Source organism: Nicotiana sylvestris, chromosome 2 (assembly GCF_000393655.2).
Source record: "Nicotiana sylvestris chromosome 2, ASM39365v2, whole genome shotgun sequence".
Classification (NCBI taxonomy): Eukaryota; Viridiplantae; Streptophyta; class Magnoliopsida; order Solanales; family Solanaceae; genus Nicotiana; species Nicotiana sylvestris.
The window spans coordinates 66,382,451-66,526,629 of NC_091058.1; positions in this window are offsets into that span (position 1 = coordinate 66,382,451).

The window sequence follows — 144,179 nt, forward strand, 5'->3', positions numbered from 1 at the left end:
GAAATGCATGAAAATACGTAATAATCTCAATATTCTTTCCGGATAAACTTTTTCAGCTGTATATTATTCTGAGACCCATGAACAGAAGATAATAATATTTTTCATGGGGAATCAATAATATAGACACCCCTAGTATCTCTATGAATAGAGTAATTTTGTGGAAACTGTGCGTTTGCTCGTTTCTTCAGTATAATTCGGACCATGCAAAAAGAAAGAAGGGATGGCCTTAACATACATGAGTAGGAAAAACTCCGTATAATATTCCGTTGGAAACCTTCATGGATTGAACTTAGAACCTAAAAATCGGATTAAGTTCCTGCGCTTTGTAATTGAGGAACGAAATCTTGCTTTGATTTGTTGAAGTTTGGACGCAATTGCTTCTAATGAAGCTTTTGTCTTGAAATGGAATGTTTCTGATTCAACGTCCTTGGCTTTTAAGGGAAAGGAAGATTTTGATTTTGAAGCTTTTACAAGACATTCCCACTAAAATGTCATGGATAAGATTTACAAGTCTTTCAGACTTGACTTAAGTTATGGCTTGGTTAGATTATCTAATAGCCATATGGCAAAAGTGGCCAAGAGTCACCTTTTTCCATTATGTCTTTATGCCACGTGGGAGCGTGGGTGAATATTATTAATCTTTACCCACTTATTAGTTAACTGGGTAATGTCCCGTTACCCGGTAATTAACCAATTACCCGTATAATTTAAAAATTACTTCAAATTACTTAAAACTCTATTTATTTTTAATATACTATATATATAATCTATACATTATACTACCGTGGTCATGTGGTACCTTCATGGTACTAGTTCATAATCGTCGAGTATTATCGCTCGACCCGTATTTTATTTCAAATTGGCCACTTTCAACGAAACTCGTTTTCTTTAATTCGTGTACCCTTTGTCCTTCAGGACACTTATTTATTGCTTGTTAAAAATAACGTAAATATGTTGACGTCAAGATGATCTCATCCCCGAGTCTACGTTGGTTAACTAAAAAGGAAATTTTAAAGTATGAAAACGCGAGATGTAAATCCTTCCCCCCTTTGAAACATTCGTCATCGAATGTTTAACTCTCTGGGATTTATATAACCTTGGTAGAGTGGCCTTTGTAACAATGCTACTACCAACTCTTCTTGTAGAAACCCAATAATTTAACTCCACATAGGACCACAATCATTAATAACGACGATGACCTCACACGACCAATAACAATAGCTAGCACAAGAATTCGTACATGCACCTTGAGGTTATGACATCTTAGTCAGACCCTTCTCTGGAGGAGGAAATAAGTAGGGATATCTAGACTTCATGTCTTCCTAGGCCTTCCAAATCATTTCTTCCACATTGTTGTTCCTCCAAAGTACTTTCACGGATGTTACCTCCTTATTCTGTAGCTTGCGAATTTGTCGGTCTAGAATGGTAATCGGAATTTTATCATATGACAAGTCCTCTGTAATCTGTACATCATTCGTGGGCACCACTCAGGTAGCATCGCCGATGCACTTCCGTAACATACATACATGAAAAATCGGATGGATAGACTCCAATTCCGAGGGCAATTCTAACTCATAAGCTACTTGGCCCACTCTCTGAATGATCCTATAAGGCCTAATATACCGTGTGCTAGGTTTGACTTTCTTGCCAAACCTCATCACACCCTTCATAGGCGACATCTTTAAGAATACCCAGTCATTAACCCAAATTCTAAATCCCGATGCCGCACGTTAGAATATGACTTCTGACGACTCTAAGCTGTCAATAGTCGATCCTCAATCAACTTTAATATTTCTATTACTTGCTAAACTAAGTCTAGCCTATGTAATCCAGATTCTCCAACATCAAACCACCCTATAGGCGACCTACACTTCTGTCCATAAAGAACTTCATATGGAGCCATCTGAATACTGAAATGGTAGCTATTTGTCACGCCCCAACCTCGGGAGGCGTGGCTTGCACTCAATCGAGTAAACCCAACTGAGCAAGCCTTATCAAACACTTCCTACCCAACTCGATACGAATAAGGAAACCATGATTTCATTCATTTACTTAGATGAGGAAAGTTAGTTCATTTTAAATCATAATATTAATCCGAAATTAAGTTCCCAAGATTACATACAATTACATTTAGCAAAACGAGAATTTGAATTACATCATTGTTCGTAGACCTATCCAACACCCGTACATAACCCATACATATGTCTACGGAGCCTCTGAGGATACCCAAGACAGCGATAACAACGCCGGCGACAAGGCCCTGGCTATACCTCAAAAGAGACATCTATAACAAAAGGCATGTCACAAAACCCCTTGAAGGAGTAAGGGGCTCACCAAGAGTTTGAGAAGAGGATGCTCCGCTACACACGATCGACACTATCCGCTATGGAGACACCTATATTCATTTAAAAAAATGTAGCGCCTCCGGCAAAAGGGACGTTAGTGCCATCGAATAGCACTAGTATGTATAACTAAACCCCATCAAATTAGAAAGAACTTTCATACAAGAATAAGAAATCACAAGTATAACTCAAAACTTTAAATGATCACAACATTATCAAATAAAAGAATCATACAACTTTCACACCATTTTCCCATAGCTTTTAGTTTGGGGCATTTCACACTATTCATTATTTGTTCACAATAGAACCGCTATCTTTAGCGGAGTCCGATCTCGATCCGATCGGCTAGGTAGCCTCATTTGAGAAATATTCTTCAATCACAATCTCATTTTCCTTCTTTCCCGGAATTCATACACAATACCTTTCCAATATCACCGCTATCTTGAGCAGAGTCCGATCTCGATCCGATCGGCTAGGTCTCCTCATCAAGGCATTGTTCCCTTCTCATAAATCAATTCATTTATCATATATCATTTCATAGGCACTTGGGGCCACGACTTATCAAATCATTCTTGGCACTAGGCCGCATTTTATATCGTTCCCAATTTTCAATATTAGCTTTTCCAGTTAGGACAATAGGTGCACACAAGAGCAATTTAGATTGTAAACATAGATAAAATTTTACGTAGATAGCACAATATATTCGTCTGCAATCTCAATTTAAGGTCTAAACATTTCCAATACATAATTCATACCTTTGCCCCTTTCAAGTTGTCAAGATAGTACATTGATTATGTTGGGACACATTTTTCACACACATAGGGCTACAACACCAACTCATGTAAAACAATAAGCAATGCAACAATTCAACTTTAATCTTGCCATGCCCACACAAACACCGATGAAGCTCAATTTCTAAAAGACGGGGTTTTATCCATACATACCTCAATAAAGCTTTCTTTCTTGCTTACAAAATTCCGGAACTTTTAGCACTTCGATCTAATGTGTAAGAATTACAAATTAAATCGAGAAATATAGACGGATTGAGATTCTATCTTGTTTTGAGCATACTATCAAACACTAAAGGTGCATTGTGATCTTAGGCCCTTTTGAGAGAAGTTTCTATCATTTTATAGCCCAATTGCTTTTCTTTTTCGTTCACTACCTCGAAATATTCTATGATGTGATATTCATGCAAGAAATTCATTCTTATACCCATGAATTACTTCACTAGTGATCCCTTATTGCTAAGCATAGGAATAAGAGCTGGGGTAATGAAGTATTACCTCTTGGGATGAAGATTTAGGTGCCCTCACTTGATTATCTTCAAAGATTTGGCAAGGTTTCATGGAGTAATTTGATGGGAAGCACTTCCCTCTCTAAGACCCTCTCTCTCTCTCTAAAATCATCAGGAAATATGCTCAAAATGAGCTATAATACCGAATATATCGATAAGGGGTCGGGTTTAAAATTTAGAAAATTGGAGCCCCGAGTCAAGTCTGCGATCGCATTTGCGATCGCAAAGTGGAAATACGAGTCGCAAAATGGACCGCAAAAGTGCTCCCATAATCTGAACACACTGGTTGGGTATGCGGCAGAAATGCGGTCCGCCTACTCGTTCTGCGGTCGTATAATGCACGCAGAACTACCCCTCACAAAATCCCAAGGGAAATGTGCGACGACTATGCGGTCCGCATATCGGTTATGCGATTGCATACTTGACCGCATAGTTGACCTCAAATTTGACCAACACACTAACTCACTTTACGGCGATTATGCCGGTCCGCATACCTGATATGCGACTGCATTCTCTACCGCAGAATCGCATTTTCTGGAAAATATTATTTCTTGACTTTTTTATATCGTAGATCAATCCAAAAAGGTCTGAACCACGGGATTCAGGGTTCTGAGTAGGAAATTCACGGGGCTTTATATCCTCCCCTACTTAAGATTATTCGTCCTCGAATAAGGATCAAGGTTCACTTATTAACAGTCTTAGTGCAATCTTCTGTTCTTTATAACCTGAAAGATGTTGCCAGTCCCCCCAAAATTAGCTAACTCCCTATATTTCCGAAAATTTTGCTAGAGTTTCCTTTGTATCTAGGCCTTATCCACCTATCAGAGAGCCCCAAAATATATCCTAACAGCATAACCATATTTCATAAACATAACATAACTTGTACAATCATCAACCATGGTCGTATAGGCAACATTTTACCAAAAAAGGGACAGGTTTACATAGATCAAGTCTAAAGATAAGAGTTCATAGGAGCTAAATGCATAAAAGCTATTACATGACTACTCAAACAAATGTGGATACTTCCTTTTCATTTCATCCTCGGCTTCCTAAGTGGCTTCCTCAGCATGCTGGTTCTGCCATAATACTTTCACAGATGCAATTTCCTTATTTCTCAATTTCCGAACCTGCCTATCAAGAATGGAAACTGGAACTTCTTCATATGACAGTTTTTCATTTACCTAAATAGTTTCAACTAGCACAATAGTGGACGGATCTCCCACTACCTTCCTCAACATGGAAACATGAATGACCGGGGTGTACTAATGACATTTTGGGTGGAAGCTCAAGCTTGTATGCCACCTGACCAATCCTCTGAATGATTCTATATTGTCCTACATACCTCAGACTCAATTTTCCCTTTTTTCCAAATCGCATGATACCCTTCATAGGGGAAACCTTCAAAAATACCCAATCATCTTCTTTGAACTCCAAATCTCTGCGACTAACATCCGAGTAAGACTTTTGGCGACTCTGAGTAGTTTTCAACCTCTCCTTAATAATCTTGACTTTCTCCATGGCCTGATGCACGAGGTTTGACCCTGTCAATTTCGCTTCTCCGACCTCGAACCACCCAATGGGAGACCTACTTCTCCTACCATACAGTGCCTTGAATGGTGCCATTTGGATACTAGCATGGAAGTTGTTGTTGTAAGCAAACTCTATGAGTGGAAATGGTTATCCCAACTACCCTTGAAATCGAGAGTACAAGCGCGCAACATGTCTTCAAGCGTCTGAATAGTCCGCTCTGCTTGACCATCGGTTTGTAGATGAAAAGTTGTGCTAAAATTTACCTACGTACCCAAACCTTGCTAAAACTTCTTCCAAAAGTTGGCTGTGAACTAAGCCTCTTGATCTGAAATGATTGAGACTGGAGTGCCATGTAACCTGACTATTTCTTTGATATACAACTGAGCATGTCGTTCTGTTGTGTCGGTAGATTTGACTGGCAGGAAGTGCGTTGACTTTGTGAGTCTATCAACAATCACCCAAATTGAGTCGAACTTGCACGGAGTGAGTGGTAACCCTACCACAAAATCCATGTTGATCATCTCCCATTTCCATATTGGAATTTCAATGCTTTGAGCCAATCCACCGGGCCTTTGGTGTTCGGCCTTTACTTATTGAAAATTCGGACATTTTGCCACAAAGTCTGCCACATCTTTCTTCATGTTATTCCACCAATAAATTTCTTTGAGATCATGATACATTTTTGTGGAACCTAGGTGCACGGAATACTTGGAAGTGTGAGCTTATACCATGATCCTTTCCCGAAGACCGTCAATATCAGGAACACATAGGCGGTCTTGGTATCGTACGGTACCATCATTCAAGCCAAAGGAAAAAGTTGTGGTTTTGTGTTTGAGAATACCCTCTTTCAGTTGCGCTAACAACAGATCCACGAATTGCTTCTCTTTTACCTCTTCCATAAGTGATGATTCAGCCCTATTCTGCCCCATTACCGCTCCTTCATTAGAGTCTTCAAGGAGAACTCCCAAACTATCCAACTGGTGAACCTCCCTGGCCAACGGCCTCTGATGGGCCTCCAAATGAGATAAACTTCCCATGGATTTTTGACTAAGTGCATCTACCACAATATCAGCCTTTCCCGGGTGATAGAGAATATCAATGTCATAGTCCTTGAGTAACTCTAGCCATCTTCTTTGCCGCAGATTCAACTCTTTCTGCTTGAAAATATATTGAAGGCTCTTATGATCCGTATATACAACCACATGGACCCCATACATATAATGTCGCCAAATCTTTAGCGTAAACACCACTGCTGCCAGCTCTAAGTCATGGGTTGGATAGTTCTTCTCATGATTCTTGAGTTGCCTAGAAGCATAGGCTATAACCTTGCTGTGTTGCATTAACACACACCCAAGCCCAACTCTCGAAGCATCACAATACACTATAAACCCTATGTACCCTCTTGCAGGGATAACACCGGTGTTGTCGTCAATCTTGACTTCAATTCTTGGAAACTCTTTTCACAAGAATCGGACCACTGGAATTTAATTTCTTTCTGCATCAATTTAGTCAATGGAGAGGGAAGAGTAGAAAACCCCTCCACAAACCTCCTGTAGTACCCAGCCAAGCCTAAGAAACTGTGAATATCAGTTGGAGTGGTAGGTCTAGGTCAATTCTTCACTGCTGCAATCTTTTGAGGATCGACCAGAACTCCTTCCCTGGAAATTACATGGCCCAAGAATGCGACAGATTCAAGCCAGAATTCACATTTAGAAAATTTTGCATACAATTGATGTTGCTGAAGAGTCTGCAAAATTGCCCTGATATGGGCAGCATGGTCCTCCCGACTTCAGGAATACATGAGGATATCATAAATAAACACTATCACAAAGAAGTCTAGAAATTGCTTGAAGACTCGATTCATAAGATCAATGAAAGCTGTCAGGGCATTTGTTAGCCAAAAAATATTACCAAAAATTCAAAGTGCTCATATCGAGTTCTGAAGGCTGTTTTGGAATATCCTCCTCCCTTATCTTAAATTGATGGTACACGGGCCGCAAGTCAATCTTTGAGAAACATGTAGCACCTTGCAATTGGTCAAATAAATCATCTATTCTTGGCAGAGGGTATTTGTTTTTGATTGTGACCTTGTTGGGTTGCCGGTAGTCAATACACATCCGAAGCAATCCATCTTTCTTTCTTAAAAAAAAGATCAGTGCGCCCCATGGCGACATACTCGGCCAAATGAAACCCTTCTCTAGAAAATCCTCCAATTGCTCCTTTAGCTCTTTCAATTCTGTCGGTGCCATTCTGTAAGGTGGAATGGATATAGGTTGCGTGCCTGGTATCACATCGATCCCAAAATCAATCTCCATGTTCGGTGGAATCCCAGGGAGTTCATCTGGAAAGATGTCCGGAAATTCATTCACCACTGGTACAGACTCAAGGCTAAGCGCCTCGGCATTGGTGTCCGTGACCTTAACTAGATGATAGATACACCCCTTCTTGATCATCTTCGCAGCCTTACGGTAGGAAATAAACCGACCTCTAGGCACTACATTATCTCCCTTCCATTCAATAACGGGCTCATTAGGAAATTCAAACCTAATGGTTCTAGTCCGACAATCAAGTTTGGCAAAGCATGAATAAAGCCAATACATTCCCATTATTACATCAAAGTCGACCATCCCTAACTAAATAAGATCGGCCGCGGTATCCCTACCCCGTACTGTAACAACACATCCCCTATAAACCTAAGCAACTGTAATAGACTCACCAACTGGGGTAGACACCAAAAAGGGCTCATGAAGCTGATCCAGCTCTATCCTGAATCCCATAGCAACAAAAGGGGTAACATAGGACAAGGGGGAACCAGGGTCAATAAGTGCATACACATCATTAGATTGCAGTCAGAATACCTGTAACAACATCTGGAGAAGCCTCGGCAGTCTGGCGACCGCTCATGGGATAAAACCGGTTGGGTCCTCCTGAACTCTGCGCACCACCCCTATCTGCACCACGCCCTATGGGTGCTGGGGTACCTCGAGCTGGAGAGGGGGATGAGGATATAGCATCTACAGGAACGGGTGGATGAGTTGTGCCCTACCCGGTCCCTGGTGGGGTACACGAAATGTCTCTGAATATGACCCCTCATCCTACATCCATAGCATTTAGGTAACTCCATATAGCAAATTCCCGAGTGCATCTTTCTGCACCTGGGGCACAGGGACCTCTGCTGTTGTTGGAACCTACCTCATGACCGATCCCGTTGATGGGATCCCTATTGCCCTGACCGGGCTTGAAATGACTACACTGCTGCTAGCTGGGCCCTGATGGCGATGCACTGGCTGAAGACTGTGCAACAGACTGGGAAAGCCCTGATGATCCTCCCCTGAAAGCTGATCTCCCCCCACCTAGTGACTCTCCCATGTTGCCTGTAGATCGGGCCTTGCTGTTACCCTCTCTCTCCATTCTGTTCTTTAATTTACGTTTCTTTGTGGCATGAGCAAATTCTACCATCTTCCCATAATTCATATCGAAATTCAATGCAGCCGTAAAAGACTCATTAATTGTCAAAGAATTAAGGCCCTGAATAAACAGATGCACCCTGGCTTCCATTGTGGGCAACATATGAATGTCATACTTGGACAAGCGAGAAACTCCATGTGGTACCCCCACACACTTCTGTTACCTTACCTCAAATTGTCAAATTCTGCTGCTCGGGCTGCCCTTGTCTTAGCGGGTAGGAATTGATCAATAAAAGCATCAGCAAACACGCTCCACCTCGCCGGAGAGCTCTCCTCCCTATGGGAATCTTCCCACAACTCAAACCATAAATAATCCACCCCTTTCAGAAGGTAGGCAGCCAACTCTACTCCCACTATCTTAGTCGCATTCATAACCCTGAGGGTCTTGTGCATCTTATCAATAAAATCCTGAGGGTCTTCTTCTGGATTGGCACCTGTAAACATTGAAGGGTCTAACTGAATAAATCTGTTCACCCTAGAATTAGTAGAATTCCCTTGCAGGCTGGATGAACTGGGCGCAACATTTGGCCTCTGGGCCAGAGAGGCCACTAGCTGGGTCAACATCTGAATGGCTTCCCTAAGATCCCCATCAGAAATACCAGAACTGGAGACTGGACTGGAGGAGGCACAAAGGTACCAATGGGAGGGATAGTGGTACCCTCCACAGGTGTAGGAATTGGGGTAGTCTGCTCCGAAATAGAAGAATCCGGTAGAGCGATAGTAGGGTGGCTACCCTCACCCGCCTCATCAAGCAGGGAATCATCAGCCACTCTTGAGGTGGCATTAAGATTGGCTTTCTGGCCAATTCTTGCTTTCTTCTTAGGTGCCATATTCTGAAAGGTAGAGCAACGCACTTAATTAGAGAGGGAACAGTTTCACCGTACGATTCAGAATATCAAAGAAGGGTGTTATTCCTAAATGCCCAAATAGCCCCCAACTTATAGATGTGGTCAACTTCACACCGATAATAAGGACCCTACCAGACATGGCTCCGAGATATCCTAGGACACTTTAAAACGTTAGGCTCTGATACCAAGTTTGTAACACTCAACCTTGGGAGGCGCAACCGGCGCTCAATCGAGTAAACCCAACTGAGCAAGTCTTATCAAACACTTCCTACCCAAGTCTTATCAAACACTCAACCTTCGATACGAATAAGGAAACCATGCTTTCATTCATTTGCTTAGACGAGGAAAGATAGTGCATTCTACAAAGTTAGTTCATTTTAAATCACAAGATTAATCCATAAATAAGTTCCCAAGATTACATACAATTACATAGCAAAACGAGAATTTGAAACATCATAGTTTGTAGACCCATCCAACGCCCGTACATAACCCACACATATGTCTACGGAGCCTCTAAGGATACCCAAGACAGCGATAACAACGCCGGAGACAAGGCCCCGACCATACCTCAAAAGAGACATATATAACAAAAGGCATGTCACAAAACCACTTGAAGGAGGAAGGGGCTCACCAAGAGTTTGAGAAGAGGATTCACCGCTACACATGATCGGCACTATCTGCTATGGAGCCACCTACATTCATTTAAAAAATGTAGCGCCCCCGGCAAAAGGGGACATTAGTGCCATCGAATAGCACTAGTATGTATAACTAAACACCATCAAATTAGAAAGAACTTTCATACAAGAATAAGAAATCACAAGTATAACTCAAAACTTTAAACGATCACCACATTATCAAATAAAAGAATCATATAACTTTCACATCATTTTCCCATAGCTTTTAGTTTGGAGCATTTCACACTATTCATTATTTGTTCACAATACCACCGCTATCTTGAGCGGAGTCCGATCTCGACCCGATCGGTTAGGTTACCTCATTTGAGACATATGCTTCAATCACAATCTCATTTTCCTTCTTTCCTGGAATTCATTCACAATACCTTTCTAATACTACCGCTATCTTGAGCGGAGTCCGATCGCGACCCGACCGGCTAGGTCGCCTCATCAAGGCATTCTTCCCTTCTCATAAATCAATTCATATCTCATATATTATTTCATAGGCATTTGGGGCCACGACTTATCAAATCATTCTTGGCACTAGGACGCATTTTACATCGTTCCCAATTTTCAATATTAGTTTTACCAGTTAGGACAGTAGGTGCACACAAGAGCAATATAGATTGTAAACATAGATAATATTTCACGTACATAGCACAATGTATTCGGCTACAATCTCAATTTAAGGTCTAAATATTTCCAGTACATAATTCATACCTTTGCCCCTTTCAAGCTGTCAAGATAGCACGTTGATTATGTTGGGACACATTTTTCACACACATAGGGCTACAACACCAAGTCATGTAAAACAATAAGCAATGCAACAATTCAACTTTAATCTTGCCATGCCCACACAAACACCGATGAAGCTCAATTTCTAAAAGATGGGGTTTTAGCCATACATACCTCAATAAAGCTTTCCTTATTCCTTACAAAATTTCGGAGATTTTAGCACTTCGATCTATTGTGTAAGAATTACAAATTAAATCGAGAATTAGAGACGGGATGGAGATTCTAGCTTGTTTTGAGCATACTATCAAACACTAAAGGTGCATTGTGATCTTAGGCCCTTTTGAGAGAAATTTCTATCATTTTATACCCCGATTGCTTTCCTTTTTAGTTCACTACCTCCCAATATTCTATGGTGTGATATGCATGCGATAAATTCATTCTTATACCCATGAATTACTACACTAGTAATCCTTTATTGCTAAGCATAGGAATAAGAGCTGAGGTAATGAAGTCTTACCTCTTGGGATGAAGATTTAGGTGCCCTCACTTGATTATCTTCAAAGATTTGGCAAGGTTTCATGGAGTAATTTTATGGGAAGCACTTCCCTCTCTAAGACCCCCTCTCTCTCTCTCTAAAAGCATCAGGAAATATGCTCAAAATGAGCTATAATACCGAATATATCGATAAGGGGTCGGGTTTAAAATTTAGAAAATTGGAGCCCCGAGTCAGGTCTACGATCGCATTTGCAATCGCAAAGTGGAAATGTGGCCCGCATAATGGACCGCAAAAGTGCTCCCAAAATCTGAACACACTGCCTGGATATGTGGTAGAAATGTAGTCCGTATACCTATTCTGCGGTCGCATAATGCACCGCAGAACTGCCCCTCACAAAATCCCAAGGGAAATGTGCGATGACTATGCGGTCTGTATATCGGTTATGCGATCGCATACTTGACCGCATAGTTGACCTCAAATTTGACCAACACACTGACTCACTTTGCGGCGATTATGTGATCCGCATACCTGCTATGCAACCGCATTCTCTACAGCAGAATTGCATTTTTTGGAAAACATTATTTCTTGACTTTTTATATCATAGGCATCTCTAACGCATGTTCCTAACTTGGCACCACGGGATTCGAGGTTCTGAGTAGAAAATTCTTGGGGCCTTACATTATTATTATATGCGAACTCAACAAGCGGCAGATGATCATCCCAGCTATATTTGAAGTCCATTACATAAGCTCATAACATATCCTCCACTATCTAAATAGTACGCTCAGCCTGTCCATTTGTCTGGGATGAAATATTGTACTAAGACTTATTTGATTCCCAATCCTTTTTGGAAGCACCTCCAGAAGTTAGCAGTAAATTGAGCTCCTCTATCCGAGATAATAGATACAGGGAGACCATGCAATCGTACTATATCCTTAATATAATTCCTCGCATAATCCTCTGAGGAATATGTAGTTCTAATGGGCAAAAAAATGGGCTGACTTTGTAAGCCTATCCACAATCACCCATATCGAATCAAACTTACACTTGGTACGAGGTAAGCCTACGATGAAGTCCATATTGATTACTTCCCATTTCCAAGTCGGAATCTCCATAGCCTGCAATAATCCACCGAGTTTTTGATGCTCAATCTTAACCTGCTGACAATTAGGACACTGAGCAACAAATTCTGCTATATCCTTTTTCATTCCATCCCACTAATATACTTCCATGTTGTCATGATACATCTTTGTTGCTCCTGGATGGATAGAATAACGAGAATAGTGAGTTTCTCCCATAACCTGTCGATGCAGAACTGCAACATTAGGCACGCATAATTGCCCTTAATATACGAGGACTCCATCTTTTGTAATTTCAAAAGGTGTCTACTCCTTCTGAAGAGTGGTATCCCCATAATGAACTAGCACGAGATCCTCGTACTGCGTTTCTTTACTTCATTTACTAAAGAGGATGTTTCTGTATCCTGAAGAGTAATTCCAATGTCACCTGAGTCCAGTATTCGAACTCCAAGACTAGCTAGCTGATGAAGCTCATGAGCTATTCCCCTCTTCTTTTTTTTGGCTATAAATATGACAGGATACCCATATATCAACGGCTGAGGGCGTCGGCTACTACATTGCTTTCCCTGGATGGCATGAAATATAATGTCATAATCTTTAAGTAGCTACAACCATTTTCTTTGACGTAAATTCAATTATTTTTTTCTTCTTTTTTTATTGAAGATATACTAGAGGCTCTTATGATCCTCATAGATACTAACATGAATGCCATACAAGTAGTGCCTCCACATCTTTAGTGCATGAATCACCAAGGCTAACTCTAAATCGTAGGTCGGGTAGTTCTTCTCGTGCTTACTTAGTTTTCTAGAAGCATAAGCTACAAACTTACTAAGCTGCATCAGCACACGATCCAATCCCACGCTTGAAGCGTCACAATAGATAACATAACCATAGGTCCTTTCTGGGAGAGGTAGAACCGGTGCTGAGTTAATATGTCCTTCAATGCCTGGAAACTGTATTCGCAAGGATTGGTCCATTGAAACTTAGTTTGCTTCTGAGTTAATTTACATGGGTATCCTAATTTATTTACAATTCAAGAAATTCCCTTCTTTGAAGGCCCAAACTTGATCCTTTATCCATCACAATTACGCCCTTATCCCACTATTAGGGTAGTATTTCATCTATTCTAAACGTTACTAGTCTTAGAATCCTTTAAGTTCTTTCAGGCCATACTGAGCCTTTTATAACTTAGAGAAACTATCAGCTCCCTCATGAGCTTAACCCCAAGGTTTATCCATTCTCGCCACCCTTTCACTCATCTTTTCTTATCCTTTCTCGTGTCTTCTAAAACCTTGTCAAAAGTGCTGAAAGGGAAGAAAATCCCTCTTCAAATCCCCGGTAATAACCTACCAAACTGAGAAAGCTGCAAACCTTCATCGGTGTTGTGGGTCTAGGCTAAGTCTTCACTGCCTCAGTCTATTATGTATCTACTCGGATGTCTTTACCCGAAATAATATGCCCAAGGAAAGCTACAGAGTTTAACCAGAATTCATATTTAGAAAATTTTGCATACAACTTCCCTTCTTCTTGAACTGTGAGCACAGTACGCAGATGATCTGCATGCTCAGCCGCTGAACGAGAATAACCCAATATATCATCGATAAATACAATTACAAATGGATCTAAGAAAGGCCTGAACACACGGTTCATCAAATCTATGAATACTGTTGGGGCATTGGTCAGACCGAACGACATAACCCGAAACTCAAAGTACCATATCTAGTCCTGAATGTTGTCTTCGGAATATCTTTATACTTAACCCTTACCTAATGGTACCCGAATCTCAAGTCTATCTTTGAAAAACACTTGGCACCTTGTAACTGATCAAATAGATCATTAATTCTCGGGAGCAGGTACTTATTCTTGATTGTCACCTTTTTCAGTTTCCTACAATCAATACACATTCGTAAGGAACCATCTTTCTTTCTCAAAAACAACACAGGTGTTCCCCATGGTGACATACTAGGTCTAATAAAAGCTTTTTCAAGCAAGTTCCTTAGTTGTTCCTTTAACTCTATCATCTATACGGGGGCCATTCTATAGGGGGGATAGATATTGGATGAGTATCTGGTAGTAGGTCAATGTCAAACTCAATTTCTCACTCTGGTGGAAGACCTGGAAGTTCATCAGGAAAAACATCGGGAAACTCACTAACCGCTGGGATGGACTGAATGGTTGGTGACTCTACTTCTGTATCCTGGACCCAAACTAAGTGATAAATACAACCTTTACTGATCATCTTCTTTGCCTTGATATAAGAAATAAATCTGCATTTCGGCGACGCCGTATTACCTTCCCTCTCCAAAACAGGCACCCCTGGAAATTGAAATCGGACTATCTTTGATATACACTTGAAGTTAATTTAACAAAAGGCCAACCAATCCATACCCATTATAAGATCAAGTTGTACCCTACTGAACACCACGTACCTTATCCTTGTTTATTATCAAATCTATCACGGGCAATTTTGGGCCAGATCCATATATATAGGTAACAATATTAAATCTTAACTTGCATAACTAATTTAGAAAAAAGGTCTATATACATAGGGGTCGACTAGGTAGTGGACATATCATACCCAAAACTATATATAGGATACTGTCTGCAAAACCTCTAAGTAGGCATAACCATAATATATACAAGTCAGGACGAGGCTCCCTACATCCTCATAAACAACCAAACACATTTAGAACCCTGACTTGGTAATATTCCAAGAAGAGGTGGGACTCACCAACCAAAAACTGACACTTGGAGGAAATCTATAGTAGAGGGTCCTTGCCTCATCCTATATAAGAACCTCGATCGGACACACTTCTAAGCGGAATCTTCATGTCCTTATCAGTTATCCTCCTTCTCTTGGCCCGACTACTATCTTCTTCCTCTGCATATCCCATAACATACACTGACGAACCTTGAGTGACGGACTCCTAAGACTATGGACTATCTGGAATTTCAAAAGAGTTGGTGTCCGCAAATACCTTAACATAGTTTTGAGCCTGAGGGAATCCCAATTGTGCCAATCCATGCACTACTCCCCTCATACCCTGATCAACGGGCTATGAAACTAAGAGCCTTGGTGAGGTCGTAACTCTTCTCACCCTATCTTTTGCCGGAGTGATCGAACTAGCTCGAATGGATGACTCATATGGATCCTCGGATGGATCCTCCTCAATGGAAACCATCATCTATGATGGGCCTCAATCCATAGTATAACTTATATCTCTTTATAACACCTTTGTATCCTTCTGACCTGTGCTAGCGGTTGTAGTCTTCGGAGGCATCGCTGAAAACATAACACATCGTTAGGAACATGAATGCTTATATCGCACGATCTAAGATAAGAAGAGAGGATAACATCCTATATGTCTTGTAGCCTCCTGTCTAAAAGTTTGGTGCACAACACACCAATAAATAAGACTCTACTAGACACGGTCTGTAGATAACCCTAGGACCGAACTGCTCTGATACCAATTTTGTCATGACCCAAACCGATAGGCTGCGATGGGTGCCTAAGTCCTACCTGTCAAACACCCCTAAGCATGCGTCTAAGGTATGTGCCTGAATAGAATTTGCAAAGTTATGAAAATAACGTACAAGAAGGAAACCTGCCTTCAAGGAATATGTTATACAGGCAGAATACAGTGGGTGAGCTGGCAAGGCTGCTATAGACAACTATACATCTAAAACTGAAAGTTGTCAAGGCCACATACAACCCAACTAGATATACTGTCTGCAGACATCTAATAGAAACATAGCTATACAAAGATAGGACTGAGCCACATCATACCTATATATATACACATACACACACACACATACACGCACATATATATATATATATATATATATATATACACACACACAAACGTATCATACCAAAATCAAAGTAGCTCCGGATCAAGTGAAGCATGCCAACTCTGGATGATCAAGGATCCTAAGGAGGGGGGGCCCGTCAGCTTGCCTACCTGCACTTGCGAGCATGAAACACAGGCCCCGTGAAATAGAGAGTCAGTACGAAAAATGTACTGAGTATGTAAGGCATGAAAATTAGTACATAATAGACATAGATAAAACATGAAATATAGAAACACATCTTTAAATCTGAATAACTTTGTAAATTCTTAAACGTTTATAACGTCATGTACATGCATATAAATGTCATTTCATTCATAGGTATGGGTGTAAATAATTTCATCAAGCCACTGAGGGCATCCCGTCATATCGTCTCGGCCAGTATGGTCACATCATCAACATATACCAGCTGATCAAGTGGTGGTGCGTATATAACGTCATAAACTTTTCCCATATCCCATATACATATATACGTGTATATAACGCCATCTAGTCATGGGTCAATGTCACATGTATAAATGAGTGAAATGCATGAAAAATATGAAATAATCTCAGTATTCCTTCCGGATAAACATTTTTAATTGTGTATTATTCTGAGTCCCATGAATAGAAGATAATAATATTTTTCATGGGGAATCAAGAATATAGACACCCCTAGTATCTCTATGAATAGAGTAATTTTGTGAAAACTGTGTGTTTGCTCATTTCTTCAATATAATTCGGACCATGCCAAAAGAAAGAAGGGATGGCCTTAACATACCTGGAGTAGGAAAAACTCCATATAATATTCCGTTGGAAACCTTCGTGGATTGAACTTAGAACCTAAAAATTAAATTAAGCTTTTGCTCTTTGTAATTGAGGAACAAAATCTTGCTTTGATTTGTTGATGTTTGGACAAAATTGCTTCTAATGAAGCTTTTGTCTTGAAATGGAATGTTTCAGATTCAACGTCCTTGGCTTTTAAGACAAAGGCAAATTTTGATTTTGAAGCCTTTACAAGGCATTCCCACTAAAATGCCATGGATAAGATTTGCAAGTTTTTAAGACTTGACTTAAGTTATGGCTTGGTTAGATTATCTAATAGCCATCTGGCAAAAGTGACCAAGAGTCACCTTTTGCCATTGTGGCATAAGGCTTTATGCCACGTGGGAGGGTGGATTAAGATTATTAATCTTTACACACTTATTAGTTAACTGGGTAATGTCCCATTACCCGGTAATTAACCAATTATCCGTATAATTTAAAAATTACCTCAAATTACTTAAAACTCTATTTATTTTTAATATATTATATATATACTCTATACATTATACTACCGTATTCATGTGGTACCTTCATGGAACTAGTTCATAATCATCAGGTATTATCGCTCGACCCATATTTAATTGCAAATTGTCCACTTTCAACGAAACTTGTTTTCTTTAATTTGTGTACCCTTTGTCCTTCAGGACACTTATTTATCGCTTGTTAAAAATTATGTAAATACGTTAACATCAAGATGATCTCATCCCCGAGTCTCTTCGGTTAACTGAAAAATGAAATTTTAACGTACGAAAACGCGAGATGTAACATCTTTCCCCCCTTAGAAACATTCTTCCTCGAATATTTGACTCTCCGAGATTTATATAACCTTGGTAGAGTGGCCTTTGTAACAATGCTACTACCAACTCTTCTTGTAGAAACCCAGTAATTTAACTCCACATAGGACCACAATCATTAATAACTACGATGGCCTCACACGACTAATAACAATAGCTAGCACAAGAATTCGTACATGCACCTTGAGGTTATGACGTTTAGTCGGACCCTTCTCTGGAGGAGGAAATAACTAGGGATATCTAGACTTCATGTCATTCTCGGCCTTCCGGGTCATTTCTTCCAAATTGTTGTTCCTCCAAAGTACTTTCACGAAGGTTACCTCCTTATTCCGTAGCTTGCGGATTTGTAGTTCTAGAATGGCAACCAGAACTTCCTCGTATGACAAGTCCTCTGTAATCTGTACATCATTCGTGGGAACCACTCGGGAAGATCGCCAATGCACTTCCGTAACATACATACATGAAAAACCAGATGGATAGACTCCAATTCTGAGGGTAATTCTAACTCATAAGCTACTTGGTCCACTCTTCGAATAATCCTATAAGGCCCAATACACCGTAGTCTAAGTTTGCCTTTCTTGCCAAACCTCATCACACCCTTCATAGGTGACACCTTTAAGAATACCAAGTCATTAACCCCAAACTCTAAATTCCGATGCCCCACGTCAGAATATGACTTCTGACAACTCTGAGCTATCAATAGTCAATCCCGAATCAACATTACTTTTTCTATGACTTGCTGAACCAGGTGTGGCCCATTTAATCCAGATTCTCCAACATCAAACCATCCTATAGGCAACCTACACTTCCGTCCATAAAGAGCTTTGTATGGAGCTATCTGAACACTGAAATGGTAGCTATTATTATATGCAAGATCAACAAGTGGAAGATGATCATCCAGCTATATTTGAAGTCCATTACATAAGCTCATAACATATCCTCCTCTATCTAAATAGTACGTTCAGCCTGTCCGTCTGTCTGGGGATGAAATGTTGTCCTAAGACTTACTTGAGTCCCCAATCCTTTTGGAAGGACCTCCAGAAGTTAGCTGTAAATTGAGCACCTATATCCGAGATAATAGATACAGGGACACCATGCAGTCGTACTATCTCTTTGATATAAAGCCTCGCATAATCCTTTGAGGAATATGTAGTTCTAACGGGCAAAAAAATGGGCTGACTTTGTAAGCCTATCCACAATCACCCATATCGAATCGAACTTATGTTGGGTACAAGGTAAGCCTACGATGAAGTCCATATTGATTACTTCCCATTTCCAAGTTAGAATCTCCATAGCCTGCAATAATCCACCGGGTTTTTGACGCTCAATCTTAACCTGCTGACAGTTAAGACACTGAGAAACAAATTTTGCTATATCCTTTTTCATTCAATCCCACTAATATACATCCCTAATGTCATGATACATCTTTTTTGCTCCTCGATGGATAGAATAACGAGAATAGTGAGTTTCTCCCATAACCTGCTGACGCAGCCCAGCAACATTAGGCACACATAATCACCCTTGATATCTGAGGACCCCATCTTCTGTAATTTCAAATGGTGTCTTCTCTTTCTGAAGAGTGGTATCCCTATAATGAACTAGAGACTGAAATTGCATTCATATCCCTTGCCGCCAGTTGGTCACCTCTTATTCGTTTAATTCTCTTGGTAGTTTAAAATTTCAGCAATTGGTGATATGTTAATGGCATGGCCTTCATCTCATGTAACCATGGTGTAACGACCCGACCGGTCATTTTGAGTATTTGCACTTCGCTCAGTAGTTTTGAGGGAACGAGTAGCTCCGTATGATGTATTAGGACTCGTGTGCAAAATTTGAGTTCATTCCGAGTTGATATGATATGTTTCGGCGCGAGTTTTGGATGTAGAAAGTTCGAAAGTTCTTTAAGTTTGATTTAAGGTGTGTTTCGTCATTTCGATATTGGTATACATGATTTGAGGCCTCAAGTAGGTCTGTATTATATTATGGGACTTGTTGGTATGTTCGTACGGGGTGCTGAAGGGCTCGAGTGAGTTTTAGATAGGTTTGGTCTGTGTTGCGCTCGTTTTTCTTATGTTCCGATGTTGTTTCTTTAAGTATAAATGGTACCACATTAAGCAAATGAGCTCCAATTTCTGTTTCGATTGAAGCATTAGATCCGTATTGTAATTACGGAGGCATAGCAAAAATAATCATTAAATTTGGATATCGTATAAGAATTTTATGGCCATTTTACTAAGAATTTGGTTGCCAATTTTTTTCAAATTAATTACAAAATTGCCAGCTTCGTATTTAAAAATCTGCACTATTTCCAAATATTAAAAACAACATATCACTTTCATTATAAAGTCAAATGGAGTTATTAAAAAGCCTATCTTGACTGAAATTTCACAAGGAATTCATTGGAGGCATCAAAAGCTAGTTTTGGGATCATTTGGCATACAAAATAAGGTAGAACAGCTAGGCAAAATTACTTAATATGGAAGATTTGTTCATTTGGTCATATTTTGAGTTGGGGAGCTCGGATTTGGACAATATTTGTAGGCGATTTTCACCATATAGATTGGGGTAAGTGTTTTATACTCGATTTTGGTTATATTTCATGAATCCATCTTCGTTTTGGCATCTGATTGATGATTTCAAAGTGAAATTTAGGGGTTTTGTCTAAAAATTTATAAAGTAAATTTTGGGGTTTTGAACACCGATTTGGAGTTGGATTTGAGTGAAACTAGTATGGTTGGACTCGTAATTCAATGAGTTGTCGGATTTTGTAAATTTTGTCGGGTTCCGAGGTGCGGGCCCAGGTTGGGCTTTTTGGTCGATTTTGGGCTTTTGATTAAAGATTCGACCTTTTATGATTGGGATTGGCTCCTTTAACAATGTTTGATGTATTTGATTTGTCTTTTGGTTGGTTTTGAGTCGTTCGGAGGTCAGAACGCGCGTGATGGCATTTTTGGAGCATTACTTGGCTTTCTCGGTAGTGGAATCAGCTTGTTCAAGATAAGTAACTCTTTTAAACTTAGTGCTGAGGGTGTGGAATCCCAAATTATGTGCTATGTGATTGGTGTTGAGGTGCCTCACATGCTAGGTGACGGGCGTGTGGGCGTGTACCCTGTGAATTGTGACTCTGTTATTTCCCTGACACTGTTTAGTGGCCCTAGTTTGTTGATATTTGTGTTTTCACCAAATGATTAATTAATTGAGCTGTCAGTCATGCTAGATATCATGTTTAGGCTTTATGCAGATATTGTTAGGACCCATAGTGGTCGTTTCTTATTGTCACCTCATTGATTTCATTGATATTTCGTACTCAATCTTAGTTTTTTTTATTGATACATCATATCATTATTGTCGGGATAGTTTCATGACATTAAGGGTCCGAGAGACTAAAAGATTGATGACTGAGTGAGGCCGAGGGCCTGATTGGAGGATATTTATGGGATTGGGCTACACGCCACAGCATGTTCTATTGATTTATGCCTAAGTGAGGCCAAAGGCCTAATTGTGAGGCTATTTATGGGATCGAACTGCACGCCGCAACATGTTCTATTTATTTATGCCTAAGTGAGGCCAAGGGCCTGATTGTGAGGATATTTATGGGATCGGGCTGCACGCCGCAACATGTTTTATCGATTTATGCTTGAGTGAGGCAAAGGGCCTGATTATTATGCCATGATTGGCATGTTATAACGCTTGGGCTGAAGGAACCCCTCCAGAGTCTACACACCCCCAGTGAGCGCAGGTACCTACTGAATGCGAGTGCCGAGTGATTGGGAGGACTAAGTGGTTGTGAGGATAGAGTGGATGTAAGGACTGAGTGAATTGATACTTTTAGAGTACGCATATGGTTTTGCTACTGAGTCACATCGCATTTGACATGCACATGACATACAGGCATAGATATGCATTTTTTCTCATGCTGTACGGTATCACATCATTCATGACTTTTTTTACACACATTGATATGTGGGCATAAAGAGGTATTTCACACATGCTATCTGGAAAAAAAAACATCATATTTACTGTTGAAAGGATTTTTGGAAAAACTCACAGTTTTCAAACTTACTCGTATTTTCGACGATTTCGATAAAAGAGTTGAGTTTTCACTGATATAGTTGAAAGGCGGAACTATTTTTGGAAAAACTATGAGAAAACCTAGCATTTTATATCTGAATTACTTCCTTATTTATATGTTGTACATTGTTATGAACGGCTATTGGATATTGGTGTTGGACCTGACCTATGTTCCAGCTCGTCACTGCTTTCAACCTAAGTTTAGGTTTGTTATTTATTGAGTACATGGAGTCGGTTGTACTCATACTACACTTCCTGCACATTGCGTGTAAATTCTAGATGCCGATGTTGCTGTGTTCGAGGGGACATGAATTAGAAGATGTACTTTCGTCCTTGTTGTAGCTGCCTCTTGTTCATGGTAGCCTTAGAATTATAAAATTGTGTTTAAGTATTTTCCAAACAGATGATGTATTTACTTCATATCAGCTTTGTCACCTCTATTCTTGGAAGCTCAAGAATTGTACTACCAGTCCTTGGGAATGTATAAGACTTAAGTAATTTCTTAGATTAATTGTCCTGTTAAATATCATTGAATTAGAGAGATATTAGTTGGATTACCTAGCAGGTTGGTTAGGTGCCATCATGTCTAGTGGATTTCAGGTCGTGACAGTTTGGTATCAGAGCTCTAGGTTCATAGGTTCTACAAGTCATGAGCAAGTGTCTAGTAGAGTCTTGCGGACCGGTATGATGACGTCCATGCCTATCTTCGAGAGGCTACAGGGCATTTAGGATATACCTCACATCTTTATTCCTTATTGTGCGAAATTGATTCAGCTTAAAGCGTAATCTTTTGAATTCCTTCCACGTATTCATATGCACACATGAGCGCTCGGTATCAGTTGTGCATCGACAGCTTGTGATTCCCTAGATGAGGTGTGAGATGTGATTTCTATGTGTTGATAATGGACCAGTCTGGAGGACTTGAGGTTATCTTTTGATTGTATCTTAAGCATAGAGGTGTTGATTATGTGACCACAGTGCTTTTGGATTTGTATGTCCAATAATGTCCCTATTAGTGGAATTTGTAGCTAGATGGCTACATGATGAGTATGATGTGACTGCAAGATATGTTTATATGGGTTGGATTTGACGAGAAGAGTTTTCTTGCAATGTAAAAAGGACTATTGGCTGCCTAATTTCTACCTTGATGTGACGTATAAAATCGAGTTATGAGCACATTGGGAATCTTTCATGTTGTTTAATTGCGGAATAAATTAGATTCTCTTGTCTTATTGATGAGTTCGGAATCAGGAAGATTAAGTAATTTTGTAGTAATTGTGATTGTGGAAGGGTATGGAAAGATGTCTGTTTGAGGCTAAGTAGGTGGGTTATCTCCTACGGTGTGTCCTAAGGTTGCATGATCCCTATGTTGTTTTGCAGCAAGTTCTCTTTTACCAGTGAATTATATGTGCTGTAAATTTGAGTTTGGATTGCTTATGAGAGTTGGCTTGACTGTTACAAGGGTGAATGCAAGATTTGTAGATGATTTGAGATGCTAGATGGTTTGTTTTATACGAGCTTATGGAGGATTTAGTTGAATCTCACTATGGTATTATGGCTGTAATAAAGTATGGGCATTGTGATTTATAGTGTGTTTTTATTTATGGCTTTGAGCCAAGTGGGGGAGTCCTCTATTGATAAGATGATTACACGGTTATGTGTTGTATTGGTTTTGGTTTGAGGTATACGTGTGAATGAGTTATGTTTTATAGAGGGTGAGATTGAGGATGACTCGAGTAAGGGAATTTCTTGATATTGGTTGTATTACACTCTATGGGTATATGTAAATCATGGAATGATTTGACTTGTTAATGGTGAAGGATGTAATGTGCATGGAGCAGGAATTTATTTAGTTGCATTAAGGTGGGGTTACCTCTTTGGGTATTGGTGTGCTAATGGGGCACAACCCGTTCTATCCATTTGATCAGTCTAATTGAGATTTGAGTAGAGTGGATGACTCTCGAGAATACTTCTAATGGGTTCAAGAATTTTATGTAGCAATCAGGTATCTTCATGATTTGTATATGGCTAGAAACTGAGATTTACATTGGATGATATTGAGACTTGCGGCATTTATATATCCTACATTTCAGTATCAATAAGGTAAGATGAAGCACTTTAGATACGCAAAAGGTCTCTTCGAAGTAGGTATCTCGGTTATGGTACTTCTGTAGAGCTTGCGAGATAATTCAACAGCTTATGAGCCTTAGGGTGGTGTGGTTTTATGCTTGGGTCTCGTGTGGTGAGTCTTGGTTGAGGATTGTGGTATTATGGCAAGGAGAAGTATCAATTTGAAGGTAATACAGAAGGAACTCGGTGAAATAGGATAGCTTGGTAGTAGGTTGGATCAGCATGGTAACGGATGTGATTAACTCTTTTGGTTCTTATGATGTAGTGAGTTTCTATGGGTGTTTTGTGCTGATACCCTCAGGTTTTGATGGCTTGCGTAACTTGGTTGAGTTAGAGGGATTCAGTTTTGACGGTTTGGTTAAGTGCAAATGGGTTTCAGAGAGTTCTTGATGGTTTCTACCACGATTTCATATGTACATTTCCTATTGGTGTGTGGGACAAGTTGCGTATTGTGATTTTCTCCTAGATGGGATCAAATGTAAGGTTCTTGGATAATTGTGTATATAGTTGCTCGTGACTCGGAGTGGATTATGAAGTTCTCATAGTTTTCATATAATGGCATGGTATATGCGGTGTGTTGTGTGGGATTGAAATTGGAAAGTGCAAGGTCATGATTAAGTTTTGAAGGGAAGGACGTAATTTCTTAGGCAACATAGACAGTTTCAGATGACTAGGTAAATGGCAATACTTTTTGGTATGACTTGATGAGAGTATATAATTCAGAAGGGGCAATGTGTTTTGATTTATGGATACTTCGTTGGTATTGTGGTACTCGTCTAGTTGATTGACTGTTGATATTCAAATTTTGCTTTGTGGCACAGAGGAATTTTAGAAGTATTCCTCAAGGGATGATCGTATATTAGAGATATGTTAGACATTCGGGTGGTGGAGTCGGGGATTGGATATGGTGATTGGTGTGTTCTATGGATTTGGAAACGGGGAGTTCTCAGGAGCAAATTGTTTCGTGGTTGTGGACAGTGAAAATGTTGCCAAAACTAGTCCGAGGATGGTATGCATTATGGTTAGGCCAGTATGGACCTTCGTAGGGTTATTTATCGATTTGTGGATTACCAGAGTTGATTTTGGGTCCATTGGTAGGCCCAATTAGGATGTGTATTCTATGCTGGGTTGGATTGGTTGGCTCCATACTTCTATGGTTGAGGGTTGTGCCATTCGGTTGTTGTTGAGCTCATTCGTGTTCTAATATGATCTGTGAATTACTCTTCTATGCTTTGAGGAGTTGTTAATCGTTGGTTATATGCATACATGGTGCGGTTCTATTGGGACCTTATAGCGGAATTTGAGCGAGATGAGTATTTGGGTATTGTATGATTGATTGTGTATTGGTTATGCTCTTTGTTGCTCCCAAACGCACACACAAGTATACGTGGTCGACAAGTAATATAATGATAAGTTGAGTGTCGAACCCACAGAGACTTGTGTAAACTACTTACTAAATCGCTAATTTGTTATTCAATCCAGCTAAATTAAAGTCCAATAATATGATTATATTATACCACAATTCTAACTAATAACTAAATTATCAAGTAACAAGTTGATTGTTGTGCATTAAGTAGAGACAAATATTCCAGGGTTGTGATCGATTCACCATTCGTATTGTGTTCTATTAACTCTCCCTTTCATATAATTCACTCATGCTTGCTAATTAATCGATAAATGCTCTCATAGCCTTCTCCCGAAGTACTACTCACCTATTCTCAATAGATTAATGCCTGTATTCCTATGAAATCAATCTATTAAGAACACATTAAGATCACGATATTTAATTAAGCACGGTGACTAGGTATATTCCTATCCTAACCACAAATTCGCTCCCCCTAAGGGTTAAGATCATGCTCTCTTCAATTATTCTCTAATTTAAACACGGCTTTCCCAAGCATAGCATAGATAGTAAATAGAACCTAACTGCTGGCCAGACAATTAAGCAATTAAACACAGAATTGAAGAAACAATCATATATTGGTGAATTATAATCAAGGTTAAGTTAATGTAAAACAACAATATTCCTGGCTAAATCTCAATCCCAGAACAATGGGTGTTTAGCCACTCATGATGAAATCAAACAAGTGCATACGTTTTGAATAATTACAAATACTAGAAAAGATGAAGGAATCTGAGATGTTCTTGTGTGTATTTTTGCTCAAAATTGCTTCTCTCCAGGCTAAGCTATGTTAAAAGTCCTCAAAATAATGTTTTTATATGTATTTATACCAAGTAGGGTCGGGCCCAGACGAAAACACCTTCTCCTGCGCGAAATAGGACTCTGGCTCTGAAATTTGTACAGTCGCGCCGTGCTAATGGAAATTATCAGCAGCCTCAACATTTTGCATCAGGCAGCATTTTACACTACTGCGTCGTGCATTGTGGCGTCCTATGTGGTGCGACAGTGTAATTTTCTCAGAGTGAACTTATTTCGCCCTCTTTTAACATCCCGACTTGGTACACGACCCCCGAACACGATCCCGGCTTAATATCTTGGGCTTTTACTTAGACTTCAAAGATCCAAATCACTTGAACTCATTCCATAACACCTACATAGATCGGAATCACTCCTACAAGGCATAAAACACATATTTAGTGCAAAACACTAGCGATTAAAGCTCAAACTCAATTAAAGTGCAGTAAATTAAAGTGTAATAAACGACTAAAATACACAATTATAGCCTATCATCAACACTCCAAACTTAAACCATTGCTCGTCCTCAAGCAATCAAACTACACTTTATATAGATGCAACATTTTTAAGCAATTCTCCTAACTCATCATACCAAGAATATTTAAAATAGACTAAGCACAAGAGTGTAACATCTTCACCTCAAGATTTTACTCACAAGTACCACGCATTATTCACAACTCACTCACTTACTCTAACACAGAGGTCAATGACATTACCTTTCCTTCATGAGTCAAGTGCCCTCACACAACAAAAGAGAGTAGTTCCACACACTAAAATTTAAGAACAATTAGGAACTCAGGATAGAAAGAATCCGCTCACTCTCAGAAATAACATTATATGCCACAAAAGATGCACCATAAGCTTGCCCATAGTGTAATACTCTACTAATCGAGCTCATTCAGTCTAAGATCAAGTAGGACTTTAGTTGGCTGTAATATAGGCTGTGGGACGGGTAGGATACATTTAGATATAAGAGTGACTATACCTCCCTAAGCACTTTAATACATGTCGATACACAATTTTTTCCTAAGTATTTTTTTGCACTCAAAATACTTTCAAAATAACATATATGTGCATACATAAGCATGCCCAAGTGTTTTGGTATTTTTCCCAAATTTTTAAAGACTTTCAAAACCAATTTATTGTCTATTTTAGCAGCGCAAAATCCATAATTATTCCCAAAATCATCATTTTGGTGAATAATTTATTTATTTCTCATATTTACACCAAAATATAATTAAAGTGACTTTTGCATATTTTTACAAATTTTTGGTGTTTAAAAGCTAAATTGCATGTAGTTGCAATTATAGCCTATTATACAATTAACAACATTTCATAATTATTAAATCATTTTCAGTATTTTTAAATTAATACTTTTACCTTATTAATTAGTTAAGTGCTTTTAATTTGTTTTAAAAATCATTTTAACTATTTTATATAAAATAAAAAAGGAAAACTGGCTATTTGACATTTAGCCTCATCTCATTGCAATTATAGCCCATTAAGATTTAAATTTTAGCCCTCAATTTACCCAGTCCTAACCCCAATTGGACCGACCCATATTTTTAACCCGACCCAGCTCCAATTTAATCTGAGCCATTGATCAAATGAGATCAACGACCCATATTTTCTTGCCTTAATTAAATCCAATTACCCCCCCCCAGACCCTTCATTTCCACGAGATTCTCTATCTCTCTCTATATCGTCTTTCACTCTCCCTTCTCTCTAGAACCTTTTGGTTCTCTCTTCTTCTCCGATGAACTCACCGCCTCTCCGACCACCTCCAGCCTCACCCGTTTCCACCAACAGTCGCCGTGAAACCTTACCTCATTGATTCCTTCTATCGGTGAGACCTCATAAGCCTCCTCCATACGAGATGGTCACTGAAGGCTTGGGCTGGTTTGTCTCCGGCCTTTCTCCGATGGGTTTTGGTCCGATGGTGCTATGGACACCATTATTGTTGAGTTGTACAGCCAGATTTCTCTTATCTCTCATTGGTTTCTTACGAAACCCTAATCTCGACCCAAACCCCTTAAATCTCTGTATTTTTAATGATTTTTAACTCATACCTTTATGTTTTACACTACTCTCTACTCGATCTTTACGATTGTTCAAATTTTAAATGTTTTCGTTCCCTTTTTCAAACTAGGGTGTCTGAACCCCTTTTCGAAATCACTTTATCTTTCTGATTTTGAGTACTATATGTTTGTGTTTGTATTATTTGCTGGTTTGTGCGATCTTCTGGGTTGTTCTCCGAGTACTATGCTTTAATTTTTGTTGTTAGGGTTCCAACCTTCTACTGTTTCTGTGATTTCTTGCTTAGGGTTCTCTGATTTTTATGCCTATTGTGTTTTATAGGTCTAATTGTTCTTCGTTTACCAAATATTCTGCTGATTTTGTGCATCTCTTCGAATCCCTGATTTGTATATGTTTTCCTTAGAAGTTTTACACTGATTTTTGAATCACTTCCTTATTCGTGAAATGCTCTCCTTACTTAGTACTGATTCCTTGTGACTTTCAATTTCATCCGTGATTCTTTGAACTAATTTGTATGCACAATATGTTGTCCTTATACTTTCCTTACTTGAAATATTCTGTATTAAGTACTTATCACATGCATCATACTCTTACTACTCCTATTATGGAAATACCAGTCTTGCGAATAATAATTTCCTTATTTGATACAATTTGTACCCGTTTGAACTATGACTCCCTAATTGAAGGGAGTCCAAGGCTTTAATTGACCCTAATAGGTATTATTTCCATAACTATGATCAGTCTATATGTGTTACCTTATTTTTCACTATTTTTCAAAAACTATAAATAGTTTACCCTCTCTTTGGCATAAGACACGAAGAATCACTGTTCTGAACTCTCTCTTACACACAAAAGCATCTTCACTGCTCTCTCTCTTTTATTTTTTCTACACATTCTCTCACTTATACTAGTTACCAAGTTGATTGAAAGCCAAGATTGAGTAGCTTGTTACTCTACTACTGAATTGCTCTGCTTCTCTTGGTCTGCATACACTCCTGCTCTACTTCCCTGCACACCACTGCTCTATATTATCTTACTCTTGACTGGTATGTCTCCTATTTGATTTACAGTTTCCAAAACAACATGTTTTTATGTGTATTGCACTTCCTCTTATTTCTTTTTATGCTTCTACTTATGGTTCTGGTATTCTCATTGCAATTAGCATGCCTCTGTGTTAATTGATGTGTCTATCTTTCCCTTAATTCAACATGCCTGCTACTTCCTTTATTTGTCCAATGCATGTTCTTCCTTACCCCATTACAATTATCAGCATGTAACCCTGAACCTCTTTTGTAAAAATGTTGCCACTGCCTAAATTCTGAAATGTTTTTCTCTGATGACTATGTATGTGCAACTATGCTATTACATGTGAACTACTTGTCCCCATGCCCCTTGTCCCCCGTTTGTGTTTGTTTCCCTGAACTATATGTGATGCTTTGATTCTGAGATTGTCTTACTCATCTCCTCACAACACTGTCGTACTCTTCTATTTTTTAAGAACTGATTCTATATGGATCATGTTAAACTGTTTTCTCCTCTCAACTCAATTTCTTAAAAAACTCTATCACACACTCTCACTACTCTTAGAAAATAGGTTCTGCCCCCTTTCGTGTAAGCATTGCTTTGGGTATCTCTGAATACCCACTGAACTTTGATACACAAGGCTGGTAATTCCACACTGCACTTGTCCAATATTTTAGTAAATATTTGGGTGTTGGTATAGGCCAGGGACCCAATGGGGCCCTAGGAAGCTTTGACGCACCCAGACCATGGTTGTGAAACTCGAAAGAAGTAAGGTTGGAAGATTGGGCCTGGTTGAAGGCTCCCTATAGAATACCTTCTTATTTTATTCTTCATTACTGTAATTCAGCTATCTTGGTTTGTAATAACTTGTAAACAACTGATCGGGGTTGAATAGTGAAATTGGGAGGGGTTATGCATGCTTAGTTTAAATAATGGGTAGAAAACATGCTTATAGGACTTTACTTACTTATTTGTGAAATAAATATCGTGTATAGGACATGCATCTCATACAATTAGAGATCCTGTTTTTAGGCCCTTTACTTTTAACCTGTTATCATACTCATTTCGTAATCATGATCCGTTAATAACCAACAAGTAATTGTCATAAAATACTGCTACATTCTCACTGGCATTTAGAAACCATGTTTTAGGACTTTTGTGTGCATTAGACACCATGTTACTTAGGGTTTTATTCTGTCTGAGTTGCAATTAGTTGAACGCCTCACCAGTATGGTTTAAACTGTTAATACAAGCTTGGTTAACTGCGTCCTTTTAAAACTGGGATTAAATATGCATGTTCACCCTTTAAGATAATTAGGCAACGCATACGACGCCTAGACAAACTCTAGGCCTAATAAGAATCGATTAATCATGTTCTTATTGTCACACCTCCTTTTTGCGCGCCCGCCCCGAAGGGTTAAATGCGCGAGGGAGTTTTTCCAATTTAAGTGACAATATTCGAAATGGGATTATTTATTTAATTCAGAGTCGCCACTTGGGAAAGGTTTGGCTTTTGGTGTCCCAAGTCACCGGTTTATCTTGAATCCCAAATCGAGGAAATTTTCGACTTTTCCAAATGAAGTCTGCGAACCAGAAATTCTAAGTAAGGAATTCTGTTGACCCGAGGGAAGGTGTTAGGCACCCTCGAATCCCGTGGTTCTAGCACGGTCGCTTAAATTGTTATAATGGCTAAATATCTGATTTAAATACATGTTGTGACTTATGTGCTTTTATTAAGTTTAAACCGCTTTTATTATTATCATTTATTTTTATAGAATTGCAACGTCGTGAAAATGCATCTCGAACCACGTCACAATCAATGCACCCGTAGTTGTTAACACATTTCGACTCCGTTGAGATTTGAATTTGGGTCACATAAATGTGCACCCGAATTTAAGAATATAGTTTAATTAAGCCGCGCCTAAAGAGTCTAACGCGTTATTATTTTCGGAGAAGGCCATGATATTCACTAAACGGCCTATCCTGAATTCTAAAATATTTATTATGGTTAGTTATTGAGGGCCCCGCAATGTTGCAATTTTATTTGGCGAGGCTCGTCTCTATTTTAGAAAGGATATCCTAAGGCGGCTACATTTCTAACTGCGTTTGTCTAAAAGAGAAGAAGAAAGATATATGTTAATTTAATTATATGCTTCGGCCTGATCCGGATCCTTGTCAATTCCTGATTAATTATTTACAAAGTGGAGAGAACATTATACTTCAACGGAAGATACCTTAATTTGACAAAGAGACTACATGCGAGCTGACGAAATGCTATACTTGCATCCAAACATTTCTTGAATTGAATTTAACTAGACTTATTTAGGCTAGATTAAGAGAATTAACTACTAGGCGTTATTACTAATAGGGATTCGAACGCGCTTCTATATACTGCCTAGCGGGTCCTGATAAGGAAACTAAAATAAAACAGACCATCATTGTATAAAAAATGGAAGTACTCTATCGTATGCATATCATCATAGCTAACAGGAATCTAGTCAGTTGCTATGTCAATTATCCGTACATTCTGTGTACTGTACAATTACATACCTCATAACAACAAACAACTATAAACTAAGACGCAAGAGACTAGGACTCAGTTAAGCATCAACTGATCTTTTCCTGCTATTGAAATTTACAAACTAATCAATTATATAGAAAGAAATCAACATGCCATGAGTTATTACAACAGACATTTAAACTTCTCCAACTTTAATTTCATGCTTTCAGACTGTTACAGTTACACCAATATGGGACTTGAAATGTGTACCTGGTTACTGAAATGCAAAGAAGAAGTGGAAGTAGAAGAGTCAGCAGCAGCAGCACAAGAATGGTAGTAACAACAAAGCAATACAGCAGCAATGACAACCCCAGACCAACAGACCAAAGCAGTAAACCAATGGTACAGTACTCAATGTTTGATCTTTTCAAAACTCAGAGGAAAATCCTAAAATCTGATAGAAACAAAAACAAACTGGATGCTGGATTTCAGACACGAAAGGATGAGGAAGAGTAGTGTTTTTCAGTCGAACAAGAATTTCTTTTCTAAATCCCCCTCCTGATTTCCAAAATAAACTCTCTTTCTCACTTAGAAACTGATTCTGTTTGGTTTCAGCTTCCCTTGTGTGTGTCTCTCTCAAGGTGTATCTGTATCTCCCTTCTATTTCTCTCTTCCTTTCAAAAAAAATCCCCCCTTCCCCAAAATCAAGCTCCTCTCTTATAAGCATTAAAATCAAACCTTTAACAGCCTGTTAAACTAATCAGACAACCTCCCATGTACCCTCCTCTTTTCAGATTCCACTTAGCTATTTAAAAACAAACCTCATGATATTCCCTGGCAGACTCACTTTTGAGTAAGGTTTATTATTTCTGAAACTAAAGCAGAGTATGGGCAGCAGGGGTGTGTCCTGACAGCACATGCTGTCCATTACGTTGTAATGCACATGCTGCCCAAGGCTGAGAGATGAGTAAACAATGCTATCAACTAAATTAAAATCTGAAACCTAGCTAATAAATCAATCCTTTAAATGTCTTTCTGATTTGGCTAAACCAATTAATACCGAGTGGCAACAACACTAATCTGATTCAACAATGCTTCAGTAAATTACAAAAGCCTGAGTCAAATTGCTACCATTCTAACATGAAACCAATTGACGACGTATATCGATTCGACTATACTAGTTAAAACACATACAATCGAAGCCAAAATCAGACATTTAACAGTATCGAACACATGATTTGAATTGTACTGACCAAGCAGAATTGTACTGGGGAATCAGTTGATCAGTCAAATTTGAGGTTCGACTAATTGCACAGCACACACACATACACATTATCAGTAAAAATAGAAGAGGGACTCAATCAAACACAGAGGTTCAGGTAAGGTGGACAATCAACAGTTGATAAAAATTCAAAGACACAAATTACACAAGACATTCAGCCATACGAACAGACCTTTAAACCACACACGTACTGAATAATAAAGAGAAAACAAACTTACCTCAAGAACTTTGAAAACAGAAAAATCAACTCGTGTTTGAACAGACCCTTCTCAAGGTTGAACGGAATTTAATCGAAGTGTTTCTCAAATGAGAAACACTTCGATTAAAGTCCATTAGACCCTAATCTCTTGGTTCGAACAGGCACGGAACAGGCACGAGGAAACCTAGGGTTCTAGAGGGCAGATTTGGGTTTTGGGTTTTCTTGGTTAGATTCAGACCAAACCAAGCATGGTTTGGTCACGAGGGGGGTCCGGGGATTGTCTTGTATGAATCTAGGGCAGATCGGTGTAGATCGAGTTTTGCTCGAATCTTCAAATGAAGATTCGAGGACCTAGAGGATGATTCGAACTAAACGGTCAACAGATCCATGTTCAGGCGGGTGACACGGTCCTATGGTGTTAAGGGGAAGGCCACTGGCGTTCATGCCGCCGGCTTTCATGGTGAAAAATACAGGGGAGGCTAGGGTTTGGAGGGGAAGGGGATGAGGACGAAGGCGGGGTCTTGGATAGGGGGGCAGGGTATGATAGGGACTTTATATATGGGATGGGTGGATTGATTTCAACTGTTGGATGAGGCGAGATGGACGGCTTGGATCTAAAGGCTTAAAAGAAACGTCGTCGTTTGGCTTAATAGGGGTCAGAATTGGTTCGGGTAACGGGTCGGGTAATGGGGGTTATGGGTGAGAGATCCGGACCGTTGGATCAGCTTGGTTTGAACGGTCGTGATGGATTGGCATTGAAACGACGTAGTTTTGGTGTTAAACTACGTCATTTTGTGGCCTGGGGGTGGGCTGTTCGGACTGGTGGCTTGGGCTGTTCATTTGGGCCTCAGATTTTGAAATGGGAACGACCCAAATTCATTTAAAACAAATTTTACCCTCTTTTTCTTTATTTCTAATTTTCTTAAACACACAACCTAATTAAATGAAACTAAAAAAAAACATTCAATTAACAATTAATGTTTTTATTACATGCATATAAAAATGTTAAAGGTAGGTAAAATTAAACAAGACAACAATTACGGACAAAAATGCATATTTATACTTTTTTTTTCTTTTTAACAAACGGATTACGGTTCAAATTACGCGTGACACATACACATTTTTTTTTGTATTTTGTTTTAATAAAAATAAAAATAGGTAAAAATCATAAATAATTAACAAAGTGCCATGTAAAACCAAAAATTGTACAACAAGACCATTTGATATTATTTTTTATTTCTTTTGGAGCGATTGTCGCATAAAACAAAAATCACGTGCTCACAGCTGCCCCTCTTTGTTCGGAAACACGAAAAGTTTTCGCGCAAAGATAAAGTGAGCGTGTGTGAGCGATTTTTGCCTATGGACTACTCCGTGTGAAGCATGTTTTGAAAGTTTTGACCGAATCTTGCTTCAAAGATTTCCTACATATCCTGGGCTAAACAGGAATCAGGTCAATGTAGTTCGGGAAGTTTCGGTAGCTGGGACTACCATGGGACTGCAATGCTTGATGTTATTGCTGTTGCTGTGGTCACCACTGCTTTACTGACCGCCTTATTACAACCAAAGAAAAATTAAAACTTAACTAATCACTTATATGCATGTCAACAGCTAGTTACAAGATTCCTATCTATGATTCTTTGCGACTTGATCATGGGTCTTAGCTGATTTTGCTTGAAGACTTCGATCCGAATCTTGATGCTTGCGAGTTGTAGGTGCTCGTTTAATTTCTGGGATACTCAGTGAGACGTGACTGGCAGAGTTCTGGACCGTAATCAAATCTTGGAGCGATCCGCCTTCCATTTTCTCCGGTATCTCGGGACATCTTCTTTTTGTCTTTTCTTCTTAGATTCTGAGTTGAGACTCATATTGTGGGTCATTTCGATCCGTGTGGCTCAAGGTTAGACCTGCGGGAAAAACAAACGAACGAAATTTTCTGCCCCAGTTTCACTAGGAAAAATTCCGTGATTTATTCGCCAAAAAGTTCATAAAATTGATGAAAGAAGGTATGAATGCTTAGTTTAGGGTTGGAGCCCTAATACCGACTAGCTGGGAGAAGTTCAGTTTAGAGTTGAAACTCTAATGCCGACCAACTGGGGAAAAGTTCAGTTTAGGGTTTAAAACCCTAATGCTGACTAAATGGAAAATTCAGTTTAGGGTTTAAAACCCTAATGCTGACTGAAAGGAAAGAGTTCAGTTTAGGGTTTTAAAACCCTAATGCTGACTAAATGGAAAAAGTTCAGTTTAGGGTTTAAAACCCTAATGCTGACTAAAGGAAAAAGTTCAGTTTAGGGTTTAAAACCCTAATGCTGACTAAAGAAAAAGTTCAGTTTAGGGTTTAAAACCCTAATGCTGACTGAAAGGAAAGAGTTCAGTTTAGGGTTTAAAACTCTAATGCTGATTGCATGGAAAAACTCAGTTTAGGGTTTAAAACCCTAATGCTGGCTGAATGGAAAAAAGTTCAATTTAGGGTTTAAAACCCTAATGCTGACTAAAGAAAAAATTAAGTTTAGGGTCTAAAACCCTAATGCTGATTGAAAGGAAAGAGTTCAGTTTAGGGTTTAAAACCCTAATGCTGATTGCATGGAAAAACTCAGTTTAGGGTTTAAAACCCTAATGCTGGATGAATGGAAAAAGTTCAGTTTAGGGTTTAAAACCCTAATGCTGACTAAAGGAAAAATTCAGTTTAGGGTCTAAAACCCTAATGCTGATTGAAAGGAAAGAGTTCAGTTTAGGGTTTAAAACCCTAATGCTGATTGCATGGAAAAGCTCAGTTTAGGGTTTAAAACCCTAATGTTGGCTGAATGGAAAAAAGTTCAGTTTAGGGTTTAAAACCCTAGTGCTGACTAAAGGAAAAGTTCAGTTTAGGGTTTAAAACCCTAATGCTGACTAAAGGAAAAATTCAGTTTAGGGTTTAAAACCCTAATACTGATTAAAAGGAAAGAGTTCAGTTTAGGGTTTAAAACCCTAATGCTGATTGCATGGAAAAGTTCAGTTTAGGGTTTAAAACCCTAATGCTAGCTGAATGGAAAAAGTTCAGTTTAAGGTTTTAAAACCCTAATGATGACTAAAGGAAAAATTCAGTTTAGGGTCTAAAACCCTAATGCTGATTGAAAGGAAAAAAGTTCAGTTTAGGGTTTAAAACCCAAATGCTGATTGAAAGGAAAGAGTTCAGTTTAGGGTTTAAAACCCTATTGCTGATTGCATGGAAAAGTTCAGTTTAGGGTTTAAACCCCTAATGCTGGCTGAATGGAAAAATTTCAGTTTAGGGTTTTAAAACCCTAATGCTGACTAAAGGAAAAATTCAGTTTAGGGTCTAAAACCCTAATGCTGATTGAAAGGAAAGAGTTCAGTTTAGGATTTAAAACTCTAATGTTGATTGCATGGAAAAACTCAGTTTAGGGTTTAAAACCCTAATGCTGGCTGAATGGAAAAAAGTTCAATTTAGGGTTTAAAACCCTAATGCTGACTAAAGAAAAAATTCAGTTTAGGGTCTAAAACCCTAATGCTGATTGAAAGGAAAGAGTTCAGTTTAGGGTTTAAAACCCTAATGCTGATTGCATGGAAAAACTCAGTTTAGGGTTTAAAACCCTAATGCTGGCTGAATGGAAAAAGTTCAGTTTAGGGTTTAAAACCCTAATGCTGACTAAAGGAAAAATTCAGTTTAGGGTCTAAAACCCTAATGCTGATTGAAAGGAAAGAGTTCAGTTTAGGGTTTAAAACCCTAATGCTGATTGCATGGAAAAGCTCAGTTTAGGGTTTAAAACCCTAATGTTGGCTGAATGGAAAAAAGTTCAGTTTAGGGTTTAAAACCCTAATGCTGACTAAAGGAAAAGTTCAGTTTAGGGTTTAAAACCCTAATGCTGACTAAAGGAAAAATTCAGTTTAGGGTTTAAAACCCTAATGCTGATTGCAAATGGAAAATGTTCAGTTTAGGGTTTAAAACCCTAATGCTGATTGCATGGAAAAGTTCAGTTTAGGGTTTAAAACCCTAATGCTGGCTGAATGGAAAAAAGTTCAGTTTAGGGTTTAAAACCCTAATGATGACTAAAGGAAAAATTCAATTTAGGGTCTAAAACCCTAATGCTGATTGAAAGGAAAAAAGTTCAGTTTAGGGTTTAAAACCCAAATACTGATTGAAAGGAAAGAGTTCAGTTTTGGGTTTAAAACCCTAATGCTGATTGCATGGAAAGGTTCAGTTTAGGGTTTAAACCCCTAATGCTGGCTGAATGGAAAAATTTCAGTTTAGGGTTTTAAAACCCTAATGCTGACTAAAGGAAAAATTCAGTTTAGGGTCTAAAACCCTAATACTGATTGAAAGGAAAGAGTTCAGTTTAGGGTTTAAAACCCTAATGCTGATTGCATGGAAAAGCTCAGTTTAGGGTTAAAACCCTAATGCTGGCTGAATGGAAAAAAGTTCAGTTTAGGGTTTAAAACACTAATGCTGACTAAAGGAAAAATTCAGTTTATGGTTTAAAACCCTAATGCTGATTGAAAGGAAAGAGTTCAGTTTAGGGTTTAAAACCCTAATGCTGATTGCATGGAAAAGTTCAATTTAGGGTTTAAAACCCTAATGCTGACTAAAGGAAAAATTCAGTTTAGGGTTTAAAAACCTAATGCTGATTGCATGGAAAAGCTCAGTTTAGGGTTTAAAACCCTAATGCTGGCTGAATGGAAAAAAGTTCAATTTAGGGTTTAAAACACTAATGCTGACTAAAGGAAAAGTTCAGTTTAGGGTTTAAAACCCTAATGCTGACTAAAGGAAAAATTCAGTTTAGGGTTTAAAACCCTAATGCTGATTGAAAGGAAAGAGTTCAGTTTAAGGGTTTAAAACCCTAATGCTGATTGCATGGAAAAGTTCAGTTTAGGGTTTAAAACCCTAATGCTGACTAAAGGAAAAATTCAGTTTAGGGTTTAAAACCCTAATGCTGACTAAAGGAAAAAGCGCAGTTTAGGGTTTAAAACCCTAATGTTGATTGAAAGGAAAAATTCAGTTTAGGGTTTAAAACCCTACTGCTGACTGGCTGGGGACAAAGTTCGAGGATACTAACTGACCTCTTTTTTTTTTTTTTGAATTTTCTTGTTTTAGTAGAAGATAAAAGGGAGTTTCGTGGAAACTTACCTTTCGAGTGAATTCATCATTGCCAAAGTATTTCTTGTACCCGTGTACCTTCTTCTTTGGGTGACACCTGCTTCTTGCACGGTTGTCTTGGATTATACCTGTTTCAACTTTTCAGACAAAGAAACAATTGTTAGTTCGGAAATGACGGTCGGTTCGGTGACCTTGATCATTCCCAGTTGCTTTGTTGCGTCTTTATTTCTGTTGTGAAGTCCCGCCATTGATTTGATTCGAATGGCGAAACCCTTTAGACTGCTCAGGCTTGTATTTCCAGATTTGCTATGATTTGCCTCGTAAGGCCCCTTTTTTTTCTCTCTTTTTGTGTGTCCCGTTTTGCTTGGAGATTCTCGATGGGGATTTTATTGGAGGTAATCTGTGGGGATTTGTACAAATGGAAGCTCTGTGGGGGAATATTTACAAAGTGGATTCTTTGTGTGGATTTTTGTACAACGGCGCATGCTGGGGATTTGTTTCAAAGCGGTCTTTCTAGGATTTGTTGGGGTAAGCTTGTTGGGGAATTTTTACAAAGGGACTCGCTGCGGATGTGCTGGGGAGATTCCATTTTTTTTTTTAATATTGGGGAGACTCTGTGGGGGATTGTACAAGTGGAGACTCTGTGGGGATTTGTCCGAAGCGGTCTTGCTGGGGGAAATTTCTCTCTTTTCTATTTACTTCAAACGCCGCCAAACATCATGATTCTTCAGGTTTAAACAGACGTACCAACGAAATGAGGTGTTTTCCTTCATGAAACGGGATTCCGTGCAAACAAACCATGCCACCTACTCTTTCCGGTGTGTCCTGAACTCGGGGTTAAAATGCAAAAGGGATTCGAAAAGAAACAAAGCAGGGGAAAACAAATCAGAAAAGGAATACCCTTTTCGGGACGAGAAAGACTTATCTGAGGAAGATAACGCTGGCTTTAAATGACATGACATGCTCTTTGGACTGGACGTCCGACCTTCCATGAACTTGCGTTTTCCTGAACCAGAACAGATCTGTGATTCCAAAACCGGTGGAACTTTGCCGAGACCTTCTTGGGGTGGCGTCATTCCTTTTCGGCCAACAGCGCCCTTTGCGGGTTTTCACTGGCTGACCTCTCTCATTTCTCTTCCTGTCATCGCTTGATAGCACTCTTTGCGAGTTTTTACTAAACAAGCTCTCTCATTTTGGTTTCTCTACTCCCGTCGCCTCGTGGTGCCCGAAGGTTTTCACCGACGAGACTCTCTCATTTTATCTCTCTCAATTCAGAGTGTGCCGGTCTCCATTTGTGACGCTTATTGGTTTCCCACTATCTTTGGTAATTGATCTGAAGGCTTGTGCTTGGTAAAGAGAGGTAGATGATACTAACTTCTAAACTGCTCGACGTGCCCCGGTTTCAATTTCAGGGTGAATGGGATTTTATTGTTGGTGTGACTGAACCTCAGGGAGAGGCTGCCTACGTATCCTTTCGGAATCAAGTCAAACGTAGTTCAGGCCTCAATCAATGTTTTTTTTTGTAAGCGACTCAAAGGCTTGTGGAGAGAATTGGTAGTGTTTGGGGGTAGTGGGAATAAAACCTTTATTTCAAATGTGTCAGGACCACTGGAGTATAAATCAGACATAGTATCTCTTGACTGCATCTACATTTACTGTTGTTTCGGGGTCATTTCCTTCGATATCACCTAGATACAATGCTCCTCTCGGCAATATCTTCCTTATGATGTATGGGTCTTTCCAATTTGGAGCAAATTTCCCTCTCGCTTCCTCGTGATGTGGCAGAATACGCCTCAGTACCAGCTGACCTACTTCGAAATTCCTGGGTCGGAATTTCTTGTTGTAAGCGCGGGCCATTCTTCGTTGGTACAACTGTCCGTGACAAACCGCGGCCATTCGCTTTTCATCAATCAAAGTCAATTGCTCTAACCGAGTCTTGACCCACTCGCTGTCTTCGATTTCTGCCTCGACAATGGTTCGAAGCGAAGGAATTTCTACCTACGCCGGTATTACCGCCTCTGTCCCATAAACCAAAAGATAAGGAGTTGCTCCTACTGACGTGTGTACCGTAGTGCGATACCCCAACAATGCAAATGGTAACTGTTCATGCCACTGTCGGGAACTTTGGATCGTTTTCCTCAAAATCTTCTTGATGTTTTTGTTTGCCGCTTCCACAGCACCATTGGCCTTTGGCCGATAAGGAGTAGAATTCCTATGCGTTATCTTGAATTGCTCGCATACATCTCCCATCAAGTGACTGTTCAAGTTTGCTGCGTTATCTGTAATGATAGTCGCAGGAATACCGAAACGACAGATAAGATTTGAGTGTACAAAATCCACTACAGCTTTTTTAGTGACCGACTTGAGAGTGACAGCCTCTACCCATTTTGTGAAGTAATCGATGGCAACCAGTATAAACCTGTGTCCATTCGAAGCCTTTGGTTCGATTGGTCCAATGACATCCATGCCCCAGGCGACAAATGGCCAAGGTGAAGACATGGGATGCAGCTCGGTGGGAGGTGCATGAATCAAATCACCGTGCACCTGACACTGATAACACTTCCGAACGAAACTAAAGCAGTCCTTTTCCATGGTTATCCAGTAATAACCTGCTCGAAGGATTTTCTTTGCTAAGACATACCCGTTCATGTGAGGTCCGCACACACCTGCGTGTACTTCGTGCATGATCTTTCTCGCCTCTTCGGCGTCGACACATCTTAGTAGGTTGAGGTCCGGGGTTCTCTTGTACAACAATTCACCGCTCAGAAAGAAACCACTTGCATGTCGCCTAATGGTCCTCTTTTGATCTCCAGTAGCATGCTCGGGGAATTCTTGCGTTTTCAAGAACCTCTTGATGTCATGGTACCAAGGCTGCGTATTTAATCCCGCCTCGATTACATTGCAGTAACCGTGTCTTTCCCTGATTTGGATTTCCAAAGGATCGACGTGGGTGTTGCCCGGGTAGGGTAGCATTGAAGCCAAAGTAGCGAGTGCGTCTGCCAGTTCATTGTGACACCTCGGGATATACCTGAACTCTATTGATGTAAAGCGCTTGCCGAGGTCCTCCACATGCTGCCGGTAAGGGATGAGCTTGACATCCCGAGTTTCCCATTCACCTTGGACTTGTCGGATAATCAGGTCAGATCTCCCAAAATCAGTAAGTCTTCGACATCGTGATCGATTTCCATATGCATGCCCATGATGCAGGCTTCATACTCAGCTGTATTGTTTGTGCAAAAGAAACGCAGTCTAGCTGTGGCGGGGTAATGCTGACCAGAAGGCGAAATCAAAATTTCCCCAATCCCTACACCTTTGGCATTCACGGCTCCATCAAAGAACATCTTCCAAACATAAGCGTCCTCCGAGGCCACTTCTATGGTGTTTACTTCTTCATCTGGAAAGTAGGTACTCAATGGCTAGTATTCCTCATCGGCCGGATTTTCGGCCAAATGATCTGCTAGCGCCTGGGCTTTCATTGCCGTGCGAGTGACATAGACTATGTCGAATTCCGTAAGCAAGATTTGCCACTTGGCCAGTCTTCCAATAGGCATCGATTTCTGAAATATATACTTCAAAGGATCCAACCTGCTTATGAGGAACGTAGTGTGGGCTTGGAGATAATGTCTCAGCTTTTGAGCAACCCACGTCAGAGCGCAACATGTCCTTTTCAGCAGAGTGTATTTGGCCTCGTAGCCGGTGAATTTCTTGCTCAAGTAGTAGATTGCTTGCTCCTTCTTTCCGGTTATGTCGTGTTGCCCGAGGACGCAACCGAAAGAGTTCTCCAAGACTGTCAGATACAAGAAAAGTGGCCTCCCTGGTTCTGGAGGGACCAAGACTGGGGGATTCGAAAGGTATTCTTTGACTTTATCAAAGGCTTCTTGACACTCAGTTGTCCATTTAATCGCCGCATCTTTCCTTAACAGCTTGAATATGGGCTCACACGTGCTTGTCAGCTGGGCAATAAACCGACTGATGTAGTTCAACCTGCCCAACAGACTCATCACGTCTTTCTTTGTTCTCGGGGGAGGCAGATCTCTGATGGATTTTATCTTAGTTGGATCTAGCTCGATACCTCTCCTGCTTACGATGAAGCCCAAAAGTTTGCCCGACGGAACTCCGAAAGCACACTTGGCTGGGTTTAGCTTCAAGTCATACTTCCTTAGTCTCTCGAAGAATTTCCTCAAGTCTTGGATGTGATTATCCTGCGTCCTGGACTTGACTATCACGTCGTCCACGTACACCTCTATTTCCTGATGCATCATGTCATGAAAAATGGCAGTCATGGCCCTCATGTAAGTAGCCCCAGCATTCTTCAAACCAAATGGCATGACCCGATAACAGTAGGTGCCCCAAGGCGTGGTGAAGGCAGTTTTCTCGGCGTCCTCTTCATCCATCAATACCTGATGATACCCAGCGTAACAATCTACGAAAGACTGTATCTCGTGTTTGGCGCAATTATCAACGAGGATGTGGATGTTGGGCAGTGGGAAATTATCTTTGGGACTTGCTCTATTCAAATCTCGGTAATCTACACATACCCGAGTCTTCCCGTCCTTTTTCGGTACTGGAACCACATTTTCCAACCATGTTGTATATTGGACTACCCGAATCACTCCCGTTTTCAATTGTTTGGTGATCTCCTCTTTAATCTTGTCACTGACCTCAGTTTTGAACTTTCATTGCTTTTGTTGAACTAGAGGACAATCAGGATGGATCGGCAATTTATGAACCACTAGATCAACACCTAGTCCCGGCATGTCATCATATGACCAAGCAAACACGTCTTTAAATTCAAAAAGAAGTTGAATTATCGCATCTCGCATTTTCTCGTCCGTGTGAATGCTTATCTTGGTCTCCCGGATTTCTTCCGGGGTTCCTAAATTTACCGGTTCAGTGTCATTCAGATTTGGCTTAGGTTTATTCTCGAAATGTTCCAACTCTCGGTTTATTTCCCTAAAAGCCTCTTCTTCGTCATATTCTGGTTCTGAGTTCATTAATTCACAGTTAAATAGCTCGTTGTGATCTGGGCGTGAAGTCTGCAAGCATGTCATATTTAAAGCCGCATTATTATAACTGAAAGGAAAGATAAAAAGGAAAAATGACAAAAATTAGAACAAAAGAAAAATGAGAAAACAATGATGATTTTTTTTTTCTTTGGGAAGTTGGAAGACAACAATGTTTACAACTAAGGAATTCAAAACAACAATTGAAAGGAAGATAACGTTCAAGTTATGTCCTGGAGATAACTTGCGACACAGGAAAGGTGGCAGGACAGGTCTACCCGGACTTCCGTCTAGTCGGGAATGGCGTGGCCTCCCAGTTTCGAAGTTTGGCGTTTGGCCCCACGTACAACATCTCAACAGTGCTTGTGCCTTCACCTGGTTGAACCATGTGGACCTCGTAGAGCATCTCTCTCATTGCCCCGCATATCTCATCGATTTCCTCAGCCGTGAAGACCTCATCGTCTTCTTCTTCGGTGTACCTTGGCCTGATGAAAGTTTCATATAACTCCGGCAATGGTTGAGGTAACTTCCAACCCTCATTTTTCCTTTTCTTTGCCCACTCTTCGTCTGTTGGAGTAGGTTTGAAACCTATTCCAAAAGGTTTCTTGGTGACTGGCAAGGTGATGGGTTCTGTTATTCCCTGAAGGGTTCGTCTAAGCCCTTTCCCTGGCCTAAATCCGTGCCGGATCATCTCTTTGGCCACCATAACCGAGGCGTTAGACAAGAAAGGCTGGGGGCAGGGTATTCCCTCTTCGTGCTGCTCTGCCAGTATAATCTCGAAAGCTTGATAGACCGTATGTTCGCTCCCTTCTCTCGGTTCAAGATATGGGATGGATGGGTCCCGATATATAGCATGCTTGTCCTCTCCATGGACCACGATCTCTCGGTCTTCGTACTCAAACTTCACCATTTGGTGAAGAGTGGAAGGCACAGCTCCTGCCGCATGGATCCAAGGTCTACCGAGGAGAAAATTGTAGGATGTATCCATGTCGAGCACCTGGAAGGTTACTTGAAATTCGACTGGTCCTATGACCAATAATAGGTCTATTTCTCCCATGGTATCTCTCTTGATGCCGTCGAAAGCCCTTACGCAGACATTGTTGGGTCGGATTCTTACGGTCCCAATTTCCATTCTTTGTAGAGTGGAGAGCGGGCAAATGTCAACACCTGATCCCCCATCCAACATTACCCGCTTGACATAGTAGTCCTCGCATTTAACTGTTAGATGCAAGGCCTTGTTGTGTGCCGCTCCTTCCGGGGGTAAATCATTCTTGCTGAAAGAGATTTGGTTAACGGCGAAGAACCTTTCTGTCATTCGCTCCAGTTGTTCAACTGAGGTTTCAACTGGCACGTATGCTTCATTCAGGGTCTTCAGCAAGATCTTTTGATGCTCGGCCGACCTCATCAACAATGATAGCATGGACACTTGCTCGGGGTACCTGCGCAGTTGATCTATCACTTCGTAATCCGGCATTTTCATTTGTTGGAAGAACACTTCCGCTTCTTCAACGATTACGGGCTTCTTTGGCGGGAAGCGCCTTTATGTGGCGTTGTTCAGCTCTTGGGTATTTGAATACTTTCCAATGAAAGTGTTTTCTGGAAGTTCTCCCATGACCTCTTTACCTTTGTACATTACCAAAGTCTTTTGATAATTCCATGGCACTGTGGACGGGTTGGTCATTGGCTTTTGTGGCACGCGTCCGATAACCACTGGCTCATTCAGCCGAGGTGGTTGAATCGTCCCCCGGACCATATAGGCCCCTTTTGGCACGTACATAGGTTTTGCCTTTTTGACCCCGAAGTTCTGCGTCTTCTCAGCTCGACCTCGTGGTATGTAAAGAATCCCATCCTTTACCGGTACCACTTTCTTCTCCACTTCCTTTTCAGGCTCGCTGTTTATAGCCTTGGCCTCCTCCCCCTTTCCTGGTTTCTGGTCCGTCTCAGGCCTTTTCCCCGTGTCGACAATGGCGATTATACCTTTCACGGCAGGGTCGAATTCTTTATCTTCGCAAATCATTTCGATCAGCGGCCCATTATTGTGGGCAGGAAATGGATTGTTAGTCACATTTGGGATCTCCTCGTCCCTTAGCACTATTTTCCCTTGCTCTATCAAATTCTCGACCACTCTTTTCAACGACTAGCAGTCATTTGTATCATGTCCCTCGGCCCCTGAATGATAGGCGCATCTGACTCCAGCTTTGTAAGAAGGTGACGTCGGGTTTTGCATCGTTTGAGGGATTGGTTGCAAGAAACCCAACTAGACTAGCTTCGGGAACAAAGTAGAGTATGGTTCACCGATGGGCGTGAAAGTCCGCCTTCGAGATGGCTCCTGAGGGCAGAAGCTATTCTGCGGGGGTTGTGGGTTATAGTGGTTGCGGTAAGGAGGCTGATTTCTGGGAGGTGGAGCTGGGCCTTGGTTGGCTTGTTGCGGCGGACGGGCATAAGGCTGGACATTCATGACCATATAGGGTTGATGAGCATATGCCAGATTTGAGTGGGGGTAGTAGTGTTGTGGGGTTCTTTCGGGGAAACGAGGCCTGGGATGACGATATTCCCTTGCTTCTGAAGCTGCCATGGTCGTTTCTTCCTTTTTCTTACCTCTTGCCATTCCTCCGGACCCGCTTTGGAAGGCTTGGGAGGTCGCCCTTATGGCTGCTTGACTCAGAATCCTACCTGTTTTCAGACCATTCTCCACCATCTCTCCAATCTTGATTGCTTCTGCAAACGGCTTTCCCATGGCTGACATCATGTTTTGGAAATAGTCAGACTCTTGAGCCTGGAGAAAGGTAGTGACCATTTCCACTTCATCCATGGGAGGCTTTACCCTCGACGCCTGCTCACGCCACTTAATAGCATATTCTCTGAAGCTTTCTGAAGGTTTCTTCTTCAAATTCGACAGAGAATTTCGGTCTGGTGCAATGTCGATGTTATACTGGAATTGTTTCACAAAATCTCTGGCGAGATCATCCCATATATGCCATCGGGACATTTCCTGGTCCATATACCATTCCGAGGCTATCCCTACTAGACTTTCCCCAAAATATGCCATTAGCAGTTCTTCTTTTCCGCCGGCTCCCCGCAATTGGTTGCAATATTTCTTAAGATGTGCAATGGGGTCACCGTGACCATCGTATTTATCAAACTTTGGGGTCTTGAAATCCACTGGCAGGTGCACGTGAGGAAACATGCATAGGTCGGCATAAGAGACGCTCTTCTGTCTACTCAAACCTTGCATATTCTTCAAACTTTGTTCAAGGCTTCTCATTCTTTTGGCCATCTCATTTTGTTCTGCAATTCTGGGGTTCTGATCCTGCCTGGGTGCAAGCTTGCACTGAGGCGGTGGAGGATTAGTGTTGGTAGTGAACCTAGTTGGTTCCATTGAGAATGAGGGTGCTTGGAATGTAAAAGAGGATGAGTCAAAGCTTGGCTTGTACGCAGCAGGCTGTGCCGTAGTCGGGCAGGGCAGTGCAGTAAAGATGTTCATGCTTGCATCGGTGGCTGACATTCGGGGATGAGGCTCAGAAGGCGATCCTGCAGAGAAGGCTGAAGTGGTTGGGTATCCGAATGGGGTATCGGGATAATTTATGGGGACATTAGAAGTCCAGCTTGACCTGGAGAATAATTCAGGGAATCCGGGGACGACACTTGGCGGCTCTTTCCCATTATTCCAGTCGTCCAGCATTTCCAACATGCGGAGCCGTAGGATTCTATTTTCCTCCGCGGTTGCGGATTCAGGCGTGAGGATGACCGAGATAGAACTTTCCTCGGAAACAGGGGTTGTTGACAATGGAACCTCTGAAGACATTTCTACACTTCCTTTTGACCTTGTGAAGTAAGAGTGAGCACTGCTTCTCGACTTAACAAAAGGTAGTTGAACACCCCTCTTTGACCTCGTGAAGTATGAGTGCGAGGCCAGACTTTCACCAAACCAACCGTCTTTTCCAAAAAACCTGGAAGTACTCAACGACAAACGCACGGTTAATTTGCAGCAAATAACAGATAGGAAATCTCACGTTGGGCATGATGCACCTATACAGTTAAGTGGATTCCTACATGTTTGCTACGAGAGCATGCGTCGTTCCGGCAATTTTCCTCTTATTATTTTTCCCCCTTTTTTTTTGTTTTTCTTTTATGTTTCTTTTTTATTTTGCAGTAAAAGAAATGCGACCGGATCCGATGAGGATTGCCTACGTATCACGATGCCTACATGAATCAGATCATTAAGTAGTTCGAAACACAAATGAGCGTAAAAGAAACAACCTTTTATTGTTGAAACGGTCTATTACAAACTTCATTTTGCAAAAGAACAAGCAAACCTTAAAAATAAACCTAGACTCAAAAATAGACTAAAATCACCTTGATGGGAAAAACAGGCAGAAGATGCTAAGATACAGACTAACTTATGAGTACATTATGGTTTTGAAAATTTGTGTCCGCGGGGCATCGTTCGGCCTCGCCGCAGTCCTAGGTGTGAGATCCCTCTCAAGTTGCTCCAGATCATGCATGGTCTCCTTGACATAACTCATCGCTGCCGAAAGGACGGTAACGCTGGTCATGTTCTCACATCGTAGACATCGTCTGGTGATGGCATGGGCAATGGACTTGATCCTATCTCTGGTTTGCTTCTTCTCTACGAGTAGGCATTTTATCTGATCGCTACATATCTTGAATACTTGAGCATCCTGTATATGCTGATGCTTCAGTCGTCGTATTTCCAACTTCATCTGGGCTATTGAGTCGTACCAGTATCTGCTCTCAATTTGGAAATTCTTGGCCTGATTAGCTGCTCTGATCTCAAGTGTAGCCATCTCTCTTTTCATTTTAGCAACAGTTTTCTCGTGGTCGCCTTCCAATTGATTCAAGTATCGGCGATGCTTATCTGCTCTTGTATCCCACTGTGCCCTGAGCTCTGCTATGACGTTTTTAGATTTCTCTAAATCCTCTTGCCATTCCCTGACTTTGATTTTCATCCTTTTTATCAACTGCTCATCTGATCGATGCCTTGGCTGTTTATCCGCATCCATCTTTATCTGTTTGATCTGGGCTCTGAGCATTTCATTTTCCTGAATCAACTTGTTCCGCTCTCCCAGACCGGTAGCAGCCTGCATGTTGTGCTCATATTTCAGGCTTTCCACTTGTTGCTTTAACCTGCTAATTTCGGCGCAATAGCCTCTTTCTTTTGCTAGCCAATCCCACTATTTTTGCGATGATTCGGCGAAATTCAGGATGTGGGGCCTCTTAGTCGGCCTTTCATGCTTAAGTTCCCTTCTATACCATGCAAGGTAACCTGGCGCCGTCTCACCTTTGGCTCGATCCCGCACGCAAGTATCTGATTTCAAATATTGACACTCACTCCAGATTTGGCGAATCTTTGCTTCTGGGAATTGTCCGTTAGGACTTATCTCAACTGCTTGAGTGCTAAGATCTTCCTCATGAGGTACTGTCTGGCATCTTCCGAACTGTCTCAAAACTCGGCAGGGTGCGTAAGGTTGAATGCTCTTAAGCCCCATCAGTAAGAAATGAGTTTTAGCTGCCGACATATATAGGATCTCATCAACAGGCAACCATCCTAGCGTCCATTGTATTTGGCTGGCAGTAAGAGCTTGAAAGAACGAGGTCCATGCCAGGACTCCTTTGGGCAAACTGATCTCTTTGGTTCTCGTGTAAAATTCTTCTATGCAAGTCTTTTCCGGGGAACCATGGCTCAAAATCTCGGAACGATGGCAGAGGTGCTCGGTCATCCACATTTGTAGGAGCAAGTTACAACCTTCGAAGAAACCTCCCCCAGCTTTACAAACTGTGAGAGCTCGAAAAATGTCAGATACCACCATAGGCGCGAGAGTACTGTCACTTTGCGTGAGTAAAGTGCTGACGACCCCGGATATCTTCAAATCAATGTTTCCGTCTTTCCTTGGAAATACCAGAAGGCCCAGGAACATCATCATGAAGGCTACCCGTCTGTGTTTATCCCACTTCTGACGAATACCTTTGCTGCACAATTTGTTGATTGGATTATTGAATCCTCCCTCATGACCGTACCTATCATATATGAAGCATGGAGTACAAAATCCGGCAGCCAGATCCGGGTTGTGGACCGTTCTGGGTATTTTCAATGAATCTAGGAACCATGTCAAAACCTCACCGGTATTTTCTAAAAAAAAAAATTGTCTTCTAGTTTGATTTATTAAAAAAAACATATAAAAATTTCCTTTTAATCACTTTCTAAATCCAAAAAGGGGTATTTATTTAAAAGTAAAAAAAAAAAGAAAAAAAGGAAAATTCAGAATTCAAAAAAATACTAATTCATGTGTAGTATCTTTTGAAAAATATTTCATTAGTATTCGTCCCTTTTCAAAAAAATGAAAATAAAAATATCTATAAAATAGTTTTCCTCCTTTTCTTTAAAAAATTTCATTCAAAAAAGGGTTTAGTTTATTTCCCCTATTTTTGGTCCGACCGAACTACGCCGGTTTGATTCTCATCGGATGTGAGATACGTAGACAACCCTCATCGGGTCCAACCCCACCTTTCGCTAAGATAGCCAAAACCAATTAAAAAAAAATAAGTCGGGTGATGCTGTTTGTCATAAATAGCCGAATGTTCCCGAAAGGGACGCCGGAAAGCTGACTTTGCATAAACAGCCACCTTTTGGGTCATGTTTGGGATTTTTTGTCCAGTTGACCCACACAGCCCTAAAATCTTCATCCCCGAAGTGCTGAAAGGCCGTGTTCGAAAATCTAATCTTCTTTTCTAGAAAAATAGTCAAAATATTTTTAAAAGTCACCTTAATAAATGTGCAGGATGAGCACGATGCAAAATGAACACTTTTCGATAATGACTAAAATCCCTGTCAAGTTACGGCTATGGTGGAATGATCAAGGTGATGAAGGGCAAGATGAGGTCAAGAAATATCTGAAAGGTCTCGTGGGTTTATTGGAAATCCAGTCTTGGGGAGATATCATAAGAGCTTTGGTCACCTACTGGGACCCGACGCACAATGTTTTCCACTTCTCCGATTTTGAACTCACCCCGACTCTGGAAGAAATGGCTGGGTACATCGGAAATGCTGAACTTCCATTAAGGAAAAGATACCTGGTCGCCCCAAGAGCTGTCATGGTGCATCGATTCCTAGACTCACTAAAAATACCCAGGACGATCCGCAACCCAGATTTGGCCACCGGTTTTTGTAATCCATGTTTCATATACGACAGGTATGGTCATGTAGGAGGATTCAACAATCCGATTAACAAGCTATGCAGCAAAGGTAGTCGTCAGATGTGGGATAAGCACAGACGGGTGGCTTTCATGATAACATTTTTGGGCCTTTTGGTATTTCCAAGGAAAGATGGGAATATTGATCTGAAAATATCCGGGGTAGTCAGTACTCTTCTCACTCAGAATGATAGCACTTTCGCGCCTATGGTGGTATCTGATATCTTTCGAGCTCTCACAGCCTGCAAAGTCGGGGGGAATTTCTTCGAAGGTTGTAACTTGCTGCTACAAATATGGATGACTGAACATCTTTGCCATCGTTCCGAGTCTTTGAGCCATGGTTCATCGGAGAAAACTTGCATAGAAGAGTTTTACACCAGAACCAAAGAGATTAGTCTGCCCGAAAGAGTTATGGCATGGACTTCATTCCTTCAAGCTCTCACTGCCAGCCAAATACAGTAGACACTGGGATGGTTGCATATAGATGAGGTCATGTATATGCCAGCAACTAGAACTCACTTTCTACTGATGGGACTTAAGAGCATTCAACCTTATGCGCCCTGCCGAGTCTTGAGACAATTCGGAAGATACCAGATAGTACCACAGGAGGAGGATCTTAGTACTCAAACAGTTGAGATAAGCCCGGACGGACAATTTCCTGAAGCAAAAATCTGCCAGATCTGGAATGAATGTCAATATTTGAAAGCAGTTACTGTCGTGCAGGATCGGGCCAAAGGTGAGATGGCACCAGGTTACCTTGCATGGTACAGAAGAGAACTTGAACATGAAAGGCCGACTAAGAGACCTCACATCCGAAACTTCGTCGAGTCGTCGCAAAAGCAGTGGGATTGGTTGGAAAAAGAAAGAGGCTATCGTGCCGAAATCGGTAAATTGAAGCAACAGGTTGAAGGTCTGAAATATGAACACAACGTGCAAGTTGCTACCGATCTGGGAGAAAAGAACAGGTTGACTCAGGAAAACGAGATGCTCAGGGCCCAGATCAAACAGATGAACATAGATGCTGATAACCAGCCAAGGATCCGGTCGGATGAACGATTGATAAAAGCTTTAAGGACGGAAATCGGGGAGCGCCGGAATGAGTCCGAAAATACCATAGCAGGGCTCGAAGAACACTGGGCGAGAAGGACAGAAAAACGTAACCGACACTTGCGACAATTGGAAAAGGATCACGAGCGAACCATGGCCAATCTAAAGGGAAAGGTGGACAGAGCGTTTGAACAAATCCAAACCCTGGGAGTCGAAAACAAATATTGCCGCAAGCTTCTAGCCCAGATGGAAGTAGAAATTCAGCAGTGGCAGAATCGATGCATCCAGGATTCTCGGGTTATGACAGCCCGTAATGATCAAATAGAGTACTTACTCAAAGAAAAGAGGCAAACCAGGGATAAGATCAGGACCATTGCCCACGCCATCATTAGACGGTGTCTACGATGTGAAAACATGACCAACATTACCGTTCTTTCGGCAGTGATGGTTTATGTCAAGCAGACCATGCATGAGCTGGAACAACTTGAAAGGGATCTCACACCTAGGACCGCGGCGAGGCCGAAGATGCCCCGCGGGCACCAGTTTTCAAAACCTTAATGCATTCATAGGTCGAATCTGTATCTTAGCATCTTCTGTCCATCTTTGCATCAAGGTGTATTAGTCTGTTTGAGTCTGTACTATTTTCAGTGCTTGTTATTATTTTTTTTTCAAAGAATGTTAGTTTGTAATAGATTTGTTCAGGAATAACATGTGTGCTCCTTTTATACTCATCTGTTTCGAACTACGTAATGATCTGATTCACGCGGCATCGTGATACGTAGGCAATCCTCATCGGATCCGGTCACATTTTCAACTGCAAATAATAATTAAAAAAAAAACAATAAAGGGAAGCCTAAAAGAAGCCGGAATGACGCATGCCTTCGCTGCAAACACGTAGGAATTCATTTAACTGTATAGGTGCATCATGCCCCAACGTGAGATTACCTATCTGTTATTTGTTTCGAACTAACCGTTTATCTATCGTTGAGTCTTTCCAGGTTTTAGAAAGGCGGTTGGTTTGGTGAAGGTCTGGCCTCACATTCATACTTCACGAGGTCGAAAGGGAGTGTTCAGTTACCTGTTGTTAAGTCAAGAGGGGGTACTCACACTTATTTCACAAGATCAAAGGGAAGCATAGAAATGTCTTCAGAAATTCCTTTGCCGACAGTTCCTGTTTCCGAGGAGAGTTCGATCTCAGCCGTCTTCACGCCCGAATCCGCAACTGCGGAGGAAAATAGAATCCTGCGACTCCGCATGTTGGAAATGCTGGATGACTGGAATAACGGGAAAGAGCCACCAAGTGTTATCCCTGGATTCCCTGAGTTGTTCTCCAGGACAAGTGGGACTTCTAATGTCCCCTTAAGCTATCCGGCTACCCCATTCGGGTATCCAACCATTTCGGCCTTCTCTGCTGGATCGCCCTCTGATTCTTATCCCGGGGTTTCAACAACGGATGTAAATACAAACATCTTTACTGCACCTCCCTGTCTGATCATGGCACAACCTGCTACACACAAGCGAAATTTCGACTTATCCTCATTTACATTCCAAGCACCATCTTTCTCAATGGAACCAACTCGGTTCGCCACCAGCACTCATCCTCCATAGCCTCAATGCGAGTTTGCACCTGGGCAGGATCAGAACCCCAAAATTGCTGAACAAGATGAGATGGCCAAAAGAATGAGAAGCCTTGAGCAGAGTTTGAAAAACATGCAAGGTCTGAGCAGACAGAAGAGCGTCTCCTATACCGACCTATGCATGTGCTCTCATGTGCACCTACCCGTGGGTTTCAAGACCCCAAAGTTTGAGAAGTACGACGGGCACGGTGACCCCATTGCTCATCTCAAGAAATATTGCAACCAATTGCGGGGAGCAGGCGGAAAAGAGGAGTTGCTAATGGCATATTTCGGGGAAAGTCTGGTGGGAATAGCCTCGGAATGGTATATGGACCAAGACATATCTCGCTGGCATATATGGGATGATCTCGCCAGAGATTTTGTGAGACAATTCCAGTATAACATCGACATTGCACCAGACCGAAATTCTCTTTCAAACTTGAAGAAGAAACCGTCGGAAAGTTTTAGAGAATATGCTATCAAATGGCGTGAGCAGGCATCGTGGGTAAAACCTCCGATGGACGAGATAGAAATGGTCACTACTTTTCTCCAGGCTCAAGAATCAGACTATTTCCAGAATATGATGTCAGCCATGGGAAAGCCTTTCGCGGAAGCGATCAAGATCGGGGAGATGGTGGAGAACGGTTTGAAAACAGGTAGAATGTTAAGTCAGGCAGCCATACGGGCAACCTCCCAAGCCGTCCAAAGCGGATCCGGAGGAATGGCAAGAGGGAAGAAAAAGGAAGAAACATCCATGGCAGCGTCAGAAGCAAGGGAATATCGTAATCCTAGGCCCCGTTTTCCAGAAAGAACCCCACAACACTACTACCCCCACCAAAATGTGACATATGCTCCCCAACCCTACATGGTCATGAATACCCAGCCCTATGTCCATCCGCCGCAGCGACCCAATCAAGGCCAAGCTCCACCTCGCAGAAATCAGCCTCCCTACCGCAACCACTATAACCCACAGCCTCCTCAAAATAACTTCCGCCCTCATGAACCACCTAGAAGGCGTACTTTCACACCCATCGGTGAACCCTACTCTACTTTGTTCCCGAATCTAGTCCAGTTGGGTTTTCTGCAGCCAGTCCCTCAGACAAGGCACAATCCGGCATAACCTTTTTACAAAGCCGATGTTAGGTGCGCCTATCATTCAGGAGCAGAAGGCACGATACAAATGACTGCTGGGCTTTGAGAAGGGTAGTCGAGAATTTAATAGAGCAAGGGAAAATAGTACTAAGGGACGAGGAGGTCCCAAACGTGACTAACAATCCATTGCCAGCTCACAATAACGGGTCGCTAATTGGAATGATTTGCGAGGACAAAGAATTGGACCCTGCTTTAAAAGCCATAATCGCCATCGTCGACGTAGGGTAAAAGCCTGCAACAGCCCCGAAGTTAGAAAAGGGGGAAAAGAAGGTCAGTACTGTCAAGGGAGAGCCCGAAAAGAAGGTGGAGAAAAAGACGGTGCCTGTGAGGAATGGAGTCCTCTACGTCCCACGAGGTCGAGCAGAGAAGCCGCAGAGTTTCGATGTCAAAAGGGCAAAACCAATGTACTTGCCAAAAGGGGCCTATGTGGTCCGAGGAACGATTCAACCACCTCGGCTGAATGAGCCAGTGGTTATCGGACGCGTGCCACAGAAGCCGATGACAAACCCGTCCACAGTGTCGTGGAACTATCAAAGAACGTTGGTTACGTAAGAAGGTAGAGAAGTCACGGGAGAACTTCCGGAAAATACTTTCATTGGAAAGTATTCGAACACTCAAGAGCTAAACAACGCCACACGGAGACGCTTCCCACCCAAGAAGGCTGTAAGCGTTGAAGAAGCGGAAGTTTTCTTCTAAAAGATGAAAATGCCGTACTATGAAGTGGTAGATCAACTACGCAAGTTCCCTGAGCAAGTGTCCATGCTATCCCTGCTGATGAGCTCGGCCGAGCACCAAAAGATCTTACTCAAGACCCTGAACGAAGCATACGTGTCAGTTGAAACCTCAGTCGAACAACTGGAACGAATGACAGAGAGGTTCTTCGCCGTTAACCAGGTTTCTTTTAGAAAAAATGACTTACCTCCAGAGGGAGCGGCTCACAACAAAGCCTTGCATCTGACAGTTAAATGCGAAGACTACTACGTCAAGCGGGTAATGTTGGATGGAGGTTCAGGTGGTGACATTTGTCCGGTCTCCACGCTGCAGAGAATGGAAATTGGGACCGGGAGAATTCGCCCCAATAATGTCTGTGTAAGGGCTTTTGATGGTGTCAAGAGGGACACCCTTGGGGAAATAGATTTGGTGCTGACTATAGGACCAGTGGAGTTTGAAATAACTTTCCAGGTGCTTGACATGGATACATCCTACAATTTTCTCCTCGGTAGACCTTGGATTCATGCGGCAGGGGCTGTACCTTCCACCCTTCACCAAATGGTGAAGTTTGAGTACGAAGACCGGGAAATTGTGGTCCACGGAGAAGACGAACAGTCTATTTATCGGGACCCATCCATCCCATATCTTGAACCAAGGGAAGGGAGCGAGCACATGGTTTATCAGGCTTTCGAAGTTGTGCTAGCAGAGCAGTATGAAGAGTGAAGACCTTGCCCCAAACCTTTCTTGTCTAACGCCTCGATCATGATGGCTAAAGAGATGATCCGGCATGGATTCAGGCCAGGGAAAGGGCTCGGACAAACATTGCAAGGAATAACGGAACCCATCACCTTGCCTTCCGCCAAGAAACTTTTTGGGATAGGTTTTCAACCCACTCCAGAAGATGAAGAATGGGCAAAGAAGAGGAAAAATGAGGGTTGGAAACTGCCTCGGCCATTGCTGGATTTGTATGAGACTTTCGTCGGACCAAAATACACCGAAGAAGAAGACGATGAGGTTTTCACCACCGAAGAGATCGAGGAGATATGTGGGGCAATGAGAGAAATGCTCTACGAAGCTCACATGGTTCAACCAGGAGAAGGCACCAGCACCGCTGAGATGCTATATGTGGGGCCAAACGCCAAGCTTCAAAACTGGGAGGCCACGTCATTCCCTACTAGACAGAAGTCCGGGTAGACCTGTCCTGCCACCTTTCCTGCATCATGAGTTATCCCCAGGATATAACTTGGATGTTTTTCCCTTCAATTGTTGTTTTGAATTCCTGAGTTATAAACATTGTTATCTTCCAAATTCCAATAAAATAAAAAATCATTGTTTTCTCATTTTTTCCTTTGTTCTGATTTTGTTATTTTTCCTTTATCTTTTCTTTCAGTTATAATAATGCGGCTTTAAATAATATGACATGCTTGCGGACTTCACACCCAGATCACAACGAGCTATTTAATTGTGAAATAATGAACCAAGAACCAGAATATGACGAAGAAGAGGCTTTTAGGGAAATAAACCGAGAATTGGAACCCTTTGAGAATAAACCTAAGCTGAATCTGAATGACACCGAACCAGTTAATTTGGGAACTCTTGAAGAAATCCGAGAGACCAAAATAAGCATTCACACGGACGAGAAAATGTGAGACGCGATAATTCAACTCCTTTTTGAATTTAAAGACGTGTTTGCTTGGTCATACGATGACATGCCAGGATTATGTGTTGATCTAGTGGTTCATAAATTACCGATTCACCCTGATTGTCCTCCAGTTCAACAAAGGCAAAGAAAGTTCAAAACCGAGGTCAGTGACAAAATTAAAGAAGAGATCACTAAGCAGCTAAAAACAGGAGTAATTCGGGTAGTCCAGTACACCACGTGGTTGGCAAACGTAGTTCTAGTGCCGAAAAAAGACGGGAAGACTCGGGTATGTGTGGATTATCAAGACTTGAATAGGGCGAGTCCCAAAGACAATTTCCCATTGCCCAACATCCACATCCTTAATGATAATTGCGCCAAACACGAGATACAGTCTTTCATAGATTGTTACGCTGGGTATCATCAGGTGTTGATGGATGAAGAAGACGCTGAGAAGACTACTTTCACTACACCTTAGGGCACTTACTGTTATCGGGTTATGCCATTTGGTCTGAAGAATGCTGGGGCAACTTACATGAGGGCCATGACTGCCATTTTTCATGACATGATGCATCAGGAAATAGAGGTGTATATGGATGACGTGATAGTCAAGTCCAGGACGCAGGATAATCACATCCAAGACTTGAGAAAGTTCTTCGAGAGACTGAGGAAGTACGACTTGAAGCTGAACCCAGCCAAATGCACTTTCAGAGTCCCATCGGGCAAGCTTTTAGGTTTCATAGTAAGCAGGAGAGGCATCGAATTAGATCCAACAAAGATAAAATCTATCAGGGATCTACCTCCCCCAAGAATGAAGAAAGACGTGATGAGTTTGTTGGGCAGGTTACACTATATCAGTCGATTCATTGCCCAACTGACAAGCACGTGTGAGCCCATATTTAAGCTTTTGAGGAAAGACGCGGCGATCAAATGGACGGCTGTGTGTCAAGAAGCTTTTGAAAAAGTCAAAGAATATCTTTCAAATCCCCCAGTTTTGGTCCCGCCAGAGCCAGAGAGACCACTGTTCTTGTATCTGACAGTCTTGGAAAATTCTTTCGGTTGCGTCCTCGGGCAACATGACATAACCGGAAAGAAATAACAAGCGATCTACTACTTGAACAAGAAATTCACCGGCTACGAGGCCAAGTACACTTTGCTAGAAAGAACGTGTTGTGCTCTGACGTGGGTTGCTCAAAAGTTGAGACATTATCTCCAAGCTCACACTACTTACCTTATAAGTAGGCTGGATCTTTTGAAGTATATATTTCAGAAACCAATGCCTACTAGAAGACTGGCCAAGTGGCAAATCTTGCTTACTGAATTTGACATAGTCTATGTCACCCGCACGACAATGAAAGCCCAGGCGCTAGCCAATCATTTGGCCGAAAACCCTGTTGATGAAGAATACCAACCATTGAGTACTTATTTTCCGGACGAAGAAATAAACACCGTAGAAGTAGTCTCGGAAAACGCTCATGTTTGGAAGATGTTCTTTGATGGGGCCGTAAACACCAAAGGTGTAGGAATCGGGGCAATTTTGATCTCGACCTCCAGTTAGCATTACCCCACCACAGCTAGACTGCGTTTCTTTTGCACGAACAATACAGCTGAGTATGATGCCTGCATCATGGGCATGCATATGGCGATCGATCAGGATGTCGAAGATTTATTGATTATGGGAGATTCTGACCTGATTATCCGGCAAGCCCAAGGTGAATGGGAAACTCGGGATATCAAGCTTATTCCTTACCGCCAGCACGTGGAGGACCTCGACAAGCGTTTTAAATCAATAGAGTTCAGGTATATCCCGCGGTGTCACAATGAACTAGCGGATGCACTTGCTACCTTGGCTTCAATGCTACCCTACCCAGGCAACGCCTATGTCGATCCCTTGGAAATTCAAATCAGGGAGAGACACGGTTACTGTAACGTAATCGAGGCAAGATCATGTATACAGCCATGGTACCATGATATCAAGAGGTTCTTGAAGACACAAGAATACCCCGAGCATGCTACTGGAGATCAAAAGAGAACAATTAGGTGGCATGCAAGTGGTTTCTTTTTGAGCGGCGAGTTGTTATATAAGAGGACCCCGGACCTCAATCTGCTAAGATGTGTTGACGCCGAGGAGGCGGGAAGGATCATGCATGAAGTACACACAGGAGTGTGCGGACCCCATATGAATGGGTATGTTTTGGCAAAGAAAATCCTTCGAGCAGGTTATTACTGGATGACCATGGAAAAGGACTGCTTTAGCTTCGTTCGGAAGTGTCATCAGTGTCAGGTGCACAGTGATTTGATTCATGCACCTCCCACGGAATTGCATCTCATGTCTGCACCTTAGCCATTTGTTGCCTGGGGCATTGACGTCATTGGTCTGATCGAGCCGAAGGCCTCAAATGGACACAGATTTATACTGGTTGCCATCTACTACTTCACAAAATGGGTAGAGGTTGTCACTCTCAAGTCGGTCACTAAAAAAGCTGTAGTGGATTTTGTACATTCAAATCTTATCTGTCATTTCGGTATTCCTGCAACTATCATCACAGATAATGCAGCGAACCTGAATAGTCACTTGATGCGAGATGTATGCGAGCAGTTCAAAATAACGCATAGGAATTCCACTCCTTATCGGCCGAAGGCCAATGGCACTGTAGAAGCAGCAAACAAGAACATCAAGAAGATTTTGAGGAAGACGATCCAGAGTTCCCGACAGTGGCATGAGCAGTTACTGTTTGCATTGTTGGGATATCGCACTACGGTACACACGTCAGTAGGGGCAACCCCTTATCTCTTAGTTTATGGGACCGAAGCTGTGATACCAGTAGAGGTAGAAATTCCTTCGCTTCGAACCATTGTCGAAGCAAAAATCGAAGACAGCGAGTGGGTTAAGACTCGATTGGAGCAGTTGACTTTGATTGACGAGAAACGAATGGCTGCGGTTTGTCACGAGCAGTTGTTCCAACGAAGAATGGCTCGTGCTTACAATAATAAAGTCCGACCCATGAATTTCGAAGTGGGTCAACTGGTACTGAGGCGCATTCTGCCACATCACTAGGAAGCAAAAGGGAAATTTGCTCCAAACTGGAAAGGCCCATACATCATCAGGAAGATATTGCTGAGAGGAGCATTGTATCTGGGTGATATTGAGGGAAATGATCCTGAAATAGCGGTGAATGCGGATGCAGTCAAAAGGTACTACGTCTGAGTTATACTCCAGTGGTCCTGACACACTTGAAATGATGAAGGTTTTATTCCCACTACCCCAAACACTATCAACTCTCTCTACAAGCCCTTTGAGCCGGTTACATTTCTTTGGCTACCTATCAAAAAAAAAGAAAAAAAAAAGAAAAAAAAAGAAAAGAAAAAAAAAGAAAAGAAAAAAAGAAAAAGAAGAAAAAAATAAACAAAACAAAACATTGAGGCCTGAACTACGTCTGACTTGATTCCGAAAGGATACGTAGGCAGCCTCTATCTGAGGTTCAGTCACACCAACAATAAAATCCCATTTGCACTGAAATTGAAATCGGGGCACACCAAATGGCTTAGAAGTTGTAGTTTCATCTACCATTCTTTACCAAGCAAAAGTCCTTCAGATCAATTACCAGAGGTAGGGGGAGCCAAGAGATATCACGATTGGAGGCCGGTACATTCTAAATTGAGAGAAATAAAATGAGAGAGTCTTGTCGGTGAAAACCTTCGGGCACCGTGAGGTGACGGGAGTAGAGAAACCAAAATGAGAGAGTTTGTTTAGTAAAAACTCGCAAAGAGTGCTATCAAGTGACAACAGGGAGGGAAATGAGAGAGGTCTACTAGCGAAAACCCGCAAAGGGCGCTGTTGGCCGAAAGGATGACTCCGCCTCAGGAAGTCTCGGTAAAGTTCCACCGGTTTGGAAACACAGATCCATTTTGGTTCGGGAGGAAATGCAAGTTCATTGAAGATCAGGCGTCCAGTCCAAAAAGCATGTCATGTCCATTTAAAGTCAGCATGTTTCCCTCAGATAAGTCTTTCTTGTCCCGAAAAGGACACTTCTTTTCTGAAATTTGCTTTCTCCATTCTTTGTTTTACTTTTCTTGGAATCCCTTAAATTTTTAACCCCAAGTTCCAGATATACTGGAAAGGATAGGTGGCAGGACCGGTTTCACGGAGTTCCGTTTCGCAAGGGAAAATACCCCGCTTCAGTGGTACATTTGTCCAAACCCGATGGATCAAGATGTTGGCTGCATTCGAAGTAGAGCCACAAAACAAAACAAAAACAAAAAAAAAAACAAAAATCCCCACAGGTTTTCCCTTTGTACAAATCCCCACAGGGCTTCCCTTTTGTAAAAATCCCCACAGAGCCTCCCTTTGTAAAAATTCCCCAAAGAGTTTGCCCCAACAAATCCCCAGCGAGTCTGCCCCAACAAATCCCTAGCGAGTCCGCTTTGTAAAAAATCCCCACAGAACCACCTTTAGACAAATCCCCACAAGGGTCTCGCCTTGTACAAATCCCCACAGAGTCTCCACAGTAAAAGTCCCCACTCAAAATCCCCAAACAGAATGGGATGGAAGAACCAAAATCCTTACGCGGGCAAATCATTACAGAATCTGGAAATGCGAGTCTGAGCAATCTAAAATGGTTTAGCCTTTTGAATCCAATCAATGATAGAATTTCTCAACAGAAATAAGGACGCAACAAAGCAACTGGAACAATCAAGGTCACCGAACCAACCGCCATTTCCGAACTGACGATTGTTCTTTGTTTGAAAAGTTGAAACAGGTATGATCTAAGACAACCGTGCAAGAAGCAGGTGTCGCCCAAAGAAGAAAAAGAAATGCATGAGCGCAAGAAACAGTTTGGCAATAAGGAATCCACTCAAAAGAGAAGTTTCCACAGAATTCTCTTTTACATTTTACTAAAACAAGAAAACTCAAAAAAAGGGTCAGTTAGTATCCCCGAGCATTTGTCTGTTAGCCAGCATTAAGGCTCCAACCCTGAACTGAACATTTTCCATTTAGCCAGCATTACGGCTCCAGCCCTGAACTGAGCATTTTCCATTTAGCCAACATTAGGGCTCCAACCCTGAACTGAGCATTGTTTGTTAGCCAGCATTAGGGCTCCAACCCTGAACTGAGCATTTTCCATTTAGCCAGCATTAGGGCTCCAACCCTGAACTGAGCATTGTTCTGTTAGCCAGCATTAGGGCTCCAACCCTGAACTGAGCATTTTCCATTTAGCCAGCATTAGGGCTCCAACCCTGAACTGAGCATTGTTCTGTTAGCCAGCATTAGGGCTCCAACCCTGAACTGAGCATTTTCCATTTAGCTAGCATTAGGGCTCCAACCCTGAACTGAGCATTTTCCTGTTATCCAGCATTAGGGCTCCAACCCTAAACTGAGCATTTTCCTGTTAGCCAGCATTAGGGCTCCACCCCTGAACTGAGCATTTTCCATTTAGCCAACATTAGGGCTCCAACCCTGAACTGGGCATTGTTTGTTAGCCAGCATTAGGGCTCCAACCCTGAACTGAGCATTTTCCATTTAGCCAGCATTAGGGCTCCAACCCTGAACTGAGCATTGTTCTGTTAGCCAGCATTAGGGCTCCAACCCTGAACTGAGCATTTTCCATTTAGCCAACATTAGGGCTCCAACCCTGAACTGAGCATTGTTCTGTTAGCCAGCATTAGGGCTCCAACCCTGAACTGAGCATTTTCTATTTAGCCAGCATTAGGGCTCCAACCCTGAACTGAGCATTTTCCATTTAGCCAGCATTAGGGCTCCAACCCTGAACTGAGCATTGTTCTGTTAGCCAGCATTAGGGCTCCAACCCTGAACTGAGAATTTTCCATTTTAGCCAGCATTAGGGCTCCAACCCTGAACTGAGCATTGGTCTGTTAGCCATCATTAGGGCTCCAACCCTGAACTGAGCATTTTCCTGTTAGCCAGCATTAGGGCTCCAACCCTGAACTGAGCATTTTTCTGTTAGCCAGCATTAGGGCTCCAACCCTGAACAGAGCATTTTTCTGTTAGCCAGCATTAGGGCTCCAACCCTGAACAGAGCATTTTTCTGTTAGCCAGCATTAGGGCTCCAACCCTGAACTGAGCATTGTTCTGTTAGCCAGCATTAGGGCTCCAACCCTGAACTGAGCATTTCCCATTTAGCCAGCATTAGGGCTCCAACCCTGAACTGAGCATTTTTTCTGTTAGCCAGCATTAGGGATCTAATCCCTGAACTGAGCATTTTTTTCCTTATGGCGACATTAGGGCTCCAGCCTCTGAGTTGCGTTTTGCATACTAGTTTTTTTTTTATCCACGCATACGTGCTGTAGATTATTATGGCAATTAACTCACGAAAATTTTTCTACTGAAACTGGGGCAGAAAAATTTCGTTTGTTTGTTTTGGTTTTGTCTCAGCAGGTTTGTCCTCGAGGCGCATGGATCGAGACAACCTACGGGATGAGTCTCAGTCTAGAATAAAGAAAGAAGAAAAGAGAAAAGAAGATGTTCCGAGATATTGGGAAAAACGAAGGGCGGATCGCTCTAAGATTTGATCAAGGTCCCGAGTTCTACCAATCCCGTCTCACTCAGTATCACAGAAATAAACGGGCGCCTACAACTTGCAAGCATCAAGACTCGGATCGAAGTCTACAAGCAGAATCAGCTAAGACCCAAGATCAAGTTGCAAAAGAATCATAGATAGGAATCTTGTAACTAGCGGTTGACAGGCATACGTAGTTAGTTTAGTTTCAATTTTCCTTTGGTTGTAATAAGGGAGTCGGTAAGCAGCAGCGGCAACGGCAACAACAGTACAACAAGCATTGCAATCCCATGGTAGTCCCAGCTACCAAAGTTTCCCGAACTACATTGACCTGATTCCTGTTTAGCCCAGGATATGTAGGAAATCTTTGAAGCGAAGATCCGGTCAAATCTTTCAAAAATGCTTCACATGGAGTATTCCAATAGGCAAAAATCGTTCATATCCGCTCACTTTATCTTTGCACGAAAACTCTTCGTGTTTTCGGACAAAGAGGGGCAGCTGTGAGCACGTGATTTTTGTTTACGCGACAATCACTCCAAAAGAAATCAAAAATAATAACAAATGGTCTTGTTGTACGATTTTTGGAATTTACGTGGCGTTTTTGTTAGTTATTTATGGTCTTGTCCATTTTTATTTAGTCTTATCAAACGAAAATACAAAAATATATGTCGTGTGTAATTAAACCCTCACAAAATATGCATCTTTTATTCTATTTGTTGCCATGGTGTGATTTTACCTATTTAAATATTTTTATGTGTGTGATAATTGTGTTAAGTGTTAATTAATGAGTGTTTAATTTTACTTCAATTAGGTATTGTGTTTAAATTAGAAAATAAAAAAAAAGAAAGGAAAAGAGTGCAAATTGGTCTAAATCAGATTGGGCCAGTTTATTTAGAAAATTAGAGGCCCAAAAGCACCAAAAACCAGCCCAAAGGTAGCCGGTCCAAGAGACCCTTCGCCCAGGCCACCAAAACGACGTAGTTTGACACCAAAACTACGTCGTTTTCGAGAACAATCCATCTCGACCGTCAAACCAAATTGATCTAACGGTCCAGATCACTCACCCATAACCCCATTACCCGACCCGTTACCCGGACCAACCACGACCCCAATACTAAACCAAACGACACCGTTCGTTTAACCCTTGGATCCAGGACGTTGATCTCGATTGATCTAACGGCTGAGATCAAATCATTCACCCCATATATAAACCTTCATCTCGTACCCCGCCCCCCTATCCAAGCACCCCTCCCGCCTCTTCATCTCCCTCACCAGACCCAAACCCCAACGGAACCCTAGCGCCGCCCCCCTTTCCCCTCGCCATAAACCCGGCGTCAAGGATGCCGGTGACCACCACCTTAACACCCTAGGACCACCTCAACCCCCTGAACACAGATCCATTAACCGTGGGTCTCAAATCCTCCTCCACCATCTCGAATCTTCATTTGAAGATTCGAGCCGGACCTCGACCCACACCAAACCACCCCAGATTTACACTAGACACTCCCCTGACCTCCCTCGTGACCAAACCAGGCTTGGTTTGGTCCGAATCTACCCACAAATCCCAAAACCCCAAATCTAAAGAATCGAACCCTAGAACACAAGCATTTGTGGAGTCTGTTTGGATTTAAACGAAAGTTTGGGGTCTAGTAGATCCTAATCGAAGTGTTCTCGTTCGAGAACACCTCGGTTAGGATTTGTCCGACCTCAAATGGGCAAATCAAGCTCAGGCCTGGGTCATCCGTGTTAAAACTTTTCTAGTTTGTTCACTGTTCCCTTTTGTTACCTATTTAGTTTAGATTAATTTATCAACATATTTTTTTTAGTTTGTTTGTTTGTTTTTGGGATTTCTGCTGTCAGTTTGTTTCCCCATATCCATAAGACCTTTTATTTGGTCGTTTGTTTATTCTGTTATGTTGAATCCGTATAGTAGCATACATATTTCATTGTGATTAACATCGTCGAATCAATAATGCCTGGTTTTCCCCTGTATCGTGTAAAATTGTCGAGAATAGTCTGTGCCTTATTTGTGTTGTTTGTTTGATCGACTGTTTGATTTATATTATATTTAGTATAGTCGATTCGATATGCGTCGTCAATTAGTTCAGCCTTGAATGGTGATAATTTGACTCATGCTATTCAATTTGATTTACTGAAACATGGTTAAAACAGCTGAGAATTGATTGTCATTGTGTGATAATCTGTTTAGCTAAGTCGGAAAGCATTTAAGAATTGATCTATAGTTGCAGTCTAGGTTAGACTTCAGACTTTGGTTTAAATTGATAGCATGTTCGCCTAGTTTAGGTTTTGGGCAGCATGTGTTTTATCAGCTGCTAAGGAATTATAGTAAAATGGACAGCATGTGCTGTCAGAACACACCCGTGCTGCCCATACCTGTTCAAACTATTAAAATGATACACCATTTTAATAAGAGAAGAGGGTATGTCAGAGGAATCTTATGGGCTATCTTTTCTTTTAAAATGGTGAGTGGAAAAACAGAAGAGGCCACATGGGAGGGGTTGCAGTTTTGTCTAAGAGGCTGTTAAAGAGGCTGAGGAGGATTATAAAAGGGAGGAGTTTCCATTAGTTAGACACAGACACATATAGAGACAGAGATATACACACATACAGGCATATAGACACACAGACAGAAAAGAGAGAGGAGGGGGATATACAAATACACACAGAAGCTAAAAACTAGACAGAAAACAGTTTTGAATTAGAAAGAGAGGGTTCAGAAATCAGGGAGGGAGATAGAAAAGAAATTCCTGTTTGTTTGAAACTGAAAACACTGCTTTTCCTCATCCTTTTGTTTGGAATTTAGCATCAAATTGCTACTGGTTCTGTCAAGACTTAGGATTTTCCCTTTGAGTATTTGAAAAATCGACATTGGGTACTGTATCATCGGGTTACTGCTTGGTTTATTTTGCCTGGGATTGTCATTGCTGCTATATTGTTTGTTGTTGCTGCTATCTTCTGCTGCTGCTGCTAATTTTCCCTACCTTCTTCTTCTTCTTTGCATTTTAGCATTCCAGGTACACATTTTGAATCCCACATTGATGTAACCGTAACAGTTGAAAGCATGAAACGAAAGATGTTGAAGAAGTTTAATCATTTGCTGCAATACTTATAGTGTTATAAGATATTGATGGACTCGTGTGACTTGCTAGTTTGTAACTCAATAGCATAAAACAATAGTTAGTTTTATACTTAACTGATGTTTTAGTCCTTTTTTAGTATTATGATTCATAGTTGTTTGGTTGTGCGAAGGATGCAGATATGCAATTCGTGGAATGCATGAATAGTTGACATAGTGATAACTAGATTCCCTTTTCAGCTATATGTTGTATGTATAGGGTAGAATGCTTCAACCTCGCTAAATACAACGTAGTTTTGATTTATCTTGAGTTTTTTTATCGGATCCCGTTAGGCAGTATATAGGACCACGTTCGAATTCCATTAGTAACAGTTTCTAGTAGCTAATTCCCTTAATCTAGTTTAAATAAGTTAGTTAAATTCAACTCGAGAAACATTTGGAATAAGTTTAGCATTTCATCAAATTTAGTATGCAATTTCCTTTGTCAAATTAAAAGCATGTTCACCATGGAATAAGGCACGAAACAATTCCCGCCTCGTAAATAATTAATCAGATAACTAACAAGAATCAGGGTTAGGCCAAACATGTAACTTAATTAGAATGTATTTTCTTTCTTCCATTTATTTTAGAAAAAAAAAATAAAAAAAAATAGGAAGTGTAGTCATGCTAAGATTATCCTTTAAAATAACGAGACGAGCCTCGCCAAATAAAAAATGCAAATTGCGGGGCCCTCAATAATCGGTCATAATAAATACTTAGAATTTGGGATGGACTGTTTAGTGAATTTCACTGCCTTCCCCAAAGATAATAACGCGTTAGACTCTTTAGGCGCGACTTAATTAAATTACATTCTTAAATTCGGGTGCGCATTTATGTGACCCAAATTCAAATCTCAACGGAGTCGAAATGTGTTAACAACTACGGGTGCATTGATTGTGACGTGGTTCGAGATGCATTTTCACGACGTTGCAATTCTATAAAAAATAAATGATAATAATAAAAGCGGTTTAAACTTAATAAAAGCACATAAGTCACAACATGTATTTAAATCAGATATTTAGCCATTATAACAATTTAAGCGACCGTGCTAGAACCACGGGATTCGAGGGTGCCTAACACCTTCCCTCGGGTCAACAGAATTCCTTACTTAGAATTTCTGGTTCGCAGACTTCATTTGGAAAAGTCGAATATTTTCCTCGATTCGGGATTCAAGATAAACCGGTGACTTGGGACACCAAAAGCCAAACCTTTCCCAAGTGGCGACTCTGAATTAAATAAATAATCTCATTTCGAATATTGTCACTTAAATTGGAAAAACTCCCTCGCGCATTTTAACCCTTCGGGGCGGGCGCGCAAAAAATGAGGTGTGATAGTATATAGTATATATTTTGGTATACAGTACAAATTCATCTTCTTCGCTAGTTCAACTCAATTTTAATCCAAAATTCAAAAATATATCACCAAAATTTTTATCAAATTGACTCAAAATTTTGCCACAACCTCCGATCAACATTTCAATCGCACTCTAGACAGCATCGAATCGAAACAACAACAAACTTAACAAATACTCTTTATGAGTTTTAAACTTTAAGTTCCTTCAACGGCGGACTAGATTTTCTTATAATAAATCTCCAAAAATTAGCATTAGCACCACAATCTACCAACAATTAACAACACCCAATAATTTCAACATCAAAATACTCCAAAAAAATACATATCTTGTCACAATATCGCCAATTTTGTACTAATAATTTTATCGCTTTTAAAAATGAATTAGATGGTCAAACTCCAAAGTGAAGTAGATTAAGGTGAATACGGCCAAAACTTGCCACAAAGAGCGTCGGCAATCAAAATTTGTGATTACATGTACAGCTATACAAATCGGTAGCAAGCTGAAATCTTAGAAAACTTTATTCTTTTTTGATAGATTTTTTTTTTAACTTTTTTTTTTCGGGGACAAATGATAAAGATAGAAGAGGGAGGTAGATAGATCAGATATCGAATGAAAAATATAGGGATATTAACAAAAGAAAGAGAAAGAGCAGAGAAAAGGATAAGAGAAGAAAGAAAAAAGGAGAAGAAAAGTTAGCTTTAACAAAACAAAATAGGAAGAAGGATTAATGGGTAATTACATTTAATTGCATAGGTACATATTGTAATTATTTCTAGATTAGGTCGGGTAATTTTTTTTTTGTTAGAATAGATATATAGCATAATTTGCTCTAAATTAAAGATCAAATCTAGTCTGACAAAAAAATACTCTAGAACAACTAGTGGTGGCAAACAGGAGGGTCGGATATGGGATGGGTAGAGAACGGGTAGTACAAAAATAGGTAAATTATTTGATCCGACTTATAGTTAATACGGGTAAAAAAAGGGGTTAACCTGCAGATAATATGGATAACCATATTATCCATGGTTTCTTGAATATAATTACTTTTGGGAGAATTCCTAGTTTTTCAAACTTGAGAAATCCCCAATTTGAGGCTTTACAAATGTAAAAGTTAAACACATTAGTTATTAATTGGATATCCATTCTCTAAGTGGATAATATGATTCTTATCCATATTTGACCCATTTTTAAATTGTTCATTATCCAACCCATATTTAATGAATAATATGGATGAATAACTATTTTCTTTTAGCCATTTTACCACCACTATGAACAGACGTATACGATAATAGCTTAAAAGTTTAATACTTAAATACATCATAGTACTCATTGTATTTAGCAAAGTCAACTTGATGTACGATCATCGCAGATATTAAGACACACAAAAAAATGTTGAGTTAGGGATAAATAAAAGTAAGGTACCGTTTAGTTAATAGATAGAAAAAGAATATCTAAGGTTATTCTTACGATAATTAGGGAAGTAGGATTGACCCCTATTTGGAGAGTGTCTATTTATCACTATGTCAATAGTTGGTAGATTTACTTTGTGCCCCATATAATCAAAGTATGATCTTTATTTATGTTACGATCCAGATTCCCACCCTCGGGAGTCGTGATGGTGCCTACTAGTACGAGCTAGGCAAGTTAATTAATTACACAACTTACCTTTTTATCCATTTTGTATTCATTAACAATTTTGAAATAATAACATTTAAACAGCGGAATTTAACACAAGCGGAAGAAAGAAACAATAAGCTATCTGAACATGAATATCTAATACAACTGTTTGAGTCTCGACTACCCAGAACTGGTGTCACAGTTTCACAGACGGTCTAAGAATACTATAAATAAAGGGTGTGAAAGGAATAAATACAACACTATCTCTAGAAATGCAAGAAATAAACATGAACAGTAGATAAAAGGAGACGCCAAGGCCTGCGGATGCCTGCAGGACTACCTCGGGTCGCCTGATGATCAAGAATCAACAATCTCACTGCGGTCCAAAGTCCACAACACTGGGGTCTGCACAAAAGAGTGCAGATATAGTATCAGCACAAATCGACCCCATGTACTGGTAAGTACCTAGCCTAACCTCGGCGAATTAGTGACGAGGCTAGGACCAAACTACCAAATAAACCTGTGCATTTAAAATATATATATATATATATAGCGAAAAAGAAATACGGAAATAAACAAGTAAAGATAGGAGGGGGAAACATGCTTCGGGGAATAATAGGTAAAAACAGAATATCAAGAGAACTATAAAGGAATCAAAATCCAACCACTAACAAGAATAAGGGAAACAAAGGCAAATTTCACTTTCTTTTCACATCTTGTTGCAGGCGTGCAACCCGATCCCATTCTCTGTATCTCGTGGCAGGCATGCCACCCACTCCCATTCATTATGTCTTGTAGTAGGCATACCATCCACTCCCATTTCATTTTATCTTGTGGTAGGTGTGAACACATGATTTTTGCCCTATATGAGAATTACTCCCAAAAAAATTCAAAATAAAATAATTTTCCTTTGTGTGCAATTTTGAGAATTTTCATGGCATTTTTGGATAGTTGTTTGTATTTGTCTGTGCATGTTTATTTTTTTATTATTATTAATAAGAAAATACAAAAATATGTCGCATTTGCATTTAGGATTTAATTCTACAATTAGGAGTAATTAAGTTTGTTCTACAAAAATGAAAAAATCACAAAAAATAATGTATTTTGCGTTTTTAGCATTTAATGTCCAAGTTGTGTGATTTTATTTAATTGTGTGTGTTAATTGTTATTAAAAGTTAATTAGTACTTTTATAAATTAATCTAGTTCTACAAGTTAATTTAGGATTTTTGAAATTTTTAGTTTTATTAGTTTCAGAAAAAGAAAAGAAAAATAAAAGAGTGTTAAGTCATATTTGGGCCAAATCAATTTAAAGTCCATCATCCCAAACAATTTCCTTCCCCTTGAAATTGAAACCCGTCCAAGACAGCCCAGATACCCAGCCCATACCCCATCCCCGACCCGGTCTGCCCCATAGCCCAAACGACCACCCCCCTTTCTCCATTTTCATATTCATTTCCAATCCAAAAACCCTAAACCACCCGCCCCCTCTTCTCTTCATCTTTTCCAAACGACCCCTCCAGCTCCCTCGACCTCCATGGCTGCCCTCCTTCTTCTTCTTCGAACCAACAACCACCCCACTGCCATCTCCAAGCTCCCTCGACCTCCATGGCTGCCCTCCTTCTTATTCTTCGAACCAACGACCACCCCACTACCATCTCCAAGCTCCCTCGACATCCATGGCTTCCCTCCTTCTTATTCGAATCAAAGACCACCCTACTGCCCTATCCAAGCTCCCGTCGACAACCTACAGCCCAACGACCCTCCAGTCGCGAGCTCCAGCCAGTCCGCCCGTCGCTGCGCTGCTGGCCACTGGCCAGCCTTCTCCATTGACGTCAACGACCATCGATGACTCCATCACTCGTCGATAGCCCGCCTCATGCCCACCACGACCACCTCCCTTCACGCCATCCCCACTACCAACGACCACCTTCGACTCCAAGCTCGTCGACCACCTAAAACAGCCCGCCTCACCTTCTCCATAGCCACCCTCCAGTCCAGAGGAGACCAGCCACCCTCCAGTCCAAAACGAGACCAGCCATCCGAGGTCGTGCTCAGTCGTACGTCGAGGCAGTGCGTCGAGGTTCCGTCCGAGTCCGTGTTTGTTAGTCAAGCGTCGAAACAGTGTTGTGAACGAAGCTGTGTTTCATCAGAAGTTCAACATTGTTCGACGTCGGATCATTAGCATAAAGGTCAGCTATAGCTCGTTCACGGATTTTTTGCTTTTTCTTTGGAGTTTCGTTTTCACTGTGCGTAACAGAGCAAGAAAGTGCAGTAGTAAAGGTCATATCTCTTGCCTCGAATCTATGCTATTCACGGACCTATTTGTGGTTTCGTTTTAATGTGGGTTCATTTTGATAAAGTTTGCGCATGAAGTATCCTACTGCATATTCGTTGAAATTATATGTGTATGCGTTTTGACGACTTTCCTACTGTTTTGAGGTCAATTGATGATTGTGTTTAGTGATTTGGATATACTTGTTTGTTCTGTTAAGTTTGTTCTGATATGAATCTGGCCTTGTTGAATTGTCCTAATGTTGTTGATTGGGAGTTAGTTTCATGTGTTTAATTAGTCAATTGTTAGGATTTCTCACTTAAGATTGGTTATAGCTGCTATAGTTTGGTTAATTGATTAGGAGGATTGGATATAGCTGATGGGGTAGAATGGTAATTTCAATAGTTTTAGGGGTATTTTGGGATTTAAAGTTTTAAAAATAATTAATTTGAGTGCTCTATCCACTAAGCACTAATAATATTAAAATAAGGCATTGTTTAATACATAGTGGGGAACAAGGCATGCAAGTGTGGGGAACAAAATAACTTCAAACAAGAAGACATTTGGTAATGGGGAACAAAACATAATGGGATGAAAAGCTTAAAGGGATTGATTAAAATATGTTACCCATACCTGTTTGAACAATTAAATAAGGAAAAGACAAGGGATAATGGGAAAAGACATACCCTAGTGGGGAACAAATAAATTAAAAGGAGGGAAAACATACTCTAGTGGGGTTTTAGAGATGATGGGCAGAAATTAATAATAGTTAGGGTGCTTTTGAGAGTTGGGGGAGGGTCTGTTTTGCAGATAAATAGAGCAGAGTTTGGCTATAAATAGGGGGTTTTTTCACATAGTTAAAGGGGTTGGGTTTTTGGAGGAGAAAAAAAAATTAGTTCTCTTTCAGTTTTTTTCCAGAGAGTATAGGCTGGATTTTTAATATTTAAAAGTTCAGTAATTTAAGAGTAAAAGACAGGCTGATTTTTAATCCTAAAAGGTTTAGTGTTTGGAGAGCTAAGAAACTGAAAAGTGAGTCTTTTCTTTTACTGCTGAATATCAGAACTAGTACTGTTGTTGTTCCATTGGTGTTGCTGGTTGGTATTTCTGGGGTTTCAATTGGTTCTTCCTGAGTTTGCTATTGGTTATTAGTTACTGTTTTCATTGGGTGTTGCTGGAACTATGCTGGTTCCTTCTTTTTTTCTGTTACTGGGTTGTTCTGTCACTGCGTTGCTGTGTTATTACTGATGCTGACTGCTCCTTCATCTTCTTTTATTTCCATTATCCAGGTACACGTTCTAAATCTCTCAAATTTAATGGAAAGGAAGTAAAGAGTTGTTGGAATGGATTTCTGAGTTTCCCCTGTTTCTTTGTGTTTAATTTGATGTATAAGCGGTAGGTCACTTGGTATTTCATAGTATTTATTGGAATGACTTTGGAATGCATAAACTGGACTGATTGAATCTATTTACACAAACATGGAATATCAATTGTAATTAATCTTAGTTGGTGATTACTAGTTATGAGATATACTGTATTTAATTCTTGTTTCAGTAGTCGTGAAATAGTTTCAAATAGTTTATGTCACAAAACAGGTTCAAATAGTATGGAAATCAGCATGTTGGTTTAATAGGTCTAATTCTGAAATTGCGAGTTCACTTGAGTAAATAACATCATTTTAAATAGCAATGTAATAATGTTAGTAACTAATATTAGTTCTCAAATGTTAGTGATTAATGTTAGCTTGATGCCAGTTTTTAAGCATTGATGCATTTTTTAACAAATCGTAAAAAGAGCTCAAAAATGGCTTTGTATTCCACATAGTTAATTCCAATAGTTCAATTCATATAATAAAGTTAAAGTTGAATTGGATCGAAATGGTAGCCGGTTTGTTAATATTTACAACGGCAGGCGGCGAATCTTAAGTTAGGTAGCGGGTTCAAACTAGAAGGTGTTTCCTTTTGTTGGGACCCGGACTTGAACTTGAAGCCCGAACTTTTAATGCTAATTGATTAGGATTTTTTCTTTATTCTTAAGAGACAAATAAATAGAAAATCATAGTCGTTTTAGGATATCCTTGAATAAAAATGAGATGAGCCTCGCCAAATAAAAAATGTAACTTTGCGGGGCCCTCAATAAATGGGAAAAATAAAACATTTAGAATTCGGGACGAGCCGTTTAGTGAATTTTACGGCCTTCCCCAAAATAATAATGCGTTAGTCTCTTTAGGCGCGCCTTTAATAATTTACTTTCTTAAACTCGGGTGCGCATTTATGTGACCCAAATCCAAATCTCAACAGAGTTGAAATGTGTCAATAACCACGGGTGCATTGATGTGACGTGGTTCGAGATGTATTTTCATGACGTCGCAATTCTCGTTAAAAATAATAATAATAAAAGCGATAAACAGTTAAAATTTGCACATAGGTTCAACATGTATTAAAATCAGATAAATAAGCCGAATATGACAGTTGAGTGACCGTGCTAGAACCACGGAACTTGGGAATGCCTAACACCTTCTCCCGGGTTAACAGAATTCCTTACCCGGATTTTTGGTTCGCGGACTGTAATACAGAGTCAATCTTTTCCTCGATTCGGGATTTAACCGGTGACGTGGGACACCATAAATCTCCCAAGTGGAGACTCTGAAATAAATAAATAAATTCCGTTTCGATTGTCCTTTAATTGGAAAAAACTCCCTCTATGCCCCTTTGCGGGGTGTAGGTAAAAAGGAGGTGTGACAGTAGGCGTACCACCCACTCCCATTTCATTATATCTTGTGGTAGGCGTACCACCCACTCCCATTTCACTATATCTTGTTATAAGCGTACCACCCGCTCTCATTTCATTATATCTTGTGGTAGGCGTACCACCCGCTCCCATGTACAAGCCAACAATAATCACGAGGAATCCCGGCAAGGGAACAATAATATCAACAAATAATATCCCGGCAAGGGAGAAACAGCTATAACCAAACTCGTTACAACATCTAACTACCTCAACTATAACCAAACCTGTTACAACATCTAACTACCTTAGCTATAACCAAACTTGTTACAACACCTAACTACCTTATCTATAACTAAGCTTGTTACAACACCTAACACAAAGAACCATCAACCTAAACATCCGTAATATCAATTAAGAACACAATGCAAGGGAACCATAACTCAACAATAGCCCGACAAGGGGGCAACATAAGGATCTCTTCTTTTTCTCACTTTTACTTCACAATTCACTTCACAACTTGAACCAATAATCTAGAGTTTCAATTATCACTTATACTTTCACAATTCATTATACAATTGGATCCAACGCTCCTCAATGTTCATATATCACAATTCTTTCCACAACTTTACATAACAAATAGAAATCTTCAGCAAGGCATGAATACTACAACGAAGTAATGAAAATCACAATATAAGACCCACGGTCATGCTTGACACCAACGTATAGATAATCGTCACCATGCCTATACGTCGTACTCAACAAGAAGCAAATAGAAAATAGGAAACAACTCCTAATCCCTCAAGCTAAGGTTAGACCAAACACTTACCTCGATGCCACGAACATAATTCACGATTCAATTATAGCTTTACCCTTTGATTCTACCACCGATTCACTCGTATCTAGTCACAAGTTACTTAATTACATCAATAAATGCTAAATGAATCAATTTGAATGCATGAATATGGATTTTCCAAAGTTTTACCCAAAAAGTCAAAATCGCCCCCAGGCCCACATGGTCAAAACCCGAGGTTCGAACCAAAACCCGATTACCCATTGCCCAACAAACTCAAATATATAATTTGTTTTGAAATCGGACTTCAAATCGAGGTCCAAATCCCCAATTTTTGAAAAACCTAGGTTCTACGCAAAACACCCAATTTTCCCCATGAAAATCATTGATTCGAAGTTGAAATCGTGTTAAAAGATGTTAATGATTGAAGAAAACTAGTTAAAAATGACTTACAATTGATTTGGGGAAGAAATGTTATTTGAAACATTGCCTCTTATGTTTTTGGGGTCTTAAAAAATGAAAAATAACTGGAAAACCCATCTAAATATACTACCCTCAGATGCCCTGTGCGGACCGCACAAAATCAACTGCGGCCGCACAAGATTCCTGTGTTCTATAGTGACATGTCTTAATATTTTAGCCATAACTTTCTCTACGGTTGTCCAAATTATTATTTCTTTACCTTTCTGGAAACTAGACACGAAGGGCTACAACTATTGTTTTTGAATCATCTCAACATTCCTTGTAGATCACACGATATAGGCTTCCAAAGTCGGACCAGTGAATTGTTCTTCACCGCGGACTACACCAAAACTAGTGCGGCCGCCCAGGCCTCAACGCGACAGAAGTCCATATCGTGCAGACCGCACTGGCCTGTTTAGAGGTCCTCCACCTCTCTGAGCCTGCAAAAGCTTAGTTTTTAAGCCTAAGACACCCCGGAACCTACCCGAAACTCACCTGAGCCCTCGACACTCCAAACCAAGCGCACACAAAACATCAAAAACATCCTACGGACTTATTTGTGTAATCAAATCATCAAAATAACATCATGAACATCAAATTAAATCTCGAGATTAATAAAATTTTCTCAAAACTTCTTTAAACATTAATTTTACGATTTAAGCCAGAATCACGTTATATGATATCCGTCTTTCACCAAATTCCATAGAAATGTCTTAAATCATATATAAGAACTGTACCGGGCACCAGAACCAAAATACGGGCCCGATACCACCATGTTCTAAGCAAATTTCATTTCAAATTTCTTTAAACAATTTCAGGAAACAATTTTCTTTTAAAAAATTTGTTTCTCGGGCTTGGGACCTTGGAATCCGATTCCGGGCATACGCTCTAGTCCCATATTTTCCTACGGACCCTCCAGGACCATCAAATCACGGGTCCGGGTCCGTTTACCCAAAACATTGACCGAAGTCAAATTTATACATTTTACAGTCAAAGCTTATTTTTTTTTACAAATTTTCTCATTTAAGCTTTCCGGCTACGCGCTCGAACTGTGCACGCAAATCGAGGTGGTGCTAAGAGAGGTTTTTAAGACTCGGAATACTGAATTCACATGCAACAGAAGTGATGACCTTTTGGGTCATCACATTCTCCACCTCTAAAACAACCGTTCGTCCTCGAACGGATATAAGAAAAAAGTACCTGAGTTGGGAAAGATGGGGATAACGGCTCCGCATATTGGACTCGGACTCCTAGGCCGATGCCTCAGCGGGCTGACCTCTCCACTGAACATGGACAGAAGGAAAACTCTTCGATCTCAACTGACAAACCTGCCGGTCTAGAATAGCTACTGGCTCCTCCTCATAAAACAAGTCCTTGTCAAACTGAACAGTGTTCAAATCTAGCACGTTGGATGGATTGCCGTGATACATCCGAAGCATGGACACATAAAACACTGGATGCACGACTGACAAGCTCGGCAGTAATGCAAGTCTATAAGCCACTTCTCCTACTCGATCAAGAATCTCAAACGGGCCAATGAACCTAGGGCTAAGCTTTCCCTTCTTCCCAAATTTCATTACACCTTTCATAGGCGACACTCGAAGCAATACCCGTTCACCGACCATGAATGCTAAATCACGAACCTTGCGGTCGGCATAACTCTTTTGCCTGGACTAAGCTGTACGGAGCCTATCCTTAATATTCCTGACCTTGTCCAAGGCCTCCTGAGCCAGATCCGTACCCAACAATCGAGCCTCCCCCAGCTCAAACTATCCAACCGGAGACCGACACCGCCTACCATATAAGGCCTCATATGGAACCATCTGGATACTCGATTGGTAGCTGTTGTTATAGGTAAACTCTGCTAAATGCAAAAACTGATCCCACGAACCTCCAAAGTCAATGACACAAGCTCGGAGCATATCCTCCAAAATCTGAATAGTCCGCTTGAACTGCCTGTTTGTCTGAGGATGAAACGATGTGCTCAACTCAACCCGCATGCCCAACTCTCACTGAACTGCTTTCCAGAAGCGCGAGGTAAACTGCGTACCTCGGTTCGAAATGATAGACACAGGCACACCATGAAGACAAACAATCTCCCGAATATAGATCTCAGTTAACCTCTCGGATGAATAGGAGACTGCCATAGGAATGAAATGCGCTGACTTGGTCAGCCTATCAACAATGACCCATACTGCGTCGAATTTCCTCCGAGTATGGGGAGTACAACAACAAAGTCCATAGTGATCCTCTCCCACTTTCACAAATTTTCACATTTAAGCTTTTCGGCTACGCGCCCGAACTGCGCATACAAATCGAGGTGGTTCTAAGGGAGGTTTTTAAGCCTCAGAACACTAAATTCACTTGCTACACAAGTGATGGCCTTTTGGGTCATCACAATTTATCTCACATATAATCATATTAAAATCCTGTATAGTGAAAAATATGTTTATATTCAATGATCGTATGATGAAGTGACATGTGGAGCCGAAAATAGAATGTAGTTGAACCCGAAGGTAACGATTCCGTATGTTACATGAGATAATGATGCTCATTAATGTGAAATAAATGCTTTCCACCCGGTAGCATTTAGTGAAGAATATTTTATAACGTTAAGTACACAACCTGTTACAAATAATATGGCATTCAGTGCCTGTCGTTACACACTTTTCAATGGCCCTTATAATTGACATTAAAGAGGGGCTTGATCCTAGGACCTTGTTTCCTAGGTACAACTATAAATAATGAGTTCTATTAATATGGTCAAAAAAATTTCTGGCAAATACAGTTTACATTCTATTCAAAGTTCAATATAATTTTTATCCTCTTGTTTAGTGATATCGGTGCTATTGTGCCCGGAAGCCTTGATCCCAGAATTACTATTTCTACTATTTTATCTCCATCTCAAGGCCAAGTATCATATTTTTATCTAATTCATTTGTTATTTTAGGACCAAATTATTTCACTTGTTTATAAACCACGCATAAATTTAACTATATCATTTTACGGGTAAATAGTTTGGCGCCCATTGTGGGGCTTAGAAAATTGTATAATTAAGTTGGTCCTCTCCTATTTTATTAACGTATTTGGTTATTTGTTCTTAACAAAAAAAATCATAAAAAATGACAGATAATGGTGTTAACAACACACACAACCTTGAGGCCCAAGAAAATCAGCCTCGATAGGAGAATTCAATCACTGATACCCGCAGTGAGGGGAACGAGGCCATGCTGGTCCATGTCAGGTGGTACATGCGACATGTTCGAGAAGCGACTCCCCATAACGCTGAAGAAGTGCGCGTCGTCAAAGATTTAAGGGTCCTGCAGGAGAAACAAGAGGCCATTTTAGGCCATCTCACATGACATGATAAGGTTATGACAGAGCTAAAGCATGTGTTATCAGGCGCTACCAATAACGCGGATGGATGAGGTCCAGTTCCTTCCGGTGCCCCTGCAAATCAAACAATATAGATGATCGACAACAACACCCCGTAGGGCAAGGTAGGCTTCAATGGGACCAGGGAGAGTGGATCCAGTAATAACAACAAGAGCGATCCCTTAAAAAATGAACTCATACGGTTTATGAGGGAAGTGAACGCCCGCAAGGATCAAATTCCTGGTGCACCACCGTGCTGAAGGGGCAGACTAAAAGAAGTACACTCAATTGCCGTACAAACCAAGCACGACACTAGAATTGATCCTGAAGCGGTTTATAATGCTAGATGTGCCGAAATATGATGGGACATCAGATCCTCAGGAGCATATCTATCACGACCCCAAATACCACGGTCGTGATGGCGCCTATCATAGTACTAAGCAAGCCAATCCAACATCTACCACATCGAATTCCTCTTTATAAATTCATTTTTCTAAAATAGATTAACTCTAAAATCTCTCATATGTAATATATAAATCAATAGAAATATGCGGAAACCAGTACAAAAATATACTAACACAGCCCGAATCTGGTGTCACTAGTCATGAGCCTCTAAATACAACCAAAACATTGTCTAAATAATACAATATAAGTCTGAAATGACGAGTGCTAAGATAGGAAGGAGAAAGACAGGGCTGTGAACGCCGTGCAGCTACCTCGTGATCTCTGGCTAAGGCTCTAAGGGTGCTGGAAGCTCTCACTCTGATGCTCGGGCACCTGGATCTGCACACAAGGTGCAGGGAGTAGCGTGAGTATGCCAACTCAGTAAGTAACAAAAGTAAATAAAGTCTGAGTGCAGTGACGAGCAATTAATCATATAAAAAATCTCAACTGTAATATCAAGTCAAAATCTGCAATTCAATAGCCAGTTATTTCATAAAAACTCTAGTTTCAATTTAAAATCCTTTGAAAACATTTATTCAACAAAGGCTCAGTATAAAAGAATAGTGAAAGTAGTAAAATGTCATAAAAAAGCCCCTCGGGCAAGGTATCACTCTCGGGCAAGCTTCTCAGTCACTCGTGACTCAGCTCTCGTCTATCAATACTCACACTCAGTATTTCGGCTGAATAGATATCTCATAATAATAATAATAATAATAATAATAATAATAATAATAATAATAATAATAATAATAATAATAACAGTTGCAGCATGTAGCCTGATCCGTAATATATAGCCGACTATGCTCACTAGGGGTGTACAGACTCCGAAGGCGCTCATACAGCCCAAACATCATATCATTGCGGCGTGCAACCCGACCCAATATATATCGCTACGTCGTGCAGCCCGATCCATATAAATATCGATGCGGTGTGAAACCCAATCCATAATTTGTATATAATATCGCTGTGGCATGCAGCCTGATCCATAATATATATGTAATCCTTACCATCAGGTCCTCAACCTCTCTCAGGCATTAACCTCACGGCCACTCGGGCATATCAGTGAAAACCATGGAAACTCATCCCAAACAGTTTTCATACATTATGAAGTAAAGTGATGAAACCAGATTGAAACAATAAATATGTAAAACATGACTGAGTATATGCTTTCAAATCAAATAGAGTGAGGAAGATAGTAAAAATACTCCTAAGAGTCTAAACAGGTCGGCACCAAGGCCCCAAACATGGCATTCAGACCACATTAACAAACCAATTTCTAAAACATGTGGATATCACATAAGGTATATCAAATATGCAACTATATAGTCGCCATGGGAGGGACCAAGTCACAATCCCTAGGGGTGGATGCCCATCACCTAGCATGTGCGTCATCTCATTTACCAAAACAGTATGAAATTCCAAGGTTTCATAGCCTCAGGTCTAGATTTACAATGGTTACTTACCCCAAACCGGATGAAATACTACTCCGCGATGCCCTTGCCTCTCGGCTCGGCCTCAACTCACGTCGAATCTATCCAAAATCAGAATTATAACATTAATATATGCTAAGGGAACGAAGCCCATGCGAAAATAATCAATTTACATCAAAAATCCTGAAATTGGCCAAACCCGACCCCTGGGCCTACATCTTGGATTCCTTAAAAATCACAAAACTAGAATTCTTGCACTCACGAGTTCATACATACCAAATACATCAAAATCCGGCCACAAACAACCCCCAAATCCTCAAATCAAAGTCTCCAATTTCAAACCCGAAACCCCCAATTTTAACCACTATCTTCCATAAATTCCATGTCTAATTAGTAAAATATCACCATAGAATGAGTTTTAGTTCCAAGAATCTTACCCACGAAGTTCCCTTGAATTCCCTCTTCAAAATCTACCAAAAGCTTCAATCCCGGATAAAAATGGTGAAAACAACCCAAATTTCGCGAAGGGAACTTTTATACTTTCTGGCCCAGAGATTCCGCACCTACGACCCTTTTACTGCTTCTGCGGTCTAACCAACCGCATCTGTGAATTCCACTTAATGCACTGGGACTGCACCTGTGCCACAATATCCATGTCACGACCCACACCGATGGGCCGTAACAAGCATCCGATACCTAACTCAACCGAGTACCTACATAACGTATCTTTCATATTATACTATCATAGATAAATGAGCTAGAGAGGCTATTGTGAGATAAGTAGAATAAAATATGGGAAAATACTCGACATTGGATGACCCAGCATGTAATCCAAACTTATACATATAACATACGGGTCAATAAGGCCGACATGATCCTTTATATACTCAAAACATAGGTAGACAGGGCCTTACAAGAATCCGTATACATGACATCTGTCTATAAGCCTCTAAGAATACATAATATCATAAAAGTCGGGATAGAGCGCCATACCAATCAATGCATGTACTAATCATACTGACCAAATAAGCAACTCCGGAGCAAATAGAGCGCACCCACATTTTTTGTTGAGCTGATAGCCTACTTGGAAGACTCTCGACCTATCTATCGGGACCTATGGGCATGAAACACAGCGTCCCCAGGCAAAAGGAACATTAGTACGAATAATGTACCGAGTATGTAAGGCACATAAACAAGTACATAAAAGACATGGAAGAAATATAGAGTACATGGCTCAACCTGTAAGTATGGACAATTATGTAAATCATGAAATACTTATAGTATCATGCATATGCGTATGAATATCATGTCGTGCATAAGTACATGTGTTCATAACATCATCAAGCCTCTGAGAGCATCCCATCATATCATCTCCGCCACCGTAGGCAAATTATCAACGTATACCAGCTGATCAGGTGGTGGTGCGTATATAATGCCGTAACCTTTTTTCCATATCCCATATATATACATACATACATATACGCATATATAATGTCATCTGGTCATGGGTCAATGTACATGTATAAATGCATGAAATGCATAAGAAATACATTAATAAGATTTTCTCAGAATGCCATAAAAATCAATTTGTCTTTCGGATAAACTTTATGAAATACGTATTTTTCTGAGACCCATGAACAAAAGATATAATAATAATTCACATAGTGAATCAAGAATATAGACACCCCTAGTATTTCTATGAATAGATTCATTTATGAAAATTGTGCATTTGCTCGTTTCGTTTGTTGTATAGATCATGCCAAAAGGAAGAAAGGATAGCCTTAACATACCTGGAGTAGGGAAAAATCCGTATGATATTCTTTTAGAAAGATTGTACCGTACTCTCTTAGAATTACAAAATCTCGTTGCTATAACATTACATAGTATAATTGCTGAAAATTCGTTGGTTTGTAGATGTAAACCATGTCAATTTTTGTGAGTTAAAGAGATGCCAACGTTACTTTAGGAACATACATTCCTTAATAAGGTTATAAGACCCCTTATCTTTGTGGGTTTGTGGTCCCCACCTTGCAAGGTGACTAAGACACATAATATATATTAATGTGACACCTTTCACCCATATATAAGAGTCATAATTTTTGAATTGGGGGCTGCCACGTTCACCTCCTTATGCTTATCCAAATTTTCACCCTTTTTATTAATTAACTTATTAATCCCCCACTAATTCAATAATTAATCAATTATTCACATAATTAAGAATTATCTCCAATTACTTAAAATACTACTCACTTGACACACTTTATGTTCCCTACTATTATAGTCATGTAGTACCTTGTATGGTACAAGTCCATAAATACGGGGTATTATAGCTCGGACCGTATTTTATCCCAAATTGACAAACTTAGACGAAACTCGTTTCCTTCGATTTGCTTGCCCTCTCACCTTCATGAATTTACTTATTCATTATTTGAAATAGCATAACACTTATAATTCCAAAATAATCTCACTCCCGAGCTTACGTCGATTAACTTACGACAAAACATCAACGTACAAAAAAGCAGGACGTAACATCTCACTTCCGAGCTCTCATTAATTTATTTATGGCGTATTTTCATATACGAAAATATGGGGTGTAACAATCCGCACCTGCGGTCTTGTAGGTGTGTTAAACCTTCCGCATCTGCGACTACTGGACTTCTTGCTCATGGCCGCATCTGCGGCTTCCGTAACACTTCTATGATCTCCCACCTGTTGTCCCCAATCTGGAGGTGCGGTTATGATAGGAATCCAGCAGCTTCAGCTGCAAATTCTAACTTCTAACTTCCCGATAACCATCCGAAATTGCCCCGAGGCCCTCGGGACCTCAACTAAAAGTACGAATAAGTCATATAACACTATCCAAACTTATACCAACTTTCGAAACACTCAAAACAACATCGAATCACCAAAACACCCTCGGATTCAAGCCTAAGGATTCCAAAACTTCCAAATTCCGCTTTCGATCAAAAAGTCTATCAAACCTAGTTCAAATGATCTAAAATTTTGCACACACATCCCAATTGACACAACGTACGTACTCTAATTTTCGGAATTCCATTTTGACCCATATATCAAAATCTCCACTACCAACCAGAAAATGCCAAAATTCCAACTTCTCCAATCCAAGCCTAAATCTACCACGGACCTCCAAATTACATTCCGATCACGCTCCTAAGTCCCAAATCACCACACGAAACTATCCGAATTATAAAAACCAAATTCCGAGATCGTTTACTCACAAGTCAACTTTTGGTTGACTTTTCTAACTAAATGGCTAACTTAAGAGACTAAGTGTCTCATTCCTTTACAAAACCACTCTAAACTCGAACCAACCAACCCGGTACCATATAATATAGCTGAACAAGACATAATGAAGTAGAAATGGGGAAAACAGAGCGGTAACTCATGAAACTACCGGTCGGGTCGTTACAATATCACCACCTATACAACGGCGGTGAAAGGGAACAATTTAGTTCCCCACAAGATTGAATTAGTTTTGCTGGAGAAATTTGGAGAGACTCTCACGAAGGGAGCCTTGACCTAGTATTCGCTTTTGCCCGAGCATTCTATAGATTCCTTCAAGAAGCTCACAGATTCTTTCATTAAGGCCCACGCCGGGGCCAGAAAAGTACATGCACAAAAGACTGATATATTCAGGATTGCACAAGGAGAGTCCTAGTTGCTCCGGAAGTTTGTAAGCCAGTTCTAGAAAGAAAAGATGTTGCTACCGACCATTCCAGATGAATGGGCAGCTGAAACATTCACCAAGGGTTTGAATCCGCAAAGTTTCGATGATTCCCGGAAGTTGAAAGAAAGTTTGTTCGAGTTTCAAGCGATAACTTGGGCGTATGTTCACAGCCGATAGGAGTCAAGGATAAGGATTGAGGATGATCAACTCAGTTTCCCGATGTCAGTTAAGGGTCGGGAGAGGGAGAAGAATAAAGAGAAATCAAAAGATGATTTCGACACAGATCAACAGTCTTCAAGGAGTCGGTGTTTGCTCTATGAACAGGCCGAAGGATGTGGAAGAAGTTTTCAATTGGAGGATAGTTTCTTTACCGATAGAAGAACTGATTGTGGCCGGAATAACAGGTCATTATAGGACAAGGAATCATTTGGTTCTCGAGATTCTTCCTACCCCGGACTTTTAGAATATAACTTCAACGTCAGTATAGTAGAGTTAGTGTCGGCTATGAGGAATATTAAAGAAGAGCGGTTCCCTAATCTAGTGAGATTCGATTCTAATAAGAGGGATCCTAATTTGTGGTGCGAATACAACAGGACGAATGGTTACCAGACTGGGGACTACCGACATCTACGTGAAGAGGTGGCAACACTGCTGAAAAATGGCCATCTTAGGGAGTTTTTAAGTGATCGGGCTAAGAACAATTACGATTGCAATTGTGACAACACAGAGCCCTCAAAAGTAGGAGAAGATCCCCCGTACCTAATAATTAAGATGATTTTTTGGGGGGAACAAGATTAACGAGGTTACATTCTCGGCGGCAAAAAAGATGAAGGTCGTAGTGACCCACAACAAGAGGCTCCAGGAAGTCGCTAGAGACGACATCATTTTCATGGAGGAGGACACGTATGGATTGTTGCTACTGCACAACGATGCATTGGTAATCTATTTGAATGTAATAGATTTTAAAATCAAACGTGTTTTGGTGGACCTAGGGAGTTCGACTAATAATATACAATGGAGGCTATTGGAGCAAGACAAGCTCATCAGAACATCATTCCGGCCACAAAAATCCTCGGTGGATTTAACCTAGCGAGCGTGATGACCTGAGGAGAGATCCTGCTATCCCTTAGTCGTGATGGCACCTAACCCAACCCGCTAGATAAGCCAACTAATATTTATCAAGTTTCAAAGATATTTAACAGGGCAATTAATCAAAGAAATTACTTAAATATGATACATTCCCAAAGACTGGTAGTACAAATCATAAGCTTCCAATAATAGAGTTTACAAAGCTGATATGAAGTAAATATATCATCTGTTTGAAAAATACCTAAACATAGTTTTATAGTTTTAAGGCTACCGTGAACAAAAGGCAGCTACAAAATGGGTGCACGTACATCTTCTAATTTAGGTCCCCTCGAACACAACAATATCAACATCCAGAATCTGCACACAATGTACAGGAAGTGTAGTATGAGTACAACTGACCCAACACCAATATCCAATAGCAGTTCATAACAATGTACAACATATAAATAAAGAAGTAATTCAGAGATAAAATGCTTGTCTTTTTCATAGTATTTCCAAAAAATAGTTCCGCCTTCCAAATATATCAGTGAAAACTCAACTCTTTTACCGAAATTGCCAAAAATACGAGTAAGTTTGAAAACTGTGAGTTTTTCCAAAAATCCTTTCAACAGTAAATATGATGTTTCATTCCTTCCAGATAACATATGTAAAATACCTCTCTATGCCCACATATCAATATGTGTAAAAAAAGTCATGAATGACGTGATACCATACAACATGAGGAAAAATGCATCTCTATGCCTGTATGTCATGTGCATGTCAAATGCGATGAGACTCAGTAGCAAAACCATATGCGTACTCTCAAAGTTTAAATTCACTCAGTCTTCACAACCACTCAGTCTTCACAACCACTCAGTCTTCCCAATCACTCAACACTCGGCACTAACACTCAGTAGGTACATGCGCTCACTGAGGGTGTGTAGATTCCGGAGAGGCTCCTTCATCCCAAGTGCTATAACATGTCAATCATGGCATAACGATCAGGCCCTAGGCCTCACTCAGGCATAACTCAATAGAACATGTTGCAGCGTGCAACCCGATCCCATAAATATCCTCACAATTAGGCCCTCAGCCTTACTCAGGCATAAATCAATATAACATGCTACAACATGCAACCTAATCCATAAATATCCTCACAATCAGGCCCTCAGCCTCACTGAGACATAAATCAATAGAACATGCTGCAGCGTGCAGCCCGATCCCATAAATATCCTCAAAATCAGGCCCTCGACCTAACTCAGTCATCAATCTCTCCAGTCTTTCGGGCCCTCAATGTCATGAAACTAGCCTGACAACAATGATATGATGTATCAATAAATAAACACTGAGACTGAGATATGATATGAATGCATGAATATGACTGAGTACAAAATATTAATGAAATTAGTGAAGTGACAGCAATAAACGACCACTATGGGTCCTAACAATATCAGCATAATGCGTAAATATGATATCTAGCATGATTGACAGCTTAATTAATTAATCACATGGTGAAAATACAGATATCAACAAATTAGGGCCACTAAACTGTGCCAGGGAAACAACAGAGTCACAATTCATATGGTGCACGCCCACACGCCCGTCACCTATCATGTGCGTCACCTCAACACCAATCACATAGCACATAATTCAGGGTTTCATACCCTCAACACTAAGTTTAAAAGAGTTACTTTTCTTGAACAAGCCGATTCCACTACCGAGCAAGCCAAGCGATGCTCAAAAAATGCCATCATACGCGTTCCGACCTCCGAATGGCACAAAATTAACTAAAAGACAAATCAAATACATCAAACAATGCTAAAGGAGCCAATCTCTATCGAAAAAGGTCGAATCTTTAATCAAAAGCCCAAAATCTGCTAAAAACACCAACTCGGGCTCACACCTCGGAACCCGACAAAATTTATAAAATTCGACAACTCATTCAATTACGAGTCCAACGATACTAGTTTTACTCAAATCCGACTCCAAATCGTTGTTCAAAACTCCAAAATTTACTTTATAAAATTTTAGACAAAACTCCCAAATTTCATTTTGAAATCATCAATAAAATGTCAAAAATGAAGATGGATTCATGAAATATAACCAAAATTAAGTATAGAACACATACCCCAATCCATATGGTGAAAATTAATTGCCTCCAAAAATTGTCCAAATCCGAGCTCCCCAACTCAAAATATGACCAAATGAACAAATCTTCCATATTTGCCCAGCTGTTCTACCTCGTTTTGCATGCCAAACGATCCCGATACTTGCTTTTGATGTATCCGATGGATTTCTTGTGAAATTTCGGTCAATATAGGCTTTTGAATCACTCCATTTGACCTTATAATGAAGGAGATATGTTGGTCTTAATACTTGAAAATAGTGCAGATTTTTAGATACGAAGCAGTGACAATTTCGTAATTAATCTGGAAAAAATCTGGCAACCTAATTCTTAGTAAAATGGCCATAAATCCACATACAATGTCCATATTTGATGATTCGTTTTTCTATGCCTCCGTAATTACAATACAGATCTAATGCTTCAATAAAAATAGAAATTGGAGCTCATTTTCTTAATGTGGTACCATTTATGCTTGAAAAAATGAAGTCGGAACATAAGAAAATGAACGAAACACAGCTCAAACCTATCTGAAACTCACCTGAGCCCCTCGGCACACCATACGAACATACCAAAAAGTCCCATAATATAATAAGGACCTACTTGAGGCCTCAAATCATGTATAACAACATCGAAACGCACCTCAAATCAAACTTACTGAACTTTCGAACTTTCGACTTCCAAAACTCGCGGAGAAACATATCAAATCAACTCGGAATGAACTCAAATTTTGTAAATAAGTCCTAATACATCATACAGAGCTAGTCGTGCCCCAAAACTATCGATCAAAGTGCAAATGCTCGAAATGACTGATTGGGTCGTTAAAATTCTCTCCCACTTAAGCATACGTTTGTCCTCGAACGTGCCAAGAGTTGTTCCTAAGCCGTCAAACCACCGTATAACCTTACCATGCATATACCCAGGGTTGATCCCATCATCCTTGTTAGGACCCTAAAACTGACCCGGATGTGATGGTGCCTATCGTGAAACTAGGCCAGTCGACACAATCCCAAAACCAACAAGGAAATTATAAGAAGTCATTTAAAACCATTACTTAACTAAAATCTCGTAATATAAGTTTAAACAAGCAGTGCAGAAATATAACACAAATCCGACATCAGGGTGTGACCAGTCTTGAGCTTATACTACAACTGTTCTAACGACATCAAGGCCAACATGGCCGGGGAAAATCACAAAAAGAATACACTAAGGAAGGATAAGGGAGGGAGAAAAGCAGGACTGCAATCGCCAGGCAGCTACCTTGCTAACTCCGATGAACCCGCCGCTGCGTAATCAACACCCGCCATCAAGTTCAGAAATACCTAAATCTGCACACAAAGTGCAGGGAGTAATGTGAGTACGCCAACTCAGTAAGTATTAAAAGTAAATAAAGACTGAGCAGTAAGAAATCACGTAAATCACGTCATAGCACCACAGTAGGTACAATATGTTTCCAAAATAAGATACAAATCAAATCATCCTGTTAAACTCCAATTTCAGAAAAATCATTTGAAAAATGTCTCTCTAACCGTTTCAGTAGAGGTTCAATGTAATTTATAGTGAAAGTGATGAAAATCATAATCGTCCCCTCGGGCAAAACATAGTTTGTATACGATTCTCGGGCAAACATAAATCATAAACAGCCCCTCCGACAAATCTCCTAGTCACTCATATACATCTCATAACATGAGAATCTTAGTGGAAATAACAAAACCAAATCAATAACTAAATTCCGAACATCTCGTAAAAACTCTAGTTTTAATGAAAGTTGTTCAAAACATTTGTTTAACATTTTCAACAGAGGCTCAAAATAAAGATGAGTAAAATCAGTAATTTAATCAACATATTGAGTAGAGGCTCACTTTAAGGAGGAGTGAAAATAGTAATTTCATAAACAAGCCTCTCAAGCAAAGCATCATTCGTATATGTGTATATATAGCCCCTCGGGTAAGCCTCATAGTCACTCATGACTGAACTCTCATAAATCAGTGCTCACACTCTGCACTCATGCTTAATAGGTACCTTACAATAACAGCTGCAGTGTGTAGCCCGATCTATGTATCGTTGCGGCGTGTAGCCCGATTCATATATATAGTCGACTGCGCTCACTAGGGGTGTGCAGACTCTGGAGGGGCTCCTATAGCCCAAGTGCTATATCACTGCGGCGTGCAACCCGATCCATAAATTTTTAATCCTCACAACCTTGCCCTTGGCCTCTCTCAGTCATCAACCTCACTATCAGGTCCTCGGCCTCTCTCAGCCATCAACCTCACAAGACACTCGGACTATCAGCAAAACAGGTCGTTCAGCCCAAAATATCATTTATAGTATCAAAACTGAGTAAATAAGGCAGAGTTATGAAATCAGTAAAGCACAACATGTATGAGTACAAATATTGAGTCAAAACAGTGAGGAATGGAAGAAAAAAGCCCCGTAAGGGTCCAAAACAGTTGGCACGAGGCCCAAGTATGGCATTCCGCCCAAAACAAAGCAATACTTTCCAAAACACATTGATATCAAATAGTTTTCAATCAAATACGTGACTTAACAGTCGTACGGGACGGATCAAGTCATAATCCCCAACGGTGCAGACCCCACGCTCGTCATCTAGCGTGTGCGTCACCTCAAAGTAGCACAACAATGTGAAATCTGGGGTTTCATACCCACAGGACAACATTTACAATCATTACTTACCTCAATCCGGTCCAAACTCTAGGCCACGATGCCTTTGCCGCTAGAATCGGCCTTCAATTGCTCCAAATATAACCAAAATCAGTATCATACCAGTAATACGCGCTAAAGGAACAAAGCCCAAGTGAAAATAATCAAATTAACTCAAAAATCCCGAAATTGGCCAAACCTGACTCCCGGAACCACGTCTCGAAATCCGATAAAAATCACATCAGTAGAATCCTTATCCACCCACGAGTCCATACATACCAAGAACATCAATATCGGACCTCAAATGGTCCCTCAAATCCCCAATTTTACCTTTCCAATTTCAAGCCCTAACTTCCCAATTTTTCACCTCTAACCCCATAAATTTCATGCTTAAACAATTGAAAATCAACATAGGATCATGTTTTAGGTTCAAAAACCTTACCTTCAAGTGTTTCCCTTCAAATCCCTCTTCAATCTCTCTCAAAAAACTTCAAGGCCGAGCAAAAATGGTGAGAAATGGCCTAAAAATTGCGAAGGCAAGAATTTATATGTTCTACCTAGGGTTCCGCATATGCGGTCCAATACCACACCTGCAACAGCCGCACCTGTGACAAAAAGTACGGTTCTGCAGAATTTCACTTAAAATCCTTATCCGCACCTGCGATCAAGCCAATGCATCTGCGGGCTCGCAGGTGCGACACAACTTCCGCATCTGCGATGCATGCCCAACCAATTGGCCTTCGCTCTTGCGGCTTGCACATGTGGTCCCCATTCTGCATGTGCGGATATGATAGAAACTCAGCAACTTCAGCTGCAAACTCTAACTTCCAAACTTCCCGATAGCCATCCGAAATCATCACGAGGCCCTTGGGACCTCAACCAAAAGTACTAACAAGTCATATACCACTATTGAAACTTATACAACCCTTCGAAACACTCAAAACAACATCGAATCATCAAAACACCCTCAGATTCAAGCTTAAGGATTCCAAAACTTCCAAATTCCGCAATCGATCAAAAAGTCTTTCAATCCTCGTCCGAATGACCTAAAACTTTGCACACACATCACCAATGACACAATAGACCTACTCCAATTTCCGAAATTCCATTTCGACCCCGATATCAAAATTTCCACTACCAACCAGAAAATGCCAAAATTCCAATTTTCTAATTCAAGCCTAAATCTACCGCGGACCTCCCCAATACATTCCGAACATGCGCCTAAGTCTAAAGTCACCCAACGGAGCTAACCAGATCATAAAAATTCAAATCCGAGATCGAATACTAAAAAGTCAAAACTTTGTCAAACCTTTCAAATTTAAAGCTTCAAGCTAAGAATTGTTCTTCCAAATCTATTCCGATTATCCTGAAAACCAAAATCGATGATTTACATAAGTCATAATACATCATACGGGGCTAGTCATGCATGAGAACTGGAGAGCGGAGTGCAAATGCTCAAAACGGCCGGTTGGGTCGTTACATCTTCCCCCACTTAAACATACGTTCGTCCTCAAACGTGTCCAGAGTTGTTCCAAAAGCCAACAAATCGTTGTATAACCTTACCAAGCACATACCCGGGGGTGATCCCACGTCACCCTATATCATATAGGTCTAATAGCACAACATAACTGAAATTTCACAATCCAACCAAGCCCATGAACCTTAGAACCAAATTTCCATTTTCGTGCTTATCTATAATATCAGAATCTCTCACCTATACGCTGGATAAGTCAGAACAAGTTGTAACAAGCCATATATGCAACTCAAGATGCAATTACACGGTATACCACACAACTCAATCACTCGTAACGTTAACTTCAAATCACAACAGCTGCTCAAAATAACCGAATAATGAAACATGCAAAAAGTCATAACCATTCCTCAGATCAACCATTCATGAAGCCACTTCTCCTTTGGCAAGGACCATAGTAAATTTCTAAGCCGAATATCGATATTATCCTTCCAACATGCTATAATCGAATCCTATAGTATTCATTCTAGATCCCAATGACCTCATCACATCCCATACGACTACTCTAGTGACATGACACATCAATACAAATCTCAAGCCACAACTCGTGCAACCCGTGCACCAACAAGCAATAATCCAAATATACTCAAATCATGGAGAATAACTCAAATGAGAGAGCTGTACCGCAAGATCCGCAGTACCATCACAACACGATGCTAAAAAACCTATCACACACTGTAGAACTAGAACACACAAATATAACCCGAAGGATCATACCTCCACATAACTTTGCTACACTGCACGAACTTGTCCAAACATTGGTCCACATGAAACAACTCAAGTCACCATTCTCAAAATCATCAACCACGCACAATTTGATGTCTAGTACCAACAGTAAATCACCACAACCATGGAGAAGTAAATGATGCAATGCCATGCCAGTCCAAAAGAGCATATCCGATGCGCAATCAATCGTGTGATACCCAAATACTAACCTCGCTCAAATTTCGCAATAAAGCTCAAATTGAACCGCACCATATGCGCATATAACCAACAAATCATAACTCATCGTAATACAGAAGAGTAACACATACATCACTCCGGAACACCAATAAGCTCAACATTGAATGGCACATCCCTTAACAATAGCAGTTTGGAGTCAACAAATCTGACCCAATGCAGAACACAAATCCATGTTAGGCCTACCAATGAACCCCAAATCAACTCTGGTCACCCACAACGAATAAATAACCCTTCAAAAGTCCACAGTGACTGAATCAGAACACATACAACCCTCTGACTAACCTTAGCTACATTTCCACAATATACAACCACGAAACAATCTACTCATGACAACTCTCAGTGTTACATCTCGCGTTTTCGTATGCTAAAATTTCATTTTTAGTTAACTGACGTAGACTCGGGGATGATATCATCTTGACGTTAACGTACTTACGCTATTTATAACAAGGGATAAATAAGTGTCATGAAGGATAAATGGTACACGTATTAAAGAAAATGAGTTTCGTTGAAAGTGGCCAATTTGGGATAAAATACGGGTCGAGCGATAATACCTAATAATTATAAACTAGTACCATGCAAGGTGCCATATGACTACGGTAGTATAATGTGTAACATATATATAAAGTATATTAAAAATAAGTATAATTTTAAGTAATTTGACGCAAATTTTAAATTATGCGGGTAATTGATTAATTATCGGGTAACGGAACATTACCCAGTTAACTAATAAGTGGATAAAAATTAATAAAATCTCACTCCAAAAGCGTGGCACAAATGCCACAAGGCTAAGAATAAGTCATAACTCATCTATGCCATGTGGCTACTAATAATCAAATTAAAATCTAACTAAGATAAGTCTTATCTTCATTCATTCTTAGGCTAAGATGCATAAGAAGATCAGAAAACATTCAAATCAGCAAAACAAATGTTACCTTTCTTAGTTTGAAAGGTTAAGAGCTAAGGAAAAACATTAGAAGTCTTCTGTCCAGGCAATTTCGTTCATATTCAGAAGCAGGAAGCTTCATTCTCTCGTTCCAACATATTTCACGGAAGCAGAAGCTTCACTTCGATCAATAATTCAAGGAACAGGTATGTTTAGGCCATCCCTTCTTTCTTTTGGCATGGTCCAAATTATGCTGAAGAAACGAGCACACACTATTTCCATAAATGACTCTAATCATATAAATAGTAGGGGTGTCTATATTCTTAATTCCCCATGAGAATTATTATTATCCTCTGTTCATGGGTCTCAGAATAATACGCAGTTGGAAAAGTTTATCCGAAAGGAATATTAAGATTATTACGTATTTTTCACGCATTTCACTCATTTATACATGTGCATTGACCTATGAATAGATGGCATTATATACGCATATATATGTAAATATATGTATATGGGATATGGGAAAAGGTTACGATGCTATATACGCACCACCACCTGATCAGCTGGTATATGTTGATGATGTTGGCCATATTGGCCGAGACGATATGATGGGATGCCCTCAGTGGCTTAATGATATAATGTACACCCATACCTATGCATGACACAATATTTATATGCACGTGCACAACATTATAAATGATTTAAAATTTATAAAGTTATTCAGATTTAAAGAAGTATTTCTATACTCCATGTTTCATCTATGTCTTTTACGTATTAATTTTCATGCCTTACATACTCATTACATTCTTCATATTGATGCCCTATTTCACGGGGCCTACGTTTCATGCCCGCAGGTGCAGGTAGGCAAGCTGACATCCCCCTTCTTAGGATCCCTGATTAGGGAGAGTTGGCATGCTCCATTTGATACGGAGGTACTTTTGATTTTGGTACGATAAGTTTGTGTATATATATATATGGGTATGACGTGGCTCAGTCCGGTCTTTGTACAGTTATGTTTTCGTTTGAGGTCTGTGGACAGTATGTCTAGTTGGGTTGTATGTGGCTTTGTCGGCTTTCAGTTTTGGATGTATAGTTGTCTATAGCAGCCTTGTCGACTCGCCCACTGTATTCTGCATGTATACGTACATATTCCTTGATGTCATGTTTCCTTATGTAAGTTATTTTCGTAATGCAACTGATGTTATTCAGATTCATATCATAGACGCATGCTTACGGGTATTTGACAGGTAGGACTCAGGCACTCATCGCGGCCCATCGCTTTGGATAGTGACAAAAGTGGTATCAGAACAGTTCTGTCCTAGGGTTGTCTACAAACTGTGTCTAGTAGAGTCTTGTTTATGGTTGTGTCGTGCACTACACTTATAGACAGAAGGCTATAGACATATATGATGTTATCCTCTCTTTTTATCTCAAATCATTGTCACACCTCCTTTTTCACCTACACCCCGTAAGGGCATAAAGGAGTTTTTCCAATTAAAGGACAATCGGAACGAGATTTATTATTATTATTCAGAGTCACCACTTAGGAGATTAATGGTGTCCCAAGTCACCGGTTGAATCCCGAACCGAGGAAAACTATGACTCTGTTAACAGTCCGCGAACCAGAAATTCGAGTAAGAAATTCTGTTAACCCGGGAGAAGGTGTTAGGCATTCCCGGGTTCCGTGGTTCTAGCACGGTCGCTCAACTATTGTATTTGATTTTATCTGATTTCAAAACATGTTTTAGCTTAGGTGCTTTTTAATCTTGAACCGCTTTTATTATAATTATTTTTAAAAGAATTGCAACGTCATGAAAATGCGTCTCGAACCACGTCGCAATCAATGCACCCATGGTTGTCAACACATTTCAACTCCGTTGAGATTTGGATTTGGATCGCATCAATGCGCAACCGAGTTTATGAATGTAATTTTATTAAAATCGTGCCTAAAGAGTCTAACACATATTTCTTTTGGGGAAAAGCCATGAAATTCACTAAACAGCCCTCCCGAAACTCTAAGTGTTTTCATATGACAATTATTGAGGGTCCGTACTTTATGTATTTCATTTGGTGAGGCTTGCCTCGTTATTATTTAGAGGCCAATCCTAATATGACTATAATTTTCTACTTTCGTTTGTCTCTAATAATAAAAGAAAAGATTCTAGCTAATTCATATAAGTTAAGAAAGATTATATTTGAGGTCTATAAGTTCATACAAATTAAACCTTCAACCCGCTTGGGCCTTGAACACCGCCCATTTAAAAGGATCCAAATCCAAACATGCACAAAGGGCAGGCCAGTCCTAGGGCTGGGCCTAGGTCCACACAGACACTCAATTAGAATAAGATATGGGCCGCCTGAAAACGCACTGAGGCCCCAATCTGTCCAAAATGTGCGGTTAAGCCCAAATTGTCAATACAAATTATACTCACAGAAATTGCTTTGGGCCACTCGAAGTGTGTTTAATAAATTATAACAAAGAAACACATTATTCACTTATTTAAATTGGGGAAACATTGCTCATTCGAATCATAGTTTAAAACTCATACTATTTTATTTATTTGTTATTGGGAAATTTGCGGACATTACTAGAGGTGTAAAGTAGATTGGGAAACAACACAGACCCAACGATATTCAATTAACATTAAATGCTACCAACACCTATTCTAATGCGTGAAGTAACATAATGAGAAACGACTAATCTACTAGAATCTGGAGCCTCACGTCTATATTTGAATTTCGCGTTTCAACCTTTACAAAGGCATTACCTATGCTACAGCTGAGATCTTAGCCCTACAAATTTGAGAAGAAGACAAAGTTCCTATAGTCTAACAATTCATTGTTATGATTACACAAACAAATCTATTGATGTTTTTAAGACAGGCTAATATGTATCTCTAAATACCCAAGCACACACTTAATAGTTCAAATAAGCAAACCTATACATACAGTTCACCAGTCCAGTTATTACAATCAATCTATATTGAAATCAGTAAATCAATTGGAAATTTCATCAAAAGAGGCTTCCACTTCATTCATGTTTCAGTTGAAGATCTACACAACAGTGAGATTCGAGACGTGGACCTGGGAATTGAATTACACCAGAAGAAGAGGACATCAGCAGCTAGTATCCAACAGTCACACACAGCAGCAATAGAGACAATTTTGAACCAAAATCACTTCACAAAAAAAAACCCAGGAAACTTCACAGAAACACAACACCAGCAGATGACCAAAGCAAACTGGTTGACCCCAAAGCTACTCGAACTCAAATAGAGACACCTCTGAACCTTCAAATTGCCAGAACTGAACTAAAAAATGTAAACCAATAGCTAAAGGTTGAAATTCATCTTCACTTTTAATGAAACAATAGTTTTTTTTGATAGTTTTCTATTATTTTTTGGTTTTTCTTTGAAGAAAACTAAGATCTAAAGGAGTTTTGGGTGTGAATTTGAGTTTCAGATATGTGGATCTTGAGGATATTTTGGGGAATTTGTTTTTTTGGGTTCCAACCTCTTTCAAGAAAGCAATAAAGACTACCTTTTATAGGCAAAACTAAGGGGAAGCTTCAGATTTTCAATTGCCTATTAGTCCCTTATTTTTTAACTTATTACACAAGTTAACACCCTCATTTCCTAACTTGTTACTCTAGTTACTGCTTCTAAAAAACTGAAACTTACACCAAGGCCCCCTTCTAGAAGGCCCTAGGGTGTTCTTCTACCTCTAGAATACCTATACTACCCTTATTTTGGTTTTAAATTACTATTCTTTAACAAAACAACCCTTTTCCATGCCTAAACTACCCCTGAACTTAAACTAAAAGTACATTTATAACCAAACATTTTCCTAAACTCTGCATCTATCCCGATTTAATCTCTTATTGAGTCTAGCAATTGAACTCAGAATTAATGACCAAATTAAACTATCAACTATAACCAAATTCAACAAATCATGATGATTAATTAAACTGAAACTGAACTAATTAGTAATTAACCTAAACTAAAGGAACACCAGAAATTAATTCAAGCAAAACTTAGTAAAACTAATTAACAAATTATCAACGGCTTAACTAAAATCAAACTAAGATCAAGAATTGGAACATATTAAAATCAAACAAACAACTAGACTTAATCACAAAAAATCAGGACACAAGACTAGAACAATATTGACAAAAATTTAAAACGCAAATTAAACTAGACATGGACCATGGAATTCACACATGCAGAAAATCAGAAAAGGAAAAAGAAATTGAAAATAAAAGAAAATACCAACAAGAACTCACTGACAACAAAGAGCTCCGGCCAGTGGTTGTTTCTCCAAATCCCCTGAAATTTCTGACCCGTAACATCCTTAACCACGTGTTTTCATAAGAAAACACCTGGTTAGGGTTGTTAGGGTCCGAAATTATGGAGATTTTGCATTAGGGTTTTGGTCGGAAACCTTCGATTTGATATTCAAGCTGTTCCAGGTAGATTCGAGAGACAGGGTTATGGGAGTTGGGTAGAGGAGGCCCAGGCGGTCACATGGTGTTAATTTGGTGGTGATTGGGTTACTTTGGGTTTTGGCCGGAGAATCTTTGATCGAGGATTCGACGAGCTAGGGCTGGATTTGAAGGAAACCGGTGGTGGATTCATGACGAGGGAGAAGAGGTGGTCTTGTGGTGTTATTTTGGGGTAATTTGGAGTAGGTGTCGTTCACCGCCGGCGAGCTCCGGTGAAAGGATATGAGGACGGCTGGTTTTTAGGGTTTAGGTTAGAGATGGGGGGGGGGGTTCTGAGAGGGGTGGGCTAACATTGGACACTAATATACTCAATGACCCACACTTCTCGACCGTTGGATTGATTAACCTCGACGGTCCAGATTAACTGGGAACGAAACGACGTCGTTTCGAGGGCAAGAGGGATGGGTTTGGGCCGGTTTCCGGGGTATGTTTGTTTTTTGTTTTTTTTTCTTTTGGTATGGGTGAGTTAATTGAAATGGCCCAATTGTGAGCAGCCCTCTTTTATTCTTTTTGTTTTCTTTTTCCTTTTCATTTATTTCTTTTATCTAATTTTTGTATTTTATCTTGTATATTTTTTTTGTATATTTTTTAATTTTATAAAATTGCAACAATTAAAATATAGTCCTAATATATTTCAAAATTAAACTAATTGATTTCTAAAATTATTTTAAAACAATTTCGGGACGAATTCACAATTAAACAATTAAAAATGCAAAAGTGAACTATTTTTGTTATTTTCTTCATATTTTGCTCTAAAACAAATTAACCCTTAATTAATACTAAAATATGAAATTAGATACTAAATGCAAATGCATATTTTGTATTTTTCATATGAATTAAAATGCACAGATAAAATGCAACAACTAACAGAAAATGACATCAAAATTCACAAAAATTGTAAAATAATAAAGAAATTGTTTTTGTTTGAATTTCTTGGAATAATTTGCTTTGGGCAAAAATCACGTGCTAACAGCTGCCCCTCTTTGCCCGGAAACACAAAGAGTTTTCGTGCAAAGATAAGTGAGCGAAAATGAGCGATTTTTGCCCGTTTGAATATTCCGTGTGAAGCATTTTTTTTTAAAAAAAATTGACCGCACCCTGCTTCGGAGGTTGCCTACGTATCCTGGGCTAAACAGGAATCAGATCAGTGTAGTTTAGGAGTGTCTGGTAGCTGGGACTACCAGGAGCTATGATTTCACTGCGATTGCTGTTGTTACTGCTTGCTGACCTTCCTTATTACACCATGGCAAACTAAAAGAAGCTAAATTAAACTATGACCTATAAATTACAAAATCCTATCTAAATTCTTCAAACTTGTTGTTGTACTTCCTCGTTGCCTTGTTGTCTTGTGTTTTCTTGGTAAAATCCCTTGTTGCCATTGCAAACTACAAACTGAGGTGTTGCTCCTTTCTTCAAATTGCTGAACTTGAATGTATTCCCTTGTTGTACGGGTGGGCTCCCGATTACTGAAACTTGAACTGTATGTCTCTGTTCTCCAGGCGGACTCCTGACTTCCGAATCTTGAAATTGAATGTATTCCTTTCTTATCCAGGCAGGCTCCTGACTGCTGAACTTGAACTTGAATGTATTCCTTTGTTATCCAGGCGAGCTCCTGACTGCTGAACTTGAACTTGAATGTATTCCTCTGTTATCCAGGCGGGCTCCTGACTTCTAACTTGAGAGTGCTCCCTGCTCTCCAGGCGGGCTCCTTACTTCAAGATAGACAAAACAAAGAATTTGAAAGCTAAAACTTAAAATGCACTCCCTTGTTCTCCAGGCGGGCTCCTGACTTCAGCTTGAAATGTATTCCCTGCTCTCCAGGCGGGCTCCTGACTTCACCAAAGACAAAAAAAAGAATTTGAAATATAAAACTTAAATTGCACTCCCTTGTTCTCCAGGCGGGCTCCTGACTGCTGTGCTTGAAAGTATTCACTGCTCTCCAGGCGGGCTCCTGACTTCAAATAGACAAAACAAAGAAAATTTTCTGCCCCAGTTTGGTGGCTGGGGCAGATGTGATTGTAAAACTAAACCATATTACCAAGTATTACTAAGGATTTGAAAGCTAGATCCCATTATTCAGGGGGGTCCTGACAACTCTTTACTAAACGTTGGATTAAAATCTAAGTTATATCTTCTACGGGTGTGACTTCTGCTAAATCTTGCTATCTAAGAGGATCTTTAAACTACTCCCCATTATCCAGGAGGGTCCTGAAAATCAAAGGTCAAATTTTATCTTAAGGGTGACAACTTTCATGTCTGAATTATACTACCCTGCAACAGAGTTTATGCTAAATGTTGTTATCTAATTGAAATCTTAAAGCTAAGTCCCATTATTCAGGAGGGTCTTGGAACTCCTAATTGAATCCTTTCTTAAACATGCCAATTTCTAAGCTAACTTATATTCTTTTGGGATACATTTATGCTAGATTATGCTATTTCTGAACATTAAATTAGGTCCCATTTTCAAGGAGGGTCCTGAAAACCTAAAAGCAAACCTTTTTGGTGACTGCCTTTCTCCACAGAGAGTTCCCCTGAAACAAACGAACTTTGCTGCCCCTGTTTTAATCAAAGAAAATTTGTTAGTTCAAAAATGGTGGTTAGTTGGTGGCATTCTTGCTGGAGATCTTTCTACTGCATTGTTTTGTTCCGACTGGCTTCCCGAACTGCCCTGAACCGCTTCGACTTTCTGACTGACCTTCGAACCCCCTGACCTTTGACGAACCGAGTATTTCATACTCATGTTGTTATTTTTCCTCTGACCCCTTTATCCAAACCTTTGTGTCTCCCATGACATTACCAAGCCATTACACCAATGAAACTTCCCGTGATTCCTTGTAACCCCCTCTCACATCACGTTATCCTTAGTACGCTCTGACCACGTTGTGCTTTGCAAATGTGGAAGCCGGTAGTGAGCTTTGACTTGCTTTGAACAAGACTGACATTAAAACATCTTATACAAACGAACCCAAAAGAAAATGAAATGCAATGACTTTGCGGGTTAAGGATAAGAATAATCCAAAACCAGATGACTGCTACAAAAGGAAAAGGGAAAGAAACTTATCTGACTGGAAGAGCTGGTACCACTAGTCATGACATGCATTTCGGACTAATAGGCCCAATCTGCCCAACTAACCAGCTCTTGGTCACCACACTTTGTTGTCCCGGAATTTCCATCACTTGATTACTTTACCCAAACCTTAACCTTCTTCATCCTGTGGCGCCTTGAAAGATTTGCACCAGCATACCTCTTTCACTCATTCATCTCTGAAACTCACTTTCGCCTTACGGTGCCCGTGAGGGTTTTCACCAATAAGACTCTCTCATTTTAATTTCTCTCAACTCCCATTGCCTTACGGTGCTCGTGAAGGTTTTCAACAATAAGACTCTCTCATTTTAATTTTTCTCCTTACTTGTACCATAGTGTTTCCCCTGACAGGAATTACTTTTACCTGCTTGACTTGGTATTCCCCAAAGACTGATCAGAAGGTTTTTCTTTGGACCGTAATGTGGGCTTTGGACGGGGTTAGAAAGAAAGGGTATGAAAGGCTCAAAACAATTTCAAAATGGGTTAAAATTACAACTTTCGGAATCCAATTTCATTCACAACAACCACAACTTCTGCCCCACTTTCTTGCTTGGGGACTTTTGGATTTTTATCTTGGTATGACTGAACCTTAGCGAGGTTGCCTACGTACCCTTGCGGGATCAAGTCAAACGTAGTTCACATCATAGAGACTACACTATTTTTTTTTCATTTCTGCTCTTCTTTTCCATTCTTTTCTTCATTTTCTTTTCTTTTTCCTTTCTTTTCTTTCTTCTTTTCACTTTCAATTTTCCTCTTCTTTTCTTTTCCTTCCTTTCTCCTCTTTTTTTTCACTTTTCTTTCTTTTCTTTTTCTTTTCATTTTCTTTTCTTCCGCACTCGCGTTTCTTAATGGTGCCATTGATTCCGAAAAAGGGATATGAAAGAGAATAAATAAGGCTCAAAGGGGATAACAAGGGGTAAAAATGTTTAGATAGCAGAACAAAACGCCTTCGTCATTTCAATCTTTAAAATATGCCAAATACAAACAAGTACAATCAAAATAAAGAAATCATACACAGTATCTCTTGACCGCATCAGAATTGATGGCCATTTCTACACATTTTCCTTCCACACCTGTCAGATATAGTGCACCATTAGACAACACTCTGGTTACGACGAATGGTCCCTGCCAATTTGGAGCAAACTTTCCTTTTGCTTCGGCCCAATGAGGCAAAATACGTCTCAACACTAACTGTCCCACCTCAAACTTCCTTGGACGCACTTTCTTGTTGTACGCTCTTGCCATTCTTTGTTGGTACAGGTGACCATGACACATGGATGCCAATCTCTTCTCGTCAATCAAACTCAACTGCTCAAGGCGACTTTTCACCCATTTATCATCATCGATCTTGGCCTCCGTAATGATTCTAAGAGACATGATTTCCACTTCTACGGGTATCACTGCTTCCGTGCCATACACCAAAGAGTAAGGAGTTGCCCCTACAGAAGTACGAACAGTGGTGCGGTATCCCAACAATGCAAAAGGCCGCTTTTCATGCCACTGTCTAGATCCTTCCACCATTTTCCGAAGTATTTTCTTTATATTCTTATTGGCTGCCTCAACCGCACCATTTGCCTTAGGGTTGTATGAAGTATAATGACGATGAGTAATCTTGAACTGCTCACATGTCTCCTTCATCAGATGACTATTGAGATTAGCGCCATTGTCTGTTATGATTACTTTCGAAATCCCAAACCGACAGATGATATTTGAATGCACAAAATCAACCACTGCTTTCTTGGTCACAGATTTGAAAGTTTTCGCTTCAACCCACTTGGTGAAATAATCAATGGCCACCAGAATAAAACTGTGTCCGTTTGATGTTGCTGGCTCAATTGGCCCAATGACATCCATGCCCCAAGCAACAAAGGGCCATGGTGCAGACATCGTATGTAGTTCTGATGGCGGAGAATGAATCAAGTCTCCATGCACTTGGCACTAATGACATTTACGTATGAAACTGATACAATCTCGATCCATAGTAAGCCAATAGTAACCTGCCCGTAGGATCTTCTTTGTCAAAATATATCCGCTTATATGCGGTCCACAGACTCCCAAATGTACCTCAGTCATGATAGATGTGGCTTGCCTCGCATCCATGCATCTCAACAATCCGAGGTCTAGAGTTCTTTGGTACAACACTCATCCACTAAGGAAAAACCCGCTTGCCAACCGTCGAATTGTTCGTTTCTGATCACCTGTGGCCTGTATCGGATACACACCCATCCTGATATATTCCGTGATGTCATGAAACCACGGCTCACCGTCAAGTTCCTCTTCCACTACATTACAATAAGCGTGCTGATCGTGGATCTGAATTTGCAAAGGTTCCATGTAAGCCTTATCCAGATGGTGTAACATCGATGCCAGAGTAGCCAACGCATCGGCCACTTCATTATGAATCCTTGGAATATGCTGGAGCTCTATTGACTGAAACCACTGACAAAGCTCATGCAAACATTGTCGGTACGGTATAAGCTTTAAGTCCCGTATTTCCCATTTTCCTTGAATTTGGTGTACCAGTAGGTCCGAGTCACCCATGACCAAGACTTCCTGGACACCCATATCTACAACTAATCTCAACCCCAAGATACATGCCTCATATTCTACCATGTTGTTCGTACAATAGAAACGAAGCTGAGTTTCCATGTTTGCAGCCCTATCAAAGAAAAGTTTCCATCCTGGCTTCTCACCTTGTTCCAACTCTTCAACATGCATCACCTCTTCATCAGGGAAATAAGTCTTCAAAGGTTCATAATTTTCATCAACCGGATTCTCGGCCAGATGGTCCGCCAAAGCCTGTGCTTTCATCGCCGTCCAAGTCACGTAGACAATGTCAAACTCTGTGAGCAGGATCTGCCACTTTGCAAGCCTCCCTGTGGGCATAGGCTTCTGAAAGATATACTTTAACGGATCTAAACGAGATATGATGTAAGTAGTATAAGATGACAAATAGTGTTTCATCTTCTGTGCCACCAAAGTTAGGGCGCAACATGTCCTTTCAAGATGAGTATACTTAACTTCATAGGGTGTGAACTTCTTGCTGAGGTAATAGATGGCCTGCTCCTTCCTTCTAGTGACATCATGTTGACCCAATACACAGCCGAACGAATTGTCCAGTACCATTAAATATAGAATCAAAGGTCGCCCTGGTTCTGGCGGAACCAACACGGGTGGATTTGACAAATACCCCTTTATCTTATCAAATGCCTCCTGACATTCGTTTGTCCACTTGACCGCAACGTCTTTCTTTAACAGCTTAAAGATAGGCTCACAAGTTGTCGTGAGCTGGGCGATGAACCTGCTGATATAATTCAATCTCCCCAGCAAACTCATCACCTCGGTCTTGTTCCTCGGAGGTGGTAATTCATGGATGACCTTGATTTTTAATGGATCCAGTTCAATACCCCGGCGGCTGACTACGAACCCCAACAACTTTCCAAACGGTATCCCGAACGCGCATTTTGGAGGATTAAGCTTGAGATTGTACCTGCGAAGCCTTTGGAAGAACTTTCTCAAATCCCTGACATGGTTAGATTGCTGTCTAGACTTTACAATCACATCGTCCACATACACCTCGATTTCCTTGTGTATCATATCATGGAATATTGTTTTCATTGCCCTCATATAAGTTGCCCCAACATTTTTCAAACCAAACGGCATGACCCTATAGCAGTATGTTCCCCATGATGTGATAAATACCGTCTTTTCTGCATCTTTCTCGTCCATTAAAATCTGATGATAACCCGCGTAACAATCCACAAAAGAACCAATTTCATGTTTGGAACAATTATCAATCAATATGTGGATGTTCGGAAGTGGAAAATTATCTTTTGGACTTGCCTTGTTAAGATCCCGATAATCGACACACACCCTGGTCTTGCCATCTTTCTTCGGCACAAGCACAACATTAGCTAACCAGGTGGGATACCGTGTGACCCGAATGACCTTCGCATCGAACTGTTTGGTAATCTCTTCTTTGATCTTTACACTTATGTCCGTTTTGAACTTTCTCAGCTTCTACTTGACAGGAGGGAGTGCCGGATCAGTGGGTAATTTGTGAACCACTAAATCGTTACTTAGATCCTGCATATCATCATACGACCATGCAAAAACATCCTTGTACTCGAACAATGCTTTGATTATCCCCTCCTTGAGCTGTGGATCCAGATGAACACTTATTTTAGTTTTACGAACATTGTCTGGGTCCCCTAGATTAACTGCTTCTGTGTCATTTAGGTTAGGTTTGGGTTTTTCTTCAAAGTGACTTAATTCTTTACTAACTTCCTCATAGGCCTCATCATCATCATATTCCACCTCATCATCACACTCGATTTCTTGCACTATTATTTCTGAGTTAGATTGGCTTTTAAAACTGGGCCGAAGATTCCTCATGCATGTCATGTCATCGATATAGGCATATAAAGAACTGTACAAAAAGAAAAAGAAAAAGAAATGGAAACAAAATTAGGAATTAAGAAAGAAAAGGAATTGCATTTCATTGAATGTAAAGATAACAGGGTTTTAACTCATCCAAACAGACGGAACATAGCAGCTAAATTACAAACCCTGGAATAATCCAGGTGAACAAAAGGAAAACAAAACCCACTACCGTGACTCCCTCCGAGATGGAAGAGGAGTGGCTTCCCAGTTGTTGACCTTAGGATGTGGCCCGATGTACTGTATATCTTCTTTGCTCGACCCTTCCCTGGCCTCAACCATGTTCACCTCAGCAAATACCTTCTCAAGACCTTTCTCCAAGTTCCCATCCTCACCAATCAGAGGACCAAATACCTTTGTAAATAATTGCTTCCCGATACTTGGCCTGACGAAGGACCTGGACAGACGTGGAATTGGTATGGGAAGAACCCAGCCTCTTTTCTTAATCTTGCGGTATCATCTTACATCCGCCACCGTAGGCTTGAAACCTAGCCCAAAGGTATCCAGATTCTTGGGCAAATAAACTGGATGAACAATACCTTGCAAATCAGCACCCAACACTTTGCCTGGTACAAACCCGTTTTTCAACATTTCAGAGGCTACCATGACAGTTGCAGTTGTTATTCTGGGGACCGGGACGCTTTTCCCCTCAGGAACCTTTTCTACTGAGACTGTATCGAAAACCTGGTAAACCCACGACCCCTTATCATCATCAGTTTCTATGAAGGGTACGATGACATCACTTACAATGCTCATGTTGTCTTCCCCATGTACTACGATCTCTTGTCTATCCCACTCGAATTTGACCATCTGATGTAGTGTAGAAGGCATCTCTTTGGCAGCGTGGATACATGGTCGCCCCAATAGAAGATTATAAGACACCGCCACGTCTAACACCTGAAATTCCATGGTGAACTCGACCGGACCAATTGTCAATTCATGTATGATGTCACCCACTATGTCTGTACCACCACCATCAAACCCCCGAACGCAGATGCTATTCTTATGAATTCTTTCATCATTAACCTTCAACTTGTTCAATGTAGACAAAGGACAAATATTGGCACTGGACCCATTATCAATCAGTACTCGAGTGACTACCGAATCTTCACATTTCATGGTCAAATAAAGAGCTCTATTATGTTATGTACTCTCCACGGGCAATTTATCATCAGAAAATGTCACTCTGTTTACCTCAATGATTTTGTTCGCGATTTTCTCCAAATGATTCACTGAAATTTTATCGGGGACATGAGCTTCGTTCAATATCTTCATCAGAACCTGACGATGTTCATCCGAGTGGATAAGCAACAAAAGCAACGAGATTTGGGCGGGCGTCTTCCTTAGCTGCTCAACAATAGAATAGTCTTGCACTTTCATCTTTTTCAAGAACTCTTCTACCTCTTCCTCCGTAATAGCTTTCTTAACTGGCGCCGGATTTTCCTTGGGAGCCCTAACCCTTCTCAACTCTTCGGGGGCAAAACAACGTCCCGAGCGAGTTAAACCTTGTGTTTCACAGACTTCCTCTTTGATTTACTTCCCCTTATAGGTCACAACTACTTGTTCATACTTCCACGGGACGGCTTTACTGTCAATTACTGGTAGCTGGGTTACTCGTTTTATAACAACTGGTTCTATGTGAGCCCCCTTCACGACTGCCGCATGTGTGCTTGATACTCCCCAAACCACTACCTTGATCAGCTCTGGTTTCTTCGCAACAACGGAAGATCCTTTCCCCATCACCACAACTAGCTTGTTGTCTATTCTTTTCAACTGGACCGATGGTTTCATACTAGCTGACTTTTCATTCCTTTTGGCTTCACTAGAACGGATCAGCATGACTGTGTGTGAGGGTTTTTTAGACTCTACTCCCTTATGTATCAGTTCAATCATGTTGGCTTCATGATGCGCCGACAACGGGTTCTAGTTGATATTGGGCACCTTCGGGGCCTGAACCTCGATTCTGTTTGTGTCAATAAGCTCTTGCACAACAGTTTTCAATCTCCAACACTTCTCAGTATCATGTCCGGGAGCCCCTGAACAATACTCACAACTCACTGAATGGTCCAGATTTCTAGGAAGGGGATTTGGCATTTTGGCCTCAACCGGGTTCAACAAGCCTAACAGTCTCAGTTTGTGGAAAAGAGTGGTATAGGATTCTCCCAGCGGAGTGAATGTTTTCTGTTTCTGCATTCTCTCGTTTCTGAAAGCCTGGTTTGGGCGGAAGCCGGATCCTGGCCTATAAGCCCTTGGGTGTGGATATGTGTTATGTGGAGCTGGGTATGTGTTTTGGGTAGCCGGCACATGCCATTGCGTGTGAGCCGGAGGCTGGGTATAAGTTTGGGCATGATGGACAGAAAAGTGTGGCTCTGGTGATGGATAATAGTGTTGAGGAGGGCCATATGAGGTATAATGATAACTTGGGTGATGGGGTCTGGATTGGTTGTAATAGGGTGAAGGGCTTCTAGACTTGGACCATGCTCCGGATTCGACAGCAGCAACCTCTTCTTTCTTCTTCTTCTTCCCAAGCACACCCCCAGTGCCGTTTAGAATGGCTTGGGTGGTTGCTTTGATTGCTGAATAACTCATGATCTTATTGGATTTGAGTCCCTCCTCAACCATGCCTCCCATTTTCACGACTTTATTAAAGGACTTGCCCACTGCTGACACCAAATGACCAAAATAGGTGGGCTCCAAAGCCTACAAGAAATAATCAATCATTTCACTCTCTTTCATCGGGAGGTCAACCCTCATCGCTTGCTCTCTCCAATGGAACCCATATTCTCGAAAGCTCTCACCGGGTTTCTTCTCGATCTTTGTCAATGATAGTCGATCTGGGATGATTTCAAGATTGTATTGAAACTGACAGGCGAAGGCTTGGTCCAAGTCATCCCAGGTGTACCACCTGTTATGGTCTTGTCTAGTGTACCATTCCAACGCCGATCCGCTCAAACTTTGGCTGAAATATGCCATCAGCAATTCATCTCTCCCTCCTGCTCCTCTCATCTTACTACAGAATCCCCTTAAATGTGCTACTAGGTCACCATGCCCGTTGTACAAATCAAACTAAGACATCTTGAACCCGGTCGGTAACTGAACATCTGGGAACAAACATAAATCTTTATAGGCCACACTTACTTGGCCCCCTAAACCCCTCATGTCTTGGAATGATTGCTCCAGGCTTTTGACCTTTCTGATCATCTCCTCCTGCTCAGGGTTTTTGGGCAGCTTCCCGGTGTCTACTGTGAGATCAAGATGAGGGGTATAAGAGTAGGGTTCTGGTACTTTGAAGGTAGGCTCAGAGGGATAATACTGGTTGTCGTGCGTCTGGAACAGAGGCTCACTGGGGATCGGTGTAGGGTAGTAGATGGAGGTGCCACAAAAACGGGAGTGATTGGTGGAAGAGGGTATGAGACTTGTTTGGATGGAGGAGCCTGTGATGTATGAGAAGTGGTGCCTTGGCATTGTTGGTAGAGGGGAAATGCTGGAGATGAATTCATAGTGGGTGGCTCCTGAGGCTGAGCCAATGGTGGGATATAAGAGGGGTTAGTGGGATAAACTAGCGGTGGATGCCCCTTCACCTAGGCTTGGTACATTTCAGCCATATGTTGTTTCAGCTTATACATTTCCTCCCTCATTGCATGAACGTCCATTTCTTCTACTTCTTTCGATGGGTCAACAATACTCGTATCAGATTCTGGGCCAGTCATGTTCACTTTATCTTTAGATCGAGTGTTGTATGGATGGGTTGCCAGAATGCCAAACAACTAACCACCTACTTGGAGTCACACATTTAGACAACAATTCCGTTAACTATTAGGCTTTAACAGATTGGATAACCGCACATTGGGCATGAATGCACCTATACAGTTAACCATTTCTGTTATGCATTTGTTCGACTACATGTGTCATCCCGGCATTTCCTTAGTTCCAACTGTAAGCTTTCTCTTTTCTTTTTGTTTTCTTTTCTCTTTTCTTTTCTCTCTTTCTTTTCTCCTTTTTTCTTTTTCCTTTCCTTCCTCCTTTATTCTATTCCTTTCTTGTTTTTCCACTCTTCACTTCTTTTTTTCTCTTCTCTTATTTTCATTCATTTTTTTTCTCTTGTCTTTCTTCTTTCCCTTTCTTTGTTTTCTTTCCTTTACTTGGTTATGGTCAAATCCTATGGATATTTCCTACGTATCGTGACCCCGCACGAATCAGACCAGGCGTAGTCCGTGAAACTAAGTGCCAAAATAAAGGAACAAATTTTTGGAAATTTTCAAATTTTTAATTACCACAACACTCTATTACAAATTAAATATTTTGAAATGGAAAATAACAGACTCCAACTAAACTCAAATACAGACTCCGAACATACTAGCATACTTGGACGCAAAAAGAAAACAGACTGACAAACAACAAACTCTAAAATGGAAAATATAGACTCGATCTATGAATACATTAGTGCTTCAAAAGTGGGTGCCCGCGAGGCATCGTTCGGCCTCGCCGCGGGCTTAGATGCCAAATCCCTTTCAAGTTGCTCCAGATCATACATGGTTCGCTTGACATAAATCATCATTGCCGAGAAGAAGGTAGTGCGGGTCATGTCTTCACATGCCCGACATCTCCTAAGGATGGCGTGGGCAATAGTCTCAATCTTGTCTCTTGTTCAACCCTTTTCTATAAGCAATCGCCTTACTTGATTATTGCGAGCCTCTAACCCACGAGAATCTTGAATATGCTGATCCTGCAGCTGCTGTATTTCTACTTTCATTCGTGCCAGTAAATCATAGCAGTGTCCACTTTCGGTCTTAAAAGCTTTAGCTTGCTTAGCGGCTTTATCCTCAAGGGTGACCAATTTTCTTTTTAGACTAGCAATGGTCTTTTCATAATCCCTTTTTAATTGTTGCATGTAATGGGTGCGTTCTTTTGTTCTTTTTACCCACTGTGCCCGGAGTCCAGCTATGGTGCCTTCGGATTTTTTCAGCTCATCCCGGCACTCACTAATTTCCTTTTTCAGCCCCTTTATCAACCGCTTATCCGACCGGCTCCTTTATTGGTTATTGGCAGCTATCCTCATTTGCTGGATTTGGGACCTAAACGCCTCGTTTTCTTGGGCCAACCTTTTCTTTTTTCCCTGATCAGCAACAACTTGCACACTGTTCTCAAATTTCAGAGCTCCAATATGTTGTTTCAGCTTGCCGATTTCAGCCTGATAAACTTCTTCTTTTGCTAGCCAACCCAATTGTTCTTGTGATGATTCAGTGAAATCCTGGATGTGGGGTCTTTTAGCTGGCCTCTGATGCTCCAATTCTCTTCTGTACCATGCGAGGTATTCTGGCGACATTTCTCCTTTGGCCCGATCCTGCACACAAGTATCTGCTTATAGATAATGACATTCATTCCAAATCTCGCGGACTTTTGCTTCGGGAAACTGTCTGTCAGGGCTAATCTCAATTACTTGAGCACTAAGATCTTCCTCCCGTGGCACTATTTGGCATCTCCCGAGTTGTCTCAAAACCCGACATGGAGCATAAGGCTGGATGCTCTTAAGTCCCATCAAAAGAAAGTGCGACCTAGCTACTGGCATGTATATGATTTCTTCAACATGCAACCATCCCAACGTCCACTGTATCTGACTGTCCTTGAGAGTACGAAAGTATTATATCCACGTTGTTACTCCTTCAGGCAGGCTAACCCCGTCAATCCTTGTGTAAAACTCTCTTATACAGGTTTTGTCAGACAAACCATAACTCAAGAGCTGGGAACGGTGGCATAGATGCTCGGTCATCCACATTTGTAGCAACAAGTTACACCCCTCAAAAAAGTTGCCTCCGGCTTTGCAGGCAGTGAGAGCTCGAAAAATGTTAGACACGATCATAGGCGCAAGAGTGCTTTCATCTTGAGTAAGCAAGGTACTGACGACCCCAACTACTTTTATATCAATATTCTCATCTTTCCTTGGGAACACCAGGAGGCGCAAAAAGGTTATCATGAAAGCCATCCGTCTCTGCTCATCCCATTTTTTACGGTTATTTTTACTGCATAGCTTGATGTCCGTCTTGTTAAACCCTCCCACGTGGCCGTACCTGTCATATATGAAGCGTTGAGTGCAGAAGCCTTTTGCCAAATCTGGATTATGGACTGTCCTGGGTATCTTTAATAAGTCCAAAAACCGATGCACCGTGATGGCTCTTGGAGCAACCAGATATTTTCCCCTTAACGGAACTTGAGCATTTCCGATGTACCCGGCGATTTCCTCCAGAGTTGGGGTGAGCTCAAAATCAGAGAAGTGAAAGACATTGTGCGCCGGGTCCTAACAAGTGACCAACGCTCTTATAATATCACCCCGAGGCTTGATTTCCAACAAACCCGTAAGACCTTTCAGATATTTTTTGACTTCGTCTTGTCCTTCTTTACCTAAATCGTTCCACCATAGCCGCAACTTGAAAGAGATTTTAGTCATTATTGAGAAAGGTTCGTTTTGCATCGTGCTCATCCTGCACGTTTATTAAAGAGATTTAAGCAAAAACAAAACTTTTATTTGACTCAGAACAAAATTAACTATTTCCTTTTCCAAATTTAAAATGAAAGACTCGGTTTTCGAACACGGCCTTTCAGCACTCCCAAGAAAGAAGATTTTAAGGCTGTGAAAGTTAACCGGTCAAAAATCAAAATGACCAAAAATGGTCGTCTTTGCAAAGTCAGCCTTCCGACGTCCCTTTCGGGAACATTCGGCTATTTTTGACAAAAAACGGCATCACCTAACTAATTTATGACTCTTTTTCTCATTTTTCAAATTAAAATAAAGACCTGGTATTGCAAACACGACCTTTAAACGCCTCGGGGACGGCAATTTTAAGGTTGTGTGGGTCAATCAGCAAAAAATCTAAAAATGACTAAAGATGGCCGTTTATGCAAAGTCAGCCTTTCGGCGTCCCTTTTGGTAACATTTGGCTATTTTTGACAAAATGGCGTTACCCGACTTATTTATGATGAAAATTAAAATTTTGATATTTTTTTTGCTATTTTTGCAAAAGGGAGGTTGGACCCGATGAGGGTTGCCTACGTATCTCACACGCTGTGAGAATCAAACCTGCGTAGTTCGGGCAAAGAAACTAACTATATTTGAAAACAAGACCCTTTTTTTCATTTTCCATATCAAGACAAACTATTTTTCCTTTTCTATTTTTGAAAACAAGACAATATAACGACTCTCCTTTTCTTTTTTATTTTCAACAAACAATAAACAACCTATTTTTTCCAAACTAAAACAAAGACTCTTTTCTTTTCTTTTTCAACAAACAACTTTCCAAAAATAAAAGACTCTTTTTATATTTTTCCTTCGCTTTTTAGTAAAACAAACTATTAAAAATAAAACATTTTCCTTTTCAATTTTCTCAAAATTTCGACAGAGTTTCGATAGTATTTGGTCATTGGGTTTTCTAAAATAATCAATTAACTCCCTAACTGCTATTCCTCTCTTTTTCTCTTCTCCTCTTTTCTCAATTTTCCAACATTTCGGAGATTCAAAACCGGTCAACATGCTGGTGCGAAACAAATATATGTACAGAACAAGTAGGATGCATCAGGATGGTCTGTTCATTTCAGGTTGCTAGCCCTAGACGGACCCAACCCTTGTGTTGAGTCCCCTAAGTCAAATGCAGCATGATGCAATTAAGCGCTCCTACTAGGGATCCAGCATGAAGTCAAGTTATTCTAGGTTCAAAACCTGGGTATGTGTTCTAAACAGTGCACTCGAGCGGACAACTCGAGTCGAGGAGGGGCATCGTACCGGGGACCCGCGAGATTGTCCGGCTTTGCAACTTATCCGAGCCTCTTTTTTTATTTCAAGGTATGACACTAATAGAATAGGGAGTCTCAACCAGTAAGCACATCCCCGGAGGTGAAGAGAGAAGGGTGTCAGCACAGTTTATATACAGTTCAAATGATATCAAAGCGGTAACATTTAGCATATTCAGCACAAAACATGTGGGAAAATCAGATATAACCAAATACAACAATTTATCTAAGCTCGAATTCTGAACCCTGAACTAGAGATTCTGGGTTCTATCCCCAGCAGAGTCGCCAGAGCAGTCACACCTCCTTTTTCACCTACACCCCGTAAGGGCATAAAGGAGTTTTTCCAATTAAAGGACAATCGGAACGGGATTTATTATTATCATTCAGAGTCGCCACTTGGGAGATTAATGGTGTCCCAAGTCACCGGTTGAATCCCGAACCGAGGAAAACTATGACTCTATTAATAGTCCGCGAACCAGAAATCCGAGTAAGGAATTCTATTAACCCGTGAGAAGGTGTTAGGCATTCCCGGGTTCCGTGGTTCTAGCACGGTCGCTCAACTATTGTATTTGATTTTATCTGATTTCAAAACATGTTTTAGCTTAGGTGCTTTTTAATCTTGAACTGCTTTTATTATAATTATTTTTAAAAGAATTGCAATGTCGTGAAAACGCGTCTCGAACCACGACGCAATCAATGCACCCATGGTTGTCAACATATTTCAACTCCATTGAGATTTGGATTTGGATCGCATCAATGCGCACCCGAGTTTAGGAATGTAATTTTTTAAAAATCATGCATAAAGAGTCTAACGCATATTTCTTTTGGGGAAAAGCCATGAAATTCATTAAACGGCCCTCCTGAAACTCTTAAGTGTTTTCATATGACAATTATTGAGGGCCCCGTACTTTATGTATTTCATTTGGCGAGGCTTGCCTCGTTATTATTTAGAGGCCAATCCTAATATGACTATAATTTTCTACTTTCGTTTGTCTCTAATAATAAAAGAAAAGATTCTAGCTAATTAATATAAGTTAAGAAAGATTGTATTTGAGGTCTATAAGTTCATACAAATTCAACCTTCAACCCGCTTGGGCCTTGAACACCACCTATTTAAAAGGATCCAAATCCAAACATGCACAAAGGGCAGGCCAGTCCTAGGGTGGGCCTAGGTCCACACAGACACTCAATTAGAATAAGACTTGGGCCGCCTGAAAATGCATTGAGGCCCCAATCTGTCCGAAATGTGCGGTTAAGCCCAAATTGTCAATACAAATTATACTCACAGAAATTGCTTCGGGCCACGCGAAGTGTGTCCAACAAATTATAACAAAGAAACACATTATTCACTTATTTAAATTGGGTAAACATTGATCATCCGAATCATAGTTTAAAACTCACACTATTTCATTTATTTGCGATTGGGAAATTTGCGGACATTACTAGAGGTGTAAAGTAGATTGGGAAACAAAACAGACCCAACGATATTCAATTAACATTAAATGCTACCAACACCTATTCTAATGCGTGAAGTAACGTAATGAGAAACGACTAATCTACTAGAATCTGGAGCCTCACGTCTATATTTGAATTTCGCGTTTCAACCTTTACAAAGGCATTACCTATGCTACAGCTGAGATCTTAGCCCTACAAATTTGAGAAGAAGACAAAGTTCCTATATTCCAACAATTCATTGTTATGATTACACAAACAAATCTATTGATGTTTTTAAGACAGACTAATATGTATCTCTAAATACCCAAGCACACACTTAATAGTTCAAATGAGCAAACCTATACATACAGTTCACCAGTCCAGTTATTACAATCAAGCTATAATGAAATCAGTAAATCAATTGGAAATTTCATCGAAAGAGGCTTCCACTTCATTCATGTTTCAGCTGAAGATCTACACAACAGTGAGATTCGAGACGTGTACCTGGGAATTGAATTACACCAGAAGAAGAGGAGATCAACAACTAGTATCCAACAGTCACACACAGCAGCAATAGAGATAGTTTTGAACCAAAATCACTTCACAAAAAAAACCCAGGAAACTTCATAGAAACACAGCACCAGCAGATGACCAACAAACTGGTTGACCCCAAAGCTACTCGAACTCAAATAGAGACACCTCTGAACCTTCAAATTGCCAGAACTGAACTAAAAAATGTAAACCAATAGCTAAAGGTTGAAATTCATCATCAGTTTTAATGAAACAGTAGTTTTTTTTTTGATAGTTTTCTATTATTTTCTGGTTTTTCTTTGAAGAAAACTAAGATCTAAAGGAGTTTTGGGTGTGAATTTGAATTTCAGATGTGGAGCTTGAGGATATTTTGGGGGAATTTTTTTTTTGGGTTCCAACCTCTTTCAACAAAGCAATAAAGACTGCCTTTTATAGGCAAAACTAAGGGGAAGCTTCAGATTTTCAATTGTCTATTAGTCTCTTGTTTTCTAACTTATTACACAAGTTAACACCCTCATTTCCTAACTTGTTACTCAAGTTACTGCTTCTAAAAACTGAAACTTACACCAAGGCCCCTTCTAGAAGGCCCTAGGGTGTTCTTCTACCTCTAGAATACCTATACTACCCTTATTTTGGTTTTGAAATTACTATTCTTTAACAAAACAACACTTTCCATGCCTAAACTACCCCTGAACTTAAACTAAAAGTACATTTATAACCAAACATTTTCCTAAACTCTACATCTATCCCGATTTAAACTCTTATTGAGTCTACCAATTGAACTCAGAATTAATGACCAAATTAAACTATCAACTGTAACCAAATTCAACAAATCATGATGATTAATTAAATTGAAACTGAACTAATTAGTAATTAACTTAAACTAAAGGAACACTAGAAATTAATTCAAGCAAAACTTAGTAAAACTAATTAACAAATTATCAACGGCTTAACTAAAATCAAACTAAGATCAGGAATTGGAACATATTAAAATCAAACAAACAACTAGACTTAATCAAAAAAAAATCAGGACACAAGACTAGAACAATATTGATAAAAATTTAAAACACAAATTAAACTAGACATGGACCATGGAATTCACACATGCAGAAAATCAGAAAAGGAAAAATAAATTGAAAATAAAAGAAAATACCAACAAGAACTCACTGACAACAAAGAGCTCTGGCCAGTGGTTGTTTCTCCAAATCCCCCAATATTTCTTACCCGTAACATCCTTAACCATGTGTTTTCATAAGAAAACACCTGGTTAGGGTTGTTAGGGTCCGAAATCATGGAGATTTTGCATTAGGGTTTTGGTCGGAAACATTCGATTTGATATTCGAGCTGTTCCAGGTAGATTCGAGAGACATGGCTATGGGGGTTGGGTAGAAGAGGCAGGCGGTAATATGGTGTTAATTTGGTGGTGATTGTGTTACTTTGGGTTTTGGCCGGAAAATCTTTGATCGAGGATTCAATGAGCTAGGGCTGGATTTGAAGGAAACAGGTGGCGGATTCATGACGAGAGAGAAGAGGATGTCTCGTGGTGTTATTTTGGGGTAATTTGTAGTAGGTGTCGTTTACCGCCGGCGAGCTCCGGTGAAAGGATATGGGGGCGGCTGGTTTTTAGGGTTTAGGTTAGAGATGGACGGGGGGGAGGGGGGTTCTGAGAGGGGTGGGCTAACTTCGGACACTAATATACTCAACGACCCACACTTCTCGACCGTTGGATTGATTAACCTCGACGTTCCAGATTAACTGGGAACGAAACGACGTCGTTTCGAGGGCAAGAGGGGCGGACCGGGTAGAGGGACGGGTTTGGGCCGGTTTCTGGGGTATGTTTGGTTTTGTTTTTTTTTTCTTTTGGGCTGGTGAGTTAATTGAAATGGCCCAATTGTGAGCAGCCCTCTTTTATTCTTTTTGTTTTCTTTTTCCTTTTCATTTGTTTCTTTTATCTAATTTTTGTATTTTATCTTGTATATTTTTTTGTATATTTTTTAATTTTATAAAATTGCAAAAATTAAAATATAGTCCTAATATATTTCATAAACTATTTGATTTCTAAAATTATTTTGAAAACTATTTCGGGGCGAATTCACAATTTAACAATTAAAAATGCAAAAGTGAACCATTTTTGTTATTTTCTTCATATTTTGTTCTAAAACAAATTAACCCCTAATTAATACTAAAATATGAAATTAGATCCTAATGCAAATGCATATTTTGTATTTTTCATATGAATTAAAATGCACAGATAAAATGCAACAACTAACAGAAAATGACATCAAAATTCACAAAAATTGTAAAATAATAAAGAAATTATTTTTGTTTGAATTTCTGGGAATAATTTGCTTTGGGAAAAAATCACGTGCTCACAATCATACGATACAAGAATTCATGTACCTAACAATAAAATATATTTTCAGTAATGCCTCAAAAGAGTACGACCACTCAGAAGGGAAAGTTTGTGGCCGGTGAGACTAGTAGTCGAGCGCCATGAGTTACCAGGGCTCAGGGAGAGTCTCATAGTGAGGTTCCATCTCATACTTCACATACCCCGCCCTTTTCAGAAGAGCTTTGAGGGGCACCTTCTCCAGCGCCCGCCCCTGTACATTAAACACCTAAGTTGGATGCACCGGGTCAGGAGATGAGAGATGTTATTCAGTTATTGACCCGATAAGTAGCCGCACAGGATTGGCATCAGGAAGTAGGTATTGGTCACGCAGATAGGTTTGTGAGTGCGAGGTCGTGACTTTATTAGTTTAGACCCTTCGGTATTCACTGGAGCAGATCCAAACGAGGACCCTCAGGTATTTATTAATAGAGTGTAGAGGACGTTACGGGTAATGAAGGACACTGCGACTTGGTCAGTTGAGCTAGCTTGCTATAGACTCCGAGATGATGCAATTAATTGGTACGAGCCTTGGGAATTGTCCAGAGGTGAGGATTCCCCTTAATCGGTATGACAAGAGTTTGCAGAACCTTTTCTTTATCATTATCTGCCACCAGAGCTTAGACGGGATAGAGTTGATAGGCTCTTGAACCTTCGGTAAGGTAACATGAGTGTTTGGGAATACAGTCTTCAGTTTCACTCATTGGCTAGGTATGATCCCACTATTGTATATAAGATGGAGAATCGGGTTCATCAGTTTGTGATGGGATTAGAGCCTCATTTTCTTAACAATTGTATGTCTGTCTCACTTCAACCAGACATGGATATTTCTCATATTCAGGCATATGCTTAGGGTGTAGAGGAGCATAAACAGAAATAGAGGGCTGGTCGTGAGCATGATAGGGCCCACAGTAAGATAGCGAGGTCTTCAGGTCCTTCTGGCGAGTTTCAAGGTGGTCAAAGGCAGCAGTACTTGAGGTATCCATCCTAGACCTCGGCTAGCACGCCCCCCCTTAGTTTGGTGGTAAGATATTTGATCTTTCTACATATTCAAGGTCTGGTCAGAATTTCAGGGCCTCAGGATCTTAGTATATGGGTGAGTTAAATCAGATAAGGCCACCCTTACCACGATGTACTCAATGTGGTAAGCATCATACCGAGCAGTGGTATATGTGGTTAGGTGTTTGTTATACTTGTGGTTATCCGAGCCACGTTATGAGGGATTGCCCGATGAGAGGTGATGCAAGCATAGCTCAACCGTTGGGATCTGCAGCTGGTTCGTCATCATTAGCATGCCCCATAGGTAAGATCCCCAAGAACCAATGAGTCATAGTAGAGGCAGAGGCAGAGCATCTAGCTCGAGCAGCCCTCAAAACCACATTTATATTTGGCAGGATGACATGACCAGGAGTCATCACCTGATGTTGTTACAGTGATGTTCTAAACGTCAATACCACACAAGAGGGGGTGATTTATATGGTACCCAATTTTTTCTCTAGAAGAACCTGATTCTCTAGGTGTTCTAACTACTACTGTTTGCGGAAAAAAAGTACATAAAATAAAGAGCACAGAGATTTTTACGTGGAAAACACCTGGCTCAAAAGGTGAAAAAAACACGACCTACTACTCAGTAGGATTTTTCCAAACTCCCACTAAAATCACTGAGCCAAAACAACATTTACAAAAACTTTTTTGTAAACCTAAGGATTAACTCTAATCCCTTGTAGCACACATCCTCAACTGTTGTGACAACTTCAAGTTAGCTTATAACTTGAATACTTAAAGTACCTAATACAATTGCTTCTATGAAAGCTGAAAGGTCCAACTTTAAACCACCTACTTCAATTGAACTAGAATAAGAAAAAACACAATGGAACTGGTTCTTCTATCTTGTTCAAGAAGCTTCAGGAGTGCACACTCAAATCTTACATAAATTGCTTACAGAATTGCCTTGCTCTTTTGCTTTCAATTTAGTTTAACTTCTGTATTTGCGCAATCCCTGTAAAAGAGAACAATCACTGTCATTTAATAGGTTAGAAATCAGAGTTTGATTGGGACTCAATTTCTGATCTTCTATCGTAGTTGAGTCCTTGAAAATATCAAACTCTAACATACTTTTTATCCGGATTGTGTTCTCTTCATAAAAGGAGACTTTTTCCCCTTATCCAATATGCAACCTTTTCGATCAGATCAGGAGATATTGCTGCTTGATCAGTAGGACTTATCTCCTTCACGTGCATCTCACATGTGTAGGTTGATCATGACAGTGGTTCACAAGATGGACCTGGTCCAAGACTGAGTTTATTTGTCATTCTTCAAAACTTTACCTGTTCTTGGGCCAACATACAGGTATATTATCAGTCTCCTCATTGATGTATATGCACTGATTGACCCAGGTTCCACCTTATTATACGTTACTCCATTAGTTGCTGGTAAGTTTGGAATAAAACCTGAATTGGTTAAACCTTTTGAGGTGTCTACACCTGTTGGGGACTCGGTGATAGCTAATCTGGTATATAGGGGTTGTATAATAATAGTTCATGGTCGACCTACCATAGCAGACTTAATCGAGTTAGATATGGTAGAATTTGATGTTATAATGGGTATGGATTTGTTGGCTTCTTGTCATGCCAACGTTGATTGTAAATCAAAGATAGTCCAATTTCATTTTCCAGGGGAGCCTGTTTTGGAATTGAAAGGTAACAAGGCATCGCCGAGAGGTATATTTATTTCCTATCACAAGGTAAGGAAGATGATCAAAAAGGGTTGTATTTATCACTTAGTTCGGGTTCAGGATATGGAAGTGGAGTCACAAACCATTCAGACCATCCCTGTGGTAAATGAGTTTCTTGATGTTTTTCCCGATGAGCTTCTGGGTCTCTCTCCAGAGCGAGAAATTGAGTTTTCTATTGACCTACTAACAGATACTCACCTAATATCTATTCCTCCCTACAGAATGGCCCCCGCAGAGCTGAAAAAGTTAAAGGAACAACTAAGGGACTTGCTTGAAAAAGGTTTTATCAGACCTAGTGCATCACCGTGGGGAGCACCTGTATTGTTTGTGATAAAGAAAGATGGTTCCGTACGAATGCGCATTGATTATAGGCAACTGAATAAGGGGACGATCAAGAATAAGTACCCGCTCCTGAGAATTGATGATTTATTTGATCAGTTACAAGGTGCCAAGTGTTTCTCAAAGATAGACTTGAGGTTCGGGTACCATCAAGTAAGGGTTAAGGATGAAGATATTCCGAAGATAGCATTCAGGACTAGATATGGGCACTTTGTGTTACGTGTTATGTCGTTCGGTCTGACCAATGCCCTAGTAGTATTCATGGATTTAATGAAACATGTGTTCAGGCTTTTTTTAGATCTATTCATAATTGTATTTATTGATGAAATATTGGTATATTTTCGTTTAGAGGCTGAGCATGTAGATCATCTGCTTACTGTGCTCAGAATTCTACAAGAAGGGAAGCTGTATGCAAGATTTTCTAAATGTGAATACTGGTTGATCTCTTTAGCTTTCCTTGGGCATGTTATTTCGGGTGAGGTATCCGGGTGGATACACAAAAGATTGAGGCAGTAAAGATTTGGCCTAGACCCACAACACCGACGGAGGTTCGTAGCTTTCTCGGTTTGGCAGGTTATTATAGGAGATTTGTGGAAGGATTTTCTTCCCTTTCAGCACCTTTAACAAAGTTGACTCACAAGGGAGTAACGTTTCAATGGACTGATGTTTGTGACTAGAGTTTCCAGGAATTAAAGGACAAATTAACGTCAGTACCAGTTCTAACGCTTCTAGAAGGGATCGATGGTTGTGTTATCTATTGTGACGCTTCAGGCCTTGGGTTGGATTATGTGCTGATGCAACGTGGTAAGGTTATGGCTTATGCTTCTATACAACTAAGAAAGCACGAGAAGAACTACCTGACCCATGATTTAGAGTTAGCTGCAGTGATTTATGCACTAAAGATGTGGAGGCACTACTTGTATGGCATTTATGTTGATATCTATATGGATCATAAGAGCCTCCAGTATATCTTCAAGAAAAATGAATTGAATCTACATCAAAGGAGATGGTTGGAGCTACTTAAAGACTTTGACATCGATATTTTATACCATCCAGGGAAGGCGAATGTAGTAGCCAACGCCCTCAACCGTAGATCTATGGGTAGCCTGTCGTATTTACAGCCAAAAAAGAGGGTAATAGACCATGAGGTTCATCAACTAGCTAGTCTTGGAGTTCGGTTACTGGACTCAGGTGACATTGGAATTACTCTTTAGGATACGACAACATCCTCTTTAGTAACTGAAGTAAAGGAACGCCAGTACTAGGATCCTGTGTTAGTTCATTATAGGGATACCACCCTTCAGAAGGAGAAGATACTATTTGAAATTACAGAAGATGGGGTCCTCAGATATCGAGGATGATTATGTGTGCCTAATGTTGTAGGGCTACGTTGGTAGGTTATGGGAGAAACTCACTATTCTCGTTATTCTATCCATCCAGGACCGAAAAAGATGTATCAAGATATCAGGGAAGTGTATTGGTGGGACAGATAGAAAAAGGATATAGCAGAATTTGTTGCCCAGTGTCCTGACTGTCAGCAGGTTAAGATTGAGCACCAAATATCCAATGGATTATTGCAGGATATGAAGATTCAAACTTGGAAATGGGAAATAATTAACATGGACTTCATCGTAGGCTTACCTCGTACCCAGCATAAGTTCAATTCGATATGGGTGATTGTTGATAGGCTTACGAAGTCAGCAATTTTCTGCCTATTAGAACTACATATTCCTCAGAGGATTATGTGAGGCTTTATATCAAGGAGATAGTACGATTGCATGGTGTCCCTGTGTCTATCATCTCGGATAGAGGAGCTCAGTTTACAGCTAACTTCTAGAGGTCCTTCCATAAAGGATTGGGAACTCAAGTAAGTCTTAGTACATCATTTCAACCCCAAAAAGACGAATAGGCTGAGCGTGCTATTCAAACACTGGAGGATATGTTACAAGCTTGTGTAATAGACTTCAAAGGTAGCTGGGATGATCATCTGCCGCTTATTGAGTTTGCATATAATAATAGTTCCCATTCCAGTATTCAGATGGCTCCATATAAAGCTCTTTACGGACGGAAGTGTAGGCCGCCTATATGGTGGTTTGATGTTGGATAATCTAGATTACACGGGCTAGACCTGGTTCAACAAGTCATAGAAAAAGTAAAGTTGATTTGGGATCTACTATTGACAGCTCAAAGTCGTCAGAAGTTATATTCTGACGTGCGACGACAAGACTTAGAGTTCAGGGTTGATGACTAGGTATTTTTAAAGGTGTCACCTATGAAGGGTGTGATGAGGTTTGGAAAGAAAGGTAAACTTAGCCCACGGTATATTGGGCCTTATATGATCATTCGGAGAGTGGGCCGAGTAGCTTATGAGTTAGAATTGCCCTCAGAGTTAGAGTCTGTCCATCCAATATTTCACGTATCTATGTTTCTAAAGTGCTTGGGCGATCCTACTCGAGTGGTGACCATGAATGATGTACAGATTACAGAAGTTTTATCATACGAGGAAGTTCTGGTTGCCATCCTAGACCGATAAATCCGCAAGATACGGAATAAGGAGGTAGCCTCCGTGAAAGTACTTTTGAGAAACAACAATGTGGAAGAAATGATTTGGTAGGCCGAGGAAAATATTATGTCTAGATATCCCTACCTATTTCCTCCTCCAGAGAAGGGTCTGACTGAGACGTCATAATCATAAGGTACGTGTATAAATTCTTATGTTGGTTATTGTTGTTGTTCATGTGAGACCATTATCGTTATTGATAATTGTGGTCCGATATGGCGTTGGGTTATTAAGCTTATAAAGGTAGAGTTGGTAGTATTGTTGTTACAAAGGCGACCTTGCCAGAGTTATATGGATCACGGGGAGTTGAACATTCGATGACGAATGTTTCTAAGAGGAGAAGGATGTTACATCTCGCGTTTTCATACAGTTAAAATTTCATTTTTAAGTAACTGACGTAGACTCGGGGATGAGATCATCTTGACATTAACATACTTACGCTATTTATAACAAGCGATAAATAAGTATCATGAAGGATAAAGGGTACATGAATTAAAGAAAACGAGTTTCGTTAAAAGTGGCCAATTTGGGATAAAATACGGGTCGAGCGATAATACCCGATAATTATAAACTAGTACCATGCAATGTACCATATGACCACGGTAGCATAATGTGTGAAATATATATAAAGTATATTAATAATAAGTATAATTTTAAGTAATTTGAGGCAATTTTTAAATTATGCGGGTAATTGATTAATTACCGGGTAACGGAACATTACCCAGTTAACTAATAAGTGGATAAAAATTAACAAAATCTCACTCCAAAAACGTGGCACAAATGCCACAAGGATAAGAATGACTCATAAGTCATCTATTCCATGTGGCTACTGATAATCAAATTAGAATCTAACTAAGATAAGACTTGAATAAGTCTTATCTTCATTCATTCTTAGGCTAAGATACATGAGAAGATCAAAAAGCATTTCAAATCAGCAAACACAAATGTTACCTTTCTTAGTTTGAAAGGTTAGGAGCTAAAGAAAAACATTAGAAGTCTTCTGTCCAGGCAATTTCGATCAAATTCAGAAGCAGAAGCTTCATTCTCTCGTTCCAACATATTTCATGGAAGCAGAAGCTTCACTTCGATCAATAATTCAAGGAACAGGTATGTTTAGGCCATCCCTTCTCTCTTTTGGCATAGTCCAAATTATACCAAAGAAACAAGCAAACACACAGTTTCCATGAATGACTCTAATCATAGAAATAGTAGGGGTTTCTATATTCTTGATTCCCCATGAGAATTATTATTATCCTCTGTTCACGGGTCTCAGAATAATACGCAGTTGGAAAAGTTTATCCAGAAGGAATATTGAGATTATTACGTATTTTTCATGCATTTTACTCATTTATACATGTGCATTGACCCATGATCAGATGACGTTATATACGTGTATATATGTAAATATATGTATATGGATATGGGAAAAGGTTACGGCGTTATATACGCACCACCACCTGATCAACTGGTATATGTTGATGATATTGCCCACGATGGCCGAGACGATATGATGGGATGCCCTTAGTGTCTTTATGATATAATGTACACCCATACCAATGCATGGCACAATATTTATATACACGTGCACGACATTATAAATATTCTAGAATTTATAAAGTTATTCAGATTTAAAGACGTATTTCTATACTCCATGTTTCATCTATGTCTTTTATGTACTAATTTCCATACCTTACATACTCAGTACATTTTTCGTGCTGACTCCTATTTGACGGGGCATGCATTTCATGCCCGCAGGTGCAGGTAGGCAAGTTAACGGTCCCCATTCTTTGGATCCCTGATCTGCGAGAGTTGGCATGCTCCATTTGATCCGGAGTTACTTTTGATTTTTGTACGATTTGTATATATATATATATATATATATGTATGTATGTATGTATGTATGTATGTATGTATATGGGTATGATATGGCTCAGTCCCGTCTTTGTACAGTTATGTTTCTGTTAGAGGTCTATGGACAGTATGTCTACTTGGGTTGTATGTGGCCTTGTCAGCTTTCAGTTTTGGATGTATAGTTGTCTATAGCACCCTTGCCGGCTCGCCCACTGTATTCTACATGTATACGTACATATGCCTTGATGGCATGTTTCCTTCATGTAAGTTATTTTCATAATGCAGCAGATGTTATTCAAATTCATATCTTAGACACATGCTTAGGGGTGTTTGACAGGTAGGACTCAGGCACTCGTCGCGGCTCATCGGTTTGGGTCATGACAGTCAGTCTCCAAATCCATAGAACATACGAATCACCATCACTGGCCTCCACTCCACCACCTAAATGTTCACACTTCTCCGATTAAACAGTCATCTTACGAGGAATACTCTTGAAAGTTTTCTGTGCCACAAGGAAAATCTGAACTCCAGCAATCGATCAAACAAGAGAGTGCCGCAATACCAATGAAGTATACATAGCTCAAACACATCTCCCTTTATGAAATGTATACCCTCATCAAGCCACACCAATAAGTGATATCATATATCTAGCCCTCTGAAATTGTCTATGCTGCCTAAGAATTTATAACCTTACTTCCAAAATTGAACCGTAACCTTACACATGCAATCTCAACCCTACACAACATCCGCATATACCATGCCATCCTATGTCAAATATGAGGACTTCATAATCTATTCTAAGCCACAAGCTACTACGTACTCAACTAGACAAGAACTTTCCATTTTATCCCATCTAGAAGAAAATCACTATAACTCACATGCTCCTCATGCCAGTAGAAAATATACATCTCTAACCGTGGTAGAAATCATCAAGAACTCTCCGAATCCTATTTGCACAAAACCAAACCGTTAGGACTGATTCCTTTTATCTCAACCAAGCTATGCATGCCATCAAAAACCTAAGAGCATTGCCACGAAATACATGTAGAAACTCATTACCTCATAAGCACCCAAAGAACTAATCATATCCCTTACCATGCTGATCCGAGCTACTACCAAGCTGTCCTATCATCCCAAGTTTCTTCTAATTTACCTTCGAATTGATACTTCTCCTTGCCATGATACCGAAGTCCTCAACCCAGACTTACCTCACGAGACCAAGCATAAAACCACACTGCCCTAAGGCTCATAAACCATTGTATTCTTCTGAAGCACCCCAAAAGTACCACAGCAGAGATACCCGCTCTGAAGAGACCTTCTGCAATCTAAAGCCATTACCTTTGCCTTCATGATACTGGTATGTAGAATACATAATGATGCAGAAAATGCTACAAGTCTTGTCATCCTCCAATGTAAAACTCAGTTTCTAGCCAAATACACACCTAAAATCCCAATTATTATATGTAAAATCTTGAACCACTAGAATCATTCTTGAGAGTCATCCACTATGCTCAAACCTCAATTAGACTGATCAAATGGACTGGACGACCTGTCCTCCATTAGCACCCCGACACCGTAGAGAGTAACCCCACCTTAATGCAACCAAATAAATTCCTGCTCTACGTACCTTCCATCCTTCACCAATAACAACTCAAGTCATTCCAAAATTCTTATACACCCATAAAGCGTAACACAACCTCTATCCAAAATTTCCCTATTCGGGTCACCCTCGATCTCAACCACTGTAAGCCATAACTGATTCACCAGTATCCCCAAATTGGAACCAACATAGCACATAACCGTGCAATCAACTGATCAATAACAGACTCCCCTACTTGGCTCAAAGCCATAGATCAAAACACACAATAACTCATAATGCATATACTCTATTACTGCCATAATACCATAGTAAGATTAAACTCAATCCATCATAAGCTTGTGCAATACAGACCATCTAGTACTTCAAATCTTCTGCAAATCTCGCATTCACCCTTTTAACAGTCAAGCCCACTCTCTTAAGCAACCCAGAATTCAAATTTCAACAACACACGTGTACTTCACTGGTAAAGAGGACTTCCAACCAACAACATAGGGGTCACACAAACCTCAGAACACCCCGCAGGAGATAACTCCCATGCTTTGACTCAAACTAACGTCTTTTTATACCCCTCCACAATCTTAAAAAATCATGTGATCACTTAATCTTCCTGAGTCTGAACTCATATAACAACATGAAATTTACTTCACTGCCCAACTAGACAACATGAAAAGATCCTTCAATACACCCATAACTCGGTGTTGATACCCAATTTTTTCCTATATATATTTTCTAATATGCAAAATACTTTCAAAATGGCATATGTATGCATATATAAGTGTGTCCAATCGTTTTATTATTTTTCCTTAATTTTTAAAAAGTTTTAAACCAATTTATTTCCTTATTTTCATCCCTAAAATCCAATAATAATTTCCAAAATTATTATTTTTGATGATTCATTTATTGGATTCTCATATTCATACTAAAATATAGCTAATATAATTTTTGCATATTTTTACAAAGTCATTTAGTATTTTAAAGTTAAATTGCATATAATTGCAATATTAGCCTCATTTAGATTTAATTGCGTTTAAATTTATAAAAATTAAGTGCAGTATTTTTAAATTGATAATTGTGTATTACATCTCATTTCAGTACCTTCAATTTGTTTTCAAAAATTAATTTGCTATTTTTAATAAATAAGTAAGGGAAACGTGGCTATTTAAAATCTAACCCCAATTGCATTTCAATTACAACCAGAATTAGACCCCCAATTTAAACCCAATTACCCAGCCCAATTGCCATCGGAACCGACCCAATCCCTAAATCCCCTAACCCGACTCAAGACCCGCTAAATCTTGGTCGTTGATCTAAAAGATCAACGACCCTCACGATTCCTTTCCTTTTTAATTCCAACGACCCCCAACCCTAGCCTCATTTCCAAACCCCGCCGCCTCTGAATCCCCCTTCTCTCTCAATCCTCTCTCAAATCTTCTCAAACCCTAGCCTCCGCCATCAAACTACAACCCTAATACTTCCCAAATCTATGGATTCCGAGGTCATCAGATACTTGCATCCACATCTCATGGCTTGTACATGTTCGATTCTGTGGTCTCATGACCAGATCGTGAAGGGGCTTTGTCCAGTCTTTGCTCGATGGTTGTTTTCCGGCCGTCTCTAACCTTTCTCCGGCCAACCATGGCTATTCGAGTCAGACTTTTGACTCTCCTGCTTAGATCAAGGGTTTTCAAAGTCTTTCTCATCATTTGGGGTTCTTCTGAAACCCTAACCTCTAAGGTTCTTTCGATTCTCTTAGATCCGTTTCAGATCTATGTTTGCTCTGAAAGTTTATGCACTTTTCTCGAAGTTTCTTTTAAAAATCTGCTTTCAAAACTCCTTATCTTTTCGATTAGGATTCTGTTAAGTTATTTCAAAAACTTTTCTTTGATTTTTGGACATGTTTTGTTGTGTTTGCTCGTATTATTCTTCTGCCTGAGTTTGCATGTTAAATGTCTTAATTCCTTTTGAATTGTTTATTATACTAATACTGGTTTGCTTGAGTTTTGTCTGATTTGTTTGTTTATCCATCTTTTAAAATTCTTCTATTGTTGAAAACCCTATTGCTTGGGATCTAAGACTGTTAGTTTAAGTACAAGGCTCGATTTGAAGTTCTTTATTTCGAAACCTCTTTTCCTTTATCCTTTTGATTCTAGGTTCCTATTTCCTCTAGAACTCAAGTATGCTCGAACCCCTAATTTTTCAAAAGAGGTTTTCCTCACCTGCTATTGTGAGACTTTCGCATGCTTTTGATCTTCTATGTTTCTTCACTACTGATTCAATTGACTATCATGCTTCGAGTGTTGTTATCCATTGAATTTTCTTTTTGTGCTACTACTGTATGCTATTTTCCTTTTGCCAACAGGGTTTGGCCTAGCATGTATAATGTTTATGCACCTTATTTATATGTCGAGTCTCCTTCTTTGACTGATTTTCAAACTTGTCACTGATTTAAAATTTTTCCTTTGTGAAATTCTGATTTCACCCACCCGTTAATGTTAACTGATTTTTTTTCTTGTTTTGCCTTACTGAATTCCTTCCAAAATTAGAGTATTTCTGTACCTAGACTCTATTGTTTGCTTAATGTTTTACTACTTCTTTTATGGAAACTGTCAGCCTGCAGACAAATTGATTTCTTTCCTTGTTTTGAACCTGTCAATGCCCGTTAAGCAAGTGATCCCTTAATTAAAGGGAATCACTTGTATAATTGATTCCGAATCATGATTGTTTCCATGTTTGTAGCTTATTACCTCTCTCTTACTCATTTTTAAAAACTATAAATACCCTGTACTTCTTCTCTTTCAAAAATACGAACACAAGGCATAAATACTTGAGTTCAAATACACACTACATTAAACCTCTCTCTCTCTCTTCTCTGCTACTACTATATTGCTGCCTTAGCTAGCCGGCAGAAAGCCAAGGCTAGGCTGTGAGGAAACTTGATTATTTTTTGCATTTGCATCTCTTACTAGTATATTCTTATTAAGTTTTTCTCCACCACCACCAACATGCTTATTTACTGTTTCTTGCGTTCTTGTCTGCCTACTGTTTGATTTAACCCAAAACCATTATTTAGCATGCTGTAATTTCTTTTCTCCTATTCTGAATCAATGTAGCATGACCTGTGAATTCTAAGTCCCTACCCCAATGTGTTTAATACTTGTGGTTAGTTTGGGGTATTACAGTATTGGACATTGTTGCGCATGACCCAAACTTGATCCTCTTAGGATCCTAACCTCCATGTTTCTCTTATATGTTGTGTGTTCTGGTTGATTTACAGGCACGTCAACACTTCCTATTGATTTACAAGACCAAATTTAACTCATGCCTAACTTTATAGGCTCCATACAATCTATTCCCAATCCCCTACCACCCTTTGTATAAAATTATTGACTCTCTGAAATGTTAATGGTTGTTTACCATCACTCTTTCCCTCTCCTTTATTCCATCAGCTCCTAAAACTCAGTTTTTGCACTTTCACTCTCTTCTTAGACTTAAGCTCTGCCCCCTCATGTGAGCCTTGCCTTAGGACCCATGAGCTCCCTCTGAACTTGGACATATGAGGGCTGGCATTTCCACACTACACTCATCTCTATTCTGGTTATGTAACTTGGGTGTGAGCACTGCCCGGGGTCCTATTGAGGCCGTTAGGGAACTCTGACACACTCAAGTCTGAGAAAGGCTTTGGATCAATGGTATTTTGAGGTGGTTTATTCCATAACTCAGAGAGGAAGTCAAGAATCAGACTTCCTCTAGTTGTAACTTTTCTTTGTACTTTTCTGATGTAATTCAGTATGCTTGGTTTGTAATAAGTTGTAATGAACATTTGGGGTTGGGTAGTTAAAAGTGTTGGATAATTATGCATGCTCAAGGGTAGAAAACATGCCTATAGGACTTCATTTTATACATGTTCAATTCGCATTTAGAAAATATGCCTATAGGACTGCTTTAATACTGCATATTCACATCACATTTCGAAACCGTGTCTATAGGACTTACTTTAAATCTTTCTTGTTCACACCTAGATAACCTGCCTATAGGAATTATCTAAAATTCTGCACGTTTGTCACCATTTATATATCATGTTTTAGGGCCCAATTGGTTATAACCCAGTAGCAAGTTAAAATTCGTATAAAGTATAGAAATCATGCTTATAGGAATTACCAAAGGGAAAACCTGCTTGTTTCCATTGTCTAATAGATATTATGCCTATAGGGGTTTGACATTATTCAAATACTAGGGTTAAAATCAGCAATTATGTCTATAAGGTTCTAAAATCAGTAATCCTAGATATCATGTTCATATGAGTAAAAATTAGCGATAGTGGATACTGTCATCTGCAGAAAATAAACTAGTCTAATTTAAAATTCGTCAGTTCTGAACCTTTTTAATAATCTAATTCCCTTATTTTAACGAGATTTAGCAATCATGCCCATAGGATTTCAAGAAACGCGTTTTGAGTTATCACTGTTTCACCACCTTCTGAGTTAAGTAGATATCATGCCTATAGGACCCCGTCTAAACACTTAGGCAAGCCTTAGAGTAATAACTGTAAAATTAAATTGTCTTTTTTGTTAATTGCTACAACCAGCAGGCATGCCTAATTCAGATTTCTTATTTGAGTTATGTAATAAACAAATCTGCTTCAATAGTCAAACTCCCCTCGTCTTTAGTATTTTTAATCAGACCTAAAAAGTATGTGCAAGCCATGCTACATATGTTCTTTGTTTGAGGAGGCATACCTGAGCCTTTGTTTGCTTGCATGCTTTCCCCTAATGTGCAGTGTTATTTGTTTTGTACGTCGCCTTAGACTTTTATCCTTTGAAAACAATTAGCCCAATATCCCATCCTTTAGGACTAGTAGTCGTAAGTGCATTTGGGACTGATAGGAATGGGACGGGTAATAGCATGCAATAGTAATCGAGATTAATCCGCGCTTTAATACCTTAACGGGGTGGGAAGGGTAGATATGGATATGATGACCTGTGTGCTAATGCCACGTGTAACCCCCCTTTTGAGGAGTGATTACCGGGTATTGCATTGACGTAATCCATATTAAATATAAACCTAGGACCCCCTTTCCTTTATTTGCAAACCCCTTTTTAAAATTCTTCTTTTAATTGTTTTTTTCTTTTATGTGTTTAAATTTAAATCCCCTAATATTTGATCACGTACTTGTATATTTGCTAAATTCACAATAAATTGTCTGGTCGGGAACCACACTAGTGGATCCTAAGGGGTTCCTAACACCTTCCCCTCGGGATAATTTCAAGCCTTTACCCAATCTCTAGTTATCCAAACAAATTTAGAATTCAATCTGTATTGGTGTCCTAATGCACCTTAACGCATTAGGTGGCGACTCTTCAAAATGCAAAACCCAGTTCCCAAAAGGAACGAGTTGCCCTCCAAATGTCATAAACCCGATTTTTGAGAAAAAGGGGGTGCGACAGTATGGCAACTCTGCTGGGGATCTTTAGGCTTTTACCATTTCAGACTATTATTGTGAATTTATGCTCCTTTATGTGCAATTACTTATTTAATTCCTTTAAGCATTCAATTCCTTTTCAACTGCAAAACTGACTTGTCTTCTTTGTTTCTTTCCTTTACTACTGCTTTAAATTATGAAACTGTTGTATTTACTGCTTTCTGAACGTGCAAATACGTGCCAACATTCTTTTAATTATTGCATAATCATGCTCGAAATCATACTCCACTCATGACAAACAAATACCATAGCAACGCTTATAATGAGTGGTTGCGCTCTTCCTATATTATTACCCCCTAAATTCGGAAAAGGCATATTTGTGTTAAAACCAGTAGATCAACGGTGTAGTCGACGGTTCTGTCCCTTTCCCTCGTGAGTTGTCCGTTCAAGGGTACCAGTCTAAAACCCCATAGAAACATTACTCTATTTAAACTATGCATGCATCATGGTCAAACCTAGCAGAGTCAGTTATGTTGTCCACATAATGACTCTTTATGATAAGCCTTGTCTAAAGTCCACTAGGTTTCTTAAACCCAAACGGACACTACCATGTTCTATGCATTTATTTGGAGAAATAAATGCTTCATGCTAATTGATGATATTAAATAGTCGAGTCCGGTGGGGGTATGGTCTTATCCCTTTTATTTTGCTGAAAATAAAGAACGAGGTCCCCAGCTTCGGTATGGTTAGCACACCCTCACTCTTGCTAGGTGGGTGGAAGATTTTTCCATCGAATGACCAAATCAATAAGTGGAAGGAGAGTGCCGCCAAAGCTAGCAAGAAGTTGGGATATCTGGAATACAGTCTGGTGGAGTTGGAAGGAAAAGTGAGGAAGAGAGTCACCGACCGCCAAAACACTGAGGGAAACGAAGGAGAACACCTGACAAAGGCATTTTTACTGGTGAACCTACGGGAACTGGAGGATTTGATTAGCGAGAGCATTCAATCTGGGGAAGGTCCTTCTAGGACCAAGTAGATAGGAGTTTTTCTTTTCACTTTATAAAATGTAATAAGGCCAATGGCCATTAGTGATTTTCATTTCCTGTTTATTTAGTATCGATTTGCGATTCGTCTACTTTTAATCAATGAAATGAGGCATTTAGCATCCTAAGTTCTCCAAATCAATTTGTCTCTAGGCCTACCTCGGGCACAAAGAGGTCCCCCAAATTAGGACACGTCTTACATTCTACACTATGTGTTTAAATATCGCAATGCTTTTTATAATCCTCACTAACTTGGTTACCTTTTGTCTTTAATTTTTGTTTATTATTCCCCCTCCCCAAAGGTTAGTATGTGCACTCTGGCAATATTATCTTATTCCACGAGATCCAGAGGCCCTCCACTTACTCCTCCTCTTAGTCCTATAAAAAACAAGAACAAAGGGAAGATGGAAGATTTGAACAATGCCAGAAAGGATAACTCAACTGAACGGGTAGAGGTCACTCATGGTCATGGTACTCAGGTTTCCAAATAAAATGCATCCCAACTCGAACAAAAGTTGCTAAAATTCTTGGAAGAACTTGATCAGGTTCGAAATCTGGCAAATCTGTCATTTTTCCTCACCACTCCAGATATCAATTTCCCAAATGCTCAGAACCCTACACCTCCACAGAATATGCCAAAGCAACAAAACCATCCCGCTCCTTACCATCACTGCAACACCTGCCATACCTCAAACAACATCCTGTTACTCATCCCAAAACTCCAAAACTCAACAAATGACCACTTCCACACCTACCATAAAACCACTATCTACGTGGAGACCATGCCACACTCCACCCAACCCATCTCAAGCACACCCGAGTCTGATGACAAGGACTTGCTCATCAGGAACCTGGCTGAAGAACTTAAGAAATTGACTAGCCGAATTTAAGGCGTTGAATGAAGTAAGGGAATTGAAGGGCTAAACTATAAAGATCTTTGCATACAGTCCGATGTCGAACAGCCCGAGGGGTATAAACCTCCGAAGTTCAAAATGTTTGATGGTACAAGGGATCCAAGGGTCCATTTGAGAACTTATTGTGACAAGCTGGTTGGAGTAGGGAAACACAAAAGAATTCGCTTGAAGCTTTTCATGAGAAGTTTGAAAGGAGATGCTTTGTCTTGGTACATTAACCAATATCCGAAGAAGTGGTCAAATTGGGTAGGCATGGCATCCAACTTTATGGACAAGTTCAGGTTCAACACAAAGAATGCGTCGGATGTGTTTTATATTCAGAATCTAAAAAAGAAGCCAACAGAAACATTCTACGAATATGCTACTCACTGAAGGTCCGAAGCTGCTAAGGTCAGACCTGCCTTAGAGGAGGAACAAATGAACAAATTCTTCGTCCGGGCTCAGGACCTGCAGTATTATCAAAAACTAATGATGATTGAAAGCCACAAATTTTCCGACATTATCAAACTAGGTGAAAGAATTGAAGAGGGTATCAAAAGCGATATGGTTACGAACTTCGAGGCCTTGTAAGCTACAAATAAGGCCTTATAGTCAGGTGGGGTGTACAAGAAAAGGGACGTAGGAGCCGTAATGGTTGCACAGAGAACCAAATCTCCCATCAAATATCAAACCTACCCAATGCCTCCACTCACATATCAGCCTACTCCAAACTACCAAGCACTCTCACCCTCTTACCAAACTCCACCACCCACTTATCAATCATCTCCACCTCCCACATATCAGCCTACTTCACCCAGATTTTCCCAACCCGCACATGTTTAACAAGCCTACATTACTCAACCATCCCACTATCAATCCCCTCTTACACGCCAAAACTTCCCTAAACCTCGGCCAAACTTTGATCGCAGACCTCCAAAACAATATACAGCTATTGCTGAACCCATTGACCAATTGTACGAAAGACTCAAAGTTGCTGGTTATGTCACCACCATCCCTGCTACAACCCTTGAGAACCCTTCTCAGTGGGTTAACCCAAACAAATCCTATGCATACCATTCCGGCATGAAGGGACACACCATTGATGTATGTCGTTCTCTGAAAGACAAGATCCAGACTTTAATTGATAACAAGATTACTGTGGAAAAGGAACCTGCTCTAAATGTCTGCAATAGTCCTCTGCCGGACCATAAGAGTGGAGGCATTCACATGATTGAAATAGAGGATGATTGGATCCCGAGAGATCGATCGGGTTGATCGAAGAAGGTGATGACCCAATGAAGCCAATAGTTACTCTTAATCTGATCATAGTCCAGATTCAGCCTTCTGGAGGCACTGAGGTAAATATATTTGTACCTCTTGAGTTTGAATCAATGTCATCTGCAAAGACACCAATTGAGGTCGGATTTGTGTCTTCAGCAAACGTACCCACACCATTTGAAGTTGCAGTTTTACCACCCAAAGCACAAGCTCCATTCAAAATAAAGATAGCCACACCGATCCCAGTGGCGATGTCGGCCATGAAACCATTCCATACAAAGGCGGTACCCTGAGACTATACAACCGAGGCAAAGAGGAAAGGCAAGGTCAAGTTCGAAGAGACTGTTTCCGCATATGGTATGATGAGATTAGGTAGAGTCTATACCCCAGAACACCTAGACCAATCAAGAAAGTAGGCCTCTAATCGGTCACCCATCATTGAGACAAGGCCGAACGATCTTTGGAGAAAGATACAGGCCAAGGAATACTCGGTCATTGACCAGTTGAACAAAACACTGGCGCAAATTTCCATCCTTGCTTTCCTACAAAACTCTGAGGCACACAAGAATGCCCTGTTGAGGGTGCTGAGTGAAACATACGTGCCAAGCAACATCACTGGCGGGGAAATGGCTAACATGGTAGGACAGGTATTGGAAAGTCATAAAATTACTTTTCATGAGGATGAGCTGCCACCTGAAGGGTTGGGTTACAACAAGGCACTGCACATCACCGTGCAATGCGAAGACTATTTTATCACTAGAATCCTGATCGATTGAGGGTCCAGTATCAATATTTGTCCGTTGGTAACACTCAAGAAGTTGGGTAAGGGATCGCATGAAATAAAGGATGGAGCTATCAATGTGAAAGCTTTCGACAGATCCCAAAGGTCCACCATTGGGGAGATTAGTTTGTGTCTGCAAATGGGGCCAACTTGGTTTGATGTTGATTTCCAAGTGATAGACGTGCCAGCATATTACAATCTGCTATTTGGACGGTGATGGATTCACACTGCTGGGGCCATAGCATCAACACTACATCAGGCAGTAAAGTTTGAATGGAATCATCAGGAGGTGATCATAGCAACCCTATATACAGTCGCCAGACCATTCCGTCAATCGAGGGAAGAAGGAAGCTAGGTGGAGAGACTTACCATCACATCGAATGGGTAAATTCTATTGACAAAGACAGATGGTGGGATAACAAGATCGAGAGTATACTGAATTGGAGTGGGTACGAACCTGGTAAGGGGCTCGGCAAAAACCTCTAAGGAATCACTAAGTGCATAAAACTTAAGAAACATGGCACCACTTTCGGTCTAGGACATGAGTACACCTGGGAAGAGATAAACAACTGGTTACCACCATGGTGAGGTCCTTACTATCCTCTGGAGAAGCCAATACCACATTTGGAGCAGACTTTCCAACCGACCGATATTATTTATGGGTCAGATGAAGAGGAAGCACTCACAACAATGAAGAACTTGTTCCTAGAAGACAATGACATGAACTGTTGTGTTATTCTCGAGGAGGAGGGGGAGGAAGGCCCTTCCATACAGGCTGTAAGCAGAGGAGCACGCCTCAATAACTGGACTATCGGGACAACCAGATCCTGACGAGCCTCGGGGTAGCAAGGCTAAAACAAGCATCATGCATTGTTTTTATTTATTAAATGATTTTCTTTCCGCATTTTTTAATTCCCGCAATAAGATCTCCAATGTTCCAAAATAGTTACGCAACTTATCAAAGCATTTTAACTTTTCTTATGATTCGACGGTCATTATTATTTTTCTCTCATTACTTTACTTATACAACATTACTATTACTTATTCTGATGAACCAATGACTGTGACATGTAACGAGACAACACAACAAATGGACATAGATTCAGAGGAAGATGACATACCAAAAGAGATTGTTAAAGGCATTGAGAATTTTAAAAATAGACCGAAGTCCAACCTGGACGAGACTGAGATTGTTAACCTAGGAGATGCAGAAAATGTCAAAGAAACATGAATCAACGTCCACCTATCACCATCAGAAAAGAAGGAATACACAAATTTTCTAAGAGAATATGGGGACATATTCGCCTAGTCATATGATAACATGACTGGCCTGAGTACATCTATTGTGGCTCACAAACTGCCAACCGATCCAACATGTCCGCCGGTAAAGCAAAAGCTCAGAAGTCAATAAGCAGGTCAAAGCTAAGGTTCTCAAGGTAGTAGAATACCCGACATGGTTAGCCAATATCGAGCCAGTACCAAAGAAGGACGGGAAGGTCAGAGTCTGTGTTAACTACCAGGACCTCAACCGGGCCAGTTTGAAAGATGACTTCCCTTTGCCAAACATACACATCTTGATCGACAATTGCGCCAAGCATGAGTTGCAATCAATTGTAGATTGTTTTGCTGCTTATCATCAAATCTGGATGGATGAAGAAGATGCTGAGAAAACGGCTTTTATTACACCGTAGGAAATGTACTGTTACAAGATGATGTTGTTTGGGTTAAAGAATACAGGGTCCACCTACACGAGGTCCATGACTACCATTTTCCATGGTATGATACACAAGGAGATAGAGGTGTACGTAGATGATGTTAATATCAAGTCCAAGAAGGCCACTGATCACATGGAAGACTTGAGGAAATTCTTCAATAGAGTGCGAAGGTACAACCTGAAACTGAATCCTGCAAAGTGTGCATTTGGGGTTCCTGCTAGACAATTACTGAGGTTTATTGTGAGTAGCCGAGGAATAGAGCTGGATCCATCAAAGTCAAAGCCATTCAATAATTGCCACCACCAAAGAACAAAAAGGATGTGATGAGTTTCTTGGGGAGACTTAACTATATCGGCCGGTTCATAGCACAGTCTATGATTATCTGTGAGCCAATCTTTAAGATGTTGAAGAAGGCCGCCGCCACCAAATGGACTGATGGATTCCAAAAAGATGTCGATAGAATCAAGGAATACCTATCAACACCACCAATCTTAGTCCCGCCTGAGCCAGGTAGACCCTTATTACTCTACCTTGCAGTATTGGATGGAGTTTTCGATTGTGTTCTGGGGCAGCATGACGAAACAGGAAGGAAGGAGAAGGCTACCTATTACCTCAGTAAGAAGTTCACCCCATATGAGGCCCGGTATTCTCTGTTAGAACGCACCTGTTGTGCTTTGACTTGGATGGCTCAAAAGCTGAATCACTACTTCTGTGCCTATACTACATATCTCATATCAAGGATGGATCCCTTAAAGTACATCTTTCAGAAGCCCATGCCCACTAGCAAGCTAGCCAAGTGGCAAATCCTGTTGAGTGAATTTGACATTGTCTACGTAACTTAGAAGGCAATCAAGGGACAGGCACTAGCAGATCACCTTGCTGAAAACCCCGTGGACGGAGAATACGAACCGCAAAAAACATATTTTCCTGACGAAGAGGTATCATTCATAGGAGAATACATCGCAAAATACTATGATAGTTTGAGAATGTTTTTCGATGGAGCAGCAAATTTCAAAGGAGTCGGCATAGGAGCAGTCCTAGTATCAGAAACCGGTAAGCATTATCCGATGTCCGCTAAACTCAGGTTTCCGTCCACCAACAACATGGCCAAGTACGAAGCCTACATCTTAGGACTCAAAATGGCCATTGACATGAACATCCAAGAGTTGCTAGTGATCGGAGATTCAGACTTGCTTATACATCAGGTCCGAGAAGAATGTGCAACCAAGAACACCAAGATACTCCCATATTTGCATCATGTACAGGAATTGAGAAAGAGGCTCACAAAGACGGAATTCCAGCATGTTCGCAGAATCCAAAATGAGTTCGCGAATGCATTAGCTACCCTGTCATCTATGATACAGTATCCAGACAAAAACTTCATTGATCCTATTCTAGTAAAGTCCCATGATCAGCCAGCCTATTGTGCCCATGTCGAAGAGGAAGCAGACGAAAAGCCTTGGTTTCATGATATCAAGGAATATTTGGCAAAAGGTGAATACCTAGAACTTGCAAATCCTACTCAGAAACGCATGCTTCAGAGGTTGTCCAATATTTTCTTTCACAGTAGGGGAATCCTGTATAAGAGGACTCCTGATTTGGGATTAATAAGGTGTGTCAACCCAAAAGAAGCATCCAGGCTACTAGAGGAAATTCACGCTGGGACCTGCGGTTCGCATATGAATGATTTTATATTAGCAAAGAAGATAATCCGAGCTGGTTACTTTTGGATGACTATGGAAGAGTGAATCCAGTATGTCCGGAGATGCCACCGCTGTCAGATACATGCAAACATGATAAAGGTACCTCCAAATAAGCTTAATGCAACAAGCTCACCATGGCCGTTCTCCGCCTAGTGGATGGATGTTATTGGACCTATCAAGCCTGCCACTTCAAACTCGCACAGGTTTATCTTAGTAGCAATTGACTATTTCACAAAATAGGTCTAAGTAGCATCTTTCAGAGCAGTAACCAAGAAAGTCATGGCAGAATTTATCCATGACCACATAATTTGTCGATTCGGGATTCCAGAGTCGATCATTACTGATAATGGCTCCAACCTCAATAGTGACTTGATGAAAGCTATGTGTGAAACTTTCAAGATCAGACACAAGAATTCTACAGCCTACAGACCTCAGATGAACGAAGCCGTAGAAGCCGCCAACAAGAATATCAAGAAGATATTAAGGAAACTGATAGAGAGACATAAGTAGTGGCACTAAAAGTTATCATTTGCTCTATTAGGATATCACACCACAGTCCGCACCTCAACGAGGGCAACCCCCTATATGCTGGTTTATGGTAAAGAAGCCATCATTCCCGCAAAAGTAGAGATTCCTTCCTTAAGGATCATACATGAAGCTGAGCTCGACGATGCAGAATGGGTGAAGGGTCATTACGAGCAACTAGCTCTTATAGATGGGAAAAGAATGAATGCAGTTTTCCATGGTCAACTCTACCAGAACAGAATGTCCAGAGCCTTCAACAAGAGAGTCAAGCCGAGATAGTTCACACCGGGGTAGCTGGTGCTAAAGAAATTTTTCCACATCAGGATGAAGCCAAAGGGAAATTCTCTCCCAACTGGCAGGGTCCATACATGGTTCACCAGGTTCTGACAAGATGAGCCCTCATACTTGCAGAAATGGACGGAGAAGTCTGGCCAAAGCCAATCAATTCAGATATAGTCAAGCGTTACTATGTATAATTTTCATGCTTCCCTTATATGATTTATTTGAACTACGCCTGACCTGATTCCCGTTTAAGAGGGGATACGTAGGCAACCCTATGGGTTCGGTCGCAATTCAATAAAATTTCCATTTCCCCACGCAATTGGAAACTAAGACAGAATTTTGAAGAGGACCCTCAAAATTCTGAAGTGATTTGTCACAAGCAACAGTCAGAAGCATCAACCCATTAACTGGGGCAGAATTTTGAGGAGGACCCTCAAAATTCCATAGAAAAAGAGGTTGCAATGTACTGAACCACATCACAGTCGTCGGTACATCTAAAAGCGTTTCTTAATTGTATGCTTATATTGTATTTTTTACAAAATCATGCATGTTTATTACTGAAATTGCCTTGTTTAGCAACATTACCCCAATGATACATACAATATCACCAGATCAAAGCCGACCAAGTCAAGCAAAGCCAGCGGGGATACGAACTAACTTTCTCCCCTTTACAAAACTCACGATTTTTCTTTAGATGCAGGTACTTAGAATATGAAAGTATCAGGCATATTATACGCTTACGAGACAAACATTTTGGGAATACAACCCTCAGAACTATTGCACTTACTCACATCTGCTATCCACACATGACAATGTCCCTAGCAGTCACGATTTCACAATCTGCTACCAGCTAGGAAAACTCTATTACCATTTGCCATTTTATTTCTTGCATAAGGCTACCATTCTGCCTTCCGAGACTAAACGCTGTCTCCATCTGAATTTTCTGCATTACATAACGCTACCATTCTGTCTTCCGAGACTAAACGTTGTCTCCATCTGCATTGCATAAGGCTACTATTCTGCCTTCCGAGGTTAAGCTCTACCTCCATCTGCATTGCATGGCTGAAAGATCGCCAAATACTGCATCTCATGGGCTGAAAGATCGCCACCTTATCCGCATCTTATTGGCTGAAAGATCGCCACCTTATATGCATTTGCATGGCTGAAAGATTGCCACCTTATCCACATTTGCATTGGCTGAAAGATCACCACCTTATCTATATTTGCATGGATGAAAGATCGCCGCCTTATCCACATTTTCATGGCTGAAAGATCGCCACCTACTCATTGCATGGGATAAAAGATCGCCAAACACTACATCTCATGTGCTGAAAGATCGCCAAATTATCCAAAGGCGTCATCATTTGGAGGCACCATTTTCATATCCCGAGAGCGCCATGTCATGGTCTGAGGACCCTTTCTAATCTTTCGCATATCATCATTCAAAGGCATCATGATTCGAAGTCACCATTCTCATAGCCCGAGAGAATCATTTCATAGCTTGCAAATCCTTTATTATACGCTTCATGGTCCAGGACATCATGGTCTAAGGACGTCATCCTAACCGTCCAAAGACAACCTTCACGGTCCGATGGGAAATTGCATTATGTTTAAATTTATGCACAATATATGTTTGTATTGCTTATTTATAGGTAAACCAGTGAGAAAACGGCCATATTAGCAGGAGAGATTTTGCTCCGGTTCCCACAGCCCTATCAGACTTTAACCATTCACCATGTCCTATATATTGCGTCCGTTTTTGAAATTATCCATCGACATACTCCGCCGATGGATTCTGAATTGCATATGGCATGATTCCTGTAAAACCAGGGATATGTAGGCAACTCAAAATCCTGGGCACGGCCTAAACTTCTTCGAACCGTCTCGCTCTGTCAAAATTGGCCATCATATCTTTACCCGACAACTCTTTTATCCTTCCCGGGTAAAGAGGAGCAGTTGTTGATACCCAATTTTTCCCTATATATATTTTCTAATATGCAAAATACTTTCAGAATGGAATATGTATGCATATATAAGTGTGTTCAATTGTTTTATTATTTTTCCTTAATTTTTAAAAGGTTTTAAACCAATTTATTTCCTTATTTTCATCTGTAAAATCCAATAATAATTTCCAAAATTGTTATTTTTGATGATTCATTTATTTGTTTCTCATATTCATACTAAAATATAGCTAATATAATTTTTTTCATATTCTTACAAAGTGATTTAGTATTTTTAAAGCTAAATTGCATATAATTGCAATATTAGCCTCTTTTAGATTTAATTGTGTTTATATTTATAAAAATTAATTTCAGTATCTTTAAATTGATAATTATGTATTACAAATATTTCAGTACCTTCAATTTGTTTTCAGAAATTAATTTGCTATTTTTATAAAATAAGTAAGGGAAAGGTGGCTATTTAAAATCTAGTCCCAATTGCATTTCAATTACAGCCTGAATTAGACCGCCAATGTAAACCCAATTAACCAGCCCAATTGCCATCTGAACTGACCCAAGCCCTAAATCCGCCTACCCGACTCAAGACCCAACCCTAGCCTCATTTCCAAACTCCGCCACCTCTAAATCCCCCTTCTCTCTCAATCCTCTCTCAAATCTTCTCAAAGCCTAGCCACCGCCATCAAATTACAACCCTAATACCTTCCAAATCTATGGCTTCCGAGCTCATCGGAGACCTGTATCCACCTCCTATGGCTTCTACGTGTTCGATTCTGTGGTCTCATGACAAAATCGTGAAGGGGCTTTGTCCAGTCTTTGCTCGATGACTATTTTCTGGTTGTCTCTGACCTTTCTTCGGTCAGCGATGACTATTCAAGTCAGAATTTTGACTCTCCTACTTAGATCGAGGGTTTTCAAAGCCTTTCTCATCATTTGGGGTTCTTCTGAAATCCTAACCTCTAAGATTCTTTCGATTTCTCTTAGATCTGTTTCAGATCTATGTTTGCTTTGAACTTTTAAGCACTTTTCTCGAAGTTTCTTTTAAAACTCTTCTTTCAAAACTCCTTATCTTTTCGATTAGGGTTCTATTAAGTAATTTCAAAAACATTTCTTTGATTTTTTGGCATGTTTTGTTGTGTTTGCTCGTACTATTCTTCTGCCTGAGTTTGCATGTTAAAAGTCGTAATTCCTTTTGAACTGTTTATTAGATTAATGCTAGTTTGCTTGAGTTTTGTCCCATTTGTTTGTTTATCCATCTTCTAAAATTCTTCTATTATTGAAAACCCTATTACTTGGGATCTGAGACTGTTAGTTTAAGTACAAGGCTCGATTTGAAGTTCTTTATTTCGAAACCTTTTTTCTTTTATCCTTTTGATTCTGGGTTCCTATTTCCTCTAGAACTCAAGTATGCTTGAAACCCTAATTTTTCAAAAGGGGTTTTCCTCACCTGCTACTGTGAGACCTTCTC